This window comes from Anopheles cruzii, chromosome 3, assembly GCF_943734635.1.
Source record: "Anopheles cruzii chromosome 3, idAnoCruzAS_RS32_06, whole genome shotgun sequence".
In the NCBI taxonomy this organism is placed as follows: Eukaryota; Metazoa; Arthropoda; class Insecta; order Diptera; family Culicidae; genus Anopheles; species Anopheles cruzii.
This window is the reverse complement of record NC_069145.1, coordinates 55266549-55403589: the sequence shown is the minus strand read 5'-3', so window position 1 is coordinate 55403589 and position 137041 is coordinate 55266549. Positions and strand designations below refer to the sequence as shown.

Below are 137041 nucleotides of genomic sequence, written 5' to 3'. Positions count from 1 at the left end.
AATTCTCTAGCGGTACCATAATCTACACATTTGCTATTGTTTGCATGGGTCCGTTCGTATGGTAGCCTAACGTGTATATGGCGATAGACGAACTTTAACATTTTAAGCTCACTCATCCAACAAATTATGCTATCCGACATCGGGGTACATATACGTTGCAAGATTAAATTACACCTGACACGTTAATAATGCATCTAATGCGGCTTGCAAATTTTATACAAAAACTAATCGCACTCCATAATCGCCGTGCGTGCCGTGCCATGGTTGATTTATCTTGAGTTGTAGATTAAAGTAATTTATGTAAGGGCCGCCAAGGGACGGCGAATTAATATTTGCTACACACTCTGGTTCATTATTCCCCAGCGGCTGGAAACAACAAATGAGCAGCTTTCAACCACCAATCAGTAGCAATTTCATGCAACATTGCTAATTACATCGTTGGGCTGCGCCAGGACGTATGTCGCGGGAATTTGCATATGCGTCGTGGTGGTGCATCGGTAATCGAAACAATCGATCCGTCGGCTCGCCGTTCGTTACCGGTCGCACCAACCATAACCGCATCAAACGGCGCAGACCAACCATCAATCATCTTCCGGATCCCCACTGGAGAGCATTCGTGGCCCGAGTGGCAGGTCTTCATTAGTCCCTGGCGATTGCTTTGGCACTTTATCAACCGGGGCAGGAACGCGGTCACATGTGGAGGTCTATAAAAGTGTCCCTTTGCTATCAATGAGAGCTCAATCTTTTTTCGTCCCATCCCCACCTGAGCCCCGTGTGTGAGATGTCATTCATAATAAATAAGTATCATGATTGCCACTGAATGGAAATTGGTATTGAAATTCATTTTCGCTCACACCACTTGCGGTCAGCTGGTGACCTCAAATGAATTGATTTATATTATGGATACCGATTCTTTTTCATTTCCAATTTTCCATCACCGTGCCCCCCCCCCCCCCCCCCCCATCAGGCTGGGCGCGAAATTATCACCACCCTGGCAGCGGACTGCAATATTGATGCTTTTCAACGATTATCGCCGCAAAAGGCAATACGGCGGGACGCCGAACATGAATATCAATGAGCGGCGCGCCTGGAAATAAAATCTCCATAAACCTAGTGGATTGCGTTGGCCATTTAAGTTTGTTGACATAAAACTTGGAGCAAAAAAGCTTGAGCTATGAGCTACACAAAAACAGCTACATTAATTAACTAGTATAAAAACTGAAAGAAAGCGACCATACCCACGATTAACATTCCCACAATAATACCCACGTTATATGTCCATAAACCGCACTCTCTCGTTAAGGTCGGAAAAGCAAAATAAACTCACTTTTCAACCGCCCAACCTAACACGGGACCTTCAAAAAACATACAGACCGCAGGCAGGTGGCGGCAGGTAAATGTACAAAAACTGTACGTACGAAAACAATGGTTCGCTGAGCATTTGCGTGCCTTGTTTTACGATAATTCACTTGACGAACGGTAAGCGTCGTTAATGGTAGCCAAAGGACGGCAGGGCCGAAAATGTTTCGAAAACTTTTATCTTTTCGAAATAAAGCCATCGGCTTCTCTGCGCTGCAAACAGCGTCGTTAAACCGAATGGTTTTGACTTTTGCAGCATCAAGAAGTTCCACGAAGGATGTCCACTACGGTGGCCTCAAGTGCCGTCAACGGGCCGCTTCATGCATGAAGTCAAGTAAAAGGAGCTGTTGCTGCCTCGTGCCAAGATGGAGGCGCATGGTGTTTAAGCGACACACTTCCAGTGCACACCTTTAAGAATAACTTTTTATGCATGTAGGAGTTGTTAAAAAGTTCCAAAGTATATTATGACGAGAGAGACAGCGTTGGGCAGTAACTTTTGCCAAAAGGACGAAAGTAAAACAAATGCCTACAAAGTTCCGAAGAACCTCCAATCCAATCACTGTCGACAAAATGTTCTTGACTGATGACAAAAACATCAATTTCGAGATCCATCGTTCAACTTCTTGAACATCGTTCTTAAAAAACCTCAACATCGTTATCGAAATGAAGCATATTTTCTGCGTCCTACTATTGCATTCCTCAACGATTAGACAAAAATCGACATCTACAGTTTTTTCGCCAATACTCGCCGCCTCACGGTCCATTGCGAAAGCCAACGAGCTCATGTTGAGTTTTGCCTCCCGATAGTGGCTGATAAATGGCTCCAATATATTGCTCGCTATTTCATCATCATTTCGCATCGGCTGTCGTGGCCGCAATTCCACAACACAAATAGCGAAGATTCGGATTGGTCATTTTGTGCTTTGCTCCGTACAGCCGAAATGGAAACAAAAGCGCATGAAAAACAACACAAATTGCCCTTGTCTGAGTCAGCAAAAGTATTTCAATAAAAACCGTACTTCCGTGAAAAAAACCACATTATGCTGAGAAGCATGACGAAAGCTATTTCGATGATAATTCTCACCAGTCTTTGTTGTGTTTTTCCTGATCATTGTTCAAAGAGAGAATGTTTTTCAATCAACATACACAAGGGCGCTGTTTGGTTTGAAGGAAACTTACTTATACTTTGTTTGAAATTTTTCTTTCTAAAACAGAATGAAATCGAACAGTGAGATCAAATCTAAATAAAAAACCTTTATCATAACGAGAACGTTAAAGGAGCTGAATTAAAGTCAGCTGATATGCCAAAAATTGAATACATTCCCAAGCTGCATTTGCTCGCGAGGCCAAAGAGGAAATCCGAAAACATCGGAAAAACCAATTTTCCCAGCATAAACTACGTGGCAAACATATTTCTCCTCGAAATGCGAAACTGTAACGATTCGACAGTTTGACATTACTCGTACATGTCGGGTACCGGCACAAACAAATAGCGAACCCGGCACCGGAACTCCAAGCCGAAATTCTCCAAACTCCAAGCCGAAATTCACCGAGCACCGAGCGGCACCGAGTACCTCGGGCGGAGTTTTCCAATCAATTGAATTAAATCATTTCACTCCACTCGTGCGCATGACGCTGCCACGAGCGTCGGTAAGTGAGGATGTGCCGGCGGGCAATGTTTGTGATGCCAAATAAACTTTCCCACCTTCCGCGAAAAACTAACAAAATCATAAATTTGTTAACCTCTTCCTCCTTCCGCACAGTTGCCGCCTCCCCTTTGCTGGAGGCGAACATTGGCAATTTCATCCCTAATCGAACGTCGTCAGACTCGCTGCTAACGGAATTTGAATACGAACGTGTGCTGGAAATGTAATCCAATAATGTGGCCATTGCGTCGAGAGCACCGAAACGTCCTGCAGCCTCCACTGCTCTTTAAGAGATGGCATACTTCTGCTTCGTGCAAGGTTCAAAATCAGGTAGGATTTAATTAACGCGGCCAGGGACATTGTTTGGATCTCAAATGCGGCACAACGAGTATTTTTTTATCAGATAGAAAGACATAAAGTTTGGTGCGCCAGGGTTTCTATACCCCGATTGTACTTAGTATGCGGAGGCACTTTTATGAAAATTTTCATCAAATTTCTATCAAAAACATTATTAAAACTTTGTTACCGCATCGTCGTCTAATTTTATAAATGGAACCGTCGACCCATAGCGGCCAGCAAGTGAAGATCAAATTCGGCTCCACCATGGAGTGGGGTCTCGTTAGTGTTGCAACCCCATTGTGGAAAATACACAAAACAGCCAGAATGTAGTTCAATGTAACCACCTGGATTTCGACTCTCTTTCTGCTTGCTTTTCTTTCCTGACTATACCATGGATCGCACTCGCAAGAGGAACACATTTTCGAGGGCTGATCCACAGACCGTATCCATTATCTTGATGAAGAATTGTTCCAAACTCGAGTTGAGTGAGCAACAACACACAATGTAAAATTCCTCCACGAGCTTCCCGGTGAAGTTGGGCATAAATTTTCCTCGCCAGCATTTGTTGGTGTGCTGCAGCGTTTGCTCTTATTGGAATACTTTGCTCGGCTTTACACAAACTCTTGTCTCAAACAACCTAGCCAACGATCGGAAGAATTTCCATCGATTGGTTCTCGGCAAAGAGGGGTCGAGCAAATGCTTGCCGTTTCACCAAAAACCACGTCCCGGTGCCGGTCTCCGGTGTGACCATTTGAGCGTGATTGTGCTTACAATAAATCCAATTCCGCCCATAAATCGGTTTTGCGAATCCGGTAAAGTACTCTCCAGCGCCAGCGAGCCGGCGAGACAAAACTTCTGGTGCCGCTCTGTGAAGGCGTCGGAACCTGTGGACCGTGGAATTGTCGTGTGCGAGGTAGCACCTCCCGGGAGAGCCGCAAAGCAAACATATGGAAAACCACTTCCCCACGAGACCACGAGACCACGAGCCATCCTGTCCGACAGCAGGTTGAAAGTTGAGATCCTTGACAATAAATTGCACACGAAACCAACGAAATAACGAATCATGCTACATTTTACATACACCGTCGGCGTACTCGTTTGTACCCGTTGCACATTATTATTGCATATTCGAACCGATCAGAGAAAGTGAACGGAAAAAGGGAAGGAAAAACAATCATCCCGGCACTCCAGGAAACCGGGAAAATTTGCTGCAACAAAACAAACATATAACAACCGATTTTCTGCATCATTTGCAGGAAGCAGTTTTGCGTCGTTGCAATTGGATAGGATCCAATTGACAAGAAGAATCAAGCACTAGTAGATATGCTTTCCTTAGCAATCAGTTCAATATTTTGTTACATTTAACTCCCGTTAAGGTTTCGCGACATAAGGGTTTTTAAATTAGCTCCCGTTAAGGTTTTTGAAGGTTGCTAAAGTTATAAGACGCTTACAAAAGATTTATTGTGAATCCATGTTTCTTTTCCAACTACTAAAATACAGACGCCATCGATTGATTCCTGCACATCCCTTTTTTGGAACAACACCATTAGTCAGCCGTCAGGCCAAGTATCCTTAGTCGACATAATCCGGAAGTCGCCATTCGATTGACCACCACCACCAGATGATCGAAAAAATTACGCTCCTAATAGTGGCCGGCCGGCGGTGGCAAAGACGACAGAACTGGCCAGAAGAAAGAAAGAAAGAAAGAGTTAAATTGTCCACCGAAATGGAACATGCAATTAAATGGGGCAGAAAAACGGGAACAGCCACCCACTTCCGGGACGATGACGACGCCGAGCAAGACAAATCGTTGCACGCGCACCATTTCCAACCGATTGCTTTTGCCTCGGAATGGACCTGGTCACTCTCTATCGAAAGTCGTGTGCAGCAATCGCCAGAAAGCAACCGGTTCCTCGGATATCTGTATAAAAAGCGTGGCAACGAATGCTTCACTTATAAACCGTCAATGGCATCCATCCGAGTTGCTGCTTCCGGAAAGTATTGCTTTGAGAGGATAAGCGAAACGTAATGAGTTGGCTTACCGGTAGTCGATCGGACTGCTTGACGTGAGCTACGCGATTAATGATTTAATGGTTCTTTTGCTAGATACTCCGGACTGGAAAGATGACAAATGAACCATCGGCTTCGCTTCCGAAAGAGAACGTTTAATGAACCGAACACGCTTTTACTAATGTATGTGCAGTTTTCAAATAAAGTGATTTGTTTACGAAAAACATGGTACTCAATACAGATATGGTGGATTGAAACAGATAGCATTTAATGCTCGGTGGGGTCATTAAAACATTTTGACAGATAAATTTGTCTATCCATCTGAATAAACAGAGCACCTAAAATACAAAAAACGATACTAAACAATTAAGAGGCAAATTAGTAAGACATTTATTACGAGTTCAGTAAGCGTCCATGGATTCCAGTTTGCATCATTCTCCAGCTCCAACTTGAGAGTTTGGAGACAAACGCTCACTTCTCGCATCTACTTCTACTTTATACAATTCACCACCCTTTGTTACTCATCCATCCTAACCGGTGGATACACTTGGAAAATGGTTGACATCGCAAATTACCGTCACAAACCACCCAAAGGGTCCGTGGTAGAGCAAAAAAAAAAACAAACGCTCTAATTACCAAAAAATGGCAACGAATTCGTTTTACTTCCGGGTCTGGCTAGCTTTTACAGAACATTAACCAGCGGCCCTCGGCTCCCGGAACGGCCCGCGGCAGCTGCTTCTGATAACCGACGCTGTTCGCCAACGCAAATGGCGTAAAAACTGTGAAAAGCAGAAAAAACAATGGAATGCATTCTGTGGGCAGTGGAAAAATCCAGACCAACAAAACGTTGCCCGGTTCGAGGGAGCAATGGGAGCAAAAACGCTGTGTACGCTGCACAAAGCCGCCCGAAAGCGTAATCGGACCGTAACGACCGAAATCCCAGAACCGTCTTAAGCTCTCGTATACGGCGCTGCAGCCGTCGTAAGCGGTCGTAAGAAACCGAACAAGAGGCCACGATGAGGGTTCGATGTGGGTTTGGTTCCTTGTGCCATCCGAAAATTTCTTACTTAATTAAATTTTTAGCCCACAGCAAGGTAGGTAGCGTAATGCGTCCGAAATGCGCACATAAAAAGGTTTAAAATACGTTACCGGCTCTGTAAGTTGCCCGCTTCCCCGACCGGTTTGGGTCAAGCAAGTAGATGGAGCCGACAAAATACGAAACAACATGCCCCATTAAGAAACTCGAGAAAGCCGCTGGGAAAATTATCGATGAACTGTGCGATAGAATAAAGTCGGTGATGGGCCTCTTATTTTATCCGTAAAGCCGTTTGCCGGTGACAGCAGTGATAGAATAGATACAGTTGTCTTGTTTATCTCACAAGAAACATCTCACTTGAAACAAGACTCTTGACGAGGGCAGTCTTTGGTAAACGATTTTAAAAGGTAACATGAAAGTGTTTTTGTCACTCTGCCTCTCTGTCACGCCTACTCTGATCGCTTATATGTCAATCTAAAGGGCCGTTTACACGTAGCGATATATCGTTGCAATGCCTTGTATGAAACCAATCGTAACGATATATCGTTACGTGTAGACAGCAAAAAAGTACCAATTTGCTTGTATACGACCAGATTGGCAGATCAAAAAAATTGAATGCGCCGAGCATCAATTTCGGTCCAATCTCCATACATGTGTGCGTGTGCTGGCGGTGGATAGACATGTGTGCGTGTGTTGATGGTGGTTTGGCATGGTGTTTTGAATGTTTTTAAAGCAAAAGTTTAACGTGAGAATAATGGCTTCGCTTTAAAAGCCATTTCCTTGACCACCGTGACCGATTAGTACTCTTGGTACGTTCTATTTTTTGCTTTGTAACCGAAACGCACAATCCAAAGGCAGACAAACACAATGTTTCTTCCATGGCTGTTTCCATGACACTGAGATCTGCGATTGCAAATCGCAACGATACATCGTGGCGTGTAGACGCTCCACCTTGGCTGCGATATATCGCTACGATTAATCGCTACAAGGCATTGCAACGATATATCGCTACGTGTAAACGGGCCTTAAGCCTAACGGTTACTATATTTCAGCGACTTTTTAATGCTCGACAGACCACACAAAACTAAATCAACTGTGAAGTGAAACGTAGCTTACGAGGTTGACTAGTAAATCAAAAGTTGGTTATGTCAGTTATGGTGCAAATTTGACGTTAAAAACATTCAGAGCGTTTTGGTCATTTCAATTATTTCAAATTTTAAAGAGCGTAATGGAACAATTTTATAAACAGAATATTTCAAAAAGTCTCCGAAAATCAGGAGAATCATTGACTCGATTAGGTTGCATTTTCTAATAACATAAGCATTTGTAAACTATGTTGCAACTAAACTGTATCTTAACTGGATTTTATTCAGTACAGCCAAACGAGCAGACCTACGGTTTTTAAACACTTCCTTAGAAAAACATCGAACCTGTGACAACCCTTCTCGATTTATTCTTTATTCGCAGGTCCGAAAGTCCGAGTGCTGTCCTGTTTTTACTACTGAGAGTCCTGTTTTTACTAAAGTTTTTGTTTTTCTACCCTTTTATCTCCATACCTTCTCCGCTTTTTTTATCCTCATCATCTCAAAAGTGTATGTTCGCTGGCACGGATAATGAAACCTGCTTTTAGCCTCGTTTCAACCACCGATCGACGCTTGTCGCTGTCAGGAAGGACTTAATTTAATTGGATGCACTTCATTTGAATGCTAATGAGGTATACTGGCGGCACAGGAGTTAGAGAGCGTCTGAGTGACCGAAGAGCCCCGGTCTACACTGATGCGGGTTTCGACAGCAAGTGAAGTGTCCCGACAGGCACCATATTCACCGGCTCCAGACTGGCCAATAGGTTCAAAATCAATCACGGCACCGGGTTCGAAGGTGCCATCGCTACACCTCATCACTGTCAAGCTATTTACGATCGAACCATCGATCGAACGTGGCGCAACATAAAACGCAAAATGTGCTTTCGACAATTGTGAACTACTCGGCCACATGCTCCAAACCTCTAGGTGTTGATAACGATGCGTTACGGTGCGTGCGCTCCATCAGATTATCTCCACGCACGGTTTTGTCCAAAACCCTGCTCACCGTATCTATATATATAAAAGAGTACCGCGTTATTGTTATTCTCTTCAGAACTCAAGAACGGCTGAACCGATTTGGCTGAAAATTGGTGTGGAGGTAGCTTAGATCCAAGGGGGTAACATAGGATACTTTTTATAATCCGATCGCGTCACAATGAAGCCACAATACGCACAATGTGTTTTTTTTCATATACTGCAACGGGACAAACAGAGCGCGCAACAGCAAACAATTGTTGGCTTCTTTTTCTCGCTAATGAAGCGTTCCCCGCCCCCCTCCCCACCCCTTACCCACTCCAAATAAGGTCGACGCGATCTCTCCCGCTGAGGCGGCATCGACAAACGATAGACAGAGAGCGAAACAGCAAACAATTGTCTCTCTCTTGCGTATGTCTACACTCTCTCTCGCAAACGCCGAATAGTTTGGCAAATTGTCAGCCAGTGAGAGACCCTCCAGTTATTCTCGCGAACCACTGCGAGCAATTGTTTAGCGACAACGGCCAAAAAGAGAGCGCAATAGCAAACAATTGTTTACTTCTCTTTCAAGCTTCCGCCCCGCTCTCGCGAGCAGTTCGACTATTCACATCTCATTTCATCATTCGCGTCGTAAAAAAATTATCGTGCGTGGGAATAATATTGAATACTTCATTTTAAACACTTGCTTTTTCGGGAAATAATTTTAATCGTAGGGAAGCATTCCCCAGTAAGTATTTACCTAACAATAGTGAAATTGTACCGTACCGTGTTTTGTTTGGGAAAAAATGTGAAGATTCGTGTCAATTCCAGCAATCCTGATCTTCAGGTGAATAAGGAGATACCAGCTAACGATTAGGAATGCCAGCGCCAAATCGTGAACTGAATGACGTATATAATCGAGATGTTTGGCGCATGTTGCGAGATGTTTTGGAGGCGCAATGATTTTACTGTCCTGAAATTTACACCAAACACTGCCAGTAATTCCAAGATCAGCTGACGAAATGAAGTGCTTCTCTTCTTATTGGACAACGACCGCTGAACGGTTTTAGCCTGCACCAACCAGCGACAATGTTAATCTCTGATACTCTTTCTAAACGTTCGTTTTTACGGGCCGGGTTGTTAGTCCCGCGCCAACCCCCCTGGAACGCCGGAATCGGGAATCGAACCCATGGCCAGCTGCGATACAGGGACGAGCGTTACCGACTGCTCCTATCACCGGGGGCCCATTGCCTCTGGGGCAAAACAGAGTTCGCCGGGCCTGCTAGTTATCTATAATTATATTGCAGCAAGTACATTAAAAGCAGCGCGGTTTGAAACTCAACAACCGGTGCGTACACCAAAACAGATTGTTGATGATTTCAGGGCACGAGCAACCTACAAAATTTATAATTTCAGCCACGCTAAGAGCTAAGATAAATTTAATATACTTTGACTAGGGTCATTACTGTGCTGCAATCAATTACTATATTTTATATACGAACTTTCTTTGATTGACGGAAAATATAAGTTCAGCGAGCGTTTATCCGCTTCATTTGAAATCGATATCCGATCCGATGACAGAAGAGGAGCTTAAGCAGAACTTAAAATAAAAGTTATGTATTTTGCAACATGGGTTACCATAACTGTGTAATTATATCACTAGAACAACAGTTCAAATCTCTAACCTGTTGCGATGGATATTACTTGAAATAACAGCTCACCGAAATTAAGTACTACGTCAACGTAAACATAAACTGCTGCGGTCAATAATATCTCCGAACAATGAAACTTGTCATGATGCTATTTTTCTATTGATGCAAATATGTTATTGTCACTGGGTGACACATGATGAAACATGCTGTTTATCATCAATTTGGCATCAAATTCCGTTTCAAATCTCTTCAGCCTAATGAAGCACATACTGGAGTGTTCAATAAGTTTTTCGGTTTGATAACAGAGAACATAAATATGTCCTGGTCCGTTCATCTAAGATAAAAAATAGTAATAATAACGGAGGGCGCTGCTACTAGCTCGTTTTTTTGCTATGCTGATATGAACATTTATGAACTTTCATTTCGATCTGTCAAATCATTCTTTGTTTTTCAAGCCATTTAGTATCGACTATCGGACATTTACAGCCCTATTATGGTTCTCGATTCGAGTCGTCGAACGGTCATCTGTATTCATCTGTGTTCATTTGGTTATCCACTCGCCCGTTCGAGCTCTCGAACGGAAATCTTCAACTGGATGAACGCTTTCTGTTGAAAGCTTTCAACTGAATGAACTTTTCCGTTCGACAATCGGTATTATGGTTCTCGAACGGAAACTCGAATTCGACAATCCGGCTTCCGACAACTTTTTGCAACGGAAAGAGCCGTTCCGTTAGGATGTCTTTCATTTTATCAATTATTTTGTATTGTTTATGCTGCGCCGTGCAAAGATAGTGATATTTTCAAAGATAGTTTGTATTTTGGTGATGAAAAATTAAATTTGTCAAATTTACATCGCAATATTTTGCGAACAATCTTAGTATTTTCAGTTCTTTTACTGGCACTGTCGCTAGTCCAAAGTAGGTCTGCCTAACTAAGAGCCTGCTCTACAGCAGATAGGATAAGTGATAGGGAACTCAGGGTCCTAACCCAGTCCCAAGAAAACAAAATTAATGCCTTTGAGAGAAAGATCCTCAGAAGGATACTAGGCCCAGTGAAGGATGGAGAGCACTGGAGGATCAGGCATAATAGTGAAATCTATGCAGTGTTCGATGACCCAGAGTTCTCCACCATGATAAAGAAACAAAAATTGCAATGGGCGGGCCACATTATACGGATGAACGAAACAAGGATACCAAAGAAAACGCTATTAGGAACGGTACACGGCAGGAGACCAGTCGGTAGGCCAAGAGCCCGATGGGAGGACAGCGTCCGTAAGGCCAGCGAGGACCTGCTCGGTGTAGCAGACTGGAGAGGCAGGGCAGTAGGCCGAGATAGCTGGAGGGTCTCGATACAAGCGGCCATAGCCCGAATCGGGCGTTCGCGCCACCAATAGATAGATAGATAGATAGATAGGGAACTCAGTAGCTCACACATTGGTGTACAACAAGAACAAATAATCATGTACACCGAGAACGCGTAATTGTAAACGCGTAAACGTTGAACCAACAAGTGTCTCGTTATTATGGCCGGCGACAGAGCCGCACCGAATCCGAACGTTGCTTGCCGATCACCGATCACTTTCATCGCGTTGGAGAACGGGACCAGCTAGCAGCCGAACTCGCTGTGCGACCCGGAACTAACCACACAGGCCGTCGCGCATTTCGTTCGCTATTTCGTGCGCAAACTTGTACTCGTGATCTCGGTGATCCGCCAGCTTACAATATTTCGAGTTACAACCTTTTACACATCTAAAAATTTCAAAAATATAATAGCAAGAATCGCACGCACAGCTGATCTGCTATCTGTGTATGTGTATCTGTGTGTGCAATGTTTACAAAAATGCACAAGAAATGACAGTTCGTACTCAAAGAGCTTGAAAAGCTTTCACATTTAAGCTTTTTAGCACATTTTAGCACATTTAGCACTCGGAGCTTCTCGATTCGACAACCATAATAGCGTCGTTCGTGTTCGACATTCGCGTTCGAGACTCGGATGAATTTTTCCGTTCGAGAACGCGGATCGGGGGGTTAGTATCGACTTTAGTATTTTTACACAGGAAAAAATCAAGTATCGTGCAGTGATTTTGATTTTTGGAAAGTTTAAAAGTAAAGAAAATTGATGAACGAATGTTGAATGTATTTAAGAACTCTTCGCCTTCAATTATTATAGTAAAAAGAGGGGTTGCTGAATTTAAATGTGCTCGTACATGCCTTGAAGGACGTCCAAAAACACCACCAAAAATGCTTTTTCTTCCTGACAATGTACCTTGTCACAGGAGCATTTTAACAATGGCAAAACTCCATGAATTAGTTCGAATTGTTGGATCATTTACCGTGTTCACCAGGTTTGGCCCCTAGCGACATCCATCTGTTTCCAAACCGAAAAAAATCATGTGTGGAAAGCGTTTTTCATCAAATGATGAGGTCATAACCGTCTGATCCCGTGAGGTCTGTGGAAACGTATTTTGCAGCCCTTTCAGATTCTCACTTCAGGGATGGAATTCATAAATTGGAACCTCGCTGGAACCAAGTGTATTGATATTCAAGGAGACTATACTGAATAATAAAGTTTATTTCAAACTTTAAAATTGTGTTTTTGTTATCGAACCGCAAAACTGATTGAACCGCCTGGTAGCATTCCAATTCATTGAGTACCATCCCGTGACACCGTCAACCCATATCAATGACGCTACTCGACACCGCAAAACCACTTCAGCCATGCAGAGCTTTAATCCGGCTCATTGCATCGACCAATTGCTCCCAAACACCAGGACTAGTGCTACAAAAGTTCAAGAGCTTAATCAATACCCCGAAACACGATCGATTCGAGATGTGATCCATTCCATTTATGTGGGATTAGCTGCATGGAAAGCGGGATTATTTGCCCACTCTTCCAAAATTCTAGATATCTCTCGCCGCCGAGGAAAACTTTTAAGGACCACTGCTCGGCAGTCAGTATTGGTGGGATGTGAAACAATACACTCTCACACACCACGACCACCACCACCAAGCTGTACACAAAAGACAACGGAAAACTCCCGAAAAGTGTAAGTAGACCGACAGGCATTTGAAAGAAAGGGAAAACTGTCACGAACCGACCCTGCGAGCGAACTCACAATGGAGACTTCGAGACTGCCTAGGCCAGTGTCGGAAAAACAGTGTCGGATCGGGAAAAGCTTCAAACAACAAACAGAAGAAAAAAATATCCACTGCAAACCAAGTTTTGGTACGTCACTTTGGCGCACTTTTGTTTGGCTTTTCAATCTTCTTAGCGTCACCAAAAATAAAAATAAAAGTTTGACACGAGCTGGTGCGAGCTGGAGAGAAGAAATTGGATTTCTATTATTTGTTCCGTTTCGTTCCCATTTGCAGCTGCGTGTTGCCTGTGCCGGTGAGCCATCCGTGACGAGACTTAGAGGGCTAACCGAAACTTGAAGACCGAACCAAGGATTCTTTTAATCCATCTCGGGGCGAAAACAAGTTCGCCATGGAACGCCAAGGAATTACATAATTTGGCAAATGAGGCATGCTTTCTTTGCTCGTATCAAGAACATCGAAATATTTAGATCGGTCAATAAGTGGCTCACAAGTAGAACAAGTTTTTCATTTTGGTATTTTGACGAACCCAAACAGCGAAGTTATTATTGGAACTCTAGCTTATCATAACGTAAAGTAGAGCGAACGAGTGAGGAGAGACGTATAATTCATGTGATTGTTTCTTTATTGTAAAAACAAAACTTCTAATCTCAGACATCGCACCGGAGTCAGAAATATCGTTATTTTATTTATCCTTTAAAACAGTAAAAAAAATCTAGTCGATTTTGACTCCCAGAGTTTCGGTCGAACAAATTTTTTTCATTAACATCCTCGAACAATTGAAAGGCGCCTAAAGCAACTTCCAACACACTTTATGAAGAAATTTCAAACAAACAAATGGAACTTGGATTATTTTTTCCAAAGCAATGGTTCTTTGGACAAAATAATCTAAGTTGACCCGACAAAAATCAGTTCCGAAAGGACAAAGGACAAAAAATAACGTAAAAAGTTTAATTATTTCAATTTTCAATGGTCAGAGTTTAGTCGATTTTCAGTCGAACGGCAATGTTCGTTCATTTGGTCGATGTTTGTTTGTTTGTTTGTTTATTGGAATTTGGATTAGAAATTTAGCTTCACTACTCATCCATTCACGTATGACGTACGTTTCTTGCGACCTGCCTCCGACATCTCAAACAGAACGTTTAAGCGTCAAGACCGTTTGAACGGTCGTATGGAAATTGGCCATTGGCGCCATTGTCAGGCCGGCATATGCACAAAAAACCAATCGAATCAATAGAGACGAATGCTCACGGTGACAGTGTTTCCGGATGCACATTATTCGGCTACACGTTTGCAAAATTCCCGTCACCGACGTTGATACGACAATAAACGGCGATCACCGGTTGCTCGTTAATGTTGATTGTGTCAAACGAGCTAAAATCAATCAAATATTAATCTGCCAAACAAAACGCAGGCACAGGTGTCGCATCCGTCGACATGTACGACCAAAAATCAATTAACAAAATGCGCCGCCTGCATCAACGCTAATTGGCACGCAGGACCGCGGTCCGCCTGGCCGACGGGAAACAGTAGGCTCATCGGTCAGGCCGATGGGAACCTCCTAAGGCCCCATCCAAGCGATAAATTATGCAACTGCAAGTGCGCTAATGTTTAATTCGTGCCACACACTGGTCCACCCAAAACTAGACCGACAGGCAATGCAACATAAAACAGCAACAGCACAGATGGAACTGTTGACAATTATGGAACGGGGTCAGCTAGGACCCACAGAAACATCACGGCGCCACAACCGCCACAGCGCTTAACGCTGTGGCGCTCGAACACATTCCCAGTCACTAAGCATTTGGACCGCCAGGACTACACTAACAAGTGAACCGCAACCCCGCAAACGAAGGGGGTTAAAAATTAGCATAACGCATAACGCAGGCCGCCCATAGTTGCGTACACCCGTAGACGATCAGTTCCCAGCATCCTGTTCCCCACCTCCGGTAAGCTAGCGCACCGGAAGCGGTCAAATATTTGCTTTAATTATAAATGTTTTAGGTTTACCAACCTCACACTGCGGCCAGTACTCGGCCAGTAGCGCTACAAACAGCGAATTTTTTTTGAGGGAATTTTCGAGGTACTTCCGCTTGGCGGGAGATTTGCCGCGAAATTTTCGATTATAGCTGCGACAGTGCGACCCGCCTCGCCGAAGTCTGTAGAATGTGTTAAAACTATAAACAAACAACTAGCAAACCGTACGCCCGCGGCAGATAACGAACTAGCGTTCACGAGGCGTGAGCTTTTTCGGACATCGGAACTCACTCATTATCATTTCGGGTTTATGGACCACTCCCGATGGCGTCGATAACACCGGACAGCAGAGACACTTGGAACTCCGAAGGTTGTCAAACAATTCGGTTGAGCGAGTGGTTGATATGTTGGTGTAGATCGGTAATATTTGGTAACCAACGCGGCCAAAGCGATAGAAATAGCGATCATTTGATATGACGATGCTTACATGATAGAAAACGTATACCTCCAACCGATGAGGCGCTTTTTCTATCGTAGCAAAACAGTAGAAATCTTTTATTTGTTTCATCACCTTCAACAAAAAGAAACCAACATCGTCCTTAAAGAATTGTGATGCAAACGATCAAAGTAGTGTTTTCGACTTATACTAGGTGTGTGCGTTGAGAAACGGAAACGGAAACAGACGGAAACACACAACAAAATGTTTATAAAATTTTTATGCAAATTTCTATTTTATTCGAAGTATATGCCATCGCTAGCTATACATTTATCCTATCAAAATGAATGATATTCGGAAAGAACCAAGTCTGGCGAATAACGCGAGGAGGGATAGCAGCTCCCATCCAAGTGATTTAAAAGTATCCTGAAACAGTTTTGTTTTTAGGGGGGCCTGGTGCTTGTTGCCACGGGCCACCAGGCGCCCCCATTGGAACCCCCTAGAATTGCATTTTGGTCGTTTTTCGATAAATGCATGGTTCAAATTGATCATTTGTTGTCAGTAGCGATCGGAATTAATGTTTTTATCATGTTCAAGGAGCTTGTGAAACACCACACCTTTCTGTTCCATCACAAAGTCCGTTTTTTGGAGTCCTTCGACGTTTTTTTTTGTAAAGTCAAAGTCGCCATTTTGAATTTTTTTAAACCACTTAAAGCACTGCGATCTTCCAAACACGAGTCCCGACAAGCATTTGATGCGATTCCGAAGCAGTTTTCTTTAAAAGAAGCAAAAAAATAATAATTCCCGCAAAACGTCATTTTCAGGCACAAAAGTTGACATAGTTTAATCCTTTCAATGGTGGGTTGCACACCGAAATAATTTATTTTTCGACCTGAAATCATTTACCTGATGTCAAAACAAGGTAATGATGAATGAACAATAAAACTGGAAAGTCCCAATCGGCAGGTACAGCCACTTTCTTAAAGTTTGTTTCTCAAGGCACACACCTAGTATTTCAAATATTTAGTTGAATGCTAGTTTAATGTGCTGCACCTATCAAGACAAGAGACTACCAACTTAATACCAATAAACATAACAATCGTTTATAACGTCCTTATCCTTTGGTAATAATAAATTATTACTGTTTGATAGATTTCATTTGAATCGTTACATATTGTTATAATTTAATTCTTTAATTATAGCATGTAGAAACGTATAGTTAAATCTCAAATGGAATCCATACTGAATTCACATTTTTCAAATGTGCAAAATCTGTGACAGACAACGTATCGTATTACTAGTTGAACGTATCATACGAATTCATTCGATCATAGCTTAAATACTTAACAGATTACCGGCCGCACGATTCACAAAATTGATCAGTTGAAGCTCTTGAAGCGGCCCTGTAGATAATGGGGATGAAACGTGGAGATTGATAATCGCATCGCACATCTCCGACTCTAGACCCCAACCACACCAGCGGAATGCCCGCAGCACAAACGGCCAATTCAATTTTAAGTTCAATGGCGAAACTAAATTGGGAATTTAGCCCAACGTTAAACCTAACCACCGAACCGAACGTACACGTTCCTACATATCCGAACTCTGTTCCGAACCTGAACGAGGTCGTTTCGCAATGCGTGACTCTGTTAGTTGGAAGGCAGCGCGCCGGAAAAGGCCACCGAAGGCCGCGCCACACAACTTGGCCATATTGGATTTACATTAGTGCCAGAGCACTTGGAACCGGAACCGTGAACGATTTGCTCAATATTTGAACGATAATTATTATTATCTCCCATTACCGGTCGGCTATTCGGGAACCGAATGGGAGCGCACGGAGCTACAGTGAACCCCCCACACCGGTGACCGGAGTAGCATAAAGCTGAACCCAAACGGCCGCCGCCGCCGTGGCCTTATCTCACCGAACGACAACGAGCCCAAAGTTCAACGGGCGGAAACATTCGCCGGGCCAAATGAAACTTGTCTAACACGGTTAAAAATAATGAAACGGTTTCATTTGTGCCGTTCAATTTATCGTAAAGCCAATGGCAATGGATACTCCCCCGCTGCCAGCCGGGCAAATGAAAGTCTCGTTTGAGTTTAAAAAAGGACACACAATTTATGCTGCAAACTTTGCCCACGCGGAACGGCTTCGAAGAACGCGCGAACGTGGGCATGTTCGCGAGGTAAATTTGGCGAAAACATTACCACCTTTGTGGCTCGGTCACCCGACCGACCATAAGGCGAAAATGACAAACTTTCGCAATAGCAATAGTTGAACGGAACAATAACAATACCGCTATATCGGCAACCGGAGCGGGACGGAACAACTTTGCCGACATTTCTACCGACATCAGCCCTTTCGGGCACAGACAGAAACAAGCCGTCCTAAGTTTCGTAAGTTTGTTTATGGGTTTTGCTTTGCGGGCCACCAGCATCACGTCTTGTAGCGCGGAATTTGATGTTACATTGTTACACCAGGACCACGTGCCGCAAAGCACACTACAACAACCCGGTTTGGTTGGTTTGTACAGCTGTAACTCTCGGCAAAACATGATTTTCATTCCCCGTGCCACAGCACAAGTACTGCTTCGTCCCGCGAGAAAACATCATCCGAGGAGTGACACGAGAAAATGGAGATGCTGAGCAAACCAGAAAGCGGCGCACCCTCGAATCGTGACGCCTGACGTGGAACTTATGCTGCGGTGAGCCCTTTGTGACCACAGGCAATGATTTGGTTTCCTTCACCGAAAGCTTTGATAGGATACACTCGAAATTGAAGCCCCAAGGCGTTGATATTTAACTATCGTGCAGTGCTGCTCTCTTGCAGTGAATATCAACGAAGCTTCTGAGGCTTACAGTTATCAACAAAAGTTTACCGTATTTTACTTAGAGAAGCGAATAAACGTAGGGTAATAGAAACGTGGAAAGTTAAACAAATCACAAAAATGTACAAACCTTCAGGAATTCAATTCAACGAGAAACACTCCAACACATGTTTGTCGAATATTTTTGTCAAACTTTCGACAAGTCAATAAAAATATGCGCATAGGCTACGTGTACATTAACCTCATTGGATTGAGGCAATTTACCAAACTTTTGCAGGTAAATTTCCCTAACTTTCGTACGACCAAACTTCAATCCATTTTCCTTCTCTTGTGTAACATGGAGCCACCTCCATTTCATTCGTCTTCAATTGAGAGACAGATTCTTCTACTCTTGCAGTACCTTGCACCATTTTCCAATTTTTATCATTTTTTCCGGCTTCCGGTGAATAAAAACGAGAAGACACGAACCGACGAACACCATTTGTTCGAGTCAAATCCTTCTGGCGGACGGCTGTGTCATCGTGAGTGATGAGCGCATATCTTCGTTCCACAGCTGTTGCCAAATCGCGTTTGTTACATTGTTCATTTACTTCTCGTTCGGAGATAAGCACTACACTAGGAAGTGAAGAAGTGGAAAATTATAAAAGAAAAAGAAATTATTCACAGCCCTTCACTTCGAATAGTTCGAAAGTAACGAAGATGGGCGAATAAGTTTCCAGTGCGGGCCCGTAAGCAATCTGCGATTCTCCGCCCAAGCCATAAGAGCGATGTAATTTCAAAGAATTGAAAAATCTCAAACCAGCTTATTTGCATTTATTATCGCAAGCCCGACTCGCAATCATAACGGCGACGCACGCGTGTCCTGTCGGTTAAAGTTTGCTAACGAACCATCCACGCCATCCGCGGGCCATGCATCCGGGAGGTTCTCGCTGGTTCTTTTATGAATTTTCGCTTTTCTCGCAGAGCGAACAGGAACATTTCCGCCGTCTTCAATTTAACCCCCTCGCTGGCCAGACTCTACCCACCGTCGGGCTCATTGGAAAACTTTTGGCCCCCCCCCCTCGTGGCGGCCGCACTCGTAAATTAACACCATTTATGGGCCGAAAAACTTTCCTCAGAAAACGTCGTGGGGAAAGGAAAAACTTTTCTCACCTTTACATGCGTACAACTTGGTTTGTTTCGTCGGTTTCTACTTTCTGGAAGTGTTTTTCTCCGATCCTCGCCGTGGGCACGAGGATTAACGTTTTGGCACAGGAAAACTAAGCCCGGCGCCAAACGAGAGCTGTCGGAGCAATGGATTGGCAGCGTGGATTGTGGGCTTAAGGCGCCTGGATTACGCCATCGAACGCAAGCGAGCACAACACGTTCAGTTGATTAGTTAGTCACCGGAATTGGAAGCGATTGGAAGAGTGGTCCGAAATCAATTTGCTTATCCGTCGAGTAAACTTCCAAAACCCAACTGGATCATCGCAGGCTGAACCGAGCGGCACGCTTAAATTGATTTCAATTACCAAGAGAACTGAAAGAACTGAGAGATTCTTTGAATAATTAGACCAGATGTTCCAGTTTAAATAATAAATTTGCTCCGTCCGTCCGTTCGACGGGCTCGTAAATAATTCTTCAATCTAACTTCTTACCCGTAGTGGCCGTGATAAATCGCTTCGTTAAAGCGTAAATCGGTACACCTAGTTTGAAAGCTGAAACTCTCTCAGCGTAATCCATTCTCCACGAACATTTTTGTAATTAAATTGTGCCCAACATGGCGTAGCAAAATGGCGCTCAAAGGATAACGAAACCGACACACAGTTGACGCGGAACGGAATCACCAGCCAGCCAGCAAACATCTGCATACAGAGGCCCAACTGACAAACCGAGACGAGGACGTGGAAATGTAATTTTTATAAAAGCTTCCACCGCGTGTGCCACCACAGCATGAGATCTGGTTTCGGGGGAAATCCCCGTTTTATCAACGGAAGCATTTTGCCACACATGGTTTCCACGCTTTTCGCAGAAACTTGATAGTCTTTTTCCCAGAAAAGTTAGACAGAATCGGTTTGCATTAAGAATAAAATCACGCCTCGTTTTTTGGGGAAAATGTAGCCTCGTAGACATACACAGCAGTCGTCAGCTCGTTCCAGGAAGTGCTCCTTACAATGGTTCATTCTTCTCCCAGGTGCTGGTGCTGGTGAAAATGTGATTAACAATGGAACATGATCTGCTGAACAAATGGAGCGATACGATAAGATACTGTATGAACTGAAAAGTGGCAAACCTGATAAAGAATCCATCTACACACCTTCCTTATAACTCATCTAGATCTTGTGTCAATAGCAAGTCATTTGGCTCAATTCAAATAATGGAATTTGGTTAGCATTTCTTACATCATCTAAGACATCATTTTCTTATTATATTTAAACACATTTAAAAGTTGTGAAAGGCTATAGAATTTGAAGGAGGCTGAACAATTCAAACTCATTCCGAAGACTACCGATTGGAATCAGCAACATACAGCGTTACATCAAACATCTTGTATTATGTTATTTTGATGCTATTTTGATGGTTTATGCCACGAGGCTCAGCAGTTTGGATTTCATGTAGCATTTCCGTCGAAAGCTATAAGGTCATCGGACGAGGCAAAGGATCAAAGTTCTGTCGCAACTCCAACAAGATGGACCTTTGCAAAGTGAATTATGCAGGCTCCTTTGAAGGAATAAAAGGCCTTTGAATTAAAGAAGCTAGTCCCCGACGCAGTCAACTCGTCGACTCGACACTTTCTCGTCTCTTTGCTTTCTGAACTAAAGATCTTCGTTTAATAATTTAAAAAGGCTATCGTCTGCAAGCTTATTACTTTCATTGGCATCGTTTACGTTTTGTCGCAGTCGCCCAGAAGCAAATGAACGTTTGTCCTCAACTTTACTAGACGGCCTTCGGTAGAGTACAAACAAATCGTATCAATTTCCAAAAAAAAAGCTTCTTACTCCCCAACACACAAATATACCCTGTGCTCGGTAGCAGTATTCGTGCAGCAAACGGATGAATTATTTGATTAATATACTTTAATGCGAATAAATTTTAATCCTTATCTTCCGCGACCCACCGGTGTCGGGGTCGGGCCTCGACCGGAAAGATAGAAAAACCCCGTAAAGAGTTTCCAACGGCCCGAGTAAAGTATTCATGGCCAATAATACGTCGGTGACAGCGCGCAGGAGTATGGCTGCGGAGTAAGTATCATCACTTACTGTGGCGCACTAAATTTATTATCTTACTTTCGCCACACTTTGCCACCCGAAAGGTACGCTAAGGCTCGCCGTAGACCCTCGCGCCGGGCACAAATCTCATCAAATATTCCAACTGGGTTTCAGGTTTTCAGCATCTTCCGCTAACGCTAACAAGATTGTACGGAGACGTTGGGTGACGGTAACAAGATGGCCGGTTTCTTACGAGCAGCTCGTGGGTCTTCTTCACGAGTTCGCGGCTAGAGCCCGAAAGGCGACGAAATAGACGTGCTGGTCGTGGACGTGGACAAACGAACCGAAAGAGGGCGCCCTTGGGTTTCGGAATTCATTTCATTTCCACCGACTGTGACGCATATTTTAGTCGCTTGATTGGTCAACTGTCGTTGTCTGGAAGCAGGAAAAGCACCGGCATCCATGGCATGGCACGATCGTTACCAGGGCAACGGGGGACAAAAATCACGAATTTAAATAATCACTGCCAGCAGTTCGTTCGTGGTCATTCGTGACTGTCAACTGAAGTCGACGTCGTCGTCGCCGGGTGTTTAAATGGTTGAATTATTTTTTTTGCGATCGTACTTACTGGCTGCAGCTTTTTTTGCGCAAACGAGAAAAGGAACATTCATTAAGAACTATGAGAGGTTCTCATAACCACAGTAAAGCGCCTTACCGGAAGTCTCATTAGGCACGCCACGTGTTCAACGATAGCCGTCGTCGCTATCGTCGGTAGTAAATCAGCTTTAAGGACAAAGTTATGATTTCGAAGAAAAAGAGAACGAAAGAGCTTTAATGCTTCCCAGAGCACACAGTTTTCTCACAACATGAGTCAGCAACAAAATGGCCTATCGTCAGCGCGGTCCTCTCGGCCTCTCGCTCGCTGTTTAGATGGTATTTTTCAATTACATCATTTAACACCCGTAACAATGATCTGAAGGGAGATTAATTAAATCAAAACCACTTCCGCACTCACACCGTGCCACCGAATTTCCACAATTACAACCCATTAATGTCCGAGGCGAGCAATTCGGCTTTAGTTGAGCGCGGGCGCGCGCGCGACACAAATCCGGTCTCCGCCGGTCGAAGGACCCCGAATGAGCCATAAATCTGTGTCCGTTTAACGCCCACGGTCAGCATCGTCGCATCGGAAGCCGTTTTTCAACGTTTCAACAGCGACCAGATCGGCTGAAAAGTCCGCCAGCGTGGCCAGCAAGCGCGTCATGGCAAAATTTATCATAACTCTTTCGTATGTATTTAGTCGTCGCATCGCTGGCCACAATTATGCTCGGCTTCCAGCGCCAGAGTGCGGCGGTACGCGGAAGGATGCAGGTGGCGGGGACAGCATAATAATACCAAAACAAAAACCTACCCCTCTCACTCTCTCTCCTCTCGTGAATGATGCAACCTCGCCGGAAACACGAGATTCCCCCAGGAGGGTAATTAATTATGCTACGATGAGCGGTGCGTTTCAACTGCCCGTTATGCTGTTTCCGTATTATTTCCGCTACTCTCCCAGAGGGGCCGAGCGCAATGTTTATGCTTTTAATTTTTCTTTCGCCCTTTTCTGGTTCAACTTGATTCAAAAACTCCACGCCCAAAGGCCGCTACATTTCCAAACGACGTCGGTCTGTCGGCCAGAGCAACATAATGCCCACGATGATTTAAGGTACCGAACAAACGACCAAGCCTTTTGGAAAGACCACAATCCTTTTGACATTGCGTAATGGTATAGCGATTTTAGCCGCCGGGCAATATAAGTTGTCAAATGAATCGGATACCGTGAATTGTGGTGACGAAATTCAATGACGCAAAAGCTACTAAACCGGGGCGGGGGAATGGTAATGCGAGGTCATAATTTTCAAAACCTGAAATCTGAACACCGTCATCGTCGGTTCGGGACAAAAAACGGACGCTGAACAAACATCACTAATCGTGGTAGATTCGAAAATCAAACATCTATACAGGTGACCTAATCTCGTGAACCATCCGTGTCATGCTGGTTCTGCGTCCCCTGAACCTTGCGTATTTCTTTTCTCTTTCAGCATCATTTCTGTCCGCTCGCAAAAACCGAGTCGGACGGAACATCGTGGCCACCGACTGATGCTCGGTAGCTGGACGTCCTTCGCTGCACGTCGCTCGAAATTCTAGTCCACCTGAAGTCCCGAACACGGCACTCTGTTCACTATCGATCGCAGCTTGCCATGAGCTAGAGCTCCCTTTGATGCCTAATGCAAACACTCCGTTCCCTTTCGTTTCTAGTTGATGAAGCAATATTCTTGGCCGAAGGCAAAAAACATAGGCAAACGAACGAAGCGCCCGGTTCATGGTTTCAAGATTTTTTATAGTAAAAATCCACCGTTTCTAGCGTATGACACGAAACCCAACAATCAAAGTTGGTCAATGTTACTTTCATTGGTCATTAGTCTTAAGTGATCGATCAAAGCAGCCTCATGGCGGTCAGACACTATTTACGTTATGTTTTGCATTACGTATTTCAAATGATGCAAAAGCCGACTCTTGGCCGAAATGTTGTTGTCCATCGTAAAGTTATGCTGCGAAAAGCTAAAAACAGAAATAGAATTGTGGCATGTTCATGACCGTCATGCTTCTTAAATGCTGGCCTCAGTTGAACTCGGGACTTTAGTTTAATAGTCAGTGATTGACCAACTTCCCTCAGGTGGCTCACTCCTATGGAAGACAGAACAGAAGGTAAATGCTTGTCGCTGAACGAATTTCCTTGCCCCAAATGTCGATATCGAAGGACAATATCTCAACATAAGACTGCTCACTAATCTTGCTTCGGGTAAACAAAATCGGAACATCAAACCTTCTTTCGATGTCCTTTTCCTTTTTCCTTCCTGGGTCTCACTTAGCATATGTCATTGCTGCTCTTCTACTGCTACAATACCTCTTTTACTGACAACCGTGCCATCACATTCATTTCGTTTGCATCGTTTGCGAATTATGTAAAAACAAATCATAAAGAGCATCCAGGAAAGCAGACATCCATTAAAAGTCCTACTCCCTTCCGGTTCGCCACCGATCTGTTGATATCACGCAAATAGTACATCAGCACATTCTTGGAACAATCCCGCGTTCTGCTGTGCCAGAAATTTGCTTCACTGTTTGTCATTTCGTTCGTTTCTTTCCACTAAATTAACTCAAGACATAGACTCCGCTTCGTTCGATGCCTCCGTTTGATGTTAGAAACGGAGACTGGCTCTCGTCCTTAACATCCCACGTGTCGCTCGTCCCGGCTGGCAAAGTGCGTTAGCCGTAAACTCTTTTCTTTGTGACCTAATGTTTCCAGGCCCGGGTCGTCCTTCCATTAAGAAAGCAACAAGAACTGTGTATGCACACACACACGTTCCCAAGGTGGGTTCCGTTTCGGCAGAGTCATGCTGATTTAAGCAGTATTCGCCCCAGCTTCAGCCGCTAGATTGAGTTATTTTTCCTCGCGACACGAACCGCCATCATGAAGACTCATCAGCAACAGTATCATCATGTTTGTCTTTTTCGGAAAGGATGCCGAGGGGACTCATGCATGCATGCTTCGAGTCCCATCAAGAGTCGCTATCCGGCCAACAACGGCTTAATGGCAGATTGATTTTGACTACGAACGTCAAACTTCCGACAAGGATCCGGCCCGGCGTAGAATTTTCGCAAAAGAAAAGCGGCAAAACTCTACCCCAGCAGCGAGAGGTACAATTTGTAGCGATGAAGAACCAGTTTGTTGGTTTGAAGGTGAAATGACGTCATTTTGTGCTGGTGCTGGAACACACTCATGGCGACGCCACAGAACCAAATGGAGCACTTTCATATTGGTTAAGGGTGTGTGTTGGTGTGTGTGTGTGCGTGGATGTGTTATGGGAGGTTTCTTCGTGCACGAGAGTTAGTTCCTGTACCCACTTGAAACTCAATCAAAGCGTGAAGTTTCTGAAGTGAAATCATGCTACTGACGACGACGACGACGACGACGACGACGACGAGGCCACCGGCGTCTGCGGAACCGAGATCCTTATCCAAGACTTTAGCCTTATCGCTCGTTTAACTTTCTTCCCAATCAAACGCACATAAACCCACACCTCGCTCTGCCGCTACCGCGTCTGGCAATTGTGTGTCTTGAGAAAATTCGTTCACACTCACGAACCTCAGCCGTGGCTTGGCTTGGCTTGGGTGTGTTGTGGTCGATGGCAGTTATGATAAACTCATGCTTCGTCCTTCGGCCGTCTATTGCCCTCATCTCATCGCAGTCGGGTTCGGCCCTGATCGATTCCAACGTTCGAAGGACACACGATGGAAGAAAGCGTCGAGCCAGAAGCATCCCAACAATATCAGACTCGGTGCTGAAGGTGATTGCAAATTTTGTTAAACTTCAATCAACCGCCGGTTCCCGCGAAAACCTTCTCGCTCTTCTCGAAAGCCACCTGGGGAACCATCTCACCGGTGTATATGTTACCGGTTCAATGGCTTTATCGGATGAAATTATCCAACAGCTGGAGCCTTCGTTCTAGGCTACGCGTTTTGGCACAAGTTTCGACGTAATGAAGTAAAATTTGTTCCCCGAATCGAAAATGACAGACGATCGGGTCTTGAAAGAAAGTTCTTCCCTCAACGCTCGGCCGTTGCAACGGGAGCACATAAAAGCTCGGAAGCAGCAAAAAAAGAATGAAAGAAAACAATTTTCTTAAGAATTGTTTCGAAGCTTGTGTACGTGACTTTGATGTAACTTTGCTAGAAAATCGGTCGAAATCGCCTTGACTAAGATAGGTAAACCATAGCTAAAACTCGATAAAATACAAAACGGTGTTGAATAAATGAACGAGTAAATTATCTCCGAAACTCGTGGTAAAGTGAAATTTCTGAAGAGTTAAGCTATCTGAAGTCTGAAGTGCATTGCAATAAGCTTCATTAGCTATCTGATGAATTTTAATTTTTTCAACTGTATTTTTATCATGTTCGTTTCATTCAATGTCGATCTCTAATTGAATAGTGGCCAAACTAAGAGGTGACCCTACACTCCGACAGATATTTAGCGCATAAACACGGCATCAAATTAATTTATCAATTTCCATGTTTACCACTTAAACGCTGAGTTTTTGGTTTGTTGCGTCTCTTTGCGCGATTCTCCCACCTCCGTTTGCCCACCATCGGCCGACAAACTATTAGTGGCCAACATCCGCTGGTTCGAGCGACGAGCACGGGAACAGTTGTGTCTGAATTATTGATTTCGTAAACACGGCAAACTAGGGACCGGTCAAGGGAATGTCCGACATCCGCCACTGCGAGACCGCCAGAGTTGCATAATTTAAATTAGCGAAAACATCACGACAGCCTCCAAAATAGTTGCCGCCCGCCGTAGCACCGGAGGGTCCTTAGTGCCTCTCCCGCGGTTCGCAATCCGAATCCTTTCGTAGTGCAATGCGGGTCCACACAGTGTACGAGAGGTCGAAGATAACCGTCGAAGGTCCGTCGAAATTTGCATAGAACCAATCAAGCAGCGAAACACCGAGCTGCACCTTACCGGTGGAACCGCCCCGGAACGGGAAATGTAGTTCTACGAAGAACGGGCTTCAACAGTCCTCCATGTCGTCTAAACGGTAAACACCGAGCACATCGGGAGGACTAACATTTTAAGAACGCCTTCTGCTGCTGTCCGACACGCCTTGCCTGAAAGGTATTTTCACTTTTTCCGCGGACAAACGGAGGTGTAGCACCGGAGGTTCTGTCTACCGATCCGCGTGTTGGTTTTCCTGGATTCAGGAAAGATGGAGAGTAACCCACGGACAAGGGAAGGAAAAGGAATCAACATACCAACCGAAGCCCGTTTGGCGAGCTTCGAACTTCGCCCGAAGGCAACTGGAAACTAAATATTCTTTCAACGGAACAAAATTGTTTGTTTAATTAAATTTTTGTGCTCAAGAGTAACATGGCGGCAGCCGGTGCTGTCCCGCCACGGCCATCTGCAACAGTTTAATCTTGATGGTGCATGTCAAAATCCCCGCTTCCTGTAGCGCAACTTCTCTCTGTGCCCTCGTTCCGCTGGCCCACGAGCTCTGAGGGAGGCCTCATTTTAAAATTTTATGGTCAATGAATTCGGAATCAACTGTTTAAGAGTGAGCTTTTCTTGAACAGATAACACCGTCTCCTGCTACACCGCCAAAGCCGGTACTCGTAACGGGCTCGTTAGCCAAGGGCATTACAAGCCTTCCAAGCATAAAACACTCATTTTTAACACTGCAGTATACTATGCCAGCCTGATAAAACAAGCCTTTCGACAAAGTTAAACGATCGGTCCAATTACTATCCTCTAGGGACTGGAGGCCTGTGGCGGAAGCCAACATCATCCTCCCATCATCATGACCATCAAAGACACTGTGCTGGCTTTTTGTTCCTTCAGCTCCAGCTAATTGGTGGCTGGCATTCGATGCCCTGTTATGTAGCCATAAAAGAGTTTGCTTCCTAGCCCGGACTTGAGCTATTTTGCAACAAAGAATAAAATATTTATAAAACGTAGCTGATTGAATGAAATTTTGTAAATTTGTCTACTTTGAACATTAGGGCGTTGAAGCCACTAGCGCTGTGCGCCATTTAAAGTAAGCCGTCATTAAAGCTTCCTTTAAAACCACACATAATGGTTTTCAATTAATTGCACTGTTTACTTCCTCCAAGTGTTACTGTTAGACCACGCAAACTTAAAACTAAAGTATTGGCAAAATTTAAAGTTTAACTACCGCCGAGTCAGTTTCTCTAACTTCATGTTTTGGTACTGCTTCGAATCATGAAAAAAATTGTTCTTTATGAACAATTTTTCTGAGTTTATCTGGCATATGTTCTTCAAATATTTCAAATATTCTCCGTTCGTCGTTTCACATATCGTATCATGAAAGCTCGTTATCAAGCCAATACTTGACTCGCAAGACTCGAACTCATAGAATAGAATTCAGATCTATCTTTCGATTTAATGGTACGTTTCAGCATCTTTTTGAACACTTTATACGTATCATGACGCATCAACGCATTCACCATTACCCGACAAATTTTGGAGTAACATTGACTCGTTGCTGAGTTGAAAGTTACATCCCAAACGACAACGTGTCGCTTGCAAAAACGTGGACACCCTTTGTCCGAATGACGTTCAATAAAAACCAAACCATTCCTTCAACAGTCTACATCCCGAGGAAATACGGTTCGTTCATCGATCCTTCTGCAGCATCATGGAGCGTGCTGCACCAAATCGTTTCCTCTCGCAGCAGCTGTCGCCGGATATCTAATGCCCCAGGGGACAGCACAATTGGGGCAAAACTGGTCATCCGGTGCTGCAGCTACTGTCGGCCGCTTTTGAATAAAGATCGGCCCCAACGTATACGATACGAGCAGTTACTTTGGGGAAATTCATTGTCAGGCACATTTTTGGCACATCGTAAGCTTCCGTGTGGCATTTTCTGTTCTGTTGTGGCAAAAGCAAAGACATTAGACACACTGGTCCGGTCTTCTCATCCCTGGTCCCTAGTGTGATAGTCTGAACCTGGGATCCTGGTGTGATAGCTTGAGCCCAGAAAGCTAGACCTTCTGGTCAATCCGGGTTGATTGCTGACATTCCCGCGTTTCGTAAAGCTAACCAACCTTTCCAGTGACTCCGGTACGATCCTAAAGTGTAGAAGCAAAGGGAACGATGTGGAACATACCAAAAAGATGGGCTTTAATTACAACACGATGCTTCCATGTCCATCCCTGCTGCTGCTGCCAAGCATGCATGTGTCTGTGGGAAACCCATCCCGAGAATCCAGAGATTTTCTTCTGTGTGCAATTTTGGTGCCGTACCGAGCCGTTCGCAGCACAGCAGTTTATTTGCTTTGCACCGAAAGCCAAATTACACATAGATCACCATTCCGCCTCAGTCAGGTTTTGCCCATCAATCTCCGTCACGTTCGGGCGATCCGCGCTATCCCAGCATTATTACAGCCAGCCAACCAAATGTGACATTTGGACGACCTAACCACTGCAGATGAGCAGATGTAGCCGGGAAAGCCCCGAGAAGACTGAACACCGTACAAAATTAACGAAAAACGGTTGCTTCCCAGCCAAGATGAGACATGATTTTTGGCCCCTTTGGTAACACAGGTCTGGAGGAAAAAGGAAATTGCGGTCGGTAACAAAAGCAGAAATGCTTGAAGCAATACTTGCATTCCAGATGCGTTCAGCATTAGCGTAGCGTAATGGAACGAATTGTACAACAAACTAAACCAACAAACTTTAAAAAAAACTAATTAAAAGACACGCAAACAATAACTACATACACAAAAATACTCTTTTTTACGTTTAAAGTTTAACAAAGGAAAGATAAAAACAAAAATTGAATGAGGCAACAATGAGGTATTCAAGTTAAGAAGATAATGAAACCTTAAAACGTTATGTTACGTTCTTTAGTTCTCAACAAGCAAGGCAGAGACAGCGAGTACTGCAGCTGAATGTTTTCAGTTGATAAATTACGCACCGATGTCATCGTTTAAGAGCCTTATTTTTCACAAGCCAAGCATAAAAGTAGATGTACTGTGAAATTCAAATATGATCGAGTGCGACGTATTAGTTGAAATGTTCCCTGTGTTCCCTGTGCACGGTACGCAACTTTTCCGACTCCATTGCCGATGCAGAGCAATCGGATCTAATTCAGTTCAAAAGTATCCTCAGGGCGTACGGCGAAACGAAAAGTGATCCGAACAAAAGTTATCACGCCGATAGCCCCGGGTTTGACCGATCGCAGTGCACAAACCAAGATAACCTTATTTGTAACTTTGGAGTGCCTAGAAAGTTGTTGTTTCACCCGAGTCAGCGGTTCGAAACGATGCGAGAGCATTCCAAGAGTTCCATTACGTAAATTGGAGGCTCCCAAAGTGTTATCTAGCAGAGATGTGTTTCTTCCGAAATTGTCATTACGTGCCGGGCGAAGGAAAGAAACTTGAACGCAGACCCACAGTGTTCAATACCCGACCACGGTCCAAGAGTGGGCTTAGTGGCGCACGCCGTAACATCCGTCTACATCGTCCTCGGCCTACGGCGGGATGCAAACATGCATCCTAAGGCATTGCCTCATCTTTATGCGAACGATACTACGGCAGGCCGGTTGTTGGTTGGTCCTGAACAAATTTATTAAATGCAACATTCTGTCGCAAGTCTTGCGTGTCGCACCATGCGCCGTAATCATCATGACCAATGTTGTACAGCAGGTACACGTACACGTACAGTCTGTACCGCAGCACACATACACCCATCGAATTCCGAAGCATCCTGAAGTGCCAAACAATCGATCCACTCCCGGGACGGAACCCAACGGAGTGTAACACACCTCGAGGTGTCTGTCTCATCTGCCTCGCTGTGGTGGTTGCTTTCACAATGCGCACCGATGAAGCGGAAGTCGTGCCCAGGGGGCTCCAGGGAAGTTGTAGTACAGTCACCACCAAGAACTGGGACGAGGGACGGAAACTTGGACCAGCAAACAAGGCTGACGAACAACAATTTCCAGGCATACCTTCGATGCGTACCAACTACTCGATGCAGAGCGGTCCCAAGCGAGATTAATTACTCTCGTCCGACCAGCGACCCTACAGATGACACCTAGTTGTGCACCGGGAAACCGAAGAACTTGCAATTGAGCGCAAGACAGCACGCAACATACACAAAATCCAGTGCAAAAGGTACCGCCGTAGGTACCGCTGCCATAGTGCTATAGATTAATTCATGATAATTATTTTGGCGTTCAATATTTATCTATGCGGCCAAACGGATGCACTGCGGCCAGTGCACTCTGCCGACCGACACAGGTGCAACCTTGTGCCTCTGCTCTACGGAACGCAGTGCCCTGGTTCCGGTGTGTTTCCTTCCTTGTTCATTATTTTTTCACTGTTCACTCACTCAATTGGCCTTCAATTTTGCTCGTAATCACTGTGCTTGGACCGGGAATTGCCTTTCTTTAGGTGCACCAACCCGAGACCCAATGTCTTCATCTTCGCATGGCACAACTTTCTCCGTAGTTCGATGCCAGCCCGGCTAAGTACCGTTCATCGTCACTGAAAATGCGCTTCTTCCAGCGGCAGAATGCGACACGGCTCGTGTGTTGTCAACCGGAGCCACATAATCTCATCGGAGGACGCCACGCCACACACGGTCGTCTCTATTGCGACAAATGGGCTGCGCTGCTTACGTACGTGTGCAGTCTTGTCCCTTCACCGGTCTCCGGCCGGATCCGACCAGGGTGTTTTGGCCGACCTCAAAAAAGGACAACATTCTGCATGCACAAGAGCACCATTGCACCATCAGAGTTCACCGAGACGGGACGGGACGGGGAGAGGAAAAGTTTGAGTATGGTCGACGTCGCAGTGGCCGGCCAGACGCAAGGGCCGGTCCTCTCGTTGGCCAATGTTCGAGAATCAGTTCGAATGAAACAGGACGCTGACGACAACAGCAAATGGCAGAGACTTGGACCAATAAATGGTAGCAATAATGAATCAAGGTCTGTGTTCGTTACATGAATCGTCGCCAAGGATTGCATGAGTTCGTACGGGACACTATTATTAGTCGAAGCTCAGTAGAAACTGGAGTGTCCTACATCCTACCGAATTAAGCCTGTTCCTTATCGACAAACTATTAATCGAAACTAAAATCGATTCAATTGTTTCATACAAACTTTATTCCGGTTTCAAAAGTTTTTATAACTGTAGTCTCGTCAATTAATGGACCGTTGCAATGTAAATTTAAGTTTCATAGTAGTTTATTCTATTCACTGTCATGTTTGGGTTGAAATGTAATTGAGGCAAATAAAGTAGTAACACTAATTTCATAGCTTTCGAATCAATTGGCTCCCTTTGCCAAAACTGGGCAAAGCACTTTATGAAAGCATCGCCAATACTCAATGATACTTCAAATTTCATCAATGTTATGTCACAGAGCAAAACCCCTTAGGAACCGAGTTGCGGAACTGATTGGCAATTGATTGCGTCCATTAATTTAGAAACCATTTCACTGTTTCCATTTCTACTTCGGACGGAACTGATAAGATGTATTTCTTCGCAATGATTTCTCGTGCCATTCCCAATGCAAGACCATCTCTTTTCCTTGCGTGTAAAAAACGGAAGATTAACGTGAAAGAAGAAAACCAACTATTATCGAAAAAACGCAAAAAGTGGGAAATGCGAGAAAGCGTGAAAAATGAGAAATGAAAGTTGACACCGAAGAATCGGTGGTCTCCGGTGGCCGGAAGTTGTACCCCCGGATGGGGAATTCAATTACGGCACTGCTCGCTGGCCGATTTTGCATTTCCGTTCCGTTGCGGAAACGCGCTCGCAATAATGAACTTTCGAATTCATTGCACTCTGCCGCCCGGCCCAGCATTGGCACCCCGGCAGCTTTACACCAACTCAATCAAAGTGAAATTATTGGTTCCGTTTGGGTCACTAATGCCACTGAGAGCACTTCCCGCCCTTCCGGAGGGCAGCTTCCGGCAGGCATTCCGGAGAACGTGATCGTAAGAAAGTTGGCTCCATAAAACCGATTCTACTCGTGATCAGAACAGCGAAGGAAAATTTGTTGGAAAGAGAACGCGGAAACCTTCACCGGAAGCGGCTGGAAGAGAGTGTGATAATAAATTAATTCAAACCTCGGCCGGCTGCCACCGTCAGCGATGCCGGAATGTCCTTTCCCAACATTTGACATCTCGTCTGTTTCTTTTCCCCGCGTTTCGCTCGAGCATTCCTGTCGTCACTCGATAAAGAAAGCTTCCCAGAGGACACTTGACAGTGTTTGGGATGTGGAATTATGGATAGTTCTGGGCTAGGACTTTCGAGAAAGTCACAAAAACTTTAGTCTAATTTTGCTTCACTTAATCCTGATGGTTGCCAGGTTTTTTTCTTCAAAAGACAAGCCGGTAAAAAGAAACTATTCTAGAACAGATGTCAAAGAACGCAGAACGAACACGAAACTTCTTGCCCACATGGTGTCAGCACCAGGCACGAAGCGCAAACTTTCACGAGCGCGAACATAAACAGCTGGCTAGATGGCGCATAAAACATAAAAGCACCGCTATCCCCGGATGACAGGAGTTGGGATCCAGAAACAATGCATACATTTAACAACTGACTGCCGTAAAACTGGCATCTAAAGGGTTGTCTGTGTGAATCGTGCCCAAGAATGCCGCGTTTTTTAAGTGAAGCGAAACTTTGTCTTCTTAACTGACGAACGCAACGTACTACTACTGATCACACTTCGGGTCCAGGAATGGCAGAGAGTGATGTACTTCCGGCGTTGGTTTTGCGTCATCGTAACTAGCGTCCGGAGAGATCGAAGAGAAAGCTATCGAAATCCATCGCCAGAGGGTTACGGAGCGAGAAAATAAATTGAATTTTTACTACACCACGAAGAAGGTGAAGGATAAAAAACGTTTGCACTCCGGGATGGCTGAAACACGGTCATGCCGGTGGTGGTCGTGACTGTAAAAGAAGCAGCTACCCCAACCAGGAAGTAATCTGGCGTGTCCGGAAAAGCGCGAATAGCACACTGACTCCAGAGCAAACACGTTGATCGAGATAAGGGTTGGTGCCCATCTAAATCAAGCTGAACTACCAGTTCCCGCGTAAAATAACGGAGAATCTGTAAAACATGATTGTTGGAAAGTCAATAAGTGTGGTTATTCCGTCGTTCCATCGTTCGATACAAAATGGGGCAAATTAAAATTAAAAGCAACCTAAAGAACCGAAACGGCGAGACAACGAGTTGTGCCTGATGGAAAGACGAACATTGGGAGCGAAATGTCCTTCTCCAAATCTCAGCCGTTCGCGTGGTAGATGTAGTAAAACAAAATAACTAAACGCAAAACCATTCCAGGAAGCTTGTATCGAACAGCGTACCAAGCATAAAACCCGAAAAACTAAACCTTTTCCCCATAACCTTAGTAAGCCAGTATTTTCCATAGCCCCTAAGTAAGCTAAGACAGAATATACCTCAACAAGTGCGCGGTATTCTCAGCAACCATGCATTTATTTCAAAAAGTTTAAGCTACGGGTAAATTGTGGAAAACAACAAGGAGCAATTTCTTTTACGAAAATGAGAATAATTTGAAAACAGTTAGTTTCAAATATTTTCGAAATAACATATTTTCATTATTATTACACAAATATTTTCCAATACACCGGAAACTAACGGTCAACTCGAATAACATCGCAATATGCATGAATATGTTAAAAGTTCTTCCGCAAACGAGAATAACTTCGGAATAGTTATTGTGAGTTAAATGCTGTCACGTATTCACCTTTTACAAAATCCTGTTTTCAACATTCATGTTCTGAGTTGCTCAGTTCCAAGTTCAATATTCCTAAACATGGTGGTAAATGTAAGCAACAAACGTCTTATTCATATCTCTTTGATGGAATCTCATGTGCTTTCCTTTGTTCTTTTCATGTTCTTTTGTATTATATGAATTTCGGCATTTTAACGAAAAACCTATGAATCAATTCATATTTTCTTCTAACGATTCGGAGCCATTTGGAGCATTCCGTTGTTCCAATATAAAACGAACAAATAACTTTTAATGCTACCGGTATCACATATTTCAACAACGGATGACACTCGCACCCGGTGCTGGAATAAACCGTTTCAAACATGCACCAGAAATCCCTCAATTCTGCACCGAACGCGAATGTACGAATCCGTGGACCTACGCTGTTTAGCACCGCGAAGAGACACCGCAAGACTAAAGGCATTTGTTTTCATTAATAAATAATTCACCAATTCGGCACCAGTGACAGAAATCGAAATAATTCCCAACCGTCCCAACAGGGAACAGAGCGAACAACAAAGAACAGGGAGCGTAAACATACTCGAAACCGGTCGCAATAATAATCGCGGCTAGGACCGGAATCGCGAAGCTCGTCCATTTATCATGCGTACCGTCGATTAATTCCTCCCACATTCCCACACCGCCCTTAATTTCGTGCATCGCATCGCAGGGTGGCCAACCTTTTATGGCTTTTAAAACCGGTGGTCAGGGGGAGCGTCAGTGAGAACGGATGAATACCTTCACACCTTCACCGATTGTGTGTGGGGGTACGGAAGCAATACCCCGTGTAGGAGGCCAAAATTTGCAACCTCTCGACGTCCTGGCCTAGTTTCACGGTTGGCGATACGCGAAGCGGTTGCATTGATGGCAGTGCCGGATAATGATTGCAAGAGGCAAATTTATCGCACGAATGATAAATACGATTTACGGCACAGGATGTGACAGGGCCGTGAGAATATAAATTGCACCGAACAACACACCGTGGCACCGGGAAGAAGGAAGTGCGAAGTGCTGATAGAACAATCGAAGCCGTCATTATTCAGCAAGCGGCAGCATCGTGCGCGTTACGGCCAATAGATGTTCGATTGAATTTAATAGAAATCAATTCCCGACCAATCATTATGCGTGTACCATAAGGAACGCCAGTCATGAGTGTGCATAATTGTTTCAATTAATCGTTGCCAAAGTCAGCGCGATGGGCAACGTTCGTCCCCTCCCCTATAAGCGCTACTACTTGCCCGTGCTTGCAGCTGGAAAGGACAAAAAACAAATAAGTGGATAAAAAGAATTTTCATTCCGTAAGATTACTGAATTTATTCGTGATTTATGAATTATGAAGAGTTACTAATTATTGATTGAATTCGGGTACCATTTCTCTTCTCACAATTTTACCGGCTTCTCTAATATCGCTAATATCAGCCATGGAAATGCAGGATAACTACTGCTAATTCAGAGGGAGGCGCGAAAGAAGAAAAGCCACAGTATCGGAACGGTCCCCCCAATATTAGATTGGCTTCTTCGGTCCTATTAAATCTTAAACCGACGCTCGATACTCGCTTCAGTTGAGTGTGTTTGCGAGAATAAACAAAAACAGTAATTAGCAACATGCAAGTTGATTGTAACACATGCACAGGAACGATTATCTCACCGTACCGGAAAAGGATATGTTTTACTTCACTTCAAATACTTACACCATTGCCTTCGATAGCATTACACTTTGCTACGGGCATTAACGCTTGCTATTGGAAAATTATCGTTAATTCCAGTCTAGACTTTGACTTTCTTCTGTTCACGTCGGCCCGTGGCCCTGCGATAGCCTATGCTCTACACGGCCAAACGAATCAGACCGAATCAGCAAACAGTGCACTGGGACCGTACCCCAACACGCCTGCTACAATCAGTTCGCTATGGGTGTTCACAAACGAAAATTTGAATCATGAATGCGCTCACATTCTGACCCACGTACACTTCTCAAACAGTTTTAACTTGAAGCATTCCTTATACTAAATCACTTAAAGACAAACATTCGTTAACGTCCTCTGCGTGGCGAACTATGAAAAACGAAAAGTTTAAACAAAACTCATTCTTCTACACCTAACACAGCAAGTTTGGGAATATCGGCTGTCGATAAAGGGGAAACAAAATTATTTGCAGACCAAAAAAATCAAGACCGACAGGTACGTCCTCGTCCCGTCGCACTACCTCTCTCTTCCAACTAGAACATTGATAAAGATGACTATCGCAATAAAGAACATTCACGACATTCAGTCCCATAAATGGCCTTTTACTTTAGCTCCTAAGCGTACTACGTAAACTTAAACCCTACGATGCTGCCACTCGACGAGGCTGATTGGCGAGATGACGCCACCGCCGCCCTTTTTTCTTCTCCCCCGCAGACCTCCCGAGAAATAATCCCATTATTGTCCACGCTACCCCGCTGTGCTCGGTGTCACCCACCGGTGTGTCCTATGCTCCTGCACGAGAACGTCGGGTCGGGTAGCCATTCTTAGCTGCTTTGGTTGTTGGCTTGTCTGCGCTTCACGATTCGGCAATCTCCGTCAGACTGCCCATCCGCGGGAACGAGGACAACTGCGGACAGATTGTAGCCACCGCCGAGGTGGCAGCAGCCGCTGCAATGGAGGAACTTTCCGAAACGCAACTACTGCTGCTGCTGCTGCTGTTGCTGCTGCTGCTACTATCGATAGCTGCGCCCGTGCCAGTTGCGTTGCTGACAGAACTGCCGTCAGCAATAATACGACCGACGCGGCTTAGGCTACTGTTGGCACTGTAGTTGCTGCTGTCGTTTATCCCGCAGCCCCCTTGACTACTGGCGATGCTGTTGATGCTACTGTTGCTGCTGTTGCTGTTGCAGCTTCCCAGAGTTCCCGCTTCCTGATCGAGGGCAGTCTTAAGTAGCTGCTCGCGAAGCTCACGCCCGTTACCAACGACGGCCGACAGGGCCCGTCGGTTGCCTTCTCCCCTGTTCGACACCGTCAAACACATAGCAGCGGCCAATTCCGATCCATCTACCGATTCCTTCAACTTAGTCTCTCCGTCCACCTTCTTTCCCTGTTCTGTGGGCACCTTAGCTGCCAGCGCTTCCCCTATGTCCGAGTGGCTGACTTCCATCATAGTATCGCGACACTCGCTGCTGCTACTGCTGCTGCTACTGCTTACTCCACAATCCATCATCAATGTGGCCGCATTTGGAGGACCCGTTTGCTCGGATGACACCGACGAAGACGATGGCAAATCCACATTCGAGCACATGATCGGAACCCCCATACCCGCTGGATTGATGCCTGTCGGTGTGGTGCATTGGCTGCTGCTGCTACTTCCGCCACTACTACCACCGACCCCAAAATGCATAGCTGGCCCGGATGGGATGCCGAACGGTAGCGCCAGACAGGGCGTTGCTCCCGGCCCTGGTACTCCGGACAGTTTGGAAAGGAAAAACTTTGGTGTTACACGGCCACTGGAGGTCGAGACTAAGGGAAATGTGCCGCTCGGGTGTGCAATGACATTGTTGCTCCCATTCTCGAATGACGTCGTCGACGAGTCGGGACTCGGACAAATCGGAGAGGGAGAGGGCGTTTGGCAAACTGGAGAAGATCCACTAAAAGCGAGAAAGTAAAATGTTTCGCTATTTAAGTACAGCAAAATCCATTGCGTTGCAAGTGGCTACTCTACAAACGTGCTATCAGCCCGGTGGGTAACGCCCCTGCTTGTACCATTTCTGATAACACGCCCGTACGTACGTCACGGCACGGTCACGATTTGTTAGAAAGCAAATGGAAGTTTCGAGCAAAACAAAAAGCAATGGGAAAAACGAACGACTTACCGTTCTGAGGTGAATATTTTCTTCGGTGGAGGCGAATAGCAGTTGCCGTAATGATCCTCCTGGTCGTTGATCTTTCGCTTCACTGTCGAAAGCGGACTGGGACGCAGTGGACACGGTGACATGGATCGGCGTGTGACAAATTTTCGAGTTGGTGACGGCGAAGTGGTTGGATACTGGAGCGTGATGCCACCACGGCTAAAATGGAACCAAATGGCAAGTTAGAACGGTACAGGCGCCACGCCGTGTACGCCGCTTACCTGGTGGGCGAAGGACTAGAGCAGCAGGTAGACCCCAGTGTAGGCAACGCGACGTGCAATGGGTTCTGTAATTCTTCGGTCATCTTGACCGACGAACCGGTTGCTGTAAATGACCAGTTTTCCGCCACCAGCGTCAGATCCTCGTAGCTCTGGGACATCTGCATCGCCGAGTGGACTTCCCTCTCATGGTTCACCTCACGGCTATTGCTCACGTCGGCGCACTCTTCCTGCCGAAGTTGCGATATCCGGGGGGTGAGCCTTCGGCCAGACGTACCGCTGCGCCCGGGGCTCGCACTGCCATTCGAAATGACCGCCAGGGGGTTAAAGCTGGCGGAAAAACGGCGGACACGCGGCGTAAAGATGTTAGAAAATGACGTCGGAAGTGATTCTCTACGGACAAAGGACAATTCCTGCTTAGAGAACAGATTCCTGATCAAACCGTTGGTGGCAGCTTACCTGGAACCGGTTTGCGGTGACACTTGGTAGGTAATGGCCGCATTCAGCATACCCACGGCGTGTGTTTCCGTCGCTCCCGATGCCTGATGATGCTGCAGGCTGCTCGCTGCCGGCTGCGATTGGCCTTCTTCCATCGGTTGCACCCCCACGGTGGACGTTGCAAGAAGATTGTTTATTTGCGGTGCACTGGAGCAACGTTTGAGCGCATTCGGCGAGTCGACATCCATTTTACAACCATACGCGCTTCAACTTCCTGTCGCTGCCACTTCCGCTCTTGACGGCCCAAAACAGTTCTAGCTTTCGGACCGCTTAAGTGCGTATAAGTTTTTAATGTTCCTATCCGCTACCCCGATTCAATTACTGTGCACCATCTAGCGATGGCCGAAGACGCACTGCATAAAACGTAATCCACACGCGGCCCAGAGCACTGCTTCGGTCAAAGAACAGTTTAGCAAAACATACTACCATATCAGGGCAAGTGCCTCACATCGTTTTGCTCTCCGAGCGATCAATAATCGCCATCGTTGCGCTTGCTACAAAAGTTGGACCAGCGCAACACCGAAAGCTGACACATTTCGCCGCGGAAAAAGCTTGCGCTCGGCGCTCATTGGCGCCGAACTGGTACCCGACTAGCGAAAGGAAAACTGGACCGTCGACGTTTTGTGCCCGAGTTCATCCTTTTTTGTGCTCCAAGTATGATGATTATGTCCTCTTCGTACAAATCGTAACGTGTGGGGGGGGCTCTGGGAACTGAGCACAATGTCGCTGACACTTTGACAAACAAAAACACACGAACTATCTCCGGACGGGAACAGCAGCAGCCAGCCAATCGCCGGAACATTCAACACCGTCTGTGGTTTTCCCTGGCAGAATTGAGCTTATCTTCGGAGCAGCGAGAACTATAAGCTGAATTAACAACACACACTTTCGGAGGACGGACCACAGTTTTTCCGCTTTCGATGACAGTGTGCTCTTCTGCTTTGGATTGCTGCTGCGTCTTGTTCTCGTCCCAGCTAGCTCGCTTCATTCTGTTTCTGCATCTCTTTCGCATCGGTGCTGAGAGATTTTGTCGCGCATCTCTCGTTTGTAAACATCAAAATATTCGGCTCTTGACCCGTCAATTTCCAGTACACTGACAGCCCGACACGAACTCAAATCTATTTTTCGCAAATCGTGTGTCAAGCCGTTGCTGTGCAAATAAAGCAAACATGAAAACCAAATATGGTTACTTTTTAATTGATGAACCAATTTCCTTATTTGATTGGAGCAATAGTAATAAAAAGATAACTTGGATAATTTGCCGTATTTTTCATACTTTCAAAAATCATCGCCTAATTCATCGCACATCGCGCGAGTGTCAAGCAAGTGTCAAAACCAATGTGTCTCAATTTCCTTTCGGTGTTCCGTGGACACTAAATTTTTCCCACAATAATTCCCACGTAAAGCGGCATTAAAGTAAAATCGGTGCTAACAATCAACCAGAAAGATGCCGCCCAAGAAAGTGCCAGCCGCAGCTTCAAAGAAAACCGAAGCTAAGAAGAAGGATAAAATCATTGAGGTACGTAAACGCAGCATCTTGAGGATGGCACGAATGCCGTCCAATAAAACCGTGTATGATTCCGCTGTTACTAGCTAATAGTTTCTGCTTTCCGTCCCCTCCCGGCTCGCAGGATAAAACGTTCGGCTTGAAGAACAAGAAAGGTGCAAAACAACAAAAGTTTATCTCGCAAGTAGAGAAGCAAGTCAAGAGCGGCGGACAACATAACCTAGTGCAGAATGTGAATGCAAAGAAGGAGGAGAAGGAGAAGAAGCTGAAGGAGCAGAAAGAACTGGCCAAACTGTTCAAACCGGTAGCGACACAAAAGCTAGAGGTCGGCGCTGACCCGAAATCGGTGTTATGTGCCTTCTTCAAGCAAGGTACCTGTACCAAAGGCGATAAGTGCAAGTTTTCGCACGATCTGGCTGTCGAACGGAAATCCGAAAAGCGTTCTATTCACTTCGATATGCGCGATGCCGACGCCGACGATACGATCGAGAACTGGACTGAGGAAAAGCTGTCCGAGGTGGTTGCCAAGAAACATGGAAAAGATAAAACAATGCCCACTACGACGATCGTAAGTATGGGTACACTCCATTCTCACACACTGTTCACCTTAATTGTTCGTTAATTTTCGTAGATCTGCAAATATTTCCTGGACGCCGTGGAACGCTCACTGTACGGTTGGTTTTGGGAATGTCCCAACGGTGATAAGTGCATCTACCGACACGCCCTGCCAGCTGGCTATGTACTGAAGAAAGATAAAAAGAAGGCTGAAGCGTCAAAGGAAGAGATATCGTTGGTCGATTTGATCGAGCGCGAGCGAGCCGCACTCGGGTCACACCAAACACGCGTCACGCTGGAAACTTTCCTCGCCTGGAAGAAACGCAAGATTCTGGAAAAGAAGGACAAACTTCAGAAAGAGGAGGATCGTAAGCGCAGCGATTTCAAGGCCGGCCGACAAAATGGACTTTCTGGTCGCGAGATGTTCAGCTTCAACCCAGAGCTGATCGACTACGGCGTCGACGAAGGTGAAGCGGCCATCGAATCGTACGGCCGCAATGAGGACGACGACGACACAACCGAATACAAGGAGCTCGATTTGAATATGCTCTCGCTGTCGATCAAAGATGTAAGCACCATGATCGAGTGAAATCGCTTCGAATTAGACGAACACACTGAATTTGAACCTTTACACGTTTTCCTCTGCAGGTGGACGATACGGGAACGGTGGCGGACACAGATCGCTGGGAAAGAATGGCCGCAGGAGCAGCAGAGGCGGCAGCGCGAACCTCAGCCGAAGAGGCTACCGTTTCCGATGCTGCCCCCATTAATGAAAACCTCTTCCTCGAAGAAGACCTCGAAGGTCTGGATGATGACCTTAGCGACGACGAGGACGACGACGAGGAAGACGATGGAGGAGAGTCGGACGAAGCGAGCGAAAAGTCGTGATAAGACAACTGTTGAAACACTGCAAAGCACAACCCAACAACTGTCAATCCTCTTGTTCTGTTGAAGGTACTCGTTTTGTCGCGTGGCAAATTCCGTCGCGGTAGCAGCAAACATACACACACACGCGTGGTGCCGCAACGAAATAATAATTTTAATATTAAATTATAGCGACAAAACACGTTTTCACTCAACATAATTGTGACCGCCTCTCGGAATAAACGACCAGGCTGGCGGCTGGGCACGTTGTGGATACATGAATAAAGTTTATTGAAACACACATCCTCGTATCTGCGATAGGTCTCCATTTTAAAGTGTCCGTTTCTACAATTATCTGTGCCCCTCTTTACACACAATCGACCTACCTTTCTAGTTCTTTATTGAGAAGGCCGGGGCAGCATCTCTAATTAAAACATCATAAACAGTTGTTAATCTTCACCGATAAAATGGTCAAAAAGGTCGCCTTGTAAAAAGTTCGAGCTTGTAAGCTGTTCTTCACGTCGTTTGTCGGAGCTGCTAAAGAATAATACTGAGGAAAGGGATTGGAGTGATTGGAGTCTCAACACGGTTCTTCTAAGCGTTCTCCACATCATAACAGTACTCTAACTAGGGAAAGGAATAAGACAGTAAAGCAAGGACATAAGTAAAATAATGTGAGAGGACCGACCATTTTCTCTTTTGTTTTTTGATCATTTGCGAGTGAATTGGTGATTTTCTTTTTATTCAAACGATACTAACGATCAACTTCTACACTGTTATACACTTACATTAAAGCCGTAACCTTTGACGATCCCAGCTCAGACGGTCACAGATGATACACTTTTCACCATTAATACATATGCGTGTCCCTGTCGACAACGTTATGCGCGCCACCTTAATCTAATATAGTTGGGGCTACCTTCTTGATTATTTTTATCATCGATAACCGCGTTCCCTCCCAGCGGGAAGCTGTCCCAAACGCGTATCATACACAGTGCGACGATGCGACGAACTCTGGTTTGTTTGTAAATGGTAGTCTTTCTAGCACCGTCCACCGTGCTGCGGTGTGGATTAATTTAGTTTAATAAATGTTTACGTTGCTACTCGCTTCCTTCGCCGGAACGCTTAACCGACCGAACATTAAGCGGAAATAGAAAAAAAAAACTAAAACAAAACAACAATGAGCGCTTCGAAAAAGTGTCTTCAAGACATCAATAAACACAACATTGGATGGTGCTCAACACTTTCCGGTTAACTCCGTTTTCTTTTCGAACATCCATCATCTACATGTGCCGGAAACTGCGTAATGGGGAAGCAAAAAGTCTATACAAAGCTAGATCCTGTCGGCTGGCAATTTGCCTTTTTACTGTTTTGCCTCTTGTTTTCTTTACGCCGCCGGAGTGTCCGGGATAATCGAGGTGAAAAACGTTATCACAAGCGTCCCGAGGAAGGACGTCATGTCATTCAAAGTCATTCGCTGCCCCTCAGTAGCAGGTTGTTCCACGTTGGCCAGCTCACTGCCAATCGGTGCTGCTTGCTGTTCAACGGCCGAGGCTTCCGTTGTCCTGCTGCTGGCAGCTGCCGGACCGGTGCGTGGACGAGGCATTGCAGAAGGACTGCGGGTGCCGCTGTTGCGCGTGGCTGAAGTGGCAGGGGCATCTTCTCCAACATTCGAACTTTGGTCGAGCGATTCGGCCGTAGGTGAATCCGGCGAATTGCCTGCCACTGGTTGTTCTTCGGTAGCCGTCGGTTCCAGCCGCTGCTCTTGGGGAACCGCTCCAGGTACGTTGTTATTATTTTGCTGATCACCTGCGGCCGCCGGCTGAGGAGCATCGGCCCCACGCCTATCGACCGCTTGCGAAAGACGATCGAGATGCTTTTTCCTGCAAAAAGTAAAAACGACAACCGTGAGGACTAACCCTTCCTCATGCTTGCGTACTGCACACTTACAAGTACAACATCACACCGATCATCAGCACGGTGAAACAGCGCATTGGTGAAGAGTAAACGTAAATGACCGTCATCAGTATGCCGACTCGGCACATGCTGAAAAACACATCAAGCCAATCGTTGTTCTCCTGCTCTTCCACCACGATATTCGGGAACCGACGTTGACCCCGAGCAGCCGCAGCATCAGGAGCATCCGCAACAGCTTGGTCTTGGGCAGCCACCTGCTGTGCTGGAGCTGTCGCCACCGTTGGTGCCTCATCAGCGGCTGGCGCCGTTGGTGAGGAGCCAGATGGCGAACTGCTGCTGCTGCTGCTGCTAGCCAAGGAAACTTGTTGATTGGTCGTTGCAACGGTCGGTGTGCCTACCGAAGATGAACTAGGTGCAGGATTGGGAACGGAAGGTGTCAGAAAACTGGAAGCCGCAACTACAGGCTGTGTTCCTGGGGCGCTCATCGCCACAGGAATGCTACTGCCGGAAGGCAGCGCACCGGCGGGCATCATACAGGGATAGTAGACTGTCGGAAAGTTGGCAAATGCCCCAGGCGCGATAGGTTGACTGAATGCCGGAACCACCGTAGGAGCGGATGCTATCGTCGCTGAACTAGCAGAAGTCTCGAGCGAAGCGTTTGCCAAAGAGACTCCGGGTGGAGCGTAAGCGTTCACATTGTTCTGTCCGGAATTTATTCTACAACAAAACAAAAGGAAATTGCAAAAATTTACTTTGTTGGTTTGTCCGAAAAAACTTAGTGATGGTCGGGGGCTTACAGATTAATGTATTGGTTGAGGTACTGCATGTAGGTATGCTGCACGAAACTCTGCAGGGCTGCCGTTTCCTCCATGAGGGCAGATGTCCCGGGAAGCGTTCGCAGCGTAGGTCTGGTCATGCGCTGGCGAAGCCCTCCATTGTCGATCGACGAACCTGCGCTTTCACGTTCCTGCGAGGTCAGCGATCCAGCGTCTTCGGTGACACCACTAGCAGCAGTAGCACCGAGATTGGCAGTAGATGAAGAACAGCTAGCTGATGGATTCTGGTTGGCCGCCATTTTCGTAGTGGGAGATTTACTGGCAATGCTGCTGCTGCTACTGTAACAGTGATTCTTTGGCGTGAAAACTAGATGAACTGTGTGCGTCTGTTGTCCATCATACTGCCGGAGGATGTCCTTGAGTACCACACTGTCACCGAGCAACTGGCCTGAGTAGATCAACTTTTGCTCATCGGAATTCTAGCGATAAAACAAAGACAAACGATTTAAATAAATTAATAATTCACTGTTGGGTGCGATTAAAATTTAGAAGCCAAGCAAACACCCTACTGGACATCGCCTTATACGGTCCAGGCTGCAAACTTAAATGTTGACGTGGTCACTGTGGATCACCCGATTGATAAGAAGAAAAAATGGGGCTCTTTGTGCAAATGCAGTGGTTTTCACCACAACCTATTTACCAATTTTACTCCTCAAAATGAACACCACACAGCATAGCGAAACTGCACGATTTACAATATATTTTTTTCAAATGACTGCACCGCACAAAATCAAGTGCCAAGTACGTCGCTTCGTTTCTGCTCGAGTGTTATCATAATTTGTAAATGTTTTGCCAACCCCTACACTCTTCTTCGACTGAGCCCATCGTCAGGAGGTACTCCATATCACAGAATGGAAAAAAGACGTTTATGTTCCTCTTATCATTGAACCAATACTACTGTTCCGAAGTAGACGAGCGAACCACATACAGCTTACTCCGAGGACTTATTTTCAATTGGTTTTATGGTGGTCGTAATTTGTGAACAATAAATGGCCAATATGAATATTCTAGAATCCGATACAGAATAACCGTGAGGAACCACAAAGTTTTGCATTTAGGTTTCAATCTCCCGAGTTGGCCCACCGATAACCAATGTATTTTCACAGCACCTTGAATGGCGAAACAGACAAAACAGTTTTAATGAACGAAGAAAATGTTTAATTCGCTTATCAAAAAATATGACTCTACCAACATGCACACCAGGACCGAATGCAAATGAGCATTTTAACACATAGTGACCCACCTAACATCGTCCTGTCGCTATAGACTGATTATCATACCGACACAAAATGATACCAGTCCCCACGACGAGGCCAAACGGCTTCCAATAAGCTACGATTGTTCTGGTTCGGATGTTTTTGCTTGCATTTTCGATCTAGCAGATGCGAAGGACACAATTTTTCAAATCAAAACTTTTTCTGGTCAATCAAAGAAACCGTTGCTGCATTAAGGAAACTTTACCTTATGCAAACGGCAATGTATTCTATACGCATGTAAAAATCATTGAAAGTCGTTTCAATTCTGAACCGCCAGCCAATTGATGGAGCCAAGTGCCTCTGTAAATCAATAAAGAGTCTCGACAAACGAAACACGCGTTCGGAATGATGCAATCCGTGTCACGAACGAAGCAGTGTCAGAGCAGCAGCTTGTCGCCCGAATTGCTGCGAATGAGGACACTGACTTGCATCAAACCAAAGCTCCAAGAAGAGCATCTTTCTTTGGACAGCAGGTTGACTTGTCTAGACGTGGGCCAGTGCCACATTCGAAACAGATTAATGTGTTAGTAGTCACTAAGCAAACCATTTAAAGCCGCTAAAATGGAACCGATTCCGATGCTTAGTTAGCGTGTGTGTGTGTGTGCCTGTAATCCCAATCCCACGTTCCAGAGGGAGCGATCAGTTTAGATTGATTTCATTCCGTCCACACCACAGACGACTGCCCGGCAGGTCACGTGTAATCGACACACGGCGAGCACCGCAGCAAATCTAATGGCGATACATTTTTTGCACCACCCCCGGGAACACCGTGATCGCCATAACAGGCGTATCACCATCATCATTATCGTGACAAAAAAAAAACCAGATGCTTTCAGCCACAACAAATGTGTCGTACGTCGGAAGATCTCGAAAAGTGTATTATTTTTAGAGGTCTGTTGCAACAACGGCTAAAAATGCTCAAAAAGATAGAAAACAGAATGATGGCTCAGCGGGTACGTTGAATGATTACGTTCAAATCGCAGGCTGTGTCGCAATCCGATGCTTACCGGTTTGCCGGGGTACACCTCCGTCAGGTGGCCCTTCAGGCGTCGGATGGTCCACGAAGGTTCGCATTTAATGGTCAGATCCTCGCACTGCTGGTTCGACGCCTTCACGATCAGAGTAACATCCATCGTGACCGGGTGGGGGGGGGGATTGTTTAGCTGGCCACCTCCGGATGGTTCTGCGGATGTTTATTGCACTGCGGAATGGTATATCACAACGGACGACGAAAAAAATGCGCCGCAATGACGTTATCGCGTGGACGGGCAATTTGAATTCTATATTTTTTTTTTTTGGTTCGAATTCACAGCACCTAGTCTACTACGACCGACGACCACCACCACCACAACTGTGTTGACGGAGGATTTGTTTTTTTTTCTATTGTGGCTCAGTAGCTTTGGCCGTGGGGATTTTTTTGTTTGAATTAGTTTGTTTTGTCACTTCTCGAACACTAGCGAGTCGTACCGTGTGCCGCTAACGCGCGTAGAGTAATTTCTGCGAGCAGCGAATCGCTGGAATCTCCCGAATCAGAGAAACACTTGCGGGTCGTGTAACTGATTGTCGCCTGCGTAACTGTGTAAGTGTCTGATTAGAAATTCTGCGGCCTTTGTTCCTGTAACCGGTCGTGGAGTCCGAATTGTCCGGAGCGAATTCGGAAGCTTCTTCTTGTACACTTGTTTGCAAAGATGCGAGGTGTAGAAAACTCGCGAAAAGAAAACTAAATGCGTTCACACTTACACGTTTTCCCTACAAGCTGCTTTAAGTTTTCTGTCTCAGAGAGTGAGGCTATTTTTAGACATGAAAACAAAGTTTGTCTTGATGCGGTACTGCCCTCATACGCAGCGAGGTCACGATACACAGCAGTATCAGAGGTTAGAGGTTTCTTGGGCCAATTCACGGTGTACTTATTATTATGCACTAACAAATTAACCGATGGAACACGCACGGCTAGACTTCCTGCTCACCAGGGTCGACCGGTCAACGATGGGCCCACCGTTTACGCTAACGCTGGCCAATGGAGGGGATCTCAACGCTCGTAGGACCGAAAATTCCCGTTTTGTCCCGTACTGTTCGCTATTACGTGTTTGCTCGTGGTTTTTCTTTTTCCTTTCTTTCGTTACAGCGATTCTCGGTGCACTTTCGACGCTAAGCCAGGAGCGACAACGAAAACACAACACAGCACACAGTGGCGCAGAGCCGTTCACCGATGCACACACGCTAAACACTAGCAGTAAATAGCAGTATTTCGATGATGGGCGAACGCACTTTCTTCGCGTTTCGCAATGATAACAAAATTGAGAAAGTTCGTAGCGAGGGCGAGGGCAATGTTTGTATTACGAGCTCTCGGTGGAATTGTGGGCCTCGCTGATTGGTCCAGCACTTCGTGTGGAGAGTTTGACGAGCAGCCAGCAAATGACAGCTACGGTGCGTAGTTACACGTTGCGAAGGTTGGCCGCCGTTGTGTAGAGTTCGGTATCTGACAGCACGACCTACAGCATAAAAGTTTGAATTTATTTTTCCACCAAAAACGTGTTCCTCGCTGGCCTTATCACACAGAGCAGTGGCGGTGGCGGGACACCAGGAGGTTCTACCGTATCAAGAGCAACATAATAAATAAAGCAAACACGTGTTTGAATCTCTATGATTTACTACCGAACTAGCATCCATCTGTTCTGTTTTGTCAACATAACTAAAATTAATCTATGAACTATAACTTAATGATAATGGCGAAATTTACACACTTTCGCCAATTTTTCAATTATTTACCGACCGATAGAGACCGTAAATAAGGATCATTGTTGCAAGAGAGTTGAACTTTTTCCAAGCACAATTGGCTTGGCTCATTTGGAATGTGTGTCAGTGGTTCAACTTTCTGCGCTGTTTTTCGTCGCGAGAGAAAGTAAAGTGTGTTTCCAGGAACATTGTCCCTTATCAGTGCATTTGAAAGCCCATTGGAGCTCATTCGGCGGGCCCGCATACACGCACCAGTGGTCATTATTTCAAGTTCAGCAGGACAACGCGATCTGCGAAGTGGCGTGGCGGCGGCCCACTATCGGTTTCCCTTCCCGTTGTCCAGCATCGAGGCTATCGCCTCGCCAAGATGCCCTCACTAGCCCTGATAAATGTTGTCCCCGTGGCCAATTATACGCTGCAGCACCAGTCAGTACTACTCCATCCGCCGATCCGTTAAGATGTTTCGCATTTTAAAATGTAGTGAATACTTATCAGTGCGGCAGTTCACTCGTGGTAAACATGTAAGCCCGTTCTACCGATAACCAGTACTTTTCCTCGAGTCCGTCTGGGTTTTGTAGAGTTTGTTTAGGACATGTGAATTGTGATAAGAGTCCTATGAACCATTGGGCCACATGTGTGTAGTATCGCTGAGGTGGTGATGACGCGCTAACGTGATGTCTCTTCTTCACCAGACAGGAAAAATCATCGCTTTGCGACGCGAGGATCAATCAGTATGGGAACGTCGAGCCTCGTTTCCACCGGCGGTGGTGAAAAAGCTTATCAAACTGGGCGTCAAAGTCATAGTTCAACCGTCCAATCGAAGAGCCTATCCAATGCAGGTAAGTGCCGAGACAAGCCCTCGGTAACGCTCGATACCGCTAGCAGGAAAGGTCATTGAGACCATTTGAAAAGTGCCATGTAGCTTAGTAGTCATGCAGTAGCTTACAAATCCTGTTTCACCGGTTCTCTAGTACACTAAGTATTGGTCTACGCATAATTGAACCACACCGCAGAGCGGCAGTATCGGAGAAGTTTTGCCCAAACCAGTTAGGCGACTACGATCAAGCCTACGGTACGATCGTTGTCTTATCGGTATCTGGTGCTCAAGGTATTGAGAGTTACAGAGAGCGCATGCTGTGATAAGAGTCGACGATGGCGAAAAATAGACGAAGTCCTCTACTGTCTTCTCAACCATTCATGTCCTCGTGAGCCTAGCTTGCTTACCTTGTTGACAAGTGGCCGGCAATCCCCTCGGTGCTTGTGGCAAAATTCGTTCATGGTGATAACCAGTGAAAGCGACCCTGAGCCGACCGGTTGCTACCGAGTGCTGCCATTAACTGTAATGTCCAAGTGCAATGTCGCCAACAAACTTGCGGATGCATTTTTCGACAAACTATGATGGAATCTGTCGTCGGCAATGGATCGTTCAGCTAAAATCACCTACTGCTGGTAACTTACTGGACAACTTGGACAACCGTTGCTGCGTGCCTGCCACGGGCACCATTTAGTTTCACATTACACTCGCCACATGTTATTAGTGCAATTTGATTAAGCTTGATATCTCGCACCCTCTCTGATAAGGGAAGTCACGGTTGTCAACATGGTGATTGCCAACGGAAAGTTGTTCCCTTTCGCTTCCTCCAGCTGGTCTAATCTGGCTTCACTGGCTAGACACTCTGGCCTGCGGATGGCCACACGAGCAAACTGATAAGACACGAAAGGAATGGCTCAAGTCACTGTACACACCTCCCAACTGGAGCGTAGTACCGGCTTTTCACTTTCCGTTTCCAACCCTACTTCCAGAGTCGGTGATAGACGGCTCCCGTTCATATGGGGCGTGATAGAGTTTAATGAATCGGCCATTCAATGAGGGAAAATCCGTTGGTATCACGCGAACCAATGAATGCTGAATGCCGAGTTGCTTGATAAGCATTTACAAACCTTAAAGGACAAATCATTTGCTTGATCAATTTCTAGCCTATCAGGTCTATAATTGGCAAACTGGATTGCTATTACGTAGCGTAACCTTCTTCTCGACGTAGAAATACGTCAGTTCGAGGGTATAAAATAAAAGTTGATAAAAGGACAACTCTGTTCATACTTACAGAGCAAACTATAAACATCCTCCTTTTTATCACGTTTCAGGCATATCTAAATGCTGGCGCTACCGTGCAGGAAGACATCAGCGAGGCATCGGTGATCTTCGGAGTGAAGCAAGTGCCGGTTGATGCACTGATCCCGCAAAAAACCTATTGCTTCTTCTCGCACACGATTAAGGCACAGGAATCCAACATGCCACTTCTGGACGCCTGTCTGGAGAAAAACATCCGACTGGTCGACTACGAGAAGCTGATGGATCGTAACGGTTTGCGGCTGGTGGCGTTCGGCAAGTACGCCGGAGTTGCCGGTATGATCAACATCCTGCATGGGCTGGGCTTGCGGTTACTCGCCTTGGGTCATCACACCCCTTTCATGGTAAGCATTGTTTGCGTCTTGCCTGTATTGTGACGCTTCTTCACGTTTATCCGGAATTGTTTCCATCACTAGCACGTTGGTCCCGCTCACAACTATCGCAACTCATCGATGGCACGCCAAGCCGTGCGTGACTGTGGATACGAAATTTCGGTCGGAATGATGCCCAAATCGATTGGTCCGCTAACGTTCATCTTCACCGGGTCCGGTAACGTATCGCAGGGAGCGCAGGAAGTGTTCCAGGAGCTCCCGATCGAGTTCGTGCCACCAGAAATGCTGCGAAAGGTGGCCGAGCACGGATCAACGAACAAGTTGTACGGCTGCGAGGTGAGCCGTTCCGATCATCTGGAGCGCCGCGAGGGCGGTGGCTTCGACCCCGTCGAGTACGATCAGTTTCCGGAGCGGTACATTTCCACGTTCAGCAAAAACATAGCCGCGTACGCGTCGGTCATTGTAAACGGTATATATTGGGCGGTCGGTGCCCCGAAGTTGATCACGATTCCGGATGCCAAGAACTTACTACGACCGGCCAACACGCCCTGGTTGCCAACTAGCCGAGGATCCCCGGCACTACCCCACCGGATGCTGGCCATCTGTGACATCTCCGCCGATCCAGGTGGTTCGATCGAGTTCATGAACGAGTGCACCACCATCGACACTCCATTCTGTCTGTATGATGCAGACCGGAACAAGGATCAGAAAAGCTTCAAAGGACCAGGGGTGCTGGTGTGTTCAATCGACAACATGCCAACGCAATTACCGCGAGAATCGACAGACTTCTTCGGTGATTTGCTGTACCCGTACGCACTCGACATTTTGCAGAGTGACGCTTCGAAGCCACTGGAGGATCACAGCTTCTGTCCGCCAGTCGACGGTGCTATCATCTGCAGCAATGGCCGCCTAACACCATCCTATGAGTACATTAACGAACTGCGCGAATCTAACAACCGGTCACGTCACAAAACGGAAGGCTCCTATGTGGGCAAGAAACGTGTGCTGGTTTTGGGAGCTGGCTTCGTGTCGGCCCCGCTCGTGGAGTACCTTCACCGGGAGTCAAACGTAAGCATTAAGGTGGCGGCCCAATTCAAGGAGGAAGCGGACCGACTGGCCCAACGTTACCAGGGTGTCGAGTCGGTGTACGTCAATGTGGAGGATGAGTCCGCGAACCTGCAACATTTGTGCGAAGAAAGCGACGTTGTAGTGTCATTACTGCCCTACTCTCTGCACGGTCTGATTGCGAAGCACTGCATCGCGGGCCGAACGCATCTGGTGACGGCAAGCTATGTGAACGACGAAATAAGTGCTTTACACGATGCGGCTCGTGATGCAGGCGTTACGATTATGAACGAAGTGGGTCTCGACCCCGGTATCGATCATCTGCTAGCCCTGGAGTGTATCCAGGATGTGCACGAGAACGGTGGGGTGGTCGAATCGTTCGTGAGCTTCTGCGGTGGGCTGCCGGCTCCCGAGCACTCGGACAATCCGCTGCGGTACAAATTCTCCTGGTCCCCGCGGGGTGTCCTGCTCAACACTCTATCTGCCGCCAAGTATTTGAGCAAGGGCCAGGTGGTGGAGATCTCGGGCGGTGGTGATCTGATGACTGCTCCGCGCGAGCTCGAATTCTTGCCCGGCTTTGCTCTGGAAGGATTTCCTAACCGTGACTCCACCAAGTACAAGTCCTTGTACGGATTGACCAACATCCACACGCTGCTACGAGGCACAATCCGCTATAAGGGCTTCTCGGACACGATTAAGCCGATGCAGCTGCTAGGACTGATCGATCCGAACCCTCACCCACTGTTGCATCCTCACGGACCGGAGCTAAACTGGCGGCAGCTGATCGTCAACCTGCTGGGCCTAGCCGATTCAGACATCTTCATAGAAAATCTCAAGTACCGCCTGGCAGAGAGAGTCGGATCGATTGATGGTCTGGCGGAACTCGGATTGCTGGATACGGTACCGGTGGTCAAGATGGGCTCGCCGCTCGACACCCTCAGCTATTTCCTGTCGAAGAGACTTGCCTTCGGTATGCTCCGGTTGCTCTTCGATCTTGTTTCCCTCCGGTAATGTGTGTTCCCTGCTTCACAGATGATAACGAACGCGATCTGATCGTGCTACGTCATGACGTCGGAATCCGCTGGAGTGACGGTCGCCGCGAGGAGCGAGGCATCAACTTTGTCGTCTACGGGCAACCGGCGTCCACGGGTGGCCACTCGGCGATGGCGAAGACGGTCGGGTTTCCTGCTGCCATAGCTGCCAAAATGATCATCGATGGTAGGCTCCTCCGATGGGTTTCCATTATTTTGCGCTAAAATGTGCTCTTCCTTTCAGGCGAAATCCAACAGAGAGGTGTAGTATTGCCCTTCACAGCCGACATCTACCGACCGATGTTGGCTCGCCTGGAACAGGAAGGATTGACGGCGACGACAACAACGAAGGTGCTCTAGGAAATCGTGGCTTGGATTTGGACTGAAACACAAGATCTAGTTTCGCTTGTTTGTAAGGCTCATGTCATTTTCTTGCATCGTTTTACATCTACTTTTAAATAAAAAAAACAATCATTGAAAAATGATGGAACTAAAAGTCCTTTTTGTATGTTTATCTAGATTTGTATGGATGTTTTCCTTTATTCTTCAACAATATCTATCGGTTACAAATAAAGGCGTATTCCATTGAAAGCTGAAAGATGAACGGAAAGCAGTTGCAACATGCAACGGTGCATCAAAAATTCATCCGCTTTCAGGATGCAGTGAGAGTGAATGAGAGTATTGAACCACCTTCCAGTGAGAGAAGCAGAATGAAAAATAGAGAACACAAAACGATTGAATCAACAATGTCCTTATCAGCCACACACACACACGACTAAAAAACTCTTTCGTGCATAACGAACGCATTCACATCCGCGTGTCTGCATCGTAAACAAAACGAACCGGAACGCACTTACCGTTGTTGAATCGTTCTCCGTTCTCTCACTTTCAGTTACTTGCGAGAGACCGACTGGAATGGAAGTGCAGTGCCGCGACGGTTGCGTGTTGATGGCTTGTTGAAGCTTCCCTGTTGCTAGAAGCCGTTAAGCCAATTAAGAGAGACGCTGTGGAACCGTAACAATCCACAAAGGGGCGTACCAACAAACGTTTTAGGGCCTAAAATTAGTACTGAACTTGTGAAGTGCTCGTGAACTGCGACGATTTGTCGCCCCGTTTGTTTTTGTAGTGTAGTCGCACGATTCATCAATCGGGACGAGCTACTCACCCCCAAAAAAGTCCCCTATCGCCCGGGGTCCTGCTCCCGGAACTACGATAACGCAACAACCGCGACCAGCTGTGGTTGTTTGTCCTGCCAACGACGGTGAATCGAAGTAACCCCATACTCAGACGCGGAACGGACGCATTGCGATCTGACCCCGACCTTTAGACCCCCGCGCCGGGGCGAACGTGATCGTAAATGCCGGTGACGAAACGCCGCCGGTCGACCTCGAGCGCTGTTATCAGTGTGCGCCGGAGTGAGAACTCTCGTGTCCGCGGCCATATACGGCGAATGATCAATGGTGTATAGTCTCCAGAGATCGCCTCTCGTGCGTGAACTGGATCGCTCAGTTAGTCGCGACGCGGCACCCTGAACACACCGAGGAATCGCGAGATCGGATGCTGCTGGATGATGCTCTTTCCCGGCCGGGCGGCATGTGCTATGTAATTAGCGTGCAAAGGTGTACGTGTGTGCCCGTGGTGCCCCAATAACGTGCGTGTGGGTCGCAACTGTAGTACTTAGCGCTTGGCGGTTCAGTTTGCAACTTGGCGACTTATTTTGTGGAAAAGTGGAACTACTGAGCAGCGGGTGGTTAGGCTCAGGTTATGGACGAGTTGTAGTACGTTTCTCAATCAGTGTCCGGAGTTGAAGAAAGGCCATTACGATGATCGGAATCAAGTATCTCAACGAAGCCCACTTGAAAGGGTTCGAAAAGTACAAGGTAAGACGATCGGAAGACCGCACCAGCTGACGATGGCTAGTCGTTTTCTTAGGAACGCTGCATTTGTGGGTGTGGGATGTGGTGGTATCAGACACACGTAAAGCCTCCGTGTAGATGTGGCGTGGTGGCGTGGCCAGCGCCAAGCACATACCGTGAATTGCGTGATTGAAGATGATTGTGGCGCGACGATGAGGTTGCATAGACCCGACCGGCGAAACAGTAGCGCACATGTGGCCGATTACCCGGTCGTCTTATCGGCTGCCCAGAAATATCCATCGTGGGTAATATATGACGGTCTTACGATAGCGAACAACGACGTCGACGATTTTTGGAGGTTTTGCACCTAGGGTTGCATTCGTCTCGGTCCATGTCGGAAGTGGCGTGGTAATCGATAAAAAAAACAATGGATTAAGATAAGTGTATGCTTCGAAGTTGCGCCACCGTAGCCGAAAGCAACATTTGTACGCCCGCATTTCGAGGGTTTCTCGCTCTTGTTTATCTGATTTCATTTTTACCAAATAATGCAATTGGACCAAATTGAACGGGCCTTTTTCCCAAATTGGCGCCTCACCATGGTAGTACACTAAATTGTGGAAAAGTTTTTGCTTCTTGGCCTTGCAGAAATTAGTAAATTGTAATACTGTCTCACCGCCATTTTGATAAAACCATTACCATGTTTTGGCCCATAAAATGCTCCCAGTTGTTTGTGTCCGCACCGCACAACAACAGTTTACCGCAACGGTAAAACGACTCACTAAATCGCGCACAAACAAAAGCAGTTTAATCACTTTTTTGTGCTCCACTTTCGCACCATTTCCGCAATGTATTTCGCGGTACAGTACCTCGAGTTCAGCCGAATTGGGTGAATAAAACAGAAACCAACAAACGTTAGCTGGGCACAAGCCCCGTGCGCAATGGGAAACAATCGGCGCAACAACTTGTGGCTAGCTGTACGCGCGGTACGACCTCATTCTGGGCAGCGATCCACGCGATCGCACGATGTACGCGGTCCGTCTACAGTCACTTTCCATTTTTAGCAACGACTGCCTGTGATGGCGGTAACCATGGGTGACCTTATCGCAGATGAGCTTCACTTTACGACGTGGAGATGACGGCGGTGAATGATCGCACTTGAACTCCCGAGCCAAGCTCCTGATGCCGCTAGCAAATGATCCGTGCTTTACTATTGCAGATTATTTCATTTGGCTGTAAGCTTTTGCAGCCTCCGACTTCCGACAGTTGCTCTGGGATTGAGAAGTGACTGAAAAGATCTATAAACCGCTCACTCAAGTAGGCAAGAATGAAATGTAAGTTTTGACAAGGGACTAAATGAGATGTGAAAGCGTCCAGCAATACGCTCCGACAGTGGCTTCATTCGGTAAGCCTTGTCTTGACGCCATCGTACGGACGATGTGGCGTGACTCGTCCAGAGGGGCAATGTCTGTGGTCCATTGCAATCAATCGGCGCAACGGCGTATGAATTATCGACTCAACCACAGCACTTATCGCGAAGGACGCGTTGCGTTTCAGGCGCTATTATCGGTTATGAAGCATTGCAAGCTTTGTACTACAGACCTGGGGTAGCTGGTGGCGCTTACTACCGGTACGGCTCAACTTATTAACACTCGCAACACGGAAATAGCGTTTATCCCACACAAATGGGTCAACAGTTTTAGACATTGCTCTTGTCTATTGAAATGAGGGCGCTGTGATGAGGGTCGTCCTGACGGCCCTCAAGGACAATCCAAAGCGAGGTGGGCTTCTTAAAGAAACTAGGTCAATGGTTATGAATAAATAAGAATCCTGTACCCAAACCTGTACTTCAAAGCCCCCATGAACCTTCCACAATCTTGCTTTACCCTGCGAGCGGTTGAATAAGTAATACGCTCTTTTGAGTGAAAAACCAACACATCTAGCGCATTCTATACACACGCTAGGCTCGTGGGTCTTAGCCATATGTTTTTCCTTTTTGGTTCAGTTCAATCAGAATAATGACATATTAAAACAAAAACGCTACAATGTCAGTGTACGATGTATTACTACTAGTGTTTGTGGTCTATTCCAGCATCTTTTCCATCATAAATCACTTGTTAAACGATTTCTTTCTAATCTATGGTATCCTTTTGTATTCAGTACAATTGCGTCGACACCAGCGTATTGAGCGTGTACGTGATGCACCCTTTTTGGAACAAGGTAGTCTTGCTGTGTCCCCGGTGGGTTGCGCCCAACCTTCTCACCTTCACCGGTTTCATGCTGACGGTGGTAAACTTCTTCCTGATCGGTTACTACGACCGAGACTTCACGGCAGCGACACAAACACCGCACGGCGTTCCCAACTGGGTGTGGCTGCTGGCTGCCATTAGTCTGTTTGTAGCGTACACTCTCGGTAAGCACAAGAAAACGTCTCAGTACTGTCCGTATTCTTCTCCTACATGCCCTTTCATCAATTGCAGATGGAATCGATGGCAAACAAGCACGAAGAACCGGCACCAGCGGACCACTTGGTGAGCTGTTCGATCATGGATTGGACTCGTACTCTGCGGTGCTCATACCGATCTATGTATTCAGCATATTCGGATCGCACGATCTGCCGCCGGTGCGAATGTTCTTCATCACGCTGAATGTCTTCCTTAACTTCTACCTCCCGCACGTGGAAAAGTACATCACGGGTGTTATGTTTCTGCCGTGGGGGTATGATTTTCTTATGTGGGTAAGTGGCTGTTTCACGATCAGAGAGCCCGAACTTCAGCGGAAGCTTAATGAACGGGGGCTTTTCTAGGGCGTCTCGATCACGCTGGCAATCACCGGTATCTTCGGAGCAGAGTTTTGGCAGATTCCGGTCTTCGGCATGAAGCCTTGCCACATCTTTGAGCTGACACTATACGTGTCCGCAATCATAACTAGTCATCCTATTATAATAACTAATATTTACAAGTAAGAGAAACCAGCGTGTGCATATTACTGATCAAACTGATCAATAAGTTACTATTCATTCTTTTTCTATCTCTACCTCTCAGGTCGTATCGCGACAAAACGGGCAAAATGCGATCATTTAAAGAAGCTATCCGCCCGCTGGTGCCGCTTGCCAGCCTGTTCGTACTGTGTACGCTATGGGTGCTGCTCTCCCGGAACGGCATCATAGATTTGGAGCCGCGGCTCTACTTTGTGATGTGTGGCACGTTATTTTCGAACATTTGCGTAAGACTCTACAGTTTGACCCCCTCTTCAGTAAACCTCCAGTAACATTGCTCCCTTTTTAGTGCCGGTTGATCGTGTCCCAAATGTCAGATACTCGGGCTGATCTTTGGAATGCACTTCTGAATCTGCTGTGTGTGACCGTGACGTTCGGGATTCTGCCGTACACGGCCCTCGGCTTGCCAGAGCTGGATGTCGAGTTCGAGCGATACCTACTCTACGCGCTAACGTTCTTCGTTACGATCGCGCACCTACACTACGGAGCCGGAGTGGTGCGAGAAATGTGCCATCACTTTCGGATCCGCTGTTTTAAAGTAAGGCCAAAGGATTCCGGCAGGACTCCTACTAACCACCTAGAAGTTAACCAAAATGGTAGCCACCCTAACCAACTTCATATTCATAACAGTAGAAGAAAAACAAAGTAGTGTGTGTGTATGTGTGTGCGTGGAACAACAAATTCCACAGCTAGAACACCTAATACAGCTAAAACCAACCCCAACTACAGCTTTTTGTTCCGGTTTCAACCTGGTAGTCCTGCCATTGCAACGAACGAAGGACCCTAACCTTTTCCTCGCCGTATCCAACATCTTGCTCCGTATGTGCAATAAAGCCGTAAAACGTTGTGTGTATGTGTGTGTATCTATTACAAGCAGATTTCCAGTATCGCAGTAATACACTCCGCCGCAGGTGTTTTAATATTAGAACGGTAGGACATTGTTTGTGATGATCGTTTAGATAAGCCGCTTAGCGGAGCTTAGAATTAACATCCGACATTCGTCGCATGGTGCTCGAGTTGCAATATTCGTGTGGTATTTTGTCTTGGGCTTCTGTTACTGTTGGGACGCATGATTTCATCTTCACAATCGAAGATGGAATACTTTATTTATTTTGATAACGTTTAAAACTAGTGCATGTTCAAATAACCTATTATTCGATTTTTCTTTTGCTGTCCATTTTTTCGACGTTGCTCACGATCGACAACGAACAAATCATTCTCCCATTTATAGATCGGAACGCATGATAAGCCGTTGCTAGCCTACTAAAGAAACCAAAGCATGGTTAAACCAATGCTGATCATCGAAAAGTCTACCGATAGAAGCGTCTATCGAACGCAATTCTCCTTACCCGACTCAACCACCATCAGCATGTTTGATTACTGACCATCACCATTACCAGTGTGTATGTCCAGTAGAATCGGTAGTTAACCATTTCAATGTTTGTGAAGTTACTAAAACCGCCTTTCGGTCGTAACCGATTCGTTCGATACAGATCACTCCGGCGCCACTGTCGCAGTCGGCAACGCCTGTCGACGGTATGGAGGACATCGCACTATGAGAGGGTGGTCATCAACAGTGGTTCAGAATCGAGTTTAGTGGAAAACTAGTAATGTAACGGTCGAAAACGAACTATTTTCTTTGTACATAAATAAATAGAGCCATATTAGATACTTTCTGAAACCAGCGGAAAAATAAACAATGCCGGAAATAAGGAAGCGGATAAATTTAGTTTTATCTTGACGGTCCATTTTATTTGCAATGATGACTGAAGATTATAATGAGTTAAGTATATAGCAGAAGAGCAAAAAGCAAACAAAAGATACTTACATAGAGTTAATAAACCCGGCCTGATTCGACCCGTTTTTTTAACTAACAAGCAAACCGACGTGACATCTACTATAATCCCAAAAGAGGTTTAGTGTGCTGCCAACGAAGCTCTTGGCAGATGCAACAAACAGAAATGCCAATCCTTGCAGTAGCATTTGCTTCATCATAACATCGATAAGAATAATCTTGCTCGACGTTCTCACTGATAACACAATAACACAGTTTCAAGAGTGTCTCGATTTCGCAAGACAGCTGTTCAGCATCTACTTCATTGTGGAACACAGAGCAATGACGACGATGGCCGCCGACGGCCTGGTGGAAGTTTCTGCGCAAGATTGGAGTGAGCTGCGGGATCTTTATAAACGCGATTGGCCTCGGTACGAGGTAGCCTACAATACACTACAAAATTTCATTCATTGGACACTCGCTTCCGAGCCTGTGGATACCATGACTGTCTACAGTTACGGTGAAAGCTGGCGTCAAAATGGTACTGTTGTAATAACTGTAAGTCAAAAACCATCGCTCTTACACCTTGCAATGCCCCTGTTACGTGAGTCGCTTCTTTTCAGAGTGCAAACTACATTTTTCTGTACACACTGGATGCTTCTGAAGAAACCCTTCGAAAGGCACTGCTTGCGTTTAAGTGGAAACGAGCGTACATATCGTACATGACAACCTATCGTTCGCTTCTGTTGGAGGTGTACCAAACGCTCAACTTAAAAGTGGTGCTTGATGTTCCCAACGTGTTGTATCGGTTGTCGCGTGAGCAAGCGCAAAACATAACGTACACACCCCCAGACGGGTTTTACGCACAGGAAATCAATCCAATGTATGCTCAATTCATCAACGATCGCTGGAGATTTAAGGGTGAAGGAACAGAGCGCGTGATCGAGAGGCTGTTGAAGCATAACTTGTCCATGGGCCTTTTCGACGCCCAGCAGCACCTGGTGGGTTGGTGCCTTCGCGGTGAGAACGGCGCCATGTGCATGCTTGGAGTGTCAACTAAACGCAAAGGCTACGGGTCGCTGGTAGTTAAAGCTTTTGCCAAGGGTTTAGAAGCAAACGGATGCACCTCGTACGCTAGTGTTGTTAAAACCAATGCTCCCTCTAGGGCGATGTTCGAAAAACTAGGTTTCGTTCAAGTATGCGACGTCGATTGGTTGGGAAACAGTGCACAGCAATAGGAAGGGTCGTTGGCTTTTGTTTTATTATCACCGATGTATTTTCATATGAGAAATTCGTGTTCCTTTTTTTAATTAGTTTCAGGACGATTAAGGAAAAGTAAAACAAATGATAAGATACAAGCGATCTCTACAGTTTATTTGATGCTAACTGTGAATATGGTGGACAAAAATGTTTGTTCAACGTCAAGCATCTTGGAACAATTAAGATGCGAATCGTTCTGAAACAAGTACGCCAATCAGCTGGCAAACACCCTTATCATATCTTATCATGGTCCCATAGCAACCGCTGGTGTTGCTTCCTGGAGACTTCCTGGTCAATTGTCGGTTTCCACAGTTCACTGCCAACAGCCAAACATGCAAGAAGATCGATTGGAATTCCACACTGCACCAAGAGATCGCTTGGTGTTATCGAAAAGGGCAAGGGATACGGAAGGCTTGTGTTGAAAGGAATAATAAAAAAACTGGCCGAAATAAGGTTAAACTCGTATGCTAGTATTCTGGCCAATAATGAACCTTCCAAGGCTCTGTTTGAAAGCGTTGGTTTTAAGCTTATTAAACGAGTCAATTGGATTCGAAACTGTGAGAGAAAGCTTGTAGAATGGAAGTCAGTAGGGAGTATTGCAATAGAGTAGTAACGCGAGCAACATTGCAATAACATTGAAAGATGAAACGTTATGGTTTACAATAAACTAATGTAAACTGGAAAGGGGTTTCGATTATAATATAAATTAACACATTAAATTTATGTGTCAACTCATAGAATCTGTATATGCATTACTTATGCTCCTCATTGTTTTTTTTACATATGGTCTTGCGCAAGTAGTTGGCGCCCGTCGATTATTCTCGCCTAAATAAATGAATATAATTTTATATTCAAATAATTGAGTTTACATGAATAATACAATAATAAACGGAAACCTAACATGAATATTAACAACAAACTTGTTAATTTATCTTTCTACAGTTTTGTACAAATTTCTCTCATATGTATTAAGAATTATTCTTGGATCTAGACTAAACTTTAAGGAATACAATACAAAATGTCTTGTAGGAGACAGTTACAAAGCATACTGGTATTTACGCAACAAGATTTCCACCCCTTTTTCGAGTAGATTTGTATGCTTTAGCTACCGCTGTATCAAATGAGCGATATATTTCTTGATAAATATTTAATTTTCTGCTTGGCCCATAAAATACTTGTAGACCACACCATGTCACGTGGGAAGCTTTCATGTTCTATACGCCCAGAAACATCTTTGGGCAAGATTATACACCACAAAACGTGGCAGACGTTAAATTGTTTGTATCAATACATCTACAAGTTCCACTCGTACATGCCTATCGATTTTAGAGTAAAATAGGCTTTAGTGTTCAATATGTTCATTGAACAAGTAGCAACTGTTATGAAATAATTGAAAAATTATAGTATATAGTGTTGTAACGTGAACAGCATTTCGACACATACTCGAAATGAACATAGAACTGAATGAAAAATGGAATCATATTTTATATAATATTCTTAACAGTTGCCTGTTTCTTTGAGCAAAAGATGATGAAATATGGTTAGAGATTGCATAAACTACCACTACTACTTCTCTAAATTATAGCGATGTGGTACAAACATACAGAAAGCAGGAACTCTCATGGAACAGTACGAACACTTGCCGAATTATGATTCAAAATTAAACATCAACAAAACGAGACAATATGATTGGTTGTTCAAAGCTACAACCTACACACAAAACATGCGAATTATCTTATCATGGTCTCATAACGCAGAATGTTCCGGAGCACCCATGTTTAACTATTACGCTTATTTTAGCAGTGACAATCGCAGTTCGTTGCCAGCGTCCAAACATGCAGGAAGATCGCTTGAAACCAATCCCACGCTGCGATTGGGAAGAGTGGCGCGATTTGTACAAACGAGACTGGCCACGCCATGAGCTCGCTTATAATACGGTGCAAAACTATATTAACTGGTCCAAACGCGACCGCAAGATTAAAGACTTGGTGATTTACAGCCTGAATGGAAGTTGGCGAGAAAATGGAACGTACGTTATTATTGTAAGTAGAATACAGTGAAGGATAATTATTTACTAAAATCTTCATTAGAAATATGGTTTGTTTTTTTATTTTATTACTTTTCTAGGATCGTATTGATCTGTATATGTACACGTTGGACGAGTCGTTGGTTACCTTACGCCGTGCACTAGAGCTAGTGGACTGGGATTACTATTACGTTGCCGTGATGTGTGAATATGAGACTCTTCTCTTCGATGTTTTCAAGCAACTTAACGTGCAGCTGTGCGTTGCGAGACCAAATTACGTCTATTACCTATCCAAGGAACAAGCCCATGCACTGTCTGTAACCCTTCCGGAAGGATTTAAACTCGCTTCGCTCAAACCGGAAAATACTGATACTATCAATGATCATTGGCCTCACCGGGAAACGGGATCAGAATTTTCCCTTGAACGTTTGATATGCTGGAACCCTTCGATTGGGTTGTACGATTCTTCTGATAATTTGCTCGGTTGGTGCCTTGTCACGCAGATGGGCATTATCGGATCGCTTGGTGTTATCGAAAAGCGCAAGGGATACGGAAGGCTTGTGTTGAAGGGAATAGTAAAAAAATTGGCCGAAATGGGGTTAAACTCGTATGCTAGTATTCTGGCCAATAATGAACCTTCCAAGGCTCTGTTTGAAAGCGTTGGTTTTAAGCTTATTAAACGAGTCAATTGGATTAGAAACTGCGAGAGAAAGCTTGTAGAATGGAAGTCAGCAGGGAGTATTGCAATGGAGAAGTAACGCGAGCAACATTGCAATGACATTGAAAGATAAAACGTTATAGTTTACAATAAACTAATGTAAACTGGAAAGGGGTTTCGATTATTATAATAATTAACACATTAAATTTATGTATCAATCCATGGAATCTGTATATGCATTACTTATGCTCTTCATTGTTTTTTTTCTACATATGGTCTTGAGCAAGCAGTTGGCGCCCGTCGATTATTCTCGCCTAAATAAATGAACATAATATTCAAATAATTGAGTTTACATGAAAAATACAATAATAAATGGAAACCTAACATGAATATTAACAACAAACTTGTTATTTTATCTCTCTACAGTTTTGTACAAATTTCTCTCATATGTATTAAGAATTATTCTTGGATCTAGACTAAACTTTAAGGAATACAATACGAAATGTCTTGTAGGAGACAGTTACAAAGCATACTGATATTTACGCATCAAGATTTCCACCCCTTTTTTGAGTAGATTTGTATGCTTTAGCTACCCCTGTATCAAATGAGCGATATATTTCTTGATAAATATTAAATTTTCTGCTTAGGGGAAGCTTTCATGTTCCATACGCCCAGAAACATCTTTGGGCAAGATTACACCACAAAACGTCGCAGACGTTAAATTTTTTCTGAATCAATTTAATGTCTTAGTTGAGTAATGCTATTGCCAAGATTAAACTGTATCAACACATCTACAACTTCCACTCGTACATGCCTATTGATTTTAGAGTTAAATGGGCTTTAGGGTTTTACATGTTCATTGAACAAGGAACTGTTATGTTATTATTATGTCAAATTATTACAAATTGTAGTATATAGTATTGTAACGTGAACAGCATTTCGGCACATATTCAAAATAAACATAGAACTGAATGAAAAATGGAATCATATCAAAAAGCAAAGATGATGAAATATGGTTAGAGATTGCATAAACTGCCACTACTACTTCTCCAAATTAAAGCGATGTGGTACAAACATACAGAAATCAGGAATTCTCAAGGAAAAGTACGAACACTTGCCGAATTATGATCCAAAAATTCAACATCAACAAAACGAGACATTATGATTGGTTGTTCAAAGCTACAAGCTACACACAAATCATGCGAATTATCTTATCATGGTCTCATAAAGCGGGAAGTTCCGGAGCACCCATGTTTAACTATTACTTTTAATTTAGCAGTGACAATCGCAGTTCGTTGCCAGCGGCCAAACATGCAGGAAGATCGCTTGAAACCAATCCCACGCTGCGATTGGGAAGAGTGGCGCGATTTGTACAAACGAGACTGGCCACGCCATGAGCTAGCTTATAATACGGTGCAAAACTATATTAACTGGTCCAAACGCGACGGTAAGATTAAAGACTTGGTGATTTACAGCCTGAATGGAAGTTGGCGAGAAAATGGAACGTACGTTATTATTGTAAGTAGAATAGAGTAAAGGATAATTTTTTACTAAAACCAATTATTCGAACCAATTATTATTATTGTTTATTTACTACTTTTAAAGGATCGTATTGAACTGTATATTTGGACGATGGACGAGTCGTTGGTTAGCCTACGCCGTGCACTAGAGCTAGTGGACTGGGATTACTATCACGTTGCCGTGATGTGTGAATATGAAACTCTTCTCTTTGACGTTTTAAAGAAACTCACTGTTCAGGTGTTCAACGCACAACCTATTTACATTTATTATCTAGCTAAAGAGGACGCATGTGCACTATCTGTAACCCTTCCGGAAGGACTTAAGTTCGCTTCGCTTCAACCGGAGCATGCAAAATTTATCAACGACTTGTGGCCTCACCGAGAGACGGGATCAGAATTTTCCCTTGAACGTTTGATATGCTGGAACCCTTCGATTGGGTTGTACGATTCTTCTGATAATTTACTCGGTTGGTGCGTTCTCACGCAGATGGGTGTTATCGGATCGCTTGGTGTTATTGAAAAGCGTAAGGGATACGGAACACTAGTGTTGAAAGGATTCGTAAAACAGCTCGCCCAAATGGGCCTCAATTTGTATGCCAGCATTCTTGTAAATAACAAACCGTCTCAGATTGTGTTCGAAAACATCGGCTTCAGGATCATCAGGAACGCGAATTGGATTAGAAACTGCGAAAGAAAACTTGTGGAGTGGAAGTCTGGAGCCAAGATGGTTTGCGAATAGTAAACACGATAACTAAATATATGGCTCAAATTATCGCAATTACATTTTTTCGATATTTTTCAACTTCCAAAAACATTTAAAAGTTGTCCCAAACATGCCAAATATCTAGCATCAAACAAAGACCAAATCTTATTAGAGTACATTTATGCTTAATACTTATGCTTAATATTTTATTATTGTTTTACAATTCTCATAAAACAAACATTAGTAAATTCCTATACAACTACCATGAAATCTTGCATGATGTTCACACTCATTCAATACTCTTATCATCTCGTTCTCCTTATCTCCACCAACAATGGATTACGGCACACCACATCATTTAAACAATATGATAACCGTATCGCAACTTCAACCACTTCATGACAATCATCCTCGGTCCTTCCAGCATTAGCTTAGCTTGGTCTGGCGGCTACGAGAGAACCCGATGCAACAGGAGAGAATTGTCTACTGATATGTTAGTTTCAAATCCGATTGTAGACTGGAAGGAGCTACAGAACCGTACCTCCAAATCGAGCCAACGTACAAACTTATCCAGAACTACATTAATTGGGACAAATGTGATTGCAAGCTGAAAGACTTTGGTATTTTTTCTCTCAACATCGTGCTAAAATGGGACATTCATTTTAGAAGTAAGTTGTTTTTGTAACTGTTCATAAAAAATCAGAGCCAGTTGCCAGGATCGCTATTTCCTTTACTTTTACAGTAACACGAGCTTCGAATCCAGTGGATTGGGACTATTCTTGAGATCGTTACAAAATACGATTTGCAACTGCTTTTCGATATACCAACCGGAACATGCTCCCTGCCACTCCAATCGCCACCTGGCACATACCTGTGTTCACTGTCCGCGGAGGATGCTGTCAAGGCGAACGCATTGTGGTCTCACCGTTTGAAACGCCGAGCGCTATGGAACCTGAGTCTTGACTTGTTTGATGCAGAGACGAACGATTCGTATACCTGGTGTTTTCGTTTACCTCCTGGAGGTTACGCTGCATTAGAGGTCCCGGTCCAGCATCGACGCAAAGAATACGTTATTGTGATGGCCGAATACCTAAGTAGGCAGAGATGGGCCCCAACTCACGAAAACTGTGTCGATCGAGATGTTGCGCAAACACGGCTTCGAGAACGGTGGTATCATGCACTGGACACGTTGCTCGAATGGAAAGCTCACCGAATGGGATGGTTGGGCCTCCGGCATCAGTTGCTCCCGCAATGCCCACAGAACTGCGGTGCATGTGTGAAGCGGATGAATTGTAATCTTATCAGTGTTGCTTAAGCCAACTGACTGGAATAAACGGAGTGCCTACAGCAGAATACAGCTGCATAGTATTCTGTGTTTTTCGGTGGTGTTAGTAGACTCTTTTCGCCGTGCCCACCTTGCTGCGGTGTGCTAGTGGGGCTAAGTTAGTACTGAACAAACAAATCAACCATGCAGAGCGATATACTCGTTCCGATTCCATCAACCGCCTGGGAACAGCTTCGGGATCTTTACAGACAGGACTGGCCGAGGCACGAGATCGCGTACTACACCATCCAGAATTACATCCGTTGGACGGAGCGCGATCCACATATCAGCACCACCCTGATCGTGTACAGTTTGAACGGATCCTGGTGGGAGACTGGCACGTACATAATAGTTGTGAGTGACCAAAATACTAATAAGAGAGCCGTCCTTTTACGGAATAATGTCCTTAATTGTTAACCGTTTCCCTTAGGATCACACGGATGTGTTCATGTACACACTGGAACCAACTGAAGACACTCTGAGGCGAATGCTTTGCTTGCTCGACTGGCATCACAGCTATCTGATGAATATGTGCCTGTACCGGGATGCAGTGGTGAACGCTTACCATTTGCATCGACTTGCGATTGCTTTTGACAGTGTTGACGTGATATATCGGGTGCCGCATAACGTAGCACTTCAATTCCGATCTGAACTTCCGCCGGGTATGACGCTACGGCGCATCGCACCACACTATGCACGATTTATCCACCACCAGTGGTTGAACAAAACTGTCGGAACAGAGTACTTCATCGAGCGGTTGCTCCGATGGAATGTTTCGATGGGTCTGTTTTGCGAACGGTCTAGGGAACCTTTGGCCTGGTGCATCCGGTCGCAGAATGGAGCGCTTGGGTTGCTCGGCGTAGTAGCTCAAGGGAAGGGTTACGGTTCTCTGGTGATCAAAGCGTTCGCGCGATGGCTCGCAGAGCAGGGACACAGTACTTATGCTAGCGTTAGACACACGAATATGGCCACACGACGACTGTTGGAAAAGCTAGGCTTCTGTGTGGTCGGCGAGGCGAGCTGGTTGAAAAACATGAAAAGCAGATTCGACGGCACAGAGTTACGAAAGGCAATAAAATCGTAGAAAATAATGTTTGTGATTCTTGATGATACCTCTTTCTAATTACTATCTTTATGTCATTACACGTTTGTCTGCCAAATAAACAAAACGAATTTCACTAAAGGGCTTATTAGGACTATTTCCAAAAGGTTGTAGTATTAGATTAAACTTTCAATGGCTTCAGCATGGCAATAGAATGTTCCCAGCCTAGCTCCAGAGAACCGCATCTCACCTAGGAAAGAAGCTAAAAGTCAACAATGTCAGGAATTCTTATTTAAAGCCTTATATAAAGTGTATAATGGATCTCAGCATTCTGTAAATTTAGGGTATTTTTTGTTGGTGCTAGTTTCTTATATGGCCACCGCCACGATAAGCAACTTATCGCGAAGATTGTAAATGTTTGTGCGAAACATTATCGCAAATCACACTCTGATTCCAATTTATAGCACACACTTGTTAGTAGACCAGCTAAAAGCATTTTGAGTAACTCAGAAAGATAAAAAATGTTATCAATGCCGCATTTCTCAACATATAAACCACCTTCATCATTGTGTTGTTTGGGACATTTGTTTATTTTCTGCTTAGCATTGAATTTGAATTCTACAAACTGTGAACGGGATCGGGATATGGAATCGGTTATTGATTATTGATTGCTCTACTTTTATTTCTTCGACAACAATTTCAAGTCTAAACATTGATATTGTAAGGCAAACACTAACAGATCAGGCTCAGTTTTTTTCCTAACATCTCAATCAAAATGTACGATAAGGCGATCACGAATACAGGGGGGCACGGACTAGTTTCGCAAAGCACGTGTAGCAGAAGCTAGAATAAAATTATGTAACGTTAAAGATTGCCTCCGAATGCTCTGGGTGGAGCGTCTGACGCAGTGTTTATGTTCGTAAAAAAATTACCTCAAAATCGGCTACCAAGGGTTCGCTCATATTCGACTTATCGGCCGTAGATCTCAACGAGGTAGTCCAGCGGGTTTGCAATGTAACGGGTCGTCAGGGCCAAATTGGCGAATCGCTGGTACAGTCCACCGCCCACCAAGTGCGCTTGTCCGGTTCTGTTGGCCGTGCGATCGTACGCTCGAATGGCGGTGATGTTGTAGTTTCCACTGTAGTTCACCGTACGGTTGACAAGTCCACCCGGAACGCCAGGAGCAGACGATACGGCGCTGTAAATGATACAGAGCATTTGCTGTCATTTGGCAAACCGCGAAAACGATCACACGCTGATTCTTTGATTTCTTTCATTGATACTTACGAGTACAAGATGCGATCACCAGTGGTAATGTTGCCAAGGATCAAATCGCTCGCCTGAATTGCGGCAACCAGGGCCACGGCAACAAATGCACAAACTAGAATTTGCTTTGCCATGTCTGTTAGTGTTTGTTATTGGTAGTTTGCCCAAACAGAGGTTGCAGCACAGTGGAACTGAATAAAAGACGGTGAGATCGGATCGTCGGACCAGTCCTTTTATATGAAAGTTTTATCTAACCTATCGACACCTTCGATAACGGGTCGGCAAGACATAACGGAAGCAATCGATAAGATTATCAGGAAAACAAGTCCCCATTTCATTCATAATTGTTTCCTATCGACATGTGCATAAAAGTGAACAATTTTATGTTAACCTAATTTACTGAATAAAGCGAACAAAGATCGCTAGCAATAACTGGAAAGATATTTCCAATCATTAATTGAACTGCTCAAGAAGTTATTTATTTGAATATGTATTAACGGAAGCTTACAAAAAAGAATAATAATAAATAACTGGTGATTATTTCAAGTTAGATTTACATAACCTCTGATTATTGTCGTTAATAAACATACATTTTGCTTTGCTTGCTTTGCTTATTTTTGCGTGAATTTCAAATCTTTCGTCAAATATGCACCGTTTTGTTAAATATGAATGAAATTAATGTTTGGCCTCACGGAAGCAACTCTTAATAAATGATTCCTTTCAAGTTCCACCACCCAGTCCAAGTAAAACCTTCCTGGCCGTTACTTCCGTTTTGCCCACCTGGTTGAGCTGCTTCTACAAGCTTAGAGTACGATCGTTTTCACACAATATTGTCGTATAGGACTCATTTCTCATCCTCAGTCCGTTTAAGAAATGGGTCGATTTTATTCTGTTTGGCATCGCAAATGTTAATTCGATCCATCAAGTTTTTGTGTTAATTGTTGTGGCACTTTAACATCGAGCTTCTTTTGTGAGTCCTTGGCTTGAGCTGTTTGATGGTTGATGTTTAGCTCCTGGGCGATGCTACGAATACTACCATGCCGATCAACTTTAATATTTCTGTTGTTTTGAAAAACTTGAAAACGAGCATAAACTTGAAACTGCTTGATCGATACATCACAAGATATCGTAGACTGAAATTAAAAAATTTGAATATTGAAAAGAAATGGAACATTATATGACTCACATTGGGCTTTTTTTCAGATTAAAGGGTTACTCTGAAGTCATATTTCAACCATTGCAACATTTCACAATGCCGATTATGAAATCGAATACCAGGAATTAGTCTGTGTTATCTTTACGATCCAGACAGTCTTATTCATACTGCTTTGCAAAAACAAACCAAACCTGTCTGAACATGGAAATACACGACAAATCACGAACTAATCTAATCTCTGATAGCATGGTTATCCCTGCATACATTCGAATACGTTGCAACCATGATATAGAAGAAACTTAGTTGCTTAGCAACGCCACTCTGCTGTACAAAATTGAGTACTTAAACGATCGCATGAACCTTTGGCGCGCGATTTAAGTCAACTTTGGAAACAGTAAGTACGTCACGAGTTTAATGAATAGAAAAATATAAAAGAACCCTTTATTCTTCCGCAAAAATGTCAGTTTTTCGTTAATGAAGCATTATTATTTATTTATTTTTTATTCTATTAGAATATACAGAACCATATCAAGAAATAACTTTAAATTTTGCACTTAAGTTGATACACTGTCAGAGTTCGAGCTGATGCCTTTCGCTAAGCAACTGATTAATTGGTGCAGCGAGGATGATCTACGGACGATTCACGATCAAGCTTCTATTACGTGTTATACCTTTATATCTCCCTATTACATTGTGGGATCCCTTGGATGGACTACTACCCAACGTAGGTTTTCAATTTTCCGGAATCCTACGCCTTCAAAAAGTTTGATCGATTTTTCATTAGAGCTCAACACATACGCTTTTGAGTCCAATCCACGACGTGCCAAACGTTTGGCTAACTCCACCACCACCATCCGACCATATCCACGTCGTTTATGCTCTTCGGCCGTTTGAAGATCAGAATGTGCCCCGGTTTGATCGCTACATAAANNNTACGGCTGGGGGAAAAGTTTTCCTTACCCCTGAAGGGTCGTATAGTATTTTTGACATACTGGAATTTGGTAAGTGATGGTTTCGGGGACACTCTAGGTTGTAGGAACAACGGTGTCACTGATGAACAGCGGATTGCAATAGTCTTAGTTCATGTGTTAGCTAACGTTCGGTCGTAATTGTATCCATTATGATAACAATCATCGTGGAGATCGTGAGATGCTTAGACTATTAAGGTTCTGATTACATCGTATTTACGCAAGCAAAATTCTGCCTATCGTCTAACCATTCATTGTACACGTGTGTTTGCGTGCCTATTTTGCATTTGGCATGCGAATGCTTAAAGTAAACAATTTTCATTCCGTGTGATCAATAAGTTTGATTTTGTTAGTTAGTTTTCAAGTAAGGCAAACGATTGCAAAGAACAAACAATCGTTGTATGGCGTATTTAACATGATCATTCTTCAATTTATTTCTGCTGCCGCGAAAAAAATTCAAACATTGATACTTCCATGATTCTCTTTAAAAAGGTTTAAAGATAAATAGATAGCAATAGATTGTAAAAGAACGTTAACTTTAAATGAAACATCAAATCAAACAACAAATGATATCAGTTCATATTAATGCGTTTGTTTTTGTTCTTATCGATGCAATGAAAAATCCTAATTATTCCAAAATCCTACTGTTTGCAACTAAAAATTACCCTCACACAACCTATTTAAAAGGCAGTATGTAAATGTAATGAAATCTTGGAAGAAACGAATGTAGCTAAACAGCTGAAAGTCGGTATCATTTAATACAACCTCGAAATTTTGTACATAAAAAACCTGATGCTGCAGTTCTACTAATATTCTAAGCTTGTTTACACTACTGAGAACACCGATGTTGTGCTAATCCAAAAAGAGCAACTTTTTTGTGTGCAAAATCTTTGCCACCAACTGTAACACTTGGCTCTCCGAGTGGTACTGCATCGTACCGTGTGCAATGTTATCATACTGTTGCCGCATTAAAAGTGAAAACATGCAAATTTGCACGAGTAGCGTAGAAGCTCTGCCCTCTGGAGTAAAGAGCGACTTCTCAATCTCTTTCAGCTCTTTCCCTCTCTGTGTTTCTCGCTTTCTCCGTTGTTTGTTTCTTGGAAGAGAGACGTTCAATGAATGTTTTATCAAACGAAGGATGATACGGGGTGAGCCTCTCCTGCGAGTGAGTAACTCCGTTCCGCTCCTAACTCTTTGTGGGAAACTCTCGGGCATGTACGCTCTCTCACTTACCATACACCTCAACAACTAACTAACGTCGTCCAGCGCATACCAGCACTTGGGCGCACCATTCATTCGTACGGCATCGGTTGCCTCGATTGCAGAGTACTCCTTTTCCGTAATACTTCTTCACCGAAGACACGCCGTCAGCAGACACGTACCCAAGTGCCCGACCTTCACTACCCCACCAGGGTTTGCCACGGGATAGACGCTTCTCCAGACATCTGATTGTTGTCCCGCCAAAGTGTCCTTGTTGCTGCGCTTCCGAGACCAATTAATCCGAACGGCTAGGCCCGCCTGTCCTTGGCATCAGCGGAAGCTGCAACTGTTTGTCGTTTCGGTTGCCCTTCACACTCGCGACCCTTGACACTCGGGTGGGCGAACCGAGGAAGATGTCCTTCCGCTCCTTCGTAGCCTAGTGCGGCTGTGTGCGGGCGTGTGTGTGAGCGTGTGTGTGTGTCTGGGGGAACGGCTTCCGCGCAGACGTTTCCTTTCCGTACCATAACCCGCAAGAAAACCACGTAGCCACTGCGGACGAACAGTGTTGCAGTGAGGAATTACATTGTTTACCAAGCAACGATCCCACTTGCCCCTCATACGAGGCGAACTTTCCACGAAAAAGAACAGGACTTCCAAGGCTAGTTAGATTGTATCCTTCGTCTACTGCTCTATATGTTTACCGACCATCGGCCCCATTTCGAGTCAAGTGTGCCTTTGTGCGACGCTCCAGCAGCGGAAGTGAGAAGCAGAAGTGAATCATCATAGATAAGGCGTGTGTTAACAGCGCAAACAGCGGAAAAGCAATTTCGTCCGGCTAGTGTCCTTTTCTCAAACGCTCCGCTTTAATAGTGTGCTGTGCGTAGTCAGTTCCATCATCATGTCTAGTGTGCAACTGTACAAGCTGCCGGCGTTTGTCATCACCTGGCACCTGATTGCGTTCGGCCAGTACTGTTACGCGATCTACTTCGATCGATTTTTCATTCACATCCCGGATGATCTGGCCGTGCCGAAGATGATGCGACCGACGGAGTACGGTGGTCGCTCCAAGTTTCTTACCTACTGGTGTTTGGTTAGTATAAAATATTCATCTGCCATTCGCAAGTTAATTTATGATACTAAAACAACGACCTGTTACAAAAACAAACAGCACCAATGCCAATTCCGATTCACGAACGATGGGCGGTTCTCTTAGGACTTTCGGAAGCCAATTAGGGTCTACCGTCTAATTTTAAACTACTGTTTAATCAATAATCATGCTGGGGCTGAAAACCCGAGCGATCGCACCCAAAGCCATTCAAAACTGAATTTATTCTCCCAACAGTTTAGTTAATTCTTTCGTTACCCATTTGGTGCACTATGCCATTTGCAACCCCAGCTTCTGTTATTACAAGCAACACATACACCGTTAAGTAACCATTTTGTAGATGCCTCACGTCTTAATGTGTGACTGATACGTAAATACAGCGGATTTCTGTTAGGAGATCATATCACAGACGTACTTTGCTCAACAAACATCCTATAATAAAAACTGATAACCGAGCGTTGTGTAATTGGACCTTAATTTAAGCTCCAATAATGTGGAACCACGACCAGCGGTTTTGTTTGTTTCCTTCAAAATACACCTTATCTTGATGGTTGCTATGATTACGACAAAAACCTCTCCATTCTGCACTCTCTGGTGGCCACCGCACCGCTCGGAAAACTCGATAGTTATTGCACAACCGGATCAATAAAGCGCAAAAGATTTATGGTGCCTAGCTTCCGAACGATGGAACGGATAAAATGTAAAAGAGAGCACACACAGTGTAACAAAACACCGACATCCACTCTGTCGGATATGGCATTTTCCAGAGATTGTTTGCATTGCAATTTCTGTAACAGAACCGTGAAGCATGGAAACTGTTGCGTATTTTTACTTTCTCCTACATCCCGCTCTCCAGCGCCCTCCATTCCATCGGCCGCGTTCGCACCCCACGTAGCTAGGAATCGAAATAAAATGATAAAATGTGCGTAATTTGTTAAAAATAAAAGTTAACATAAACAACGGCAGGGCGCGAACGCAAGCATACTGAAAGAGTGCCACCAATGCACAGGACTTCTCTTTCGACCAATAATAAGCCGGGCCAAAAAAACACCGCCGGTCGTGGAAAAACGAATGGAAAAAGTACACCACTTAACATGCCCGGTGGAGCCGCCTGGTGGTTGGTGAAATCGTATACCAGATCCCTACACATCATGCCAAGCGATGGAAGTTTGCAATGTCTTTTAACATGACGTGCGAAAAACGGATATGGTTCTACTTTTGCCTTTTTTCCAAAGGCGCATGATCATATGAACAACTAGAAAGGTCAGGGAAGAATGTGGAAACATTTCAAAACATTTGGAGGCATAATACAATATTTACTAAACCATCGTAGAATGAAACCGTGAAATGAAAAATTGTGAACACATTCTCACGTCGAATTGGAAAATAAGGAAGCTATCAGAAACTAACTGAACCCGACTGTATTCGAGAGGATCAAGGAAGAAAGACAATAGGATCTGTGGGGACATACGGCTACACCAATAATGTTACTAGTACTAGTTGCTAGTTGGTTTTTAAGTTAATTTGGAAGAGTTTTTGAAACAAACAGAAAGTATGCATGATTTCTGTCGTAGATGTATGAAGTGTACAAAGACTACAGGCAAATGAAGAAAATGTATGTGAGAAGTTCGAGATCATCATTTTTGGAGCATATTTAGATGTGCCAGAGGACAAGGAAAAGAGATTAGGATGTTCTTTTTGATTACCTGTGCCCAATACAATTCGATACTTCGTCGAAGAAGAGATGCATATACATGATATACCCGAAAAAAACCTTATAAGCTGAGTACGTTTTTACGTTTCTCGTTTCCCTTATTGCGTGTTTTAAGTTCTGCTATTGCGTGAATGGCATTCAACTGTCGTCACTAATTAAACGGCGTATGCTTCAATGCCACTCCTAGCAACAGACTGGCTCTTTCAAAGGATTAATTAGCTTCCAGATAGGAATAGTGCATTACGTTGTTACACATTACACGTTTCTTACATTATGAAATTAAATAGAAGGCACTATAGGTATTTGATTTTAATACATAATTTTACACTAGCAAATCACAAACATTTGTTCAACACCATTTTGTTCATTCGGTTTTACATAAGCTACCTTAATTTCAGCTAGTATATTCCTTTTTATATTTTAAATGCGACTTGCAAGTAATTTTCAGCTTAGGGAAACATCCTGTACAGTTCACATAAGAAAAAGCAATGCGCCATGTGTTGATGATAATGTCAAGGGTGTTGGTAATCCAAATTAAATCAATCCCAAGCGAGTTACGACAGCTGCAGTTTCGAGGCCAACAGAAAAGGTCGGTGTCACCAACCACCAGTAGTTCCAAATAACTAGCTAAAGCAATTGAGCTTCTCCAAAAAAGAAAATCGATACCAGTTGGCCTCTCACGCGGTATGACACATAACGCAAATGGAAGAAAACCTTAGTCGACATGACCATTCGCCACTAGACGACAAATGCCGCAGCATAGGTTGCGTAAAGCTACACCCAAGGGTGCAACTTTAGCGGCTTCGAAGTGGCCCAATTCTACCGACACGATCTTTCTTTTCCCAGAAGTTCTTGCTATCGATAACATAGCCGATTTGTTGCAAGGGCTGGTGGCTTAATTGGTCCATCAACTGGTGCCTAACTGCATTTGAGTTGCCGTCTAACTGAAAGCAATTCAATTAAATATTCTATCCTGTTGGTTCGGAGCCGTTTGACCAAGTGAACCATTCTCATCACTTTCGACTGTTCAAAACGAACGAACAAACTTCAGCGCCTATCGTTCTTTAATCGACCGGGTACGAGCGCTTCGTAAAATTACGTCATTTTAAGTGGCCAGAAGTGTGGTGATAGTATTATTACGTTGTTAAAAGTTATCCACGACAGTTAAGTATCAAATATCATTGGATTTCATTACTGCAAAGTAATTTTTATTGCACCATCACTTACGTTGTCACTCGACAAATCCTCTCCTCCATTGGAGGGTTGTTAAAGATAGTTTATTTTCGGATAGTTCGAGTGTTATTTTGTAGGTCCGACTGTTGCACATGTGTGCTTCGTGCAAGACCCCATATTCTGTGCTCTTTTCAACGAACTCGCCAGTTGGAGCGCCCTTAGCCGGCAATACAAACAGAATTTAACGACAGTGCAATAAACACGCGGCACTACGCGGCCAAAAACTGACCATCGACTCAACTCGATCATCCCCATTTCTACTTAAAACCTGTTAGTAGCTGAGTAGAAACGTGCGATTAAGAACCAAGCAGGATACTATCGGCAGCAGTACAGCAAACCACGAGACAAGCCAAGCTCTCACGGTGCCGTTGATTGTTGCACTTTCCGGTGAGCATTTGCTGGTAAGCAAGAAAATGCAAATAACCAGGTTGGTCGTCAATTCAGAAACAGAACCGAGATCCGCTTGATAGTAACCATATGTTAGCAATAATGAGGTACCAAGCTGGGAAGGATTGGCCGCCGAGGAATGGAACAGCCGAGCGTCTAGTAAATAGAAAGATGTGCTACTACTTGCTGTTTTATGGCTAGCAATAAAATGTTTCACCCCGCGGCACACCTCTAGGGGAAGAAAGTGTTTTCCTAGTCCAATCTAGACAAAAAATCACCACCCGCCAACTGTTCGGATCTTCCAATGTATCCAACGACCCCTTCGACATCCACAAGCGGGTGTTTTATAGAATAAAAGTATTTTAATCATTCAACTGAGTCGGAGAAAATGAATTTCTTACAGTAAGTTGGGCGGTAGAGTTTATAGGGAACATCCAACCTCATCCATGCCTCTCAAATCATCTTCGCTGAGTCGTCATCGTAATCAGAAAAACATTACCGATACGATTCTCGCATTGGAGAGAGTTCAATGAACTTTGATAAGTGCATAGCGGAGACCTTGCACTGGAATGATGGACAGTGCCCGGCTGAAAGAACGAACTTAATATTATACTTCAACATCACAATCACAATAAATGCCTCAAACTGCACGAATAGCTGCGTGTCCCACAGTGTTTCAGTAATCCACTTACCACCGTAATCCGGCTATCGAGATTCTGAAAATCGGTAATCACTTCCACGCTGCACACTTATCGGGGAAGGGGATATTCGGATAATTTGTTTATTTGCATTACCAGCCGATGGAGATCGTGAATGCGCAAGTCCGCGATTCCTTCTCTCCGCTGGGCGATGCGTGAGCGCAGTTGTCAAAATCGCGAGAAAGAAAACTGTCAACAAACGCCAGTTCGAGTTCGAGAGTTGTTTTGATTTGCCACTCGTCCGTTCCAAAGTCTGCCCGATAACGTAACAATCGCGCTCGCTTCGCCAATAAATGCTCCATCATTCTGCACGACGAAGGCTACTTATCGCATTGCGAGAGCCACGACGCTTCAGTAATACCGTCACCGATTAAAGTATTAAAGCAGTTGTGTGTAGCGTTGATTGCGAATTCCGCTGCGGAAGTGCTTCAGTTCAAAGTGTTTCGTACAGAAACAACCCACAAACCGCTTTGGAGTAGCACCGTTCGCACCTGAAAACAGTATGGGAAAGACGGCAAAAAGTAACGATGGTTACCAGCGCGGGGCATACGGGGCACTGCGTGCCCTGATGCACTTCATTGCTGCAGTCGTATTCACGTACGCCATCTACTACGATTTCCGATACGTTCATTTTCCTCCGGAAATGTGGCGGCCGGGTGGAGAGTTCGGTGGTAAACTAAAATTTCTCACCGTGTGGGATGCGGTAGGTCCGGTGCCTTGCAATCATCGGCTACTTTAGACATGCAGCATTTATAACATTACGCAAATACTTCTGTAGAGTATTGACCGACTTTCCGTACTTTCTCTACTTTTCCGCAGATTCTGCAGGCAATTTACTTCACAATATGTCTACTGAACGATTTCATCGGTACGAACGAGGTGGCCCCTAAGCGGATGCCACTGATCCGGAAGGTGAAGGATTACACTCTGGCTGCGTTCGCTTTCCCCGTGGCGCTGAATGTAGGCGTTACCTTCTGGACCCTGATGGCAATCGACCGTGAGCTAGTCTTCCCCAAAGCGCTCGATGCTGTTTTCCCCGGGTGAGATCCACAGAATCCGCAGGCTTGCCGTGGCCATTGAACACGTTTTTGTTCCCCGCAGTTGGCTCAACCACGTAATGCACACAAATATTGTGATCTTCATCATCTTGGAAATCTGCACCAGCTTCCGGCAGTACCCTTCGCGTCGGGCCGGCCTAACTGGACTGGGTATCTTTATGTCCGCATACCTCGGCTGGCTTCACGTTATTCGACATTTTGGTGGTATCTGGGTGTATCCGGTGCTGGAGGTACTGAACTTTCCCCAACGTTTGGTGTTTTTCGCCGTAAGTCTCGTGTTCTGCGTCGGACTGTATCTACTTGGGGAGTTCTTCAACAATTTAATCTGGACAAAGGAACTGAAACAATTGAAGGCACAGGCAGGATCGGCGGCGGGTACGAGTAAGAAATCCAAATAGGCAGCTTATCTAGTGTTTGTTTTATTTTGCGTGATCATTTTTCAATGGTCCATAGTTCAATATTGAGCCCAGGGAAAATGCATGAAGAAAACGGGCCAAGGCATCTGGACCTCGCCTCATGAGCCTCGGTTGATAAATCAAACATCTCGAAGGCTGCTTTCCGCTCGTCATGTGGGTCGTTTACCGAGTGTGTGTGCATTTACATGTTTGCGGGTGTGAGGCTGATATTAACACCCAACTCAATTTCTTAAATTAGTGAATTTGCATGAGCCGTGAGTTTGGTTCGGCCTCTTTTCATTCGACTAACTTTGGGCAATCCGATCCAAACTAAAAAATTTTAAATCTAAATGAATTGCATTCAAACGACATCCATCTGTGAACGAATCTTTTAGAAGATCATCTAACATAACTCAAAAAGATTGAGCAACTGCATGCGTTTTACATTCTTGTGGGCTGGTCTGCTGGCGGATGGTTTGGAAGGTTTAGTTTAGATACAATATTCTTTTTCTTTCTTGCACTTTCTTCGAGGCCCCTTCAAATGCAACGTGCAAATAACTGGCCTGGAGAAATATCAATCGAACACCAAATGATGAACGATGTGTAACGAGCCAAACATTTTCAGTGCAAAAAAACAAGACCCTTCTACTTACAACTCGAAAGTGGAACCGAAAACGATGCTCGAACGTATTTCGAATAACTTAAGCATCCAAAATTATTTAATAAAATCAATACGGGAAGCAAAAAAGAAAGCAACGTAGAAGCAACGACACAAGTTACGTAGCACATGGTGGCAATTTTCCTGAAAATATGAACATTGCCAAGCATGCCAAAACCGTTTGATTTATAAACCGCCTGATGCGATAAATTGTATTTGAAGTATACAGTGTATATTGATTGTATTTGAAGATGTGCAACAAAACCTTCAATTAAATATATAAATAATAGCATTTGCCCTTCAAGCGCCTGATGCGCGCTGTTTTCGTATTGATCGGCGGATCGACACTTTTACACCAATTAGGCACTCGTAGCAACTTTGCTGTGTATTAATATTGGCATCCCTTGTGGAATCAGTCATTTGGTGGTGTAAGGAGGGTATTTTCCAGAGGCAGAGCTGGAACAATTTTTATCGTATTTAGATGTGATTGAATTTTGTCCGTTTCATCGTCTCATCCAGTGTAATTCTATAGCAGAAGTAGCCGGGAAAAGCACCAAAAACCACTAGCACACAAGCTAAGCGTAAACTAGGAAAATGTTCCGCACACCCGCGGCTAGAAAGTGTCCAGGAGTTTTGTGTTTTGGCAATTTCCATAGTGTCAGTTTTGGCAAATATATAATTCTACTACGACAAGAAATAAACATAGCTAATATAGATTATATTGCAGCAAAGAAATAGCATCGGTGATGGTCGGTACGAATCAACCGAATTAACCGAGCACCGTGAACCAACCAAAATTCAAACCACTAATGATAAAATCATCAAAACCACACTAAGTCTTGCTTGGTAGAGTAGCGGCTTGCCAGCAGAGATTGTTGTTCGGTGCTTTCGCCGTTGCGTGTACTCACTTTTCAAAGTATTGCGTGTGAATGTAATTCTAGACGTAATTTCAATGCCCCGCATAAAACCGTAGATAGTGAATGGTAAATATTCGATTGAATATTGACCACCTACATAAAGCATGCCGTCAATTTTCAGTTCTTGGTGTAACTTGATGAACGGAAGCGTGTAACGAATCGCGTGCGTGTGGTGTCCGGTCACCACTCTCTCTACGAGGCGCATTAGAACCGCTTACATTTAGTAACGATAAAAAAACGTGGAAACCCGAACACCGACCTAAAATGAAGAGTCTAAAATCTGTTCATTTTTGTACCGTTCTTATTGGAAAGAAATTATATGTATTGTTTTTTCTTTCAATTTTTTATTTTGTTTTAACCGTTACAAGACCGTTCACTTCACACATTGATTCATAACTGTTTCTATGCAAAATCATGACAAAATAGCTTGCAAAATACTTCAGGCAATTGATGGCCACACGGTTAGAAAAAAGGGGTATAAAAAAGATGAAGAATGCCTTTGGAGGAAACTCCGTATCATTAAAATTTCAGATACGCACATCACCCATCATTCACAGGATTTTAATTGCTTTGTTTTGCTCTGAAATATTGTGTCACGTTCGTTGTCTTTTGTAAAAATAAGATTTACATTATTTTGGAAGCACTATTTTTATTTTATTTTTCAATCTCTTTTTTTGGCTAGAGTATTCTCTCTTTGTTCTGTTCTTAAACTTTTGTCAGTCTTGCTCCTTTTATGTATTTTTGAGCATGGTTTAAGCTCCAATTCTGATTAATTGAGTGTAATTGGCGTGTACGTTTACTATCTATTTGCAAGAAGGCCTTCTCCTGCTGCTGAGTAAAAGAGTTTTGAGAGGAGATTCTCATATTGGACTATAGCCCAACGTATTGTCAAGGTATCTTGTCTTGTAAAATGTATGTTTTGACAATATGTTTGTATTAAAAGTTATCACTATCATTACTTGCTTATTTTATTTTACATTAGATCAAAACTCATAGAAAAATTGGTCAAAAGGCACCTGAATTTCGTTTCGTTGTTTTGCATCCTCAATTCGCTGTTCGCTGTTCAAAATACGATCAAGTTCATCAGAAGATCAGCTGTTCACAGGTTCATAGAGCAGCATCTTCGATCGTGGCTATGGCTGTAAAGTAATTATTTTGATGGTAAAAGAAGCATTTTCAGTTTTTCCGCTTCGCTCATCCCGGATTCGCTAGGGTCGCGGGTTTTCCGGGATGCAATAGCACTAGGGACAGCCGGCGCGGGCGCGACTACCGGCTGTAGCAGTTTGGGCAGCAGTTGATGGTTTTCGGTGTAAATGTCTTCATTCTCTTCATTTTTCATCGCTTTCTCACTAAACTCGAACGATGACATCGTCTGTGTAGCGATCTCGTGTGCATTCGTCTGAATCCCAACGTCGCAGCTTCGTTTTGAGTTTCTCGAATTTGTTTTCGCGATTGATACACCGGAATAGGAACTGTTCACGTTTAGCGGCGATAGCTCGGAGCAGTACGAGGTGAAGGAGGAATCATTTAAGTCGTACAATAAATCTGTCCCTGTGCGTTCAACGCCAGCACGCTCCAGAAGCTCGAGCTCTTTCTCACGTTCTACGGCCCGTAAGCTGGCGCGAGACTTTTCCTTCTTTTCGCGTTCCTTCCGAATCGAAGTACCACGGCTGTGTTGATGATGATGATGTTGTGATTTTCGCATCGTTCCGTGTCGTAAACTTCCACCCGTACCAGCTCCACCGGTTCCCTTTCGATTGCGACCACTTTTGCTTGCGCTACTCTTATTCGCTGCGCGTCCTCCGCCTTCCTTGCTACCACGCAACGGTTCCACACTATTGTCGTTCCCTCCGACGGCATCTATTCTGGCCGTGACAGTATCACCACCATCGCGTCCCGGAGCTGCCAATATTGGTCGCAAGGTTCCGGCGATCCTTGTGCCACTTAGCATCGTTTGCCGTTCGGCCACGGCATCATCGACATCGTCCTCTTCTTCCGAATCGTCATCATCACTGCTTCGATACTCCGCGATACGACATCCGCTGTTCCCGTCTCTCCCTGCCACGTTTGTGGCCACACCGCTGCTAACACCTACAACCGCCCGTCCACTGTGTGGCTGATGATGGCCGTTCTCGATCTGCTTGAGAATGATGTCGAACTTAGAATCGTGCATTTTAAACGAGCCGACGGAAACGTTATCGTCCTCGGATGTTGTCAATCCTTGTTGGTGCAAAAACGGCAGCAACAGTTTGCCGTTAGAGATGAGATCATTGATCTGATCAGCATCCATTGCCCCGATTCCGGTACGCCGTTGCATATTACCCGCACCGAACGATCCCGCGGCTGGAAGTGTACTGTGGCCACTTGAGCGTCTTCCGCCGGTTGTTTTTTGCAGGGCCGCCGTTATGATCTGCGATTCCACCGAGGTGCTGCTCTCCTTCCGCCCAAACCTTCTACCACCCGTTGCACCCGAACCACCACCGAAATCCCGCCTTCTACTGGAGCGCGTCCCCTTGTGATGTTTGCCGCCACTCGCTCCTCCAACTGGCCCTCGGCTGCTCCGGCTGGCCATTTTCGTCTTTACCTCGGCAATTTTCACCGAAACCTGTGAGTCGATCGAGTTGCGCCGGGATTCGACCGAAACATGCCTCACGCTGAAGCTAATCTCCGAGTCGACCGAATTTTTTCGCGGATCGTGGCTGGAGCTGGTGGCCGCCCCGGTCAAGGCGCATCTTCGGTTTACGAATCGCGGCAGATTGTTTGCCCACGTAGAGCTGAAATCGTGACTTCCGATCGCCGAGTTGATATCGAATTTTAAACCAACTGGATCGGTGTGCGAGTTGTGAAACGAAATCGAGAGCCGGCCCTGGTTCTGGAACTCCTTACGCTTTGCGAACGCTTGCGCAATGACCTTATGCTTCTGCAGCTTGACCGGTTCGTCCGTGTCGGTACCGAAGCGTCGCCGAAAATACCGACTCCAGGATTCGAGCGTAGAGTTAGTCCACACCCACGAAGACATGACGACACCGGACCCGAACAGACAGATCAGGTGGAGCTGCAATATTGCCACGCTCGGTCGATGCTCGATACGGCAGCCGCCACCGGTACCACCAGATAGATCATCAGTAAATGTAGCTCCGATCCTGCATATGATGTAATCACGCAGTGCGCTCGCCCAGGAAGAGCTGTGTCGGAACTCGTGCACATGGAAGAAAACGGTCCCTACGATACAGACGAATGTGGACATCGTGCAAAAAGCCATCCTCACGATGGTCTGATGAATCTTGCGGCTTGCTCGGGCCGAGATAATCTCCTTGCTCGAGATACGCAACCGGATCAATGTCAGCAGACCGCGGCCAAGAAAATAGCCTCCGATGAGCAAAACGCAAATGACTGGCCCGAGCAGTAACCCGGCACGGATCGGATGATTGAGGTATCCTACGAAACAGATGCCGACGGTGCTATTGCCGTCGATCTCGCTCAACGCCATGATGGTGATCGTTAGGACAAGCGGTAGCGACCACGCGATCAGATGGAAGTAGGAACCCTTCTTGTCAATCCGGTCCTGTATTTTTCCAATCGCCTTAAAACTCATATGCCACACGTACGTAAAGATTACGAACCACACCATGGCTGCGATCAGAAAGTAGTATACAAGGATGAAAACAACGATGCAGGAGAGATTTTCACCAGCGCTTGGTTCTGCCGTGCGCAGGGTACCATCTTTTCGACACACAATATCTTCCCGGCCACCCGGAGTGAACTGTGCCAGCCATCTGTAATGGTTAGATGAAAAATAACATAGAAACACCCAACGTCATCGCACAGAAGAGCGAAATAGAAACACTTTTTCAGCATAAACTTACCCGAGGCACGATATGGCGAAGCAGAAATTAATATAAAATATTACCAAGGCCGGATACTTGTTCGCATTGTGCCAATCGATGGCGAACGTGGCCAGCGTGAAGACATTAAACGTGAGACAAATGCCAGCACCCCAAGCAATCAACTTGTGTATCTGCCGGTGCTCGTGGTCGCTATAGAGCGGATCTTTGCACTGCAACCCGCATCCATCAATGTCTGTTGAAAACGATGAAATGAAATAAAAAGGACACAATTCGGAAGGGATGTCCCTTCGGATATGGAACCCACCCTTATAGTAGTTGCCGGGCAGATCGGCCGCGACCAGTGGCTTCAAGCACTTGCCGGTCGCGTTAAACTTCATCTCCTCGCGCACATCGTTGTTGCATTTGGACGGATACAGTGTTTCATTGCAGCGTAGAAATGCTGGGAAAAAGCTTGTATTGTAGAGAATCCGGCACGGTTCGAGTGTGATTTTGCACATTTCTAGCGATGGAAGATACACCATTTCTTGGCCGTTAATCTTTTCACACTTTGGGGTGAACACGGCACACAGGAATGGCTGAATTACGGCCCAACACTTGGGGACATGGCGCAGTGCATTGTAGTGGTACAGCTTGTTGTGCGCTTCTTCCTGGCTGTAAGAATCAGTCAAATCTAGACTGATCGAGGCGTATGGTAATGTGGATCCGAGGCACGACTTGTGCCGCAGCGGCTCACATTTGGCCGGCCGGATACAGTAAATATAGCGCATTTCCCGTCCATCGAACCACGTCTTGTCATCTTTTCCCTTTTTTCCGTGCATACGATAGTTGCGTGTATCATTGATCGGTTCCAGCATGGGTCGAGGGGTTTCAGGCACGATGAGATTCGTGGTTGGATTGAATTCTTTACCGCCGGCAAGAGCGCTGGTGGAAGTAAATGCTGCTAGGGCCATGAACATCACGCAATAGCTGACATAAAAGAAAGAGAAATTAATTGTTACTGATTGATTTTTCGTGTGCGATCAGAATAGCTAGTACCTTATTTTTGGACCAACTTTGCTTGCCATCATTTAGCTGATCGGTGAACGGGTGCTCCATAAATGAAATCGGTAACCTAATACCGTCTGGTGCGTTCGAGGTGTTGCCGCTGCCGTTGCCGCTGATCAACAGTTTCGTTATCGCTTGTCAACTCTGATCGGCATACTAATCGGTTGATTAACAAACTGATCGCAGTTAGCGTCGTCGATGGGGGACTTATTTTCCAGCACGCAGCGCAATTGCACATCGACTTATGTTTTCTATCGGCCTGTAAACCTTTTCACAAATCACATAGCACGAATACAGCGCGGCGATTGATGGCCATGGTTAAACAATGTGTCGTACAAATTTCACCTAGATCGATGAAACCTCAATCACTAGAAACGTATCCGAAATATAGAAACACTAGATAATGATTCGGCAACACATATCTATTGAAAGAAAACGAGCATTCCTCACAATTGAAACATAATTCGTTTTTTACCCGTAATAAAGCACATCAAAAAGCCACACAACCGAAGTGACATCTGAATCGCGCACTTCTTCTTTTCGCTGCTGTGGTCGCGAAACGACGCCCTACGAGAAGCCGCGTTCTTTTTGGTTTATGATCATGCACACAAATCTACAGGACCACCCATGATCATTCGCAGAGTGAACCACAAAACCGGACCGCGTACCGAAAGACACAGACAAGACGTTAGGAGAACATGGGCAGACGAAAACAGGGTTGCTTCCCCTTTGGGCAATGTTTTGACGTTTGTATGTTTTTGTGTGGAAAGAGCCCAAAATGAATGCTGCTAAAATTTGATTCCGGTTAACGGCATTGTGGCGCGAGAGCTCTGGTGTTCGACTGGTTAAAGCATTGTTATTCACGTTGGAACACTACATTCTGCCGGTTTTCGCTTAGGTGACGCCGTGTTTAATTCTGCTTGTCGCAGTTATTGGTGTTTCAGTGCTTCGTGACTAGTTTACGGCCCCATTAGCATTGGGAGTCTTTTATACATTCGCTGGAACAACTAAAGCAGAGCAAATGGACGACAATTTGTATGCTCAGTTACGCGTATCGAACGGCAAGGTATGTTAAGTACACTAAAATATAACATTATGGCGCACGATTCAACCTGAAAGCGATCGGCTTTAAACAATCTGTTTTCGTTCGATTGCAGACCGTTTACCAAACATGGCGGCGGATCTTTTCGGATTCTTCCGACGAAGGAATCGAGAGCGTACTTCAGATACTGATTGACATGACCGGATTTGATTACAAGCTTGTGGCGGACGATATAAATCTTTTGAAGCAAAACAGACCCAACGTTGTAGTCGACAGGATAACGGAAGCGGTGAGAACGTTTATGCTCCTTGGATATTTTTTCCATATTGACTCGCATTGTGATTGATTTCTTTTTCTAGCCATGCGAACCTCACGGTTTCCTCAAAGATAAGCAACATTGCACGCACGTCATCGAATTTTTACATGAGCTGATCGTCCGCCCCTACAACGAAATGCTAGTGGATAATGAGTGCTTTAACTTGCTGCTCAAGTTGACGACTTTCTTCGGCCACGGCAGTCAAGACGAGTGTGTGGTGGTCGGTGCGTACATCGGTAGCGTCATGCTGGAACATCTCTATACTGTCCACCGTATGGTAGCGGAGGAAATGCAAAGAATGTCCGCGATTCGCGCAACCGACCGACTGGCTTTGTTGCAACAGAAGCAAGACTACGTTGACCGTGTCTGCGGTTTGTTATTTCAGTGCTCTCGTGTGGGGCTGCAGTTTAAGGAGCTTTGCGTGCCACTAATGGAGCGATTTTGTCGACTATTTGAAACGTTTGCCGAACAAACAATAATGGAACACGATCAACTGCCGGTGATGATCGATGTTCTGGGCATCAAATGTAAGAAGTCAATGCAAATCGCTCTACGCTGTTTGAAGAATCTCCTGGGTGAATCGAATTCTACGGAAATATCGAATCGTGTAGTATTATTCGTTCACCAGCAGGCGTCGATAGTGGTTCGTACAATGGATATCTACGTGGGGATGGAACTGCCGGTGATTAACCTCTTTCTAGCTGCCTACAGGTATTGCATGCTGCAAATTATTAATTTATAATATTTTTTTAATGGATTTATCATATTGTTGTGTTAATTTTATTCCAGTAAAATCCACAGCCACATATTGAACGAAGACGTCATGGAAAAGATCGCCTACAAACTTTTTGGCACTGATGATGCGGTGATCAATGCATCTATCGATTTGCTCTTGCTAAATTACACCAGAATGTCGTTGACAAACGAACAGGAAGTGCAACTACTGCTGGACACATTGCGGGTTTTCGAGAAGCACGAAATTCCACGGGCTTCGCTCGGAGCGGTTGTGGAGAAGTTTTGGAAAAAGGAATTTTTCGCTCGTTTTGATGGCCTTTTTCACGCACTGGTAACGGCGTTGGAGTGCTCTGATAGTTCTTCTTTTTTCGCCAAATGTATCGTATATGCCATCACGCACTGCCACGAGCTTCTAATTGGCGATATAAAGGCAAAGATATCACCTCTCCCGAACGTGAGCGATGGAACTTCTTGGAACGGTATGCGGGAGTGTATCCAAAGTTTTGTCGCTGGCTATCCAAGATGCTTGCGCCATATTTCTTCGCATTCCGAGCACTTCGCTTTGATGTTGAACGCATTGCAACCCGAACACTATGAGTTCTATCGCAAGTGTGATGTTGATTGCGAACAGTATTGCGAAGAAATTATGTATAGAACACTCCATCCCGTAGCAAGTAAAGAAAACACGTATCCAGTGCTTTTTCGTACACTGTCAGCAATCTATCGCTACGATATAATTGAGAACATATCCGAGGATATTTGGCACAAACTGAGTGAGGATTATTACGCCTTTTTCTTCTACACTCGCGGCCGCCTGAAGCGACACAATTTGGTAAGTTTGAGTGAGCGTGCATTATCGTAATCGTACAGTAACTTTTGTGTCTTACTTCGGCTGCGCTTGCCATCGCTATCATAGGGTACTGATCAGAAATTGAAGAACAGATACGTAATCGCCATTACGAAGCTGTGCGTACTGATGGAAATCAAAAATACGTCGAAAGATGTGGTAATGTTAGCAGAATACTTAGCTAACGATCTCCGTCTAATCGAGCGTATGATGCTCGCCGTCGAAGCGAATTGGATTTTCTTTCGGCTGTACAAAAACATGCTCCATGCCCTCCTGCAGTGGTACCTGGAAGATCCAATGAACCGGCGAACTACGATCAAGCGTGGCGCTACTGGTCGACGGATACACGACTTCATGGTGGAATTAGCTAAACGCATCAAGAGCAATGATTGTGAAGATTTCACCTGCACCATGCATATGGTCGTAACACTCTGTGACATGCTGGTGTTACTGCATCCGACATCTCAGCTGCACGAGCTGGCCGAATTACAGCACAACGAAATCGAAGTGGAAGAAGAGCTGATGGAAAAGCTTTCACAAAGCATTAAAAAGCATGTTTTCCATGACATTCAAGGTAAATGAACAGAGCAATTAGCAATACTCAGCAGTACAGCTACCATAATCAAAAAATTATCCGTAATTTATGGTTGTTCATTAACCTTCTCAAATTGGAGGCATTGTTGTGTAACGGTATAGATACAGCGTTTATCTCAGCAATGGTTTATTTGATGAATTAACTTTGATTTTTATTAAAGATCCGATTAATTTTTTATCTTGTTATTTTCGTTGTAGGCGAACATGTTACGCTGCTGGCGGAGAGAAAAATATTGCTAGCCAAATACTGCTCACTGTGTGATGCACATTGGGAGCTTACTCGTTCAAGCGTACACCATGTTCTACTGCATTATGGTCAGGATACCGAGTTCGAGGAAGAATTAGAAACTCTATTGATGAACTTTTATCGCTCTGCGGGAAGAGATGGCTACAATAAAATAATTAGCCAAACTTTTCATAAAAGCTTTTTAGAGAAAACAACTGTAGCGATTGGAAAGGTTTGGAACCTCTAAATCTTTCTTATCTCCTTACTTCTAAACAAGTTTCTTGGTTTTACAGAATTTCTTGAAAAAAATTCACAATTTCTTTCCGAAATATGAACCCACTGCAGACAAAGATACTTACTCTTTCGGGATACTCCGATGCATCATCGAAATGTTACTGGAAAAATGTGACGACATCGGATACGAGGGCCAGAATGGTATTTTTTCGGAAATGCTCGGCACCATCAAAAAGTGGACTGCACTATTACCCATCGGTTTACGCAAGGAACTGTAAGTAGTGTAACAACAGAAGCTCTAAGTTTCGAATTACAAATCTGAAAAACGTATCTTTTTCATCTACAGCCAGCGAGTTATCTCGGCTTATCCCCACTACCCCAGGGAGAATGAGTATTTTCATGATAGTTTGAAACGATTTTTGAAGAGCATCGTGAAATAAGTACATTAGCAACCAACATTTCGCGAACTTAGCAATTGAGGCATTTTATTTAATATGTGAAATTTATTTCTTTTGTCACGATTTGTAAATTTCACAAAATACAACTTTTCTCCGCATTATCTTTTCATCTTTCAGCTTGCTTTAAGCAGTTTCCAAGCAACCAACATGGGTGCCAACATACTTTAGTGAACAATAATTATTTTTCAATCCAAGTAAACTTTGTTCGAACTATAAGGCACAGGCAGAATGTAAGAACCGATCATTCCACTTTCGGAGAGTCAAGCAGTAAGGTCATCACTCTCGTCGCCGTAGTGAATCTTAATTTAAAACCGACAATTTACCGAAATACGAATAAGTTACTAACCGTCAACATTTCCTTTCGCCGGTGTAAATACATAAGCGAGCGAAATGCGTGAAATCGTACATATTCAAGCAGGACAGTGCGGAAATCAGATTGGGGCCAAGTTCTGGGAAGTAATCTCGAACGAGCACGGTATCGATGCTACGGGCTGCTACGTTGGCGACTGTGATCTACAGCTTGAGCGCATAAACGTGTACTACAACGAAGCTACCGGTGGCAAGTATGTACCCCGTGCGATCTTAGTTGACCTCGAACCCGGCACCATGGACTCTGTTCGTTCGGGTCCATTCGGGCAGCTATTCCGCCCAGACAACTTTTCATTTGGTCAATCCGGCGCGGGCAACAATTGGGCTAAGGGCCATTACACCGAAGGAGCTGAACTGGTTGATTCTGTGTTGGATGTGGTGCGCAAGGAAGCGGAAGGTTGCGACTGTCTACAGGGGTTCCAGTTAACCCACTCCCTGGGCGGTGGAACCGGTTCGGGAATGGGGACGCTGCTGATTTCAAAAATTCGCGAGGAGTACCCGGATCGCATCATGAACACCTTCTCAGTCTTTCCATCACCAAGGGTGTCCGATACGGTGGTCGAGCCCTACAATGCGACTCTCAGCGTGCACCAGCTGGTTGAGAACACTGACGAAAGCTACTGCATTGACAACGAGGCACTGTACGATATTTGTTTTCGAACATTGAAACTTACCACACCGACCTACGGCGATTTGAATCATCTCGTTTCGGCCGCCATGTCCGGTGTAACTACGTGCCTCCGCTTTCCCGGTCAGCTGAATGCTGATCTTCGAAAGCTTGCCGTCAATATGGTGCCGTTCCCGCGGCTACACTTTTTTATCACCGGTTTTGCACCCCTGACGTCTCGTGGAGCCCAGCAGTATCGTGCTCTGACCGTTCCGGAATTGACTCTGCAGATGTTTGACGCGAAAAACATGATGGCCGCTTGCGATCCACGCCATGGTCGGTATCTGACCGTGGCCGCCGTATTCCGGGGTCGTATGTCGATGAAAGAAGTTGACGAGCAGATGATGAACGTCCAGAATAAAAATAGTAGCTACTTCGTCGAGTGGATCCCGAATAACGTGAAGACGGCGGTTTGCGACATTCCGCCACGTGGCCTCAAGATGTCGTCGACTTTCATTGGCAACTCCACGGCGATCCAGGAAATTTTCAAACGTATTGGCGAACAGTTCACGGCCATGTTTCGACGCAAGGCGTTCCTGCACTGGTACACTGGAGAGGGCATGGACGAGATGGAATTTACCGAGGCCGAAAGTAACATGAACGATCTCGTGTCCGAATATCAGCAGTATCAAGAAGCGACGGCCGATGATGAAGGAGAAATGGACGATGAAGAGGAAGCAGTTGAGGATTAAATTTGTTTCTCTGTGTTGATTTTCAATAAATTTCGCTTGTGTTAATCAGGTACTTAAATGAGGTGTGAATTTGCAATAGTAGTTTCATTTCTATATTTCTCGGCTTCTTTTTTCGATAAACAATAACTTTCGTCGGTTGGTAATGCGTATGTAAGTATCCTCAGGGATTTACCGTCTGTGGGACACACTTTTCTAGAAAATGGATCATATCCAAATGAAAATGTAGCCTAATGTACATACTACTGTATGTTTGAAAACATTGATTTGAAAATAGTCTGTACAAAATATATTGAAATAGTCTAGAAAATTCATCCACTGCTCTAAACACCGGTAGGTGCTGGTTATTATAAGCAGTAACAGTAGCATATGTATACCACTTAAAATAGAATGCTTCATCACTGGTGAAAATAATGGTAATACACGAAATTTGTTGAGTAATACAAGTTTCTTCTCGTACGTTACTCTACACTTCTGAAGTGCTATGATCGCATCTTTGTTCGTAATCGCTTTGCGGGTGTCTACCACAAATCTTCATCGCACTTTTGAAGGACAATAAATATGCCACACGCTTCTGAGAGTCGTGCGTGTATAAAAAGTATGCTTGAATACACCTGTTGTAACTATCGGTGAGGTTCACATCACACTTCGCTCATCCGATGATCGTTTTCGTCTTCCGTATCGCTTAAGTTCACATCACCTGATCGGTTTCGTTTACTACCGCTTTTGAGCAATGTCTTCCGATCGTCCGCATTCAACGAGGACCTAGTACCCCCAGTGCTATTGCTGGTGGCCAGATTCACCACTGGATTTAGAGAGTACAGATAGATTGCGTACGATACAACGGCGATCGCGAGCATTGTGTTCACATAGATCGGTATTGCAAACAGCAAGTAGCACAGAACAGCAGTAAACATCAGCTCGAGCGCACTGGCAAACGTTTTCAGAATCGAGTTCATGTACTTGAGAAAGAAGCTGGTTATGATACCGATGGCAGCATTATTCAGCATAATAATCAGCACCTCGAACCGTGCCACCTCTCGTAAATGGTCACCGGTAAAAACACTCACTAGTTCGCCTTGCAGCAGCAACAGAAGCAGGTTGCAGACGATGGAATCGAGATACATGAACACATTTTGTACATAGATATTAATGTCCGATCCTTTCCGCTTCAGCAGGTACTCGTTGTACACTCCCGCCAAGCAAGAACAAACTGTCTGCACCAGGATGAATACGGCGCTGAAGCTCAAGTCAAACCCGGAGATGTTTTTACCACGGAATGTCCCATCTACACCGGTTTCTAACGGCGTATCTGGCATAGGCTGCGACTTCACTGCTGCATTGTTGGCACCCTCGGTTTGTGGTGTTTCGTGTGGGTTTGCCAAAAACAGACTTGAAAAGTTCCATTGTTTCAGCATGCAACCGACCGTCAAAAGCAGTAGAGAAAACCATTGCTTTCTGCTGAGATATTTCTTAAATATGATCTGAAGAAAAAAACAGATTTTTTAAATAATCGTGTAATTTGGTCATTGCACAAACTTGTGCACAAAATTACCTGAAACAATACGCCCGTGATTACGACGCGCAACTGCAACAGTAAGTAGTACGTCGTTGGGTCGAAAGTCGAGAGATTAACGAACGCTAAATTATTGTACAGACAGTAGAGAAAAGCAGGAACAAAGTACAAAAGCAACACACTACTGCCCTCCACAATTCGTGCGATAAGCGATACGAAGCTGTTTCTATAAAAGCAAAGAAGGAAAAGCATCCATCAGAGTCGTGTGGTTGGCCAAGGCGATGCAATCTGCTTACTCGCGGCAGTAAAGACCGGCTGATATCACTAGTTTCAGCACTTCCGTCAGCAGAACCACCAGAACCGTATTGTAGCTGTATGAATTATCGGCACGCTGGGATGCCGTCACCAGAATGCCTGTGGCGGATGTAGAGCAATGCGAGTTTAAACTTTGTTATTTTGAGAATCGTCGGAAAGATAGAAATTAAAGAAACCTACCCTGGCTAACAAACAGTGACATGTACGTAAGGAAAATGAAGACACTCTTTCGGGTGGGAAACAACTCTCCCCAATTGATACGTGTACTCGTGGTCATCTTGTGCTAGTACTTACAATGTAAACTTAACAAATAGTAAAATATAATACGTTTTATGATAATTAGTCAATTCTTTATCCTGTTCCAGTATCATGCAGGTGTTTCCGTTGGCTACTTCGGGATTGGGTCGTGCGTGAACATTGTTCTACTCATTGTCGAGGTTTAATCATCACGTACAATTGCACAATTTTCCAAAATATCTTAATCAAGCACTTCAAAACAAATGAGGCTCGCGACGAAACACCAAATAACAACAACTGGTTGTCAAGGGTCTCGAGTGTCAAACTTTCAACCGTTTTTGACCACAACCAGATTTAATTTCTTTTCGATGGAAAACGATAGTATAGTTTACGCAGGAAACAGGTTGATTTTTTGGTAAATTACGAGACCGACCTAATCATTTACATATAAAACATGAAAGTTATAACGTTGAATAAATTAATTTTGGGCCTTTTTGGGCCACTGTCTGTCAAGTAGACAGTGCCCGCCATTGCTGTTTATATGTGTTTCTCTTTTACTCTACCTTGCGAAACTGATTCCACGTTCGCGTACCTAGCTTGATTTTCCTTCTCGCTCATTCGCTCCGGTTTTTTGCAGTTTGCCATTGACCGGTACACAGTGAGTTGGTGATTTTTGGCACGAATCCTTGGACGGAATCCAATATTCGTTGTGCAGTTTGGATAACAGATAGAAGATAAACGGAGTTGTGAGTGATCCGTTAGCGTTCCGGGAACGATCACTAGCGTTGGCATAGCACCTGGGGAGCGCGATCCCGGCGAACGAGTGTCCCCCAGAACGGGAGCATTATCATCATGGTGAAGATTGAAGATTTTAAGCTCTCCGCCGAACTGACCGGTCACAAACTGGATGTGCGTGCCGTAACCGAGGGCAACGGCTTCCTCGTAAGCGGATCACGGGACAAAACGGCCAAGATTTGGGCAAAGCAGGGGTAAGCATGAGTGACTGCTGTTTGTATTGTGTTTCTTGTTGTTAATTCCCTCAGCATTCCCTTCACAGTAATGGCTACCAGGACACGGAAACGCTGACGAATCACACCAACTATGTCGGTGCTATCCTGGTCGTGGAAGCCAACTGTTGGATTTGTACCGCTAGTAACGATGCCACGATCGCCATTTTTCGCTACCCGGGGCCAACGGAGCCCATCGGTGTGCTGAAAGGGCATACGTCGGCCGTTTGTGCGTTGGCCGTGGGCAACGATTCATCGACACTGATCTCGGGTAGCTGGGACAAAACGGCCAGACTGTGGACGAATGTACCGGGTGCGATGACCAACTTGGCCCTTGTCGGACACGAGGCGGCCGTTTGGGCGGTGGCGTGTCTCCCAAACGGTCGATTTCTAACCGGTTCGGCCGACAAAAGCATCTTCGTGTGGAACGCCACGGGACAGAAGTTGGCGGTACTAAAGGGCCACAAGGACTGTGTTCGTGGTTTGTGTCCGCTTCCGGAGACCTGTGGAGGCGGGTTTCTGAGCTGCTCGAACGATGCCACGATCCGCCAATGGAGCGACACGTACGAGTGTGTGAAAGAGTTTCACGGCCACAGCAATTACATCTACAGCATCGCTCGTTCGGATGCCTGGGGCGACAGTGTTTTTGTGACGGCTGGCGAGGACAGTACCGTACGGATGTGGCATCTGCGGGAGGGTGCGTTGGGCGATGCGCTGCATCTTCCCGCACAGTCCGTTTGGGCCGTGGCCGCCCTCCGGAACGGAGATATTGCTTGCGGTACGAGTGATTCGGTGGTACGAGTATTCACCACCGCGAAGGATCGCACGGCCAGTGACGATCAGGTGGCCGCCTTTCGCGTGGCAGTTGAAGTGCGCCAAGCGGAAGCCTCCAAGCAGCTCGGGGGCATGAATGTGAACGATCTTCCCGGGCCCGAATCGCTGCTGTCCGAGGGACGTGAAGGTCAAACGCGCATCGTTCGCCACCCGGATGGCAAAATTCTCTGCTACCAATGGGATGCGGCCGCTAGTAAGTGGGAGTGCGTCGGCGATGTGATGGGTGCGAGCGACGGTGATACGGGCAAGCAGCTTTACGAGGGTCGCGAGTATGATTACGTGTTTTCCGTCAACCTCACGGACGATGCGCCGAACTTGAAGCTACCGTACAATCGAGGCGAAGATCCGTGGTTCGTGGCGCAACGTTTCATCCACAAACACAACCTGCCCCAAGTGTATCTCGATCAGGTGGCCAATTTCATTGTCACAAACTCCGACAATGCCCCGGTGGCGAGTGCGATTGGCAACAGTTACTTCGACCCATTCACCGGTGGTTCGCGCTACGTTCCCGGCTCGTCGGCAAGCTCACGCTATGCGCCATCCTCCGCCAACACCGATCCGTTCACGGGCGGATCAAGTTACACCACGCAAACACCCAACGTGGTTGCACCGAATGTTCCGCGTGCAACCGACGGTGGTAATGTGGACCCTTTCACGGCAAGTGGGAGCTACTCGACCGGATCGAAAGAAGTGAAGAAATGCAATACCCATTTCCCGCACCGTCACTACGTTCTGATGGAAAATGCAGACCTCACGAAAGTGCTCGTAAAATTGAAGTAAGTAAACACAGTTCTGTCTTGGGTGACTTTGGTTCCTCCTCTCCGTTACTAATACCGTGTGGTGGTTTCGTTTTTTTCGCAGAGAGCTGAATGGTAAAATCGAGGATCGTAGCCTGCGGATGTCGGACGAGACGCTTGACGATGTCGTAAGGTACGCGAACGAAGTGCTCACTAGTAGCGGCGACCCGAACTCTGACGCCCTGACGGCACTGAAGTATCTGTTCACCACTTGGCCCACGGAGCTCATCTTTCCAATCATGGACATAACGCGGCTGGTGGTACGCGAACCGCGCGCTTGCCAGGAGCTGTTCGATAGCGCATTCATCGGGGTGTTTCTGCAGCATACCAATCACCTTCCCGCCAATCAGCTGATGGCGGCCCGTTGCTTCACCAACATGATACCGCACCAGGTGGGCCGCAATTTGGTGGTGGAAAATCTGCGAGCCATTGTCGACCGGCTGGCAAAGATCCGCGCCGGCAGTAACAATCTCCAGATTGCTCTGGCAAGCTTCTATCTCAACCTATCGATGACACAGCTCGAAAAACTGTCCTCGGTGGAGTTCTGTAAAGTGCTGGCCAGCACGGTGGCCGAACTTCTCGGTTGGTTGACCGATCACGAAGCGACGTATAGGTGCTACCAGGCACTCGGCAATTTGCTGAGCCTCCAGGGCACCGGGACGGGTGGAATCACGGAGGTGCTAAAGTCGAACAGCGCCCTGACGGACCGGATACTGCTCAACATCAGCAGTGAGCTACCAAACTTCGGCAAGCTGAATGACTGTGCAAGCTATCTGTATGAGCTGCTGCTTTAAATGGGAGTTTCCTTCACCTCTTTTATGTTTGCTTAATTTTCTTTTACCTTTAGCAACGAAACGAAAGAATGCATAATAAAAGTTACAATTTGTCTTAGCTTCGTGTTACCAAGTGCCCGATAAATGATGTCCTAAGTGTCCAACAGGCGGCAACAGGTTTTTTGAGTTGTAACAAACCTCAAGTTTAGGATTACGGGTTTACTGTTATTTCCCTTTTTAGAAAAGTTTTATTTGTATCAATATTACACTTTCACTCGTTTTACATGTACATTTTCGTGTGCTGGACATTTTTCACCACCCGAAGAACAGATCCATTGCCTTGTGCACGATGCCAGGACCACGCCTCTGAGGGGTCGCTGGAGCCATCATGGGGCTTGCGTCCTGCTCATTAGCATGAGACATGTTTATCAACGATCGCACGCGGTTCAGAGGTTGGTTGTTCTGGGCGGCCGCTACGCTATCGCCATCATTCTCCTTTCCAACGATGGTCGAAACGTTGCAGTGCACCACCCCAATCATCAGTCCCGGGCTTATGACGCGCCCATTGTAGTTGAGTGCCCGGATGCACTCGATCCGCGAACTGTAGTGTAGGTGCATCCAGTTGCCCCCCTGACTGGCCAACTGTTTGTCGATGATCGTGCCCAACGTGGAAAAGTGCGACTGCACTTCTTTGGTCGCGCTTTGCGGAAAACCAAACACCGTGATCCAGTTCGAAGTGACCGCCGAACCATTACTGTTCGCCATTGTCTGTGCGGTGGGCTGCTGCTGCTGCTGCGGTGGGTTGCCACCGAAGGGAGTGCCGGGAGGAGAAACGGGAACGTTTGCGACACGACTATAGTCCACCGGAATCGGTGACATGACACGCGACCCATTGAAACCGCTTTGGTTCGCAATCGATTCGTTAAACGATTGGTTCAGCTGCGGTGCAAACTCGTTCGGAACCGGTGGTAGCATTGGTCCCATACCACCCGTCCCCAGGCCCCTGGTGGACGTATGGAGCAGCTGTTTTTCCTTATGCCACGAATCAAACAATCCCTGCGTTGGCGGCCCGATGACGCTCGTGTTGGTGTCGAACGATTCGTTACGGAATTGGTTTGCGATCGACGAGGCTTGGACGGTCGAGTTCTGCAGGAAGCGCTGCGTTTGCTGCTGCATTAGCAAGAAGTTAGCAGGCGTCTGTTGTTGCTGTTGGTGCTGCTGTTGCTGTTGCTGATGGTGGAAGGCCGCAATCGTGGGCGATCGCATTCCATCGGTCGGGGAGCCGGACAAATTACCGTACGCAAGCGAGCCACGCGCTCGTGTCGGCGACAGCGTGTTTGGACGAGGCGTTGCCGGCGGATCGCCCATTAGAAACGATGGAAGGTAACCTACGGCGCTACCGCTACCGCTAACACCACTCCCCGGGAGCGAACTTGGGCTGCCCAAAGTCATCGGTTCCATGTTTGTAAAGAGGCTACCGGGAATGTATCAGCTCGTATCCAAACGCCACTCACAGACCTTCAATCGGTGGGATTACGGCGGACTCTGGAAGCGTAAACTGCCGATATTCACTCACGAAATAGTTTCCGCGAGCGTCGTTAGGTTTTGATTTCTCGCCGAATGCACGACTTTGCTCGATTTGACGTTCACCAAAGGCAAGTGTTGCCAGTGGTAACATATCAGTTTACCGTGCAGGGTTGCCAATTTATGCTTAAAAGGACCCAAAAATAAGCGAGTCCTGTTTGGCAGTTCGACATCAAAGTGTGCGTGCCATTGAATAATAACAACATAGAATTTTCAACATAGAGTTTTGTCAATGGCTTATTTCGCGCGCTTTAGTCAAAGCATAAGCATCAAGATTCAGTGAAGGGTTTTCGGTAAGACACGATCATGCCCACTACGGAAACCGTGAGCCGAATGCAGGCCACCGACCAGCAAAGACATCTGCAGATCGCCAACCAGCAGACCGATCCGCTGGCTAGTTTCCCAAAATTCTGTTCCTACGAATGGACACATGAGGGAATTCACAAGCAGGTGCTATTGCAGTGCAAACCCAAGAAAAAGGTTGATCCAGCCACGCTCAAGTGGGCCTTCAAACTTGCCGAACGTAATGTGGGGCCACAGTACCGGGAGTGCAGTTTGGGCTGGCAGCCAAAAATAAAGCAAGCAGATCTGAACAAACCTTGGGCACGGTATCTGATCGCAACAGACCAGGCAACAAGGACGCTGGCGGGATATACGATGTTCCGGTTCGATTTGGACTACGGTCGCTGTGTAACTTACTGCTACGAGCTACAGATTGTGCCCGAGTATCAACGCCAGGGACTGGGTGCCTTCATGATGAAAGCGTTGGAGCAGATGGCTCAACACTTTTCCATGGAACGGGTAGTTTTGACCGTGCTGAAAAACAACGAAGATGGAATTCGGTTTTACAAGCGATTGGGCTACGAGGTCGATGAAACATCGCCCGACAAGGAAGAAAACGCTGCCTACGAAATTATGAGTAAATCAGTACTATGAATAGTACCAACGGACTGAAACTGCGTAAAATAAAACATTAACCATAGTCAACTTTCAAACTATTTTCATTCTTATTATCTGCCAAATGCTTTGTCGACAGCTGAATAAGACACTGATATTTTCCCAGATCAAGTCTTGCATATAAAATACACGAGAAATCCGTATGAAATATTCACTGGCTCTCGGCGAAAATATTTATTTGATGTAACGTAGCGGTTAAACGTAACATGATGTTCAAACATTTTTTAGCGGAATCGAATGCTCGCAGTGGAATTAAGCTAGCTTGTCCATGAACGTAGCCAACTCTACATCTCGCGTACTCAATCCGTTACAATCATGAGTCGCGAGCGTCACATCTACCTTGTTGTAAACATTGAACCACTCCGGATGATGATCCATTTTTTCGGCCTTTAACGCCACACCAGTCATGAATGCAAAAGCCCGAACAAAGTTTTCAAAGGCAAACTTTTTCTGGATTGCATCGCGTCCCTCCACCATGCTCCAACCATGGGCGAACAGTGGCTCCAGCAGCTTTTTACGCTCTTCCTCATTCAGTGCCGAAACCTGCGAATGACGAAAAGAGAAAGGTTCACATGGAAATGATGTACGGTCCGCGAGTACGGTTTTTGTTTCCACTTGTTGCCTAAGATTGAGCCCCTTGTGGCTTACGGGTCAAAACTTACCATTCTTTGGTGATAACGTGCGTACTGTAAAGCGATCTACACTTTCCTGTGATGAATTTCGAAAAGTGCTGGCTACAAGTGCTCAAATGATCGTCAAACAACGTCGTACTCTCCGTAATGTAACGTGGTTAATAAAATGAAAAATCTACACGATAGTTGTTGCGAACCGGGAACTGGAATTGAGAGATGGAGTTGTTCCGTCCACATGGCAGAAATTAAGAGAGACTGAAAGAGAGAAGAAAATGAAATTGAGATTGATGGAGAGCGTAAAGATCGTAAGGAAATAGAGAAACACATGAAGCTGAGAACAGAGTCGACAACAGTGCAGTACAAAATCGAACAACATGCTACTGAAACATTTTTCAATCAGTAGTTTTGTGGAAATTGGGACACGAACTGCTAACACACACTTATGGCAATAATCGTAAATTCTTTCGTAAAGCATTACATTCAAAGATAATTAATTGATTGGACATTGGATTGGACGACATTAACACAGCATCTCCCAAGGTCCTCGATAAAAGTAAGCAATGCGAGAGCTACTTTTACTAGTGGTCAGTATCTGCGCATGTCACGCGGGAGACTTGGGTTCGATTCCCCGTCGGGGAGGGTTGTTTTTCCGTTTTTATAGTACAATTTTCTTTATTTTAATTCATTTTTCATTTGATCTCGTTTTAAGTTTTTTGCATCGTTTTTCTGTTTTATATTTGATGTTCGCATAAACAATAGGCAGTCAAATACTTTCGTGGGCTATATAAATGAGATATCGAGTCCTCCGATGTTAAGAGGTTTTTTAATTATCATGTTAGAGGGAACATTTTCCCGTAGCACAATAACACATTGAAAGAAATTGTGGATTGGAAAAAAAAACGATTCTGACGGTGCGGGTGCGCTCGACGCTCTCCTGTCATCCATTGGAGGCCACTATTTGAAGACGATCGTGTCCAACATTGCACCGAGGCACTGGACTATATTGTTCGACATCAGCGTATCGACCTTCTCCTCCAAGTGACGCTTTGGATCCTGTTTGCCAACGTTTTTAATTGCCAACTGTTCGGGCGTCATCTTCTCCTCATCTTCGAGTGCCTAAGAAAGGGGCAGGATAAGAGGCCATATTATCACCACCGCTGGAGATCTTCTGTCTTTTAGTCCTTGTGCTTACCTTGTTATAATTCTTCGCCAGATCGAGCATTTCGCTGATAGTGCTCTCATTGATGCTGCAGTGTTCCTCGTAATTGGCCAGCGTCAGACCGTCCATCCACGATTTTTTGTGCAGGTTCAACAACATCTTTTGCTCCAGTTCGTTTTTACGATAGTTAATGCTAATCGAATAGTAGTTGCGGTTCAGGCCGTGAATTAGCGCCTGCACTGACGGTTTCTGAAGGTGCCCCAGATTGGAAGTGGTCTGACGCGGTTCCTGGCCGAGCACGAGCATATTATGGTTGATTAGCCGAAACGCATCGATTACAACCTTGCCCTTGACCGATTGGATTGGATCGACAACGACGGCAACTGCCCGCTCAGACAATGCTTCGAAAGATTGCTGAGTGTTAATGTCGACACCCGACAACCAGCAGCCAAACCCGGGATGTGAATGGTACCAACCAACAACCATCTCCGGGCGGCCAGTTTGTTTGAGCATGTCCAACATCTTCGCTTGGAAAACGGGATCAACCGCTTCGACCGACACTCCCGTTCCGGTCTGAGGCATCGCAAATACATCGATCACTTGCACCGTGTAGTCGTCGACAAACTCGCCTACAATTGGAAATTGGCATGATTGTACGTCCGAATTAGTTTACTTTCTGAGGATAACAACGAAATGTTGTAGCTTACCCAGCATCAAACCCATAACTTCCATCGGTACACCGGCTCGGCCATGTTTCAGCATTTTCAGCAGGGCGAGGGACGAAATATAAACTTGTTCCGCCGTGTCCACCACGGGTGCATCCGAGGGTGGCGGCGCTTGGCTTAGACCGGGCATTGCCCCTCCTAGTCGCAACAAACGGTCCATGATGCTTTTGCCACGAAACTCCTTGGACCAAAACTAAGGTTGATGTTCTTTGCTACAAACTAAACAACCGAAGCACAATAGAAGGATGTTTTAACGTGTGACAAATTGCTGATCGTTGTAAGGGGAGCAATTAATCCAACGATTTGCTTTTGAAGCACCGGAAAACTAAAACATGCGAACCAACAATGACTTTCGTTTGCCGTTCCAATGTTGCTGCTTACGGTGACATTTAGACTCAAATTGAGACGCGAATTATTGCAAGTCAATGTGCTGACAGCTCAGAACTACTCGATACTACTCGCACGGATGACTGAATTCAGATGGAAAAGTTCATTGTTTTTCATTATCATTAATAAATTCCGATCATATTTGTACTGTTTAAGGTTTATAATTGCATAGGACGAAGATTTATTTTAAGAGTTAGGAGACTGAAAGATTTTTACTTGAGTTAAAACCGTGGAATCTTAAATTTGTGTGACGTTTTGCTGCAAGGGTCGGTAACGCAAAATGACATGTTGTCAATAGCGGCGACCAATCAGAGACAAGAAACGTGTTTACTTTCATCCAGTTCTGATAGCGGCCACGAACTTGCCGTTGATATAAACGTTGATAGATTAGGGCTAAAACCAGTTACAAGATATTGCTAGAACACCCGACGACATCACCCGGCCAAACAGTAGTGAAACGTGTTCTTAAGCCATGAAGACTGATATCCGTGCCTATTTCTTGGTTGCGATCGGGCTAACAGCAGTGCTCGCGCCGGTCCCAACCAACAGCCAGATGGGAGACATAGCACGGCCGATCGAGAGCAAAGAACTTAAATGTCTGGTGTGTAAGGCGTCAATGGCGGAAATGGAACTGGCCGCGTCGAAGGTCGACCGGCACAAAAAAGTCGAGGTCGGTGATTACCGGCTCGACACGACCGGTGAGTCGAAGAAAAAGAAAAAGATATTGTACGCCAAGTCGGAAATGTTTCTGACGGAGATGATGGAATCGGTGTGCGACCGGATGGACGACTACGCCAAGGCTCGCTACAAGAAGACGGGCCGACCGGTCGTGTTGAAGATGATGACCGAGGGCGGCATGAATCCCGAAATGTCGAACGTCAACTTTGTGCAGGAAGGCGATCTGAATAAGACACTTAAGCACCTTTGTCTGGAGGTTGTGGAAGACTACGACGAGGAAATCATACGCATGTTCCAGGAGGACGTCGTGAAGGATACCGATATTCGGTTATGCTCGCAGGTTGCCAACTACTGCCGTGATCAACCGGTCGATGAGGAGTACGAGTACGAGCAGGGTGAGGAGGAGCGCGAAGAGCTTTAAGTACATCGTAGAACCACCGATCAGCAGTGCACCGTCCACCAGTACGATGTTCCGAATAGCCGAAGTAGTTTGCCAATAGTTTTGACGTCCATTAAATTTTCATTGCATAGCAACACGTAACCATAGCGCTTCAGTTAGTTTCGGTTTCGAGTGGACCGAATCAGAGCTAATTAGATTATTGTAAAGCATTAAGAGGGGCCATTATAAAAGAACAGCGAATGCTGAATAAACACTATTTTTGTACGATTTTGGTAAAGATTGTCTCATGTTGTCGTATTAGAGTTGACACGTTGTTTAAAATGGCTGGTAATCGACGGTACTGATAAGAAATCGATGTTGTCGCAGACTGCCTCGTGGCTATATATAGGTTTAGCAGCGGAACAGTAGCTCTATGGCAAGCGTGTAATTTTATCAAACGCTATCGAACTGATAAGCTGTTCCCAAAAGGTTTATAACAAGCATAACCCGGTAACACTTACGATTATTTTATTTATCAGAAAATGTGTGTACACAATCAAGCAAAACATGTGTCCATTAACACATGACACATTATTAAAAGCGAAAGTTAAATAAGATCAGCAGCTGTAAGCTTTGCGATGCTATATTAGGACCATTTGGTAACAATTTTCCTTTCAGCGATCAACTATCGAAGACCCAATTACCATTTCTCGATGACAATAGCTGTGGTTAATGTGGTTTATTCTTTTTAGCTAAAGTATGGTAATTTTCAGCACGACAAAACGGATCGTTCAAAGTGCTGCTCGAGGAGAAACAAGAGCAATAGAACATTTTACTATCTATTCATTCGTTGCCCATAAAAGTCAGCAATGAAATTTCCACAGGTAATTTGAATTATAACTGCTTTATTTTTTTTATAAAAGGGCGCCATAGACTTCTACAAACAAACTACATAAACTACAGACAAACAAAGCATGGCAATTTTTCATTGATACAATAGGTAACCCCTTGGTCGAAGAATGTACTGAGAGAATGTACGAACATATGAAAGCCTTCAGGAACTGAAATACGTCTCTCTGAGTTCGTTTTATGCCTGTAAATTAGGGGCTGGATGCTGGTAATTTGCTTTGTGCTCCTATTGCCATGAGTTGCATAATTGGGACTAAGTCATTGTTTCCCATAAACCACTTGTTCAAGAATTACGACCTTACACGAGACCGGATAAATGGTGTTTTTTTAACAACTGTGCGATCATCATTAGACATTTGAATTGCTCATAATTCGGTTGGTTTACAGCTTCTGCCATTTAGAAGATGGATTTAACGACGGTTTTTCCAGCGTGTGTACTTCTCGAACCGGGCTAATATTGTTGGCCTCAGTTGGCCTCAGTCATGCCAGTGTGTTGGTACGGCGTGGAGTGAAAAGAAAATCACAATTCACTATCAACGACAAACGCCGCTCCTCCAACACAAACGTATTCGTAAATTGTGTGTTGTTTGGCCAGGTACCATCTGTTCAAACTTGCTTGCGTATCATTTGCGGTTACAGGATCGCAAACGGTGTCAGTTGTACTTCGTGGCACATTCGCGACGGTTCGTGAGCGTTTACGGACAATTAAGCTAGAACAGTGTTTTCTCAATACAGTATCATATAATGTGCCCAATTGTGAGAGTGCCGGCTTAATGCTAGGCAGATATTTTTCATTTTAAGTGTTGCAACGATTGGGACATTAGCCACGCGTTAGATCCTAGTCAGACCCAAGAACTTTTCGATCTGTGTCGAAGGTGTTATCGATTCGTATATTACTGATTGATAAGCGCAACGGAGGCATAAGAGTAAATTGTGCTTTCGTGATAAGATAGTGTCGGCAGGTGATAGGGTTTTTTTTGCACAAATAAAGACGTTAAAACACGACCCCTTGTACATAACCTACTATTAAAATGTAAGGTTAGAGCACTAACATCGCTGAGTTAGCAATTTAAACGTTACATACATCGAGCAACATCGAGCATCGTTTGATCGTTAAAGTTGGTGCGCTAATCTTCCATTCGTTCCAGTGATTCAACACCGACAGATCATCATCCACAAAATTTAAAGGTACGTTCAACTGCCCCCGAAAACATCGGTTGGCTCTCATGTAACATGCATCATAACTTTTGGGGTGTTTCAGAGGGTTTAAGAAAACAACCATAACACTACCCCACACGGCCAATCGTCGTCTGATTGGTTTTGATTTAATTAATTTCTCGTGACCTATAAAACAGTGTGTTACACATCGTAATCGTTTAGCTGAGTTAATGTATCGTTACGAACGACGGCTTTTACCAAACGGTTCGCCATGGGGGTGGCAATTGTTGGTTTAGATCAATCATTGACCATCTTGATTGATTTATTTTACTTTTTTGCAGCCTCATTACCTCATTACCGAACTATAGGTGATCGTAAGTTAGTTTGTAGCCTGCCTGTAGTTTGTAGTTTGTGAACGATTATTTTGGTGCCTCACTAATACTAATCGAGTACGATAATAGTTTTGAAAAACTTGTGTTTAAAAAAAATATTATCATTTTTATTTAAAACACAGGAATACAAAATAAAAGACGGGAAGCTTTTTTTAAAAAAACGAAACGGGTTGAAAGTGATCTTCGTTTATCACGTTTTTTAAAAATAGTATTCCATTTCAAGTATGAAGAACGCAACCAATGATGATGTCATTAACACTACCATATAATCTTCGAAGTTTTTGGTGTTTGAGTGATTATTTAAAGGACAATGTACCACAAGATTAGCATTCCCGGAAGTGCCTGAAAGTATGGTTGTAGCCCGAAAAGGAATCTGAAATCGACAGCAAATCGTCACGTACACAACCATTGCGGACGTTACTGAAAGTTCTCACTTTCTGTGTGCCGTACGATGGTTAGGCATTTCAAATGAGTTAACTTTCAGCCGTCTACTTCTCGTCGCTAGTTAATGCAAATTGTCACAACAAATGTGTCCCCTTACCGGACATAGTAATAAGAGTCAGCAAACGGTCAAACAGCGGTCAGCGGTCAAACGACCCGATGGATAATTTAGTATTTTTGGAGTGTCACTGGATATCATAATAGACATTCGTGTTGAACGGCAAATAAAGGTTTCGACGATGTAGAAAGTAGTGCATATCTGCAATCATCAAAACTAGTTCAGCATATAACTGATTGTACGGAATTTGGAATGTTTTTACTATACCTTTTTAGATCGTGCTATGGTTGGAAACAAGAAGACCTTAACTATGAAGAGATTAACAGAAGCTCATCAAGAGCAATGCTCCGCATCTCACGAATGATAACAAAATTGACATATCGTGAGTTGAAGCTCTGATTGCTTGACCATCATCGCCATTTATATGTTTTGGCTTATGATGAACACTAAAGCAATAAGTAAATAAGTTATGTGATGGTTAACAATGAAATACACTACTTTTGCAATCTTAGAATATCTTTGCAGACGAATCAACTGTAAGAAATTAAAAAGTAATGAAACATGAATTTGTCTTTTACAATGGAAATTGGTCATTATTAGTGGTCGTTAATTACTAATTAAGATATGGTTAATTAACCTGTTATTTCTATGCTAAAGTAAACTTAACCGACGAAAGTCAATGAATTTCGGTGTGTTTTGTTAAATCAGCAAAACAATGCTTCGTGACAATCGTATAATTGCGTTAACCGATTTGTACGTGAACGAAATAACAAATGATTATCGTTAAATCGTGTCAACGGTACCTTGTCCAGATATCCAGGGGAAAATGAACACAATTGGCCTTGCTTTCAATGCCAGCCATCCGTATTTTGCATTTTATAAAACCCGCTTCTTGTTTCCGAGTTTGCCACCGAACACGTGCTATTAAATGGAGCAGCGGGAGCAGGTTAGTGTAAAACTCAATTTTTGTTGAGTTTTCGACTCCAACACATTGTTTTTCGCGTCACAATATTGTTGCTACAGCAATGTTCATTGCCAAGTCAGTAATGCTCAATCCCTTCTTACACACACACTTTTTGCATCGTTCGGAACCCTTCCATCGATTGTTTTGCAGCCCGACCTAGTGTACGAATGCACCGATGGCGAAAGGAGCTTTGCTTGTTCGCGGTTTTTGTTGTTGCAGAAACGGTCATTTGCTTTACCATTGATGGAAAATTGCAGCGACGGCAGCTACAATCGGACCTACGGCTATTTGGAATGGCATCTGGAGATAAAAATCTCGTTTTGCCATCGGCATGCGAATTACGACCGACAAAAATGGCTTTAATTATTCGAATTTTTCTTTAGCTGGTGTTTGGCACACGATAAATGGAGCCGTAAAAACGGTTTAGGTCACATTAGCCCCCCGAGGCTCGCAATAATTATTTTAGTAAAATAAAAAAGGTATCAAGCTTCGTGATGCAATGGAAGAAGGAGCAAGCAAATCAAGATTAATGTTGGCCAATGTGTTATGTGATATTTTGAAAATTCAATAAAATTGTGGAGCTCGGAAAGATTTAAGCGTTGTAAACGCTATACGAATTCAAATGTTTTTCTAGTGTATGCAATTTTATCTTACGCACAGATAGACGAATCGATAAATTACTTTTATTTTCCGTTGTCACACCTCTGGTTATGTCTTAAGACGGTACAAATATGGTAAAGGTGCTTTCTTCCGGCAAATTTTCCTAAGGTTTCATTTTTGCCAATTATTGTGCGGGTCTACGAACGACTTTGGATTGGCGATGTTCGGTTCGTTTTGGTGCCCTGTCGTATCGCATGACATAATTGTATCTTCTTACGAACTGGTGTTTCTTACTACGACTTCTACAATTCGTCCTTACTACACCGTGTGAATAACCGGCCGGCCAAAGTTTACAGTGCTCTGTCTTACATCCTTGCATCCGTTAATGCAAGTCCGTTCGTGCTAAATTATTGGAAAATGAAAGATATCTACTTGTGGTTCTTTTTTGTCTAAATGTAAGGAAGATAGAAGAATGTTAATCGTCATATTTTGAACCGGTTTTGTAACATTATTCTCTAGTTTATTATTCCATTGATGTTGTAAAGTTAAGTATTGCCCCCATATGCGTAACCAACATTTAAGTTTTTAGTTTCAAATAAATTAGAATATTTTCCTTTCTTGCATTTTCTATAAACGCCTTTTCTAAACGCGTGTTTCTAACACATTAACCAAAAACTCGCGCATTCGGTTTAAGCGTGTTTGTGGGTTGCGTGTTCAGCAGAAACCTGCGTTCTTCTCTTTCCCTCTCTCTCGTGCCTCCCGAGTATATCTGTCTCTGACTGACAATGCCGTGGAAAGCTCTCTGGAAAAATAGGCACCGTAGGTCAACAGTGAGCAAAAAAACTCGTTCGAACCGTGGAACGGCGGCCCCTTTTTTGGTTTTGTGGTGGAAATTCGCTTCGTTTTGTTTTTCTTCCTGTCTCTCTCGTTTCGTTTCTCCCTCTCTCTCGCTTCCTCTCACTGCATGTCTCGCTCCGCTCTGTGGGGAACTCCAGTGCTGGTGATGGATCGTTGTGGGTTTTCTCGACCCCGTTGTTCGGTCAGTTGTTTGTCGGTGCTCGAAGCCGCCGTGCGATATTGTGTCGAGCTGTCCAGGAGTTCGGCTTTCCAGCGCCATCCTTTACACAAGGATCACGATTGTGATGCAGAGTTTGTGGACAGTGCCCGAAGATTCTGAACGAAGTGCGGTGGTTAAGAAGCGGAGCACCCATTTTCCGGTACACCCCATTTTGTCCTGATTGTGTGTTTTCGTTGCTGCACGTGTGTCCTTTCATCCTGCTTGGAATATCGCAGGCGGAGAGCAGTAGTGGCTCTCTCTATTCCTTCCACGCGAACTAGACCGAACGGTCTCTAGTTGCTTCCTAGTTCTCTAGTTGTGCTTCCCACGATCTGAAACATACTCAGTATTACATAACCCCCGTAACTTCTCCGTGCAATCGGTTCTGCTCTCGACGTGTCGAAAAACCGATTTCCACGGCGTTCGTGTGTTGTACGTGCTGACGGCAAGGTGCGCTGTGCTTTTTCTGCAGACAACGACTAGCACTTTTCTGGGCCAGGTGTTTTGCGGCAAAGTAGGCAATTAGTTTCAGTGCGTTACGGTGCGGTAACCAACTGGAAAACTGAGCAACAAGGAAAAAACGAGCGGCCCCGGAATTCGAACGGGATTGCACTGTCCTGCACTGTCGGCGACATCTCGATGCATCCTGTAGTTCAATAAACATCCGACCAGTAGCCATGGCAACGCTTGCGATGACGGTCATAGTGCAGTGCAATATTTTACCGTTGACCCGCAGGATGCCCGTCGATGGGCATGGTTTGTGATAGTTGCAGCCGGAAGTAAGAGGCACAGCTTTATTGAGGTCACAGAGCAGACCAGCCCAACAAGAGCACAATTCGAGGGTAAGTTGTTTCGAAACATAACGGTTCCATTGTAGTGTGTTTTTGATTCCGGCAGACTTTGGTCCAAGCGAAAAAAAACTCGACGATGGAAAGGTCAACGCGAAGAAACATCAGAAAAACATCGGGATACGTGTTTTCAGACCAAAACAGTCGGCTGCCGGTGGATCTCGACCGAAGAAATGACAAAAAACCTTAAGACTAAGCTCGTAGTTTTTTCGAAGGTACTGTGTTTTAGTTACGCAATCAATTATTGATGCACGCTTCATGGATAGAGCAAACGCTTGTCCTTTCGCGCAAATGGACAAGGACGAAACACAATTTCTATTCGCCGTGGCGCTTACGTAACATTTGAACTTGAGAGGTCTCGTGCTGGTAGTATTTTCTGAGGCTTCGCCGACCGTTTGAACAAATTGGATAGCTGAAGAACGAAGATATGAGTAAAGATAATTACAGAACGTTCAGTTCGGAAAGAAACGCTGCAAAAAATGTTTACACATTTTTCACCATTTGATTTTGCTCTTAGTTTCATGGCCAGTCCCGTTGTGGAATTCTCATTGCCCACCAAGTGCTCAAACGTTTCTCGCAAAGCAGAAATGGCCAGCTTTGGATGTTTTTTTAGCGAAAAATCCCCCCGAAATAATGCCAACTCTCCACACTAAGCGGCGTCGATAATGTTTTCGCATTGGGAACCCATTTAAGCCGATGGCCGATTTGCTCATCCACACTCTTAACCCCGTTGGTTTTGCTTGCTCGGCTACACCGCGCACAAATACACGCGCTCACGCAAGGAAAATGGGGGCCAACTTATGCCGCTGCGCCTCCGGCAACCGCTTCCAGTGAACCGAAAATGAAGAAAAATGCGCGCCAATATGTGGTGGCCCCGCTCCGTAATTGAGCTGCCACCTTGAGCCAGCTGGTGGCCTACAAAGCAAAAAAAGCAAAACCAAACTGGAAGAGGAGTAGGAAAAACTAGGCAGCAGCCAAGAAACGGTGCCGACCCCATTTCGAAAGTGGCCGCTAGCTAGGCGTGAAGAGAGCTGAGAGAGAATTTTCCCGCTGGCGGCCGTTTCACGCTGGGGATTTCCTCGAAAAGCAACGAACCCTCAAAAGCGTTAACGTTGGTCGGGAATGGTTTTGAGGCTGACTTCCCACTTTCTAACGCAATCGATTCCTGTGTACTCCATATAAAGCCCATGATCCATGATCCGTGATGCCTAATGTGTTGCTTAAATCGTTGGGCGGTTTCTTAATAGCATCTGTAGTTCATTTCTGCCCGTTGGATGCAGCAATGTGGACTAAAACTAATTAAAAAATTGACTTTCAACTTTGGTCTATGGTCGTACGAAGGGCCTCGAGTGTGATGCATGGCGGTTTCCATTGGAGCACGCGATGAAACCTGCGATGATCCGGATAGTAATTACTTCCCGTTGGGTGCTGTGGTGGTTCAAAGATAGAACTCTATATAACCTTGTTACGATCCAGATATCATTCGAGCTATCGTTTTACTAAGTGATAGACCTTGCGCTCTGTGTAGTAATTTTCCTTGCTAGATTGAAACTAAATTGAAGGTTTCGCCACGGCGCTGATGGTTTCACCCTATAGTTTTGGGATAATCTAGCCCAATTAAGACGCCTTCAATAATTGGTTAGTGGCACGGTGACTTATTAATCGCCCTCCTCGGAATCATTCATTCGTTTCCATTATCAATGCAGCTCTTTCATTTTCCATTCCAGCCTACAATTACACAATATAACTATTCGTCCCAGGCAGGGCGGGATTTCTTCTGTTCTTCGCTTAATTAGGCCCATATTCTGAGCAATACAAACATTAAACATTCATCAAATCGTATACCGTGCAGTATTATTTTGAATTTTGAGCTTTTACTATCCAATAAATTGTTCACATTTTGAACCTGTCATGAATTTAAAATCCGTTAAGAAAACCTCTTAAAAAATGTTGTTTGCAAAAAAATGTTTAAACGGAAATGACTGCGCTGAAGTTCGAACCTTTTTCTAATGATGATTTGAAAGCGCATCCAAACCTTCTCTCAAAGCGCAATGCTAAAATCAAAGTGTGGGTCTTCAACGTAAAATTATTGCTGCAATTTACGTGCAATTCTAGTCTTAAATGCGATACCAACACTTTCGTTAGTAACTTATTTTTTAATTATTAAATAAACACACATAAGGTTGGTAGTTTCCAAAATTTGTCCGGAAGAATGGAACCTCCCACACAGCAAATAAATGAGGTTTATTTTGGGTAAAACTGAAATGTGCCGCGCGCGAGTTGCCAGGTGATGGTTGCTTGCTGTTTTCTCCATTACATAAACTGCACAACATATGCACTTCCATTCAAATGCTACGGTTTGACACGCCATTGGCGTGGTCGTTGCTTTCGCGAGCTGCATTATGGCTTTTTTGTTTTACAAAATCCGCGACGGAATGCTGGCAGTGGTAGGAAAAAGCTGATTAATTTATGTAACACTGTGGACTCATATCTGCAGACTTGCGCTCTGCAGAGAAAATGTGCTGTGGTGCAGCATTAACGAACAATTCGATGGCCGTTGTCGCTGTAACGAGTCCATTTGCCCCGTTGGCAGCAGAAAAGGTGAGATTTCCATCACAGAGAGGTCGGTAGGTAGGCACATTATGCGTTTCTTTGATTGAGGTAATTGGAATATCGGCTTCAACGATAAATAATATTTCATGTGTTGGCTTTTGCGTAAAAGAAATTATTTTTGACGTTTTTTAGCAACAATCTTTAAATCAAATTTCAGTGAAACTCTAAGCCTAGTAGAAAACAATTAGTTGCGGTCGCTTCGTTATTGGGTGGTTTTAATTAATGTCATTTACTAATTTAAATTGTAGATCATTTTCGATTCAATTCATCTATCATGCCTTAGTCATAAACTCGAAATTCAGTTACGTGATTGTTTCAGGATCCTAAAATAAGCAATTGTGAATTACAAAAAATATGGTCGAATGTGTTAGTTGGACCTTACGTGAGTTGGACAATGAAAACCAAAAAATTTGTTTGAAAATAGTACGACTTATAGGAAAATCAGTTGCATTTCATTCCACTATTAAGTAAGTTCGCGATTAACACCTGAGGCGTTAGTGGATCAGTGGAGCAACAGCACGATCATTCAATCATGTCGATTGCATCCTGCATTATCTATTTGGAATTATGAGACTAAAACCTCCCAGCCAGCGGGGCAAAAGCCGAAATTTCGATGGTTGGAATCGGCATCCAAACTGAACGTGCGATAAAAAATGCTGTTTTTGCTCTTCATCCAAGTTGAATTTACTATTCCACGGAAAACGTGGAAACAACAAACAGCTAATGTAATACAGATGGTAGGAAGGTGAATGACCGGACCGGACATATCTGTAGCACAGTGATCTCTGGCAGTTGTGTGTGTTTTTTTCCAACTGACTGTTGATGTCGATTGTTATCATTATCTTGTGAGTATGAAGACAACTGTTGTGGTTCGCCGTGTTGCTTATGCTTTGGTCGGCAGTTGAACTGTGCTACGGATTTTAGTTGTTTCACATGGCTGCTGAAAATTATAACCTTGTTATCTGACGCCTATCAACGATTTGTATCCTTCAGGTTTCATTTGTTTAAGTATGACCCAAAAACGTCTATTACGTTTAGATGCGTTTAAAGACGAGTAAATCTTATTCACTATCACAAACATGACTGTAAAAATATAAAAATGATATCAAGAACTTTACTAAATTCTTGAACGTCGTGTCCAAATAAATTAACCCTCATCAAAGGAGTTGGACACAATTTTATGTTGCATACATTCTTCTGTTTCCGTTTTCTACTCTTTTAGGTAATGAAACACTAGAAAGTACTAAACCTAAAGTCAACACTTAAAACAAATTGCAAAGGCCTCGAACGGTCGGTAAGTAAGCGGAAATAAAAAATGCAAACCTGAATATTCGGGTTTTCACTAATTGAAGCCACCAGCGTCCACAAGGTGTGTAATTTTTTTTGGTTATTACCATTTTCTCATCTACTGACAGACTGCGAGCGGCCGACACGGACAACGGGTTTTGCGTCGAACCATTGCAATGACTGTCGAAAGAGAAAATGTCCGCCTTCCTCAAAATTATCATACAAAAAGAAAAGCAAATCAAAGTAATTGAGAGATTATGTTTCTTCGTGAAATTATGCTTCATTGTAGATAAGGAAAAAAAGGAAGGAGGAAGGTTGAAAATGCCTTTTTTCCGAACATTTAATTATTGTAGCTTGTTTTCAGTTTGGAAAAGTATTCGTCACGAGCACAATTGCCTTTTAATGGAAAACTTTCTACTTGGCAAAGTGTTTTGCTAGCAGCTTTTTTTACCGTACGTTGGCCAGTTTTTTTTATGGTATGGTGGTCCTATTGCGGTTGATCTATAAAACCTTGCCAATGTCAGAAAACTACGGGTTTTGTACAATATCGCAATACTCACTACGTACTGTTTGAATTATTCGATTTCCGAGGTTTTGTCGTCATGATGAATCCGCGTATCACAGTACGACATCTTCCAACTTGATGAGGTATTTGCGTGATCGGCGCTCGTTTTCAAAGCCGCGAACACCTATTTCCCCGTACATTTCTGGCTATACCGTCCGTGCCGTCGTTTGAGGAACTGAAGCTAACATGGCCTTGGGCATCTCCCCGGTAGAACCGAAAACTTCTGGAAGGCAATTGCTTCCCGATCACGTAACCGAATGAGTGTCTTCGTCTTGTTTTCGTCAAGGTGATATTAAACCAGTCTCTCATTTGTACAACTGTTTATATCGCGGATTTCCCGACAACTGTGCCGAAAGACGAAAGAAACCAACGGCACCCGAACGAGCGAACCGTGCGCAAGACATGCGAAGGCGGGCGTTGCGCCGATACCACTTTCAACCTTGAAAGTTTAATCAATTCGAAAGCGTCCAAATTGCTGGGAGCCGCGAGCTTGTAACCGCGAGCTTGCGTCAAAACATCAAAGAAAAGCGCCTAGATGCGTCATCCGTTTCCATCCAACTGGTCAGGAAAAAGAGGTGTGTGTTGGCGTGTCGAGGAGGATGTGGATCTGATTAAAATATATTTTTATATAAATATATACATACTTCATTTTACCAAAGTTATGCAATTATTGTACTACTTGTAGTGAAAAAATCAGCACCTTTTTCGCACAGTGTTTTCACGCTTGCTTCGATAATATTGTCCAATCGGTTCGGTTCGACTGTATTTTGACAGACCGGAAATTGGGTGATGGCTCGTGTTGGATTGTTTGACGCTTTTCTTCGGAAAACCCTTGTGGGGTAGGCCACAAACTCGGTAGCAAATAAGAAGATCATCATTGCCACACTGCCTACCGCTCGTTTGGGCCGGCGCGGTGTGCTCATGGGAAAGGCCATTCGGTGGCGCCATTTGAACGGTTTAATGGGCAGCACTTTCTAAAAAGTTGTACCATGTTTTTTCTTATCTTGTTCTTCTCGCTTCGTTTCTTTCCAGGTGGACATTCCCTGGTGAGGGGCAGTTTTTTTTTGTTTTGGTTTATTGTTTTGTTACGATCAGAGGTCACAGGCCCGGTTGCAACTGGTGACATCGTCGGAACAGCTCAAAGAAAAAACGGTGCGTTCAACTGACGACAACACGTGTTTGGTGTTACCGTTCGGCGCGCTGTAACGCCTGGCTGCGGCGTAACGGCCCGTAACGCAGAAATGTCATCGAAACCGGCAACGCCGCTCGAACAGCGCCGCACGTATCCTGGCGAGAGCGAAACCACCAGGATTCCGATCCTGTCGCCCCAACCGTTTCGCCGGTCGTCCTCGCTGCGCATGCGCAATAGCCGGAGCTTCCATGACTACCAACTTTATCGGGCCGGCGGCGAGTGCTGCGACTGTGGTGGTACCAGTTTCGCCAGCAGCAATCACCAGCTGACCATGCAGGGCTCGGGAGTGAAGACGAAAACGACGACCGCGAGTGGCACCAAATCGATTTCCCATGGCCATCTGCGGCAATCGCAGCAGCAGCAGCAGCAACGTTCTCCGATGGCAACGGCGAGTCCTTCGATTGCGAACGGCGAACATGGCACCGACGACGGAGAGGTGGACTCATTCGCAGTTCAGTGCAGCACGGTGAAGGATGGTCCGGTTCCGAACGGGGTAATACTGCACTGTCCCCACGATGGCCACCCGTTGGCCCACTGTATACCGGGCAAAGCGAACGATTCGCTCTCCCAGCAACTGAAGCAGCCCGGAACGGTCGGTTTCTGTCCTCACGCCGGATCCAGCCGGAAACTTGGACACGTCAGTGGCGTTTGCCACCTGCAGAAACATGGTGCTGGCATGGTAAGTGCTCTAGTGCGATCCGATACAGTTACGTAATTTACGAATGACCGCAGTGACCTACATGTGGTGGGCTCGGGGACCAAGTGTGACGTGCAGCTGTCAAAATAAAACGGAAATGAATTGTTTATAACGTGTTTTACTAGAGGAACACTAAACAATTACATCATAACCAAAACGGTGACCATGCTGGTACAATTAACAAATGGGTTAATCGTGCCTGGTGCACTGCTAATGGTTATGGTCCCACGGAATGCTGTGTGGGAACCACAAGCCTTCGAAATAGAGTGCTGAACCAATTAACCGTGCGATAGTGGAGTGCTGTTTTCCCATGTCAAACAGATTCACGGTTAAGTCAAATTAGCTGGTTTCTCAACGCTCAATTACCTGGTTTCCGGTACGTCTTTTTTATTGTGTCAGCTCTTCTGGAAGATGCCGCTCTGAGGCCTGTGAGTGCTGCCAAAAAGTCACACGATTCTGCACGAGTGGAATGGAATATTCGTTGCATGCCCATTGTTGCCCATCAACCAAGACGTCTGCATCGACTGCTTTCGCTAAGGACGTGTTTGAATGCACTTCATTTGAATCTCGTAACACTTTCGCTCTGCAAGAAAGGTTCTGCAGCACAACAACTAGGGGTGGACACACGGACATAAATGTAAAAGGACTCTATTGGAAAAGATTCGAATGCAAATGCACTCCAACAATTCGGACTAGAAAAGGATAATAACCTTCGTAAGGGCGGGAAATAATTTCGTTTAGTATCTTTTGCCCCGTTTTGTGTTGGCCACTGATCATGCCATGGTTGGTTAGTTGGGACAAACAGAACGATCGAATTGTTTCGCTCGCGCTGGAACCAAGTGGTAAACAGATTTCTCCACCATCGATGTAAATCGTTAGGTCCAATATTTTATGAGCCCGCGATGGGAAATGGCGCCGTGGATTGCGGGGCATCATCAGCATCAGCCCACCCAACCGGCCCGAGGCTCACCCTCTCGCATCGAAGTGCTGATCGATGCAAATCGATGATCGGAACACGGTACGTTGTGCTGTTTGGCAAGCAAGAGGAAAGCTGGCCGAGGAGCTCAGATTCGCGTGCCTTATTAGCGGAGCTGGTTGGTTTTCACCGCCCAAAACAAACCCCCGTGGCCGTGGCGGGAACCGTGGGGGTGATCTAGATATAACACGAGCAACATCAATGAAAGTGCGCGGCGGGGAGTAACCAATCTTGTTCGTTCTCCTTTTCCGCCAGCGGTGCGCGGGTGGGGTGCGCGGGAGAGAGGGTGTCGATTAATGTGTCTTCTACTTTAAAATGCACTCCCTCCCCCCCCCGGGCGGTCCGGTGGTGTGGCCGATGCAGTCCCACGATGATGGGCGAAAGCATCGGCGCGGAGGCCGGCGGCGTTTTCAGCCATTCGGAAGACATTGTTCAATGGTCTAATGGTGGCCACTCGGAGTGGGCATGACGGGGTAGGGAGGGATGTTGGCAAACAACAGCAAAACAGAATCAGAAAGGGGGGCAAAAAACAAGAAAATGAATAAAAAATCCACCCCATCATAATCATCACCTGCGGAGAGCAAGACGCTACGACGCTGAAGGCGCAACGCGCAGCAAACACCAAACTTTTGCTTTTCTTTCTCCTGGTCCGGTCCGAAAGATGCGCCTCATTGCGCCGGGTTGGCCTGTACGATGCCACCTACAGTCGCTCCGTGGCGTTATCAGCGCGCTGGTAGCCCTCCATTCTCTGGCAGACATTCCGACCGATCGGACGGAAGTTTGTGCACGCTGCGTGCCTCCGATTTAGTGTCGGGAGTGTTGTGATTCTCCGGGAAGTGGTTCTCTAGCGCAAGGACTCGAGCGGGTCAATCGAACCATAGTCGTCCGTAGTTACTGTTTCCGGTGGTGGTTGGTTGGACGAAAGGCAATCAAGAGACCGTTGACGAACTCTCGCGGGATCATCGATGCCTGAGCTGAATCCCAGTGGAGTGAACGTGTACGGAATTGTTTGTCTAGAAAATACGCTCATACGTGTGTCCTGTGAGTAAAAAACTAAAACACTAAGGCGTTGTTGTTGCGGAAGACGACGACCCAAACACACAGGTTTTGTACCGGCCAACAACTTTCGGAACCGTGCACTGTAATCGATTGGTCGACAGGCGGATTGTGGTTGGTGTGTGGTTGTGTTCGGGGGTTGTCGTATACGTCCCTGTCGTAACACTATACAATCGGAAGCTTGAATGGGTTTGCTGGTGTTGTAAGCAATTCCGCCGCGCTCGAATCGTCTCCTAGCGACGCCTTGAATTAAAAACGCGTTATCGCAACAGCACCAGCGACCGATCGAGTGATCGCGAAGCTCGCTGCTGCTGGAAGGGCACTGGCTGGGGCGTGCAGGTGAAATCAACAAATTGGCCGATACGATCGGCACTTCAGCTTGATAGTTAGAAGGTAGTGTGTGCCAGTGCGTGAAACGATGACCACCGAAAAGTGCGAACATTAGCGATACAATTCGTAGCCTGTAGCGCTGCGGTACTCGTTAAACTTCTCTGTTGGGAGAAGTTTATAATTGAAGTACCTCTAGTTAGTGAACGTGAGAAGATCTCAAGCCCACCTAGGTGAATTGCACCAAGAGCACGGCAGATTGTTCTTACATCGGTGGCGTTTGCATGAGCATGGATAAAAGTGGCCGAAAATGACGGTAAAGGAAGGAATAGTATGGTTAACGAGTAACTTGCGTGGTCATAGTAACGAGTAGTAATAGTTAGCTTGCTGTGTTTACTTATATTCTCTCTTGTTTTGTTTCCCCCTTATCTTCCATCTGTTCGCGTTACACAGTCTTTGAATCTTATTAACTCTGGACACAGTAGCAGTAGTCAAAGGACGCCAAGAACACCGCAAACGCCCAACGGAGGTATACCAGGAACGGGACTGCAGCGTCCAGGAGCAGGCGGAGGACTGAGCCCTAAGACGCCCCCGGTGTCGCCGGAATCGCCCGTCAATAGCTATCTGGATGATGATCTAGACTCGCTTCACAGCTACAGCTCGGTGGCGAGCGGTATGTCGTGCGACCATCCGTACGTGGCCCGCAACGGGACCACCTTTAGTGGCCGTAAGATGAAGTACGTGGTGCACTGCTCCAGCCACGCTGGTCAAACGGGCGGTGACTATCTGACGCCGACTCAGCGCGCCCAGCGGCAGATACGTCGATTGAAGGAGCTGCTGTCGCAGGCACGGTGTGATCTTGAGCAGCGCGACTGTGAGATCTTGCGACTGACGAAGGAGGTGGTCGAGTTGCGACTGTTTAAGGCTTCGCTCAGTTCACCGGAAGAGCGGAGCAACTCGAGCGATGCGGTAACGGTGCGCGAAAACACGACCAATGACGCGAACACGCCGAGCTCGAGCCAGGACATTTCGCCCATCGTCGATCAGATCGACGAGGGTAGCGTGAAGGCGAGCCCACGGCATCATCACCACCATCACAGCCAAGCCGGCATCCATCAGGTTCAGTTCATCGACAAACTGTCGACTTCGGAGATGCAGAGCTCGTTCGCCGACTCCGGACACTTTGAAGACATAACGACGTCGTCGATTCACTCGAAGGACTCGTACGTGCACACGCAGGATCGGGCCTGTGGTAGCGACGAAGACATGGACGCGGAGAAGCGTCGCCTCGTGGCGATGTACGAGGAGCGCATCGAAGAGCTGATCAAGCAACACCAGACGGATGAGCAGCAAATCCGGACGTCCAACAATGATCGCTTTGAGGTGCTCCTTCAGCGACTGGCCGAGTCCAACACGCGCTACTGTGATCTGGTGCCAGATTACGAGCAGGTAGGGAGACTCCGCACACGTTTGACTTCCAACGAATTCCCTTTTTCACGAGTCCGTCTTTCGATCGTAGGCCAAGGAACGCATCCGTGAGCTGGAGAAGCAATTGGAAACACTGCAAGCCCAGCTGCAGGAACAGGAAGATAAGGCCAACAAAATGTATCTGCATATGTACAGCAAGGGCCAGGAAGCGGAACGGCAGGAGCAAGCTGATCGGGTTCTGGATGTGGCGCGGGCCTCTCCAAGCCGCGTCTCGGTTCCGGAACTCATGCAGCAACTCCAGGTCACTCAGGATGAGCTGGAAAACATTAGGGTAAGTGTAGCAGAGCAGATCTTGCCGGACCCGTGAATGGTAACAAATGCTCTTCGAAGACACGATCGACACGATGAGTAAACCACATTCGTGTAGACTTTTTGCTTCCTGTGTAAAGTGCGCCAGGCTCGGTGTGTTGTTTGGCCATTCCGCCCAGTTTGGATCGTTATTGTAGAGTGACACTTCGATCGTTGCTTGGATGTTGTTCGTCCTCCAACACTGGAGATGCTCGGTGTCTCGCCCAATCATAGTTGCTGTGCAGACTGTTGCTTACTAAAAGTGAAAGGATAAGTGTGACAGTGACATCTACATTTTCATGCTTCGTATACCACGAATATAAGACTCTAGAATACCACGAATCACAAGACTAGAGCAGGACATTTTTTTCATGCACAATGCGGTTAAATGACTAAGTTTGACTGTGTTAGGACTAGTGCCTAGCAAAAGGACATGCCATTACTTTTGCTTCCTGTGAAACGTGGGAGCTAGTTTCAACATTTGGACCATTTGATGTTGATGTATATATATTCCGAAAACGGCAACAAACAATAAATTTCAATTTCTCCATCCGATCCCTTCGGAATGAAACCAAACTCATGTGGTGAACACTGGTCACAGTGTTTCTAATCTTCTATTGTAGGAGTGTTCTAATTTTTCTCGATCCCAACCTATTTTCTTTGTATTGAGAATAGAAAAATGTGAAGCTTCGTCGTGAAGGAATCATGCATATTGAATTCAAGGATCGTGATAAAGGATCGTGATTTCACTGCTGGGTGCAGTTCATAATCTCGAAACATACCTACGTGCACTATTACTTCCTGTACTGCTGTTCTTCTACTCTGCACTCTATTGCGTTCACATTGACTTCATTGCTTCCCCTTTTCGGATACGCATTCAACTATTGAATTTCATTTAACCATCTACCAAAAGAAGGATTGCTAAAATGTCGAAAAAGCCAAATTTTACGCTATGCAGCACTCATCATTTTCACATTTCTCTCTCTCTCTCTACCATGTTCCCATCTCTCGATCACTGTGTGCAGGATACGAACTATCAGCAAGAAAATGGCGGCACACAGGTTTTACTGAGCGCGAAAGAAGCAATCTCACTGTGGCTTCTCGGTGCCCGTAAGGTTTGTAGTCATCGGTTGCAGTAAATAATTAGCTTTCGGCAGAACTTTAGCGCAATTTTGATTTCTGATGTACTTCCTTTCACCTACTGGGGCTGCCACGCGGCACCTTACAAACGTTTCCAGTTTGCTGTACGTTTCTGTTATCGGGGTTTTGTTTTTATCTTAAAACCTACTGCGACATTTCACTATAACTTGTTGACCGATTTGCTTGAAAGTTTCCAATTCTAAGTTCACTCCCAAGGGTATTTGGCTAACCAGTTAATTCCGTTACCTAACCACCTTAACGTAATTGCTGTGACATAAGGCAAAAAACCTTTTTTATTGTTTTTTAATTGTTTGTGTAGAGCAATTGCAGTGCATGAACATGATAATATTTAAGAAATCCCACGTTCGGCATGAAATCAAACATTTTCCGATTCCCTTCGCCTAATACACCATTTGTAGATTTCTCTATTGCACTCCTATGCTTATTACTACGGCGGCGCTTATGTTTTAATTCTTTCACAAGCTTTGCGTTTTTAAGAAATGTTGCTTTACGCTTTTTTGTGGTTTTCTCTAGTAAACAGTTTTATGTTTTCATTTACACCCTTATATGCCGTTTGCCGTTAAAATCTGTTTGAATCCGTGCTTATTCTTTCTTGTTTTAGACCATGTATAAGCGGTTGATTGATGCCCAGCAAACAAAAAACAAAGTCGACCCAGAAGTCACGCTGCAGTTCCTGAAGAGTGCGATCTACTACTTCCTGACAGACAAGGAAAACTCTCAAGGACATCTGAACGCTATCGAAAGCATTCTTGGCTTCTCTGACGCCGAGCGTTCCAACATCGACAAGGCACGGGCATATAAGTAGACGATACAGAGCGCCAGTAGTGAAATGTTTTGTTAGTGATAGGTAAAGCATTGCTTCAAATCTTTATCTGACTTACACATTCACACAACAAACAACAGAACACGTACACACCGATAAAGAAACATATGCACACAATTGTAGATAAGATTTTAACGTTCTTGAAGATGTTACGAAACTGATAAACTGATTATGAACCCAAAAGAAACAAGGAACTAACATACGCAATGGGCAACGAACACGAGCGAGCTTACGCGTCGACTGTGCTGGCAGAGAGTGTGAAGCAAAATAACCGAAAAAAACTTAATACTTTTTTCGTGGTAAATGCGAAAAAATGCCTAGAGGAGTCTAGAAGAACTAGACTAAATGAAAACGTTAATGTGTTGTGATGAAATAGTAACTGTTTTAGTTGTTCTCCATTGTTTTAGAGACAGATGCGCTTTCGCAGTAAGATCTTTCGTTCAGTTCCTTCGATTTGGCTTAATATTTATTCGTTGGTAAATGTAGGAGCTCTTCGTTCGAACGGTTGTTGCTTTGGAAATTTTTTTAAATGATTTTATGAGTCAGATTCATCGAGCCACTTGCATCCTACAATTGTTGCTTTTCTTTTATACCATGTAAAACAGTCAAGACTATGTGTCTCTCGCTGATAATAATCACAATCAACAGAACATTCTCTGCCATCCATGTTTTGATAACACCATTGTTAAATGCACAGAATAAATTATAAACAGGTTAGGTTTTGACCGCTTGGAGAGATTCGAAGCAACGCGTACGTCCAAATGGAACAGCTTTCAAATGCAGTTAGATAAGTAATTTAGCTATCACCAAATATATACATATATATTTTCCAGTGGAATCAAATTTAGATCGGGCTAGTAGTGATTTGTTGCAAAAATGCGATGAGACAACAATGAAAGAACAAAATAAACAATTCATTCTTCTGTTGCACCCTTCAACCCAATCTCAGACAATTCAGACTGGTACAATTGCTCAAGCTGTTGTACAAGCGGGAAGAGCTATTGCCTGGGGCATTTGGTAGAACGATCTATAGCGAACCTGCTTTTTCCTGCTTAAGCAAAAACGATGTGATGTGCTATTTCGTAGCGTAGTTTTCAGAATACGCAATCATTGCACCATGATCTCCCTGTCCTTCAAAGATTTTAAAAATATTAACTGTGGTTTTACTAAAGTCAATTCCGTGCAGGAATTCCACAGCCAAAAACCGGAGGGTGGCACACACAACGTTTAAAATAGTGCCTCAGAAACGCATTGATGCAACCTTGTTGTGCGCTCGGAAGCTTCTAAATTTATGACTAAAAAAATTCTCATAGTTATTGTGCGTAAAATTTGGTGACTGGACAGAATGTTAGAAAAAATATACAAGTATTCGAATAAAAGCTGGATTGGAGATCTTACATGAAAATAAATTAAATGAAACATTATCGTTGCAAAACGCGTCGTTTTTGTAAAACAATAAAGTGTTTTCAATATCATTTAATACATCAGTTGCCAGAAAAGGGCCTAATGCACAATAAAAGTAAGCAAAATCTCATTGTTTGAAATTTAGTACTTATTTCTAATGGCGCCGTCGTAAATAGGTTTTACTTTCCATGCACTGAAACAGTTATTTCAATAGTCCGTAATGTTACTCCGATAGCTGACCAGTGTACGGAAAAGGATGTTTAGATGTTTTTCGATTCAAAAAACTTACTGAATCGAATAGCATTGTGTTGCAAAATCAATATTGATTCAAAAATAAACGGTCGAATATGACTCAAATTGTTCTCAGCAAAAGCTTTATTTTCATCGGTACGGTTTAGCGGTATTTGTAATGTTTATGCTATCATCAGTGCTTCATATTTATGTTAATTTGTGTTGTTAATATATATATGTTTATATAGTTCATTTATGATTTTCAGGACGTACAATTTAGTTATTTAGTACAATTTGACATCAGCGTACCTTGCTCTCAGGATCTCTATTGACAGCCAACGTCATCAGTTTGCTATGGCCAAAACGAGAGAGAGCAATGGAATTGGACGGACTTCGGCTAACTTCGGGTCCAAAACACAGGGAGAGCAGAGAGAAAACATCGTTCGGCACTTGGTCAGTTTCGGTAAAGAAAGGTCAGGTTCAAAAGTTTAACGACAGATGACAGCTACTGGTGAAGTCAGCGAAAGAGTTGGAGCTGAATTTAAAAAAAAAATTCACGCGTGTGGTTGTGTTTCGTTCGGTCGCTTATTTACGTGCTGTTTGTAATATTTTTGACGTATACAGTAAGTACGCAAGTACAGTCAAATGTATGATTGATTTCGGGCAAAGTGAGAAGAGTGAGTGTTGTTTTCTTTAACTAGTTCGTTGGTGTGTTGTGTCCGCGTTAACCGGAAAGTTGGCATCAGCATAGTCGAACGTGCGACGTGTTGGCGTGTGTGCCAGTGGAAAACGAGCAGTGCGTGTTTCCGGAGGAAAACGGTACGAGTTTTTCCTTCCCCGGTCGTCGAGTCCTTCCCCGAGAAGTTCGTTCCTGGCAAACAGGTCACGATCAGGTGGTGGACAACGTTGGCGGCGGCGATGATGATGACGTCGTCATTTGTCGTCGTGTTTATGTACGCTTGTCAGTGCGTGCCGTTGTCTATGACAACGGGGAAAAACATAAAACCTGTGCTAAACTGCGCCAAGACGTGCCCTCTGATTTGTTGCTGAGTGGCGGCATCGTTTTTATGACCCGGAATTATGTGCCCATTTTATGCACGAATAAAGCGCGATCACCATTCGCCGCTTGTTGACTGTGTGTCAGGTGTGTCCGAGTTGCAAGTGGCCTAGTTACCGTTCTACGCGCCCATTCCTTGAAGTTTCTCTTTTCCATCTCAGTAACCCAAGCCTGATCTTGTTCCGCAGCTTCAAGCACATTCTTCGGTTTGTTTACCGTTTTTGTGACAAATGTTTTGAATTCTTTAAAGGGTCCGTGTGTCGATGACCCCATCGTCTTGAGTGCCAAGAAAAATGGTTCAATTGGCAGACACATGGGCACATCTAGCGGTTGCATTTGTCTGTAGCTTGTCTTTGATCGCCTCCACAAGAATTCTACCGTTCGAGGAGGGGATGCCCATTTGGTTGCGGCTGATGATCCGCGAATCCGCACCAGCACCATATCGAAATAAATGTACAGAATTCGATATGAATGAAACATTCCGCCCCACCAAATGAACCCACTTGTGCAGCATCAACCGAAAAAGGGTAGCCTCTTCTCTGCCGGCCCACTTTCTATGCTGGGAACTAGGCTGGCTGGCTGGCGGGGAAGACGCTGAGGAAAAGTGGACCAAAAAGTGTGTGCCAGAGGAGAGATGATAATCACGCTCGCTGTTTGGCTGTTTCGTTCGTGCATGTTGATGGAGATGGCCGGCTGGGTTGGAAAACGAAACGTAAAATTGCCCGTCAAATGGCTACTCTTCGTGTGAAATGTTTGTGTGTGCGTGAGCGTCTTCCTTTTTCCAAAAAAAGAAGAGGGATCTTCCCTCCATTCAAGCAGCTCTCGATCTACTATTTGGGGTCCGTGCTAGAGAAGAGCAGCCTCAATCTGTGCTGCCAGGTTGCTGTTGGATACGTAGCTTCCGTTGTATGTGTTGTAGCAGGCGGCGAAGCATAATTGTGAGAGGAAGAAACCGGCAGCCGGTTCTTGGCGTCGGATTGGGCTAGATGATGATCCAGCGGTGGAATTAGGGTGCGGGATACAAACGAAGCAACAGAAGCCGGCCCAAGGTACCATTTACGGAGCAGCAGTAATCGGAGGCGCGGAAATTTCTAAGGTAAGCTATTTTTAGTGCCATCCGTTCAGAGGGCACGATCACCCAATGTTCGATCTTGTTTAGGTGACGTTTCTGTTGAAGTATCATACGCTCTCAGGTCCAGAGGTTCCGCTTCTTAGGTGCGAGAACACTATCATCAGGATAATGGCAAATGGCAAAAGAAGGGTATTATAAGAAGCTAACCAACACTGAATGATTGATCGGAGAGACCACGAACCACTGCGACATTTTGGCCGGTTTTGGATGAAAGTCACCGATATTGGTCGGTGAACCCCCAGCAGCAGTTTCGACTGATAAGATGTAGCGTGTATGGGTAAACATCTTCCGATAAGTTCCGACACGAACTGAAACTTTTCAGTCACTTTCTATTTGCGGCACCGAATGATGCGATCTAATCGCGATGACGCATCATTGACCTTTACGGGCGGGCTCGTCAAAATACCGATGGTACGCCGAATGGTTATGCCATATGTGCCACGTGTTAAGGTAAACTGGTGGTGCCCCAAGTAATGCCATCAGGTACCTATCGATTGATTGACTGGTTCTCACAATCGAGTGGCGCATGGCCCAGGCACTACCATCATCAATCGCCCATGTGGCATTGACAAACGACGAAATGCGAAGGCCCCCGTTTGGGCGGCGATGATAGTCCTATACGAGTCCGAGGAAACCGAAGAGTTCAAATAAGCTTCCGCTCCGCAAACACAAAGCGACAGGAGCTTCATTAGTCAGCTTCACAGACGGTTTCGTTTTAGGATTTGCGGCGTTAAGATTTGGTCTTAAACAAATTGAAGTAATTGTTTTAGAAAAGCGTGCGCCACCGGAAACCAAACCCAGCAGGGTATGTTAATGTTAAGAGGCGAATTGTCAATCTCAGTTCCCAATACATCTAATCGGAGGCTAAGCGCACTTCCTTCGTAAACACAAGAACGAGAACATGTTTAACATTCGCCCGAAGTGGTTGCGCTCGGTGTTCCGATTTCGCGCAGGCCGCATGTTGGCACCGGAATCAAACAACGATAGCTGCTTACGTTACAATGCTTCAGTGAACGAGGCGTATTTTCCGCAGGGAAGTGAAGAGCACAGGGAAAGAAAATGCAAACGAAAGAAACAAATACCTGCCGATGCAACGAAACTGACGGATACGATGGTTCGAACATGGCCGACACGTGTCGGGAGGGTTTGTGGTCAATGCAGCATAACCTACCAGTACACATTCGATCCACTATTCCGATGTGCGTTTGCAACACGTTCATGAAAAGGGAGTTGTGGAACCCGCAGTCGCGGAAGATGAGCACCGGATGATGAGCATACGCATGTTGTTTGATGGCGTAAATATGGTACTGTGGACACCGTGTGGCGTACAAAAACTGATCGAAGGGACCGATCGTATCGTTGTTCCTAGTAACGCACCTAACGAAGTGGTATTATGAGTTCATTATTAAGTAGCATTAACAAAAACAAGTCATAAAAGAGCGCAGCTGTTTTAAACCAGACAAATCCTATTAACTCATACACCCACTTTGCATGAAGAGTGAGTTTATTAAAGGAACCAAATTGGGCCTTCCCTCAGATCCTTCGGCCCACGTCCGTCGGCAACAACATGAACTGCACAAATTGTTTACACTTCTAGCGCCGTTGGAGTAAATAAATATGAAAAAAGACAAAGAAATCATAACACTCCTGTAAAGCGACCGCCAAGCCGACCGGCCGGCATAGCACGTTAAGCGGTTGAGGTTGTGAGAAATTGAGATAATAAATTGGGTGAAGAATCAATTTTCCCCAAAACCACCACCGCTTCACCTGCGGGCAAAATTCTGGAAAACCCGAAGCTCACCCCCCGGTTTGGTAACTTTCTCCCCCGTTTTTCCCGAACTGCAGCGGCGATGTTCGAGTTGATGATGTTGCGGCTAAACGATGAGCGGTTGAGGATGGCCGGTTTTAAGCCTTGGGTTTCGTTGGGTTGGGTTGGGTTTTCGGCGAAAGCGAAACTCGATACACGGTGAGGTATGGCGAACCCGTTGAAGTGGGGTGGTTTTGATTTGAAGTCCGCCCGTAATGGATTGCTTTCCGTCCCGTCGATGAGCATTTTGTGGTTGTTGAGAGTTTTTGTTTTCTTTGCCCTAATTAATGTTGCTACCTGGACATTATTAGGACGCGTGATGGCACGCGTGCGGGGAATTCGAGGAAGTCAAAGCAGAGGTCTATTTTTAATCCTTTCTTGGTGGCAAATGGAGAAGAAAATTGGATGGCTTTTCCGTTGATTTTAGAGGTTTAAATTCCTTGCGATAGCCTCGCAATACGCTTACGTGTCACAAGAGGGGAACTTGAATGCAGGTTCTGCTCCTACGCACGGTTCCAATGTGTATGCCTTAAAGGCTCGGAAGAGCAGGAAGGGCTCGGATGACTGATGCCAAAGTTGTTTCGATTGTTTACCGATGTTTACCGATTGCATGCAAATGTCGTTTACGTAATTCGGGGTTTTATGTTTTATTTTTATGTGTTTATTTGTTTATTATGTTCAAGCGGTAGTCTTTTTTTCAGTTACCTTCTACCCATTATCTTAGATCTTAAATGCTCTCGGCACGGAGTACAACATTGAGTGGTGCCATCGCCAAACGAGTTACCCAGGGTTATGGCTTTGATATGGCAACATTGGCCGTCTTTATTGAAAGCATTGCTTTCCGCACTTTTAATGGTGTTTTATTATTTGTGGAATCGCTACCATATTTGTTATTTTAATAGCAATACTCAAAAGTTTATCTCAATAAAATTATTGAAATAATAGCTTTAACATGTTTAATAATTTGGAAAGTTTGTTAAAAAAATAAATATAAATTCCGAGTGTTTGTGATGGCAGAATTGGTCCTGTATTCCCCTTCACACAGTTCCGCTAGTGTTGATTAGACTGTGTTCTTCAATCCGAGTTAAGCATTTCATCGTGGCGATCATCTCGGTGCGCTCCGCTACTCAAGGCGTTTTTCACACGCCCCACCGAGTGTCCGCGTCTGTCCATCATTAGGCCAATAAAATAAACGATCGTTATCCGTACTTCTGTTCGTGTCACGCTGCGTGCGGTGTCGTTCGTCCGGCATCCGGGGGCTTTCTCCATCGCCTGGTAAGACGGTGTGTGTCTCCAGCACGTCTCATAATGTTGTTATGTTGTCGGGCGGTCGTTCGAGCTCTCAGCAGTGGCCACACTGATGAGAGAGGCGGAGCTCGCGCTTCCCGAACAATGTGTTTTCCGGCCACAGCAGATCATTGAGCTTAAGCTTGACATTAAAAATGTTTCTCATTACGGCGTACGTTCGTATTGAATCAACCTAGGCCTAGAGCAACATATTGGCCACGTCAGTGCAAAATTGGGCGTCGTTCTGCCGCATAGAATACCCATTAATAGTATATTCATTGACATGATAATTGTTGTAGAAAATATACATAATTACTGTCATAATGACAGTTATGTTCAGCTCTGCGCTCGATATCGATTCCATATCATGAAATTCATGGTTTTCCTTGTACAACTTTCTCGCTCCTTCTCATTCTCACGCCCAAATGAGTCTTCAGCGATTAGCATTCGCAAACAGTGAAGCCAAGCATAAAAAGACAAGAGGAAATGAAACCATTCTATCCGTGGTCACCGATGCTGCCGTACCATGCCAGAGAGACACAGAGAAAATGAGAACAAGTGAACTAGTTCCGGTTTTTATTTGGTTTTTGTGGTCATTATGTCGCGTAGCAAAATGATGGTGGTTTTTCGGATTTTCTTGGCGAAACGTGACAGAGCGCGATGCTGCGTGCTGCTCTCCCAACACTGACTCTAGGAGGGTTTCCGCTTTGGCCAATATTATTGTAGCCAGTTGGGGTGCGCATTAGTATCTCGCAGTTTAGCATGGACCGAAAGCTGTGGATCTTACCGCATGCGACAGCACCCGGCCAACATAATAAACATGGTCAATTAGGAAAGTCCGTTCGGGGACCGGAAAGAGAGCAGCGAGCATGATGAATTCGTTTAGTTCCGTCTAGCATCTGGCACAGCAGCAGTGACAGATAACTAAATTCTTCTTAAGCTTTTTTGCTGCATCGTTTCATTTCAATGTGCCAGTGGTTCCCGTTAGTTGCGCCAATTTTCGGTACGGAAAAGGAGTGCTCTCTCTCGTTAATGCTACAATATTATAAATATAAAAGGCTTGTGGGGTGAAAAAAAAATGCTAGGACCACCAAGATCTTTGTTTCAACTTTTCCTCTTTGCTCCACAATTCCGTTCCATAATCCCTGCTGTTCCTTGCCGTGATGGTTTGCCACAGCTGGATTAGGGCGGCCGGCGAAGGAGACCTCGCGATGGCCGGCATGTGTCGCACGCTTCCGAAACTCCCGGCAGTGACGCTCCGACGATCGGCTTTTCAATGCGGAGACCGCTGATAGCCTAATTGGATTAGTTTCTGTGGCAGGCAGCGGCGCGATGATTTCGGGGGATCCGGAACCAACCACATAACTGCTGACTCTGGCATTTCTACTAAGACCGCTGCGGTCTTTACGGCCCATCATCACGGAGCTTTGGTGGGGGCTTTATGAACCGGATGTATCCCTTTCTCTATAACATATTTCTCCTGTTGCTGCGGGCTTTTGTGAGCCTGGCGATAGGAGGAAAAGCGATGTAAGACCTAAGGGCTATGCAAAGGTTCAAGTTTACGTTTTCCGGATCAAAGAACGGATTCCAAATCCAAAATAAAATTTTACATCCGTTATGCATTATTTAAAACATTTACAGTGCATTGTACTAAAATAGTACTCTCTTCGGCTCTTCTGTCTCAGTACAAGTTCCATGTGAATTTATGCCCAAGATCGAAGAAGAATTACAGAAAAGAAAGCCAATGTTTTCGAATCATGGTATAGGTGTTGTAGATTTGCATGCAGGCTACACGTAGAACGATAAGCATCACCCGCAAAGTGTCCTTGATTTTTGTCTCATCCACTTTCCTAACAATCATCGCGCTGTTCTATGGGGCCGGAAAAAACTAACGGTTGAATTGTAAAATGTAGCGCGATTTAATTGAGGGTGTAAAGTGATTTCCACTTTCACTGTGCTTCCGTTTGGTATGTGTTTGGGCGCTAAAGAATTGCTTCACTTTCGGTTCGTTAAAAAAATGTATCTTCTCGCGTGGCACGGAAAGTGCTTCTCTTTCGCTTTTTCAATTACTCCATAATGAACCGGAACACTTTAGTTGGCCAAATGACCCTGCGAAGTTACCCCGCGACTCGAACCGTTTGGGTTTTAGGCCGCTTTTTACAGTCTTATTTTTATGGGCATTTTAAACTTTTCGCACAACAGAACCAGCAAGCCATGGACTCCTTGGGCAGATGGCAAACAATTGTTCTGTGCTGTGAAATGTTTCAGTTCGAGTCGTTAAATTTCCACATGAATTAGCGTTTGGGAATGCAATCATTTAGTTCAGCTTAAGCCGTGAAATTTAGTTCATATTTCCGTCATGATGTTCATTTCATCATTACAAGTTTCGTGTGCCGTATAATTCATACGCTAAAATCCGAACGTTGGCACCTAATTATAATAGCTCAAACGTTCTTTCCCCCTAATGACATTTGGCAACTACTAATGGGTGTCCTTGTTCGCAAAAAAAGAAAAGAGACAAAGTTAATAAAGAAATATCAATCAATACACGAGCAGTTGCGAAATGTCAAGTTGGGTTATGTCAAGTAAATCAGTTTAGCTATCTGATTCTTTGCCTCAAACTTCGCGCCTCGCGAAACTAGGGACAGGAGTCGACCGGCTGACGGCCGGCTGTCGGATGGCAAAGAGGGAAAAGATAAATGCAAATCATAAACTTCTAGCATCGATAGCGCGCGTCGTCAACGTGGCACCATCTTCGCAATCGCCTGCACCTTCGGCTTGAATTAAAGTAACAGCTGAACGAGAAAGTCGCTGCCGCTGGCTGAGGTGACATGCTGCCCGAGACACGCAGCCGGGGTGCTGGTGGCCGGGGGGAGGTGACAAAGAAGCGTTTATGCATGATCTGTCAGCGGTCGGTTAAAGAAAGCGGTGCCGCGCCATCTCGGCCCGGCTCGGCCCGACCGATGCGTTTGCGCTGCCTGCGTCATCACTCGCCCCTGAGCTCGGCTGTCGTCAGATCGTCAAGTCGATGGATGGCATCGTCCTCGGGCCGGTCGGGCCGGGCCGATTCGGGCCTGTTGCATGTTGTCGCCAGCTTATGTGTTTCTTCGACACCCCGACGCCGAGGCAAGAGTTTGGTGAGCGCAAAAGGAATAAGTTTTTGGCCGCATTCGGTTCCGAACATTCGCGAAAGTTGCTCACCGGTTGTCGTCAGTGGTCGTTGTCAAGGCAACGGTGTCGACTTTAGGTAGGCCGGAACTGTATGTACAAAAACCAAATGGCAGTCACGAGGACGAGATAACTTGGCAAAGGTTGGGATCGTTTGTTCAGTAAATGCTTCTCTTTCGGGAGACAGCTTGACGCCTTCACGCAAAAAAAAAGCATGCAAATGCGAACGGCAATGTTCTGCCGATGGTTGTGCCGTTTACTTAAGCAAACCGTAACGAAAGTGATATTACAAGTGTTCTGAGAAGTGCGTTCAGGGCGGCCGGACATGTCGTTCTTATGATGGATATGGAATTTACTACACAAAATTGTTTTACTAACGACGAAACCTGGGACATCAAACATATACCAGTTGCAATAAGTTTCGATTTAGTACGCTTGGTCACAAGTGGTGCGTTAAAAGACACTCTTACCCGCAGACGCCATCTTATTGCCTTGGCATTGGTCGCCGTGCCCCGTACGGGAACACGGGACCAAAGCGAAGTTAGTGACCAACTGTCGGGACCAGTTTGAGTAAATGAGAAAATTGGATGCCCGCCATTTGATGTCTGCCCGGGGACGACCGTACCGTAGCATCGAAAGTTGCATTGGTGTGCAAAGATCATTGATAATTTCAATGAGTCCCCCCGGGGGGACGAATCCAAAGCCCCAGACATGAATCTCTAGCTCGAGGTTTATGCGATGTTGAAATTTGCATTCGCTGAGAGTGTGAGTGACATTAATTTTTCCTTTCACTTTAAACTTACTTTGGCTGGGTAACTATTTTTAACAAAGGACAGGTTTGATGGAGTTTCGTTTCGTTCTTACTTACGTAAACATTCTGACACAGAATATTGAATAATTCAACATTTTCTCCCTGATGGTGCAGCAAAAAAAAAAACGGTTGTAAATGTGGAATACTTTATTAATTTTGCATGGGTTTCTGATGGTCCCCGCGGTGAAATCTCGTGTTGGTGACGTTCGCTTTAGCTTTGCTAGTCATCAAGACAAGTATCGAGCGAATGGAAAAAATATCAGAAAACTGCTTTAATTAATTTTCACTCTCTCTCTGGTGGCCAGTCTACCTGGTCTATTCAGGGTTTTATTTTCACTCGAGAAGAGTGGTTAGTTTTTTCATCCAGCCTTTCAGATATTCTAATGGTGGGTGGGAAACTATTTCGGAATACAAAAATCTCTGGCCAGTGGACGAACGCTGTTGGCATCATCGCCGTGGTCTTTCTTTAACTCTGCTCTGCTTTAACTCTGCCCATTCAAAAAAGGTTTCTTTCTTGCACGTGTCGTTTTCACGGGGCGCTACAAGCGGCTTACGGAAACAGAAAAAAGATCCAAAGTTTAATGCTCTGTGGTCCTTCCTAAAATAGTTTGGCATACCTGTAAACATTTTATAAATTTAAGGTGGAAAATATATATACTCATAAAAGCGTATAGTAAGAACATTTTACGTCGAAGTGTTATAAGTTCGGAAGTCTGCCTGAAAGTCACCGAAACATTAGAAATGGTGTCCTGTTGGAAGGCTTTACGGAAACGGCGAAGTGTATAGTTTTTTTATATCAACTTCAGACTTTGTCATGATAAAGCTTCTAAAGCCTTTTTGACTAGCCAAAACTTTAGTGTTCAATAGGAACCAGCGACCAATGCCATTTTTTAAACTTTTTTCAATTTTCTTCTCTACCATCCAGAGAAAGGTGCTGATCAGAGTGGAGCGTGGAAACTTGTCACTGTGTGGCGCAAAAAGCTGAATGTCTTTGGCACACTTTTTGTAAACCCGTATTGCAACGGGACGTGTTACAGCATTTTAATCCTAGTCCAAAATAATATAGTAAGAAAAAGTATTACTTTGGAAGTGGCACCGTATCTCGAATAATTCGAGCGTTAGGTTGGGTTGGCACTGGCCTTCGCTGCAAACTGTTTCGAAAAGTGAAAGATTGGAATAAATGGCATGGTCGGGGTGGGAGGGTTGTCGGGGAAAAAAGTAACGGCCATGCTGCGGAACAATGCGAAAACCGCCATCAGCCCTGCCACACTCTTTCGGTCCGGTGTGCGGTCCTGCACGGCTGATTGGTTTTGGGGCTGGCCGACTGGCTGGAAAGTTTACACCCTACCCCCTTGCCCCCCCCTGGCGTGGTGCGTTCCGGTTCCGTGCAGTTCCGGCAGTGGTCGCACACCGCCGTAGCGCCACCCGAAACCAAATGGCTACTGGCTACTGGTGTTCAGCCGAACGGGCCAACCGGAACCGGAAATGGAACGAGCAACCGGATACGAGTTCCTTATGCCGCTTTACCGGCCGCATGCCCTCGCCGGGGGTAGGGACCAATGGCCGAACTTCCGTTTCTAAAAGTAGCGCCTTTTTATTACACTTTTTTCCCCTACCGGCTGGTAACGGTGTAAAGTTCAACTAAAATTAGACCATTTAGTTGTGGGTTTTGTTACGGGCTGGCAAAACGGGTCCTCGGGACATCCGTTTTACCCAGTGAAGGGTCATCCGCACTAGCAGCGACATTTTGAGTGATTAAATCAGGGAACGACAATGCGCAAGTAATATTGTTTTCTTGACACTTTTGCTTTCCAACTGACTGACTGGTATGGAACTAGCTTTTTTCTGGCATTTTCGTCGTTCTCGAATGGTTATTTTTTTCACTTGTCGCACTTGAGTCATTATTGTTCCGGTGCCGCCACATAATGAGCTCATTTTGTGAGTACAAACGTATAATTTATCTATCTTATCATCTGGGGTACAATGAATGACACACATTTCATTGGCATGTTGAGTTAGAAAGAGAAGAAGTGTCCCCCATCAAAGCTGTTGTCTGTCGGTTGGGTAATTTGTAGAATCCTTCCAGCAAAGCTACAAAAATGAACCGCGTCCATTCATTACGGCTGTGAATGTTTCCATGTTGCCAGGCGCTAAACTAAGCGCCACCATGTCGGTAGTACGTAGCTTTATATCGTGTCAGTTCCAACACCTTCATTGCAGCTTGTGTGCGTAGCAAACGTCGTCGTGTGTACGGAAGTAGTGGGCCCGGCCAACGTGGCGCTTTTATGGCCGCGACTTCAAGCATCGCCGACTGTCTACGCGCTGGTCAGCTGTTTTCTTTTCGGCCGTTGTTCTCATATTGTTTCTGCTTGGGTGTGCTCAAAGGGAGAGTGGAATTTTAGCAATTTCACGACAGCATAAGTGAGGTGTTTGGTGAGGTGAGACACTTTGGTTTGAACGTACTAATAATCGTCAAAAACTAACACCA

General features: G+C 45.1%; 21 protein-coding genes and 1 pseudogene across 30 annotated transcripts; 14 read left to right on the top strand and 8 right to left on the bottom strand.

Moving 5' to 3' along the window:
- Positions 1–36429: 36429 nt before the first annotated feature.
- Positions 36430–39869, bottom strand: LOC128272767 (serine-rich adhesin for platelets). The gene is made up of 4 exons (XM_053010638.1): positions 39526–39869; positions 39070–39459; positions 38813–39007; positions 36430–38587 (listed from the first exon to the last, which is right to left on the bottom strand). Exons 1-4 carry the CDS (start codon positions 39750–39752, stop codon positions 37510–37512), a joined length of 1890 nt encoding a protein of 629 aa, XP_052866598.1. The 5' UTR covers positions 39753–39869; the 3' UTR covers positions 36430–37509.
- A 1084-nt stretch (positions 39870–40953) lies between these two features.
- On the top strand, positions 40954–42782 carry LOC128275378 (zinc finger CCCH domain-containing protein 15 homolog). Its single transcript, XM_053013859.1, has 4 exons — positions 40954–41083; positions 41196–41639; positions 41703–42194; positions 42275–42782. The coding sequence occupies exons 1-4, from the start codon at positions 41012–41014 to the stop codon at positions 42512–42514; spliced, it is 1248 nt and encodes a 415-aa protein (XP_052869819.1). The 5' UTR covers positions 40954–41011; the 3' UTR covers positions 42515–42782.
- A 125-nt stretch (positions 42783–42907) lies between these two features.
- On the bottom strand, positions 42908–47695 carry LOC128275377 (homocysteine-responsive endoplasmic reticulum-resident ubiquitin-like domain member 2 protein). Of its 2 annotated transcripts, none has more exons than XM_053013857.1 (4): positions 47507–47695; positions 45205–45662; positions 44441–45124; positions 42908–44373 (listed from the first exon to the last, which is right to left on the bottom strand). In XM_053013857.1, exons 1-4 carry the CDS (start codon positions 47630–47632, stop codon positions 43878–43880), a joined length of 1764 nt encoding a protein of 587 aa, XP_052869817.1. In that variant the 5' UTR covers positions 47633–47695; the 3' UTR covers positions 42908–43877. The 2 variants fall into 2 exon arrangements, with proteins under 2 accessions (XP_052869817.1, XP_052869818.1); XM_053013858.1 differs by lacking the exon at positions 47507–47695 and adding an exon at positions 45884–45959.
- A 1998-nt stretch (positions 47696–49693) lies between these two features.
- On the top strand, positions 49694–54273 carry LOC128275626 (alpha-aminoadipic semialdehyde synthase, mitochondrial). Its single transcript, XM_053014191.1, has 6 exons — positions 49694–49756; positions 49928–50074; positions 51381–51710; positions 51783–53733; positions 53796–53981; positions 54039–54273. Exons 1-6 carry the CDS (start codon positions 49694–49696, stop codon positions 54152–54154), a joined length of 2793 nt encoding a protein of 930 aa, XP_052870151.1. The 3' UTR covers positions 54155–54273.
- A 512-nt stretch (positions 54274–54785) lies between these two features.
- On the top strand, positions 54786–60345 carry LOC128271676 (ethanolaminephosphotransferase 1). 7 transcript variants are annotated; one of them, XR_008269230.1, is made up of 8 exons: positions 54786–55674; positions 57808–58060; positions 58128–58384; positions 58454–58608; positions 58692–58872; positions 58935–59183; positions 59877–60048; positions 60139–60345. XR_008269230.1 is itself a non-coding variant. In XM_053009289.1 (7 exons), the coding sequence occupies exons 1-7, from the start codon at positions 55618–55620 to the stop codon at positions 60202–60204; spliced, it is 1218 nt and encodes a 405-aa protein (XP_052865249.1). In that variant the 5' UTR covers positions 54786–55617; the 3' UTR covers positions 60205–60345. The 7 variants fall into 7 exon arrangements, 2 of the variants coding, with proteins under 2 accessions (XP_052865249.1, XP_052865251.1); XR_008269232.1 differs by lacking the exon at positions 59877–60048 and adding an exon at positions 59375–59575; XR_008269231.1 differs by having other exon boundaries at positions 59877–60044; positions 60139–60211.
- Positions 60346–60752: 407 nt separating this feature from the next.
- Positions 60753–64641, top strand: LOC128270629 (uncharacterized). Its single transcript, XM_053008038.1, has 5 exons — positions 60753–60977; positions 61043–61650; positions 63265–63308; positions 63480–63721; positions 63807–64641. The coding sequence occupies exons 1-5, from the start codon at positions 60762–60764 to the stop codon at positions 64461–64463; spliced, it is 1767 nt and encodes a 588-aa protein (XP_052863998.1). The 5' UTR covers positions 60753–60761; the 3' UTR covers positions 64464–64641.
- Positions 64642–65674: 1033 nt separating this feature from the next.
- On the top strand, positions 65675–66622 carry LOC128273869 (uncharacterized). Its single transcript, XM_053011928.1, has 2 exons — positions 65675–65881; positions 65969–66622. The coding sequence occupies exons 1-2, from the start codon at positions 65675–65677 to the stop codon at positions 66620–66622; spliced, it is 861 nt and encodes a 286-aa protein (XP_052867888.1).
- A 362-nt stretch (positions 66623–66984) lies between these two features.
- Positions 66985–67504, top strand: LOC128270628 (uncharacterized; annotated as a pseudogene).
- A 434-nt stretch (positions 67505–67938) lies between these two features.
- Positions 67939–68994, top strand: LOC128273863 (uncharacterized). Its single transcript, XM_053011921.1, has 2 exons — positions 67939–68264; positions 68341–68994. Exons 1-2 carry the CDS (start codon positions 68055–68057, stop codon positions 68992–68994), a joined length of 864 nt encoding a protein of 287 aa, XP_052867881.1. The 5' UTR covers positions 67939–68054.
- Positions 68995–69676: 682 nt separating this feature from the next.
- LOC128274072 (uncharacterized) lies at positions 69677–70361 on the bottom strand. Its single transcript, XM_053012158.1, has 3 exons — positions 70240–70361; positions 69885–70150; positions 69677–69795 (listed from the first exon to the last, which is right to left on the bottom strand). The coding sequence occupies exons 1-2, from the start codon at positions 70350–70352 to the stop codon at positions 69922–69924; spliced, it is 342 nt and encodes a 113-aa protein (XP_052868118.1). The 5' UTR covers positions 70353–70361; the 3' UTR covers positions 69677–69795; positions 69885–69921.
- A 3321-nt stretch (positions 70362–73682) lies between these two features.
- LOC128275175 (androgen-induced gene 1 protein-like) lies at positions 73683–81976 on the top strand. Of its 2 annotated transcripts, none has more exons than XM_053013589.1 (3): positions 73683–74632; positions 79499–79719; positions 79781–81976. In XM_053013589.1, exons 1-3 carry the CDS (start codon positions 74441–74443, stop codon positions 80133–80135), a joined length of 768 nt encoding a protein of 255 aa, XP_052869549.1. In that variant the 5' UTR covers positions 73683–74440; the 3' UTR covers positions 80136–81976. The 2 variants fall into 2 exon arrangements, with proteins under 2 accessions (XP_052869549.1, XP_052869548.1); XM_053013588.1 differs by lacking the exon at positions 73683–74632 and adding an exon at positions 78951–79382.
- Positions 81977–82098: 122 nt separating this feature from the next.
- LOC128271935 (protein smoothened) lies at positions 82099–86505 on the bottom strand. The gene is made up of 3 exons (XM_053009623.1): positions 85860–86505; positions 85574–85787; positions 82099–85483 (listed from the first exon to the last, which is right to left on the bottom strand). The coding sequence occupies exons 1-3, from the start codon at positions 86503–86505 to the stop codon at positions 82858–82860; spliced, it is 3486 nt and encodes a 1161-aa protein (XP_052865583.1). The 3' UTR covers positions 82099–82857.
- Positions 86506–87620: 1115 nt separating this feature from the next.
- Positions 87621–90606, top strand: LOC128270627 (uncharacterized). Its single transcript, XM_053008036.1, has 6 exons — positions 87621–87665; positions 87757–87930; positions 88001–88668; positions 88747–89524; positions 89609–90113; positions 90332–90606. The coding sequence occupies exons 1-6, from the start codon at positions 87621–87623 to the stop codon at positions 90604–90606; spliced, it is 2445 nt and encodes an 814-aa protein (XP_052863996.1).
- Positions 90607–91441: 835 nt separating this feature from the next.
- LOC128272062 (tubulin beta chain-like) lies at positions 91442–92779 on the top strand. Its single transcript, XM_053009788.1, has one exon. The coding sequence runs from the start codon at positions 91442–91444 to the stop codon at positions 92777–92779; it is 1338 nt and encodes a 445-aa protein (XP_052865748.1).
- A 151-nt stretch (positions 92780–92930) lies between these two features.
- Positions 92931–95022, bottom strand: LOC128275654 (UDP-galactose transporter senju). Its single transcript, XM_053014234.1, has 4 exons — positions 94788–95022; positions 94589–94706; positions 94332–94518; positions 92931–94260 (listed from the first exon to the last, which is right to left on the bottom strand). Exons 1-4 carry the CDS (start codon positions 94882–94884, stop codon positions 93418–93420), a joined length of 1245 nt encoding a protein of 414 aa, XP_052870194.1. The 5' UTR covers positions 94885–95022; the 3' UTR covers positions 92931–93417.
- A 674-nt stretch (positions 95023–95696) lies between these two features.
- LOC128275653 (phospholipase A-2-activating protein) lies at positions 95697–98330 on the top strand. The gene is made up of 3 exons (XM_053014233.1): positions 95697–95833; positions 95902–97461; positions 97547–98330. The coding sequence occupies exons 1-3, from the start codon at positions 95697–95699 to the stop codon at positions 98274–98276; spliced, it is 2427 nt and encodes an 808-aa protein (XP_052870193.1). The 3' UTR covers positions 98277–98330.
- Positions 98331–98563: 233 nt separating this feature from the next.
- Positions 98564–99857, bottom strand: LOC128273359 (nucleoporin Nup35). Its single transcript, XM_053011302.1, has one exon. The coding sequence runs from the start codon at positions 99714–99716 to the stop codon at positions 98568–98570; it is 1149 nt and encodes a 382-aa protein (XP_052867262.1). The 5' UTR covers positions 99717–99857; the 3' UTR covers positions 98564–98567.
- Positions 99858–100122: 265 nt separating this feature from the next.
- On the top strand, positions 100123–100808 carry LOC128273560 (N-alpha-acetyltransferase 40). The gene has a single exon (XM_053011553.1). It carries the CDS (start codon positions 100146–100148, stop codon positions 100773–100775), a length of 630 nt encoding a protein of 209 aa, XP_052867513.1. The 5' UTR covers positions 100123–100145; the 3' UTR covers positions 100776–100808.
- Positions 100809–100958: 150 nt separating this feature from the next.
- LOC128273563 (pterin-4-alpha-carbinolamine dehydratase-like) lies at positions 100959–101624 on the bottom strand. The gene is made up of 2 exons (XM_053011558.1): positions 101459–101624; positions 100959–101339 (listed from the first exon to the last, which is right to left on the bottom strand). Exons 1-2 carry the CDS (start codon positions 101459–101461, stop codon positions 101049–101051), a joined length of 294 nt encoding a protein of 97 aa, XP_052867518.1. The 5' UTR covers positions 101462–101624; the 3' UTR covers positions 100959–101048.
- Positions 101625–101998: 374 nt separating this feature from the next.
- Positions 101999–103660, bottom strand: LOC128271952 (26S proteasome non-ATPase regulatory subunit 14). Its single transcript, XM_053009644.1, has 3 exons — positions 103295–103660; positions 102621–103216; positions 101999–102544 (listed from the first exon to the last, which is right to left on the bottom strand). The coding sequence occupies exons 1-3, from the start codon at positions 103470–103472 to the stop codon at positions 102383–102385; spliced, it is 936 nt and encodes a 311-aa protein (XP_052865604.1). The 5' UTR covers positions 103473–103660; the 3' UTR covers positions 101999–102382.
- Positions 103661–104056: 396 nt separating this feature from the next.
- LOC128273147 (protein seele) lies at positions 104057–105048 on the top strand. The gene has a single exon (XM_053011069.1). It carries the CDS (start codon positions 104172–104174, stop codon positions 104796–104798), a length of 627 nt encoding a protein of 208 aa, XP_052867029.1. The 5' UTR covers positions 104057–104171; the 3' UTR covers positions 104799–105048.
- Positions 105049–106815: 1767 nt separating this feature from the next.
- On the top strand, positions 106816–125150 carry LOC128274359 (protein quick-to-court). Of its 2 annotated transcripts, XM_053012526.1 has the most exons (6): positions 106816–106853; positions 116681–117519; positions 120350–121345; positions 121416–121655; positions 122698–122787; positions 123435–125150. In XM_053012526.1, exons 2-6 carry the CDS (start codon positions 116890–116892, stop codon positions 123636–123638), a joined length of 2160 nt encoding a protein of 719 aa, XP_052868486.1. In that variant the 5' UTR covers positions 106816–106853; positions 116681–116889; the 3' UTR covers positions 123639–125150. The 2 variants fall into 2 exon arrangements, with proteins under 2 accessions (XP_052868486.1, XP_052868487.1); XM_053012527.1 differs by lacking the exon at positions 122698–122787.
- Positions 125151–137041: the final 11891 nt, after the last annotated feature.

Bases quoted from the DNA above. Each gene is read 5' to 3' on its own strand.
- LOC128275654 (XM_053014234.1), bottom strand. From the start codon at position 94,884: ATGACCACGAGTACACGTATCAATTGGGGAGAGTTGTTTCCCACCCGA. The intron at 94,707-94,787 runs GTAGGTTTCTTT...CATCCGCCACAG, and splicing joins GTCACTGTTTGTTAGCCAGG to GCATTCTGGTGACGGCATCC. The intron at 94,519-94,588 runs GTAAGCAGATTG...TTGCTTTTATAG, and splicing joins GCCGGTCTTTACTGCCGCGA to AAACAGCTTCGTATCGCTTA.
- LOC128274072 (XM_053012158.1), bottom strand. From the start codon at position 70,352: ATGGCAAAGCAAATTCTAGTTTGTGCATTTGTTGCCGTGGCCCTGGTT. The intron at 70,151-70,239 runs GTAAGTATCAAT...TATCATTTACAG, and splicing joins GGTGATCGCATCTTGTACTC to CGCCGTATCGTCTGCTCCTG.
- LOC128272062 (XM_053009788.1), top strand. From the start codon at position 91,442: ATGCGTGAAATCGTACATATTCAAGCAGGACAGTGCGGAAATCAGATT.
- LOC128273869 (XM_053011928.1), top strand. From the start codon at position 65,675: ATGCAGGAAGATCGCTTGAAACCAATCCCACGCTGCGATTGGGAAGAG. The intron at 65,882-65,968 runs GTAAGTAGAATA...CTACTTTTAAAG, and splicing joins ATGGAACGTACGTTATTATT to GATCGTATTGAACTGTATAT.
- LOC128273359 (XM_053011302.1), bottom strand. From the start codon at position 99,716: ATGGAACCGATGACTTTGGGCAGCCCAAGTTCGCTCCCGGGGAGTGGT.
- LOC128270629 (XM_053008038.1), top strand. From the start codon at position 60,762: ATGACGACGATGGCCGCCGACGGCCTGGTGGAAGTTTCTGCGCAAGAT. The intron at 61,651-63,264 runs GCAATAGGAAGG...TCTAAATTATAG, and splicing joins TGGTTGGGAAACAGTGCACA to CGATGTGGTACAAACATACA. The intron at 63,309-63,479 runs GTACGAACACTT...CGCTTATTTTAG, and splicing joins GCAGGAACTCTCATGGAACA to CAGTGACAATCGCAGTTCGT.
- LOC128274359 (XM_053012526.1), top strand. From the start codon at position 116,890: ATGTCATCGAAACCGGCAACGCCGCTCGAACAGCGCCGCACGTATCCT. The intron at 117,520-120,349 runs GTAAGTGCTCTA...CGCGTTACACAG, and splicing joins AGAAACATGGTGCTGGCATG to TCTTTGAATCTTATTAACTC. The intron at 121,656-122,697 runs GTAAGTGTAGCA...CACTGTGTGCAG, and splicing joins ATGAGCTGGAAAACATTAGG to GATACGAACTATCAGCAAGA.
- LOC128275377 (XM_053013857.1), bottom strand. From the start codon at position 47,632: ATGGATGTTACTCTGATCGTGAAGGCGTCGAACCAGCAGTGCGAGGAT. The intron at 45,663-47,506 runs GTAAGCATCGGA...TTTTATCGCTAG, and splicing joins AGGTGTACCCCGGCAAACCG to AATTCCGATGAGCAAAAGTT. The intron at 45,125-45,204 runs GTAAGCCCCCGA...GTTTTGTTGTAG, and splicing joins CTCAACCAATACATTAATCT to AATAAATTCCGGACAGAACA.
- LOC128272767 (XM_053010638.1), bottom strand. From the start codon at position 39,752: ATGGATGTCGACTCGCCGAATGCGCTCAAACGTTGCTCCAGTGCACCG. The intron at 39,008-39,069 runs GTAAGCGGCGTA...GTTCCATTTTAG, and splicing joins TCTAGTCCTTCGCCCACCAG to CCGTGGTGGCATCACGCTCC. The intron at 38,588-38,812 runs GTAAGTCGTTCG...TCTCGCTTTTAG, and splicing joins AAAATATTCACCTCAGAACG to TGGATCTTCTCCAGTTTGCC.
- LOC128273863 (XM_053011921.1), top strand. From the start codon at position 68,055: ATGCAGAGCGATATACTCGTTCCGATTCCATCAACCGCCTGGGAACAG. The intron at 68,265-68,340 runs GTGAGTGACCAA...CGTTTCCCTTAG, and splicing joins CTGGCACGTACATAATAGTT to GATCACACGGATGTGTTCAT.
- LOC128275175 (XM_053013588.1), top strand. From the start codon at position 79,182: ATGGGAAAGACGGCAAAAAGTAACGATGGTTACCAGCGCGGGGCATAC. The intron at 79,383-79,498 runs GTAGGTCCGGTG...ACTTTTCCGCAG, and splicing joins TTCTCACCGTGTGGGATGCG to ATTCTGCAGGCAATTTACTT. The intron at 79,720-79,780 runs GTGAGATCCACA...TGTTCCCCGCAG, and splicing joins CTCGATGCTGTTTTCCCCGG to TTGGCTCAACCACGTAATGC.
- LOC128275378 (XM_053013859.1), top strand. From the start codon at position 41,012: ATGCCGCCCAAGAAAGTGCCAGCCGCAGCTTCAAAGAAAACCGAAGCT. The intron at 41,084-41,195 runs GTACGTAAACGC...CCCGGCTCGCAG, and splicing joins AGAAGGATAAAATCATTGAG to GATAAAACGTTCGGCTTGAA. The intron at 42,195-42,274 runs GTAAGCACCATG...TTTCCTCTGCAG, and splicing joins TCTCGCTGTCGATCAAAGAT to GTGGACGATACGGGAACGGT.
- LOC128275653 (XM_053014233.1), top strand. From the start codon at position 95,697: ATGGTGAAGATTGAAGATTTTAAGCTCTCCGCCGAACTGACCGGTCAC. The intron at 95,834-95,901 runs GTAAGCATGAGT...TTCCCTTCACAG, and splicing joins AAGATTTGGGCAAAGCAGGG to TAATGGCTACCAGGACACGG. The intron at 97,462-97,546 runs GTAAGTAAACAC...TTTTTTTCGCAG, and splicing joins AAAGTGCTCGTAAAATTGAA to AGAGCTGAATGGTAAAATCG.
- LOC128275626 (XM_053014191.1), top strand. From the start codon at position 49,694: ATGTTTCGCATTTTAAAATGTAGTGAATACTTATCAGTGCGGCAGTTC. The intron at 49,757-49,927 runs GTAAGCCCGTTC...CTTCTTCACCAG, and splicing joins AGTTCACTCGTGGTAAACAT to ACAGGAAAAATCATCGCTTT. The intron at 53,734-53,795 runs GTATGCTCCGGT...CCTGCTTCACAG, and splicing joins GTCGAAGAGACTTGCCTTCG to ATGATAACGAACGCGATCTG.
- LOC128271935 (XM_053009623.1), bottom strand. From the start codon at position 86,505: ATGGCCCTAGCAGCATTTACTTCCACCAGCGCTCTTGCCGGCGGTAAA. The intron at 85,788-85,859 runs GTGGGTTCCATA...CGTTTTCAACAG, and splicing joins GCCCGGCAACTACTATAAGG to ACATTGATGGATGCGGGTTG. The intron at 85,484-85,573 runs GTAAGTTTATGC...TAACCATTACAG, and splicing joins TTCGCCATATCGTGCCTCGG to ATGGCTGGCACAGTTCACTC.
- LOC128273147 (XM_053011069.1), top strand. From the start codon at position 104,172: ATGAAGACTGATATCCGTGCCTATTTCTTGGTTGCGATCGGGCTAACA.
- LOC128270627 (XM_053008036.1), top strand. From the start codon at position 87,621: ATGGACGACAATTTGTATGCTCAGTTACGCGTATCGAACGGCAAG. The intron at 88,669-88,746 runs GTATTGCATGCT...ATTTTATTCCAG, and splicing joins CTCTTTCTAGCTGCCTACAG to TAAAATCCACAGCCACATAT. The intron at 90,114-90,331 runs GTAAATGAACAG...TTTTCGTTGTAG, and splicing joins TGTTTTCCATGACATTCAAG to GCGAACATGTTACGCTGCTG.
- LOC128273560 (XM_053011553.1), top strand. From the start codon at position 100,146: ATGCCCACTACGGAAACCGTGAGCCGAATGCAGGCCACCGACCAGCAA.
- LOC128271676 (XM_053009289.1), top strand. From the start codon at position 55,618: ATGATCGGAATCAAGTATCTCAACGAAGCCCACTTGAAAGGGTTCGAA. The intron at 55,675-57,807 runs GTAAGACGATCG...TTTTGTATTCAG, and splicing joins AAGGGTTCGAAAAGTACAAG to TACAATTGCGTCGACACCAG. The intron at 58,385-58,453 runs GTAAGTGGCTGT...GGGCTTTTCTAG, and splicing joins GGTATGATTTTCTTATGTGG to GGCGTCTCGATCACGCTGGC.
- LOC128271952 (XM_053009644.1), bottom strand. From the start codon at position 103,472: ATGGACCGTTTGTTGCGACTAGGAGGGGCAATGCCCGGTCTAAGCCAA. The intron at 103,217-103,294 runs GTAAGCTACAAC...TTCCAATTGTAG, and splicing joins AGTTATGGGTTTGATGCTGG to GCGAGTTTGTCGACGACTAC. The intron at 102,545-102,620 runs GTAAGCACAAGG...CCCCTTTCTTAG, and splicing joins TGGCGAAGAATTATAACAAG to GCACTCGAAGATGAGGAGAA.